Below are 144179 nucleotides of genomic sequence, written 5' to 3' on the forward strand. Positions count from 1 at the left end.
AGAGTCACAAGCAGGAAACACCTCCTTTGAGAGCTCGAAATGGCACCAACCACCAGGAAACTTTGCTGCTCTGGTTCTAGCTGCCTTCTCCTACTGACACTTGCAGGGCTTCAGACTTTTCTTCCTTTTGCCAAATCCTCCCTGTCTCACCATGGAGCCATGACCAATGGAAATTAATCACAATTTTAGGAATTTATTTGAATGTTGCTATGAAACAGGTCAGGGCAGCCAGTGAGAGGCTCTGTTTGTGCAGTCACCCACAGAGGAAAGAAGACGTTAGTTTTGCTTTGAAAAATAACTCTGTCATGTGTAAAGGGCGTTTTGGGTTTGGGTGGAAGGCTGCAGCCAATGAAGGGGAGATGAGTTTCAGCCACACAGCCTAACCAAGTAAATGTGCAAATTTTCATTGAGGTTGTTTTGTGCATTGCACATCACATGCTGCAGCCAAATGTTCATCCTGGGCTTAGGACTGGATGCATTGTAGGGCAATTAAAGTCAAATATTCCCTCTCCTCCCTGGGCCACAAGCAAACACGGCTGTGGGGGAAGGCCAGCAGAGGAAGAATGACATCATGAAACCCAAGAGGGAAAGCAAACACCAAGTCAGCACCATGTGCAGGTCAGCCACTGCACCAGGACAGACTTTCCTCTTTGTGACTTTCTGTGCTCTCTGTTTGCCCAGCAGGATTTTATTGGGAAAGCTTTCAAGCACAGGTGTGCTATACACCACAGCTCACTGCAGAAGGATCTGGTCCTCTCTGCTTTTCCAGTCCTGGTGGTGGCAAATGGAGCACAACATCCTCACCACCCTGCCCTGATGAAGCAAAAGGCCATTTAGCCACGCTCTGGCTGCAGCCCTGCATGGCCAGGGCTGGTCCTCATGCTGCTCCTGCTGGGGCTGGGCTCAGGGCTGGCCACCAAAGTGTGTCCTTAAAGCATGGAAGCAACTCATTACAGGCAGCAAGACTCCTCTCACAACACAGTGGTGCTAAAAGAATGGTGTCTTTTCTTACAAGGAAATTACCTGAACCCCATGTAATTTTTAATATGTTTTTAAATCTAGGATGGAACAGTGCTGGTGCCAGTCCCAGTGCCACAGATCCAACCTCCTTGGATGCATGGATGGATGCCATTCCATGCCCAGCTGCTTAAAGCACAAAGGTTGGAGAGTGGGCAGGCTGTACACAGGTAGGCACACTTGCATGCCCACATCCAGGTGTCTGGGATGCATTTCAACAGGATCACTTGTAGGAATCAGTATAATATGGAAGGGCTGGTAGGATTGGCCCAAAAGTTCCCAAGCTGCAACATCCCCTGCAGTCTGCTAGCAGCAAAACAAGGTTTTACTGAGCTCCCTTGCTTAGCCCCCCCAGGTCAAAGCCAGGGCTGTGCACACAGTGGCTGGTGTGGCTACAAATAACCCACTAACAAATACAGAAGACTGCCCTTCCACCAAAATGGCTGTAATTTATTATGAATACAAAACCTGAACTGGCCAAGACTTGCAAAGCAGCACTATAAAAAAAAATTAAACCTTCCTGGCACTACAAGTCCCAGTGCCTGGAACACCTGGTTTTGCAAAGGACCCTCAGAACTGGGAATAAACCCCAAAATTTATCAACTTGTTTATTTTTTTTTTTTTGGTAGAAGTAAGTTTCCCATGTTAACAAAAGCAGAATGGTTTTATTTAGTGTTCATCTCACACCTTTGACAGCTGCAGCTGTCAGGCACAGAAGTACAGTATTAAAATAAACTGAACAGAGTTGCTCATTGCAAAAATCACACTATGCAAACCTGTGGATTGTAACATCAACAGTATAAAATGTAACAAAATTGGAACTTTTAATTTTTTTTAGGCTTTTAAAGATAATAGTCCAGGCTATAAAACTATATAAGCATTGAATAAGAAATGTTAAAGTCAACAAGTCTACAACAGATACATCTTGTAAAAACTCAATAAATTATATATATATTTATAATATCTAGTAACATTTAAAACCATGCACAGTTTTGTACATTTTTTTTTTTCAGTACAGGAAAACTCTTTGCTTCGAGTACTTGGAATGTACACAATTAGCAGACATTTGTAAGAAAATACCAAAAAATTCTTTTTTTTTATTCCAACAAAACAAAAATCTATAGAAATCTACCTTCTCAAACTTCCACTGAAGTAACCTCAAACTATAAATTATTTATTTTAGGATAAGGATTCTGTGGCTCTAAGAAGAAAAAAAAAATTAAATGAGATGCTGTCATCCTGTTATTCTGAAATATTGATATGCAATATGCACCAGAGAAAAATGAAAAGAAAGAATTCAGGATGTAATTTGCTTTGCCTCTTCTGGTAGTACATAAAGAAGTCTTCTGGACAAAAAACAGAAACCCCACCCACAAAAAATCCTCAGCCCAAACATCCCCCACTGTCAGCTTGATCCATGCTAACATTCTTTAGGTCACTCCTGTGCTTTTACACAGCTATCTGGCGTTGAGGAACAAAACAGCATAGCACTCTAAACACCAAAAATCAGGCATCACTGGCACTTTCCAATGTGTTAGATGCAAAAGAAATATGCAGCTGTAGCAGCTCTCCTGCAAACAGTGTCACTATTTTGCTCACATGGCATTTCTGAAGCCCAAAATACAACAGTACTGGCAAAGGGGAGAGAAAAAACCTACCCTGCACCATCCAAAGTCAACATTTCACTTCGCTGCATACTTGTTATTAAATCGACCACAAAGAATACCTTCATTTGAAAATAGAAAAATAAACACCCACACCCCCTTAATGCACAGTGGTTAAACTGATGGAAGAATTCTTGGCCCTGTTTTTCTGAAATGTGTAAAAATCATCTCTCTGCTGCTATTTGTTTGGTTTTAACCACTGGTGATGTATTGAAAAATAAACTTACCTTTGCTCACTGCAATCCAGGATAAACTAATATTTTTTTAATGAATACATATATATATTTATAACATTAAATGTAATTTGTTAAAGGACTGTACAACTATACATTCTTTCAATATTTCCCATAAACACAAAGGAAAAACTTGATTAATATATTTTTTCTCCATTTTTAATAAGTTAAAAAAAACACCCTTAAGTTTGGTGAAATTTAAAGTTTACAGTAACGCTATGCTATTTAAACCAATGAACAGATATGTTAATGTCTATAAATAACTTTACAAATATACATGTTAAGGTACAATTTTTAAAACAAAACTGTGAAGATACAAAACAAACAATCAAAAACATCTTTTCTTTTGCCCAGATCAGTATATCCTAGATTGCAATGCTCGTATTTTGAGACTCTCTCTCTCTCAGTACTGCTTTATGTTGCATTAGTATTATACATTCTTTTCTTTTAATATATTTATTTATATATATACACGATATATTTATAGATATATACACAGATTCTCTGGAATAAACCTTTTTGATATAAGTTAAAGGCTCTTGCCTACAGGTACCCGTAACTTCTTTCTCCAAGTCACTGCACGCAGATGGAGCCAAACCTCTGGCCTCGAGGGGTGCATGGAGGAGCTGCTCCCTGCACTCACCCCGGGCAAGCAAGAACAGGCAAACCCCAAAAATGAGATTTATCCTTTTTTTCCCCCCCAGCTGGCCGGTCTCAAAGGTCAGGGTGTGATGCTCTGCTCCCCAGGGACCCCGCGGGGTCTCTGCCATCCCTGGGCTCTGCTCCTGCCCTGGCACCGACCCATCGCTCCCAGCCCCGTGCAAGGGCCAAGGCGCCGACACTTCAGATGACTTGACCATCTCTTTTTACCATTTTTACTTTCATTTCTCCATGACAAATTTGCATTTTACTTAGCTTTGTTCTCTCTTCTTCCAGAAAGGATTCCTTCTATGTAGCTGGGTAGTACGATCGTGAAGCTATAAAAACGACGACAACAAAAATATAGATATTTTTATAAATATATGAATCCCTGCAGGCAACGTGGCTTTTCAGCTCCACCAAAAAGGTTCATGTACAGATTGCATAAGCGAAGAATTTCCACATTCTTGACACTTTTTTTGTTGTTTTTTTTTTTTTTAAAGGAAGATTTCTTTTTCTCTTTTCTTCGTATTGCAGGCACAGAACGGTTACTGTGGCACTCGGAACGCAGAGGCTGGGAGGTCAGGGAGCTCAGCACCCCCCAGGTTCAACATTCTCCTTGGTAAAGGAAAAATCCCTAACAAAATGCAAAGTAAACAAAAAATCAAACAAACAAAAAATCATCTAGGATAGATCATCTTGGCAAGAGATTAGTTCCTTCAGGCCAAACAGTGCTTCTTGACTTTTCATACAGCAATAGGGAAAAAAAAAAATTTAAAAAACAATTGATGAAAAAAAGTTTTTTTTTTTTCTTTTTTTCTTTTTACCCTGAACAGCTTGTCAACAACACAAATCTCCAGGCACCATCACACACAGTTCCACTGGAAGATCCTTCAGAACGGTTTCACGCTCGGCGCCCCGCACTCGTGCCTCCCCAGGCATGCTGCCTAATCGCCTGTCCGTCTGTCCGTCTGTCTGTCCACGTGCCTGGGGGTGCTCACGTCCGGATGACGCCGTTGCAGGGCGGGTGCTTGGGCAGGCAGGGCTCATCAGGCAGCAGGTCATGTGCAAAGACCGAGTCATCCCCTGAGGAGCAGGTGCTGTGGGTGTCCTGCCCGGCTGGCGAGTACTGCTCGAAGGGCACCGAGAGGTCCAGGTACTCCTGCCAGGGTGACAGAGCCATCAGTGCTGGGGGTCCCCCATGCCAGGGACCAAGTGACCCCCTCCCAAACCCATCACACCACACTCACGTCGGTGGATGTCACAGTGAGGACCCTGTCCAGGTCTTCCACCAGCTGCTTGAAGGTGGGTCGCTGCGAGGGGACGGCGTGCCAGCACTCCCGCATGATCATGTACCTGCATGTGGGGACATGGCACAGTCACATGTGATCAAGTGACACCCACCCATCTCCAAATGGCTGAAGGCATGGCTGTGGCCAATGCAGCTTCAGCCATGGCCAGCTGAGGGGAAGAGGAGGGGTTTGTGGAGCTGTGGTCCTCATCACTGATCATCTGATTGTTTTGTGGAGCCATGGTCCTCATCACTGATCAGTTGATGGTTTTGTGGAGCCATGGTCCTCATCACTGATCAGCTGATGGTTTTGTGGAGCCATGGTCCTCATCACTGATCATGACTGACACATGACTGTGCCCTCAGAGCAAGAGGGGGACCTGTCCTGAAGGTGACACACCAGAGCTACACCCCCAGGTGCCACCTGCCCAGTGAGGGGAGGTGCTGCGTGTCGCTCAGTAGCCTTGGGCTGAGGAAAGTCTACCTGGAGATGGCCACACCACTTCCCAGTGGGGATGTCCCAACAGGCCAGAACCCAGAGTCCAGCGGGGTGTATTTGGCCTCAGAGGGAATGGGGAATGCAGCAAGGTCAGCCCCCAGCACACACTCACAAATCATGGGTGCAGTTTGCAGGTTTGTCCATCCGATGGCCTTCCTTCAAGAGCTTGAAGAGTTCCTCAACGGGAATTCCTGGGTATGGAGACCCTCCCAAAGTGAAGATCTCCCATAGTAGCACTCCAAAAGACCAGCTGGAAACCAAAGAAAGATCTTTAAAATTCAATGAGGTTTTTTTTCCAAGCCCCCCCATATCCCATCCCCCTTGCTTGGCTTTATTTCTGTGCAGCCATGCATAGCTAACAAAGTCATCAATAGCATGACTAATTGCCTAGGCCATTTTTACTAGTTACTTGGAGATCTCTGCTGATCCAACTCAATAGCAAAGAAATCCCAGGCACCAAGTCTGAAATTGAAATGAGCATTTAATCAGATAGGTGACAGCCCATCTATCACCGCCAGCTCTTTGTTAGGTTTTCCACCAGCTCCACTGAATGGAACAAATCAAATTATTCATGCACGGCTTCACTGAATTGCAGGCTTGGAACCACAGGCCACTAATTGTGCAAGCTGATACCAAAACTTGCTTGTTACAACACCAATTTCACTGGCCAAGCCGGGGGAAAAATACCCCAACAAAAATCAGCAGAGCACTAATGTTACACACTTTAGTCCTGCAGCTGTGCTCTGGTTAAAAGTCCTTTTTTTCAAAAGTATCTTTTCCCTTCTTCATTTTCTTTCTAAAAACAGGGATTATCTGTCTCTGTTTTGCTTTCATGCACACTCACTCTCCCATTCTCTAGCTTTGATTTATCTGTCATGCCCTCTGCAGCATTACCTAAGCAAGGAAAGTATGATTTAAGATTAATAAAAGCCAAAATACCTGAAAATTACAGAAATAGAAAGGATTTGTTTGTCCAATTGTGAGCGGTGAGTTCTGGGGAGAAGGCAAGCTAGCTACAAAATTATTGATCAAATATTAAAATAAAAAGCTAGTGTATATGTGGAGCTGCTTCAGTCCTTGCAAAATTCAGATGTGTAACTGATTTACATGTAAGGAGTGCTCTGCTATTTGGTTACTGTGCAGAGGCACTAAAACAGATGAGACAGGATTAGAAAAAATAAAGAAAATAAATGAAATGGCAAAATTAATCTTAGACAATATTTGTTGAATATTCTTTGATCAATTCTAACAAGAGACAGAATATTTCAAGCTCATTCCACATCCTTGAGTGAAGTGTAACAGTCTGGGGCAAAGTGTCGAGGACGCAGAGGGTAATTTTTTTTCTCATGAGGTTTTTTTGGCACAATATTATTCAACTGCTGGATGAATCACCTCATCTATAAAGTGGATGAAGTACCTGCCTGCTTTCCAGTAATTTTTCAGCAGCTCCCTAGAGACCCTCAGATGAAAGCAACCAGATAACAGCAAAATAAAACCACGTGCGTGAAGACGCAGCTTGGAATCAATTCCTGTACTTTTGCATCCCCAGGCACTCCAGCAGGGAATGATCCCTGGTCAGGCTTAGCAGTACTTTTGTCTGTAAGATACTATAGGTGTTGATTTCCCTGTTGTATTATTTTTTTTTAAGTGTGGGTTTGCTTACACATCGCTCTGGTGAGTGTAGACCCGGTCAAACAAGGCTTCTGGAGCCATCCATTTCACAGGCAGCCGACCCTGTAATTAGGAAGACAATGGGAACATCCCATCAGCATATTCCCCCAGCCACAACGGCACCATCTGAATCTTCTTTTCTAATCCAGTTTGAAACATTTTCATTAACAGCCACATCTGCCTTCCCGGTCACTGGGCAAAGCAGCAGTGGCCATATAAACAGATTAGAGCATTTGATCCCTGGATCTTCACTGACAATCTCTGCAGTGAATGCTCTCTGTAGAGGACTGTATTTCACTGCCAAGGCAGGTTTAACATATCAGTGCATCTAAATCTTTGCATGGGAACAGCATCCAGGGCTCATAGATGCAGTGAACTCTGTGGCTGAGCATGGGACAACACTTTCCATCTCTTTGTCTGGAAGGTACAGTTGACTCCAAGTCCAAACCCAGTTTAGGCTCAACTTGAAGGGGAACTTCCAAAGATTGAAGGCAAGGGCCAGGTCCTCTAAGAAACAAATCCTGATCCTGCTGCAGGCTAAAGGAGGAGGTCAGATCCCATCCTACATCAGGGTCATAAACACAGACTGTCATGTGAGAAATACAAGATGGGAAAGGCTACATTAATCATAATTCTCTGGGGCTTTGTTTGGCCCCTGAAGAGAGACAGAAAGTACTGTTTTGTGTTTGAACCATGATTTGGATATGGGGGAACTTTGTCCTCTTCTCACCCACTGTCTCACTGTGGGAGACAACTAGAGATGAGACACAGGCAGGATATACAAATGGGATTATGCTCTCAGTTGTTCCACACAGCTCAAACAGGGGAAAATCCATCTGATCTGTGATTAATATTCCCAAGAATTGTTATTAATTTATGATTAAGAAATCCTGGCAATTAAGGAAGATTTCTGATATGCTATTGAAGTGGATCAGGATGGACATGGTGGACTTCCAAGGACTGCTTGGATATTTAAACCCCTTGCAATCCCAAGACCCAGGTTCTGCACTGCCCTCAATCTTCCACTGCCATCTCCTCACTCTGTCCTAGTTAGGGTTTTCTCTCAGGGCTCAATATCTGCTGCAGGCTCTGAACCAAGACACAGGGCTTCTTCTCTCAGCCCTTCATTTGCAAATTTTTCTCTACAGAAAATGTAAACAACTCCAGGCCTCAGCCCTTGTCTGGGGCCATGTTCTCACTCTTGGCAGTGGAGCCAAGAAGCTCAGATGTAAAAAAGAGAGAAATACACGAAAGACAGGTAGATCCAGGTGTACAAGAAGTGACATTCCTCTGTCAATGGCTCTGGTGAGACAGAAGTTAGCTCCTTGGGACCTTTATGAACAGTAGTGGAGCAGACTGGAAAGGGCTCCATTCCTGTTTGGGAGAAACCTGAGTTTCTCTTAGTCTAAAGCATTGTGGCCAGAGCTGAAACCTCACAACCAGCTGCTAGCAGGACCAGGATCTGTCAGGAAAAAAACAGATGGTGGACAGACTGCTGGGACCAGCCTATCTACAGTCCCTCACCAGGTGAAGTCCCTGTCAGATTTCTTCCTCCTAAGCCCCTCTAGGAAGGGAGATGTGGTACAAGGGCCTCTTGCTGCAGGGATGACTGAGCCCCCTGCCAGAAGTAGAACTGCGTGCGCTTGGCAGCTCTGTACTTACATTGGTGGTTTTCTTGTAATAGTCAATGTTGTGAACGTCTCTAGCGAGGCCAAAATCAGCAATTTTCATCACATTATCTTCAGTGACTAACACGTTCCTGGCTGCCAAGTCGCGATGAATGCACTGTGAAAGGTGAGCGAGGCAATAAATAAGGGCTCGTTAGCTGGAACCAACGGCACCGTGTGGTTTATGAGCTGAGCTGCTGTTTCATTGACTCCCGGGCTCATAAAGCTGTGGGCACTGCTCAGCTCCTGGCTCTGTGTGTCACCACCCCACTGTGCCTGCTCAGTGGGAACCACCTCTTAGCAACACTGAATTGGTGGCCTCGGAGCCGGCACGGCCACGCACATGCCTTTCCTCTCCAGATGGGATTTAGCGATGAGAAAACCAACTTCCCTCCCCTGGGATGTGCAGCTGCTTTTCTGTGCTGTTTCCCCCACGAAGGGGAGTGCAGGGTGATGTTTAAGGATCTTCAAATTAAGGTATCCCAACTACATCTAAAATGCACAGACTCAAAGAATGGTCTGGGTCGCTGGTGCTTTTATAGGCATTTTGTGGGTGCTAATGGTCCTGCAGATGACAGCTGTGCAGCTGCATGCTTCAGGAATGCAGCCAGCATATGGGGACTTTGCACATGGATGAAGCCTCCAGCTTCAAAACCCCAAGATACTTCATCCAGCAAAGTTTGGCCTCTAAAGGGAGAAGCCTGTAATGTTTTGCCTGGGGTTGTCCCACAAACACAGAGCATTCCCTGCCTTTGAACACGTGGCTTTGACCAAGGTTTCTACCAAATGAGGTTTCTCAACTCACTTTCTGAGATGCCAAGTACTCCATGCCCCGCGCCACCTGGTAGGCACAGGAAACCAGGTCCTTAAATGTCAGCTGCTCCTCGGGCAGCTTGCAGGTGTCAAAGGAATAGTCCATGCCAGGTGGGCGCCGTGCCCTGAGGTATTCCCGCAAGTTCCCCTTTGACGCGTATTCCACCAACACGTAGAGTGGTCCTGCGAGGAACAGCCCGTCAGCATCCAGCAGAGGAAGAGCTGACCACCCAAATCTCATCTGGGCCAGTTTGGGCAGCCAGTGATTACAAAGAGGGGATGGCCAAATCTGAGCCTCCCACGACCCTGCTACGTACCATCCTGTGTGCAGGCACCGAGGAGGTTAATAATGTTTTTGTGCTTCCCAATCATTTTCATCATTTCCATCTCAGAGACCAGGTCAGAAAGGTCTTTGTCTGTTGCATCATCTGGAGAAAGCAGAGGAGGAATGCAAAAAAATGTCAGGAAGAAAATGAGTGTTTAGGAGTATAGTTACAACTGCTGTGGAGCCATGTGGGGGGCTTTGATGGGGAAACAATACTCAGAATATGGAAGTATTTGGCTTTATTCTACTTTGGGAAGAAGGATCAAAATAAAAACAAAACCTACTACCATGGCAACAAAAAAAGACAAAGGAACAAATAAGTGAAGGTAAATGTTCATATGGACATAAATAATGCCTTTTGTCTTCTGTTTCATCCACACAAGTATTAAAAAAAATTCCCATGTTAGTATCTGGTACCTGCTTTTCTGGTGGTTTCTGTCCCTCATCTCTAGGGGACAGCAGTTAATGATGGTGGAAGGTCAGGGCTGGGAGGGAATGTATTTTTTGGATTAAAAGTTGCCATTTCTCTACAAAATTAGAAAAAACTATCTACAAAAGTAGAAAAATTTGCAAAACCTCCCCAAAGGAATGTTTTGGTTTGAAAGATGGAAATGCTCCTACTTCTAAAACCAGCTTCAGAAAAGACTCAAGGAAATGTAAATTAACCAAATCCATTTCTGATAAGAAATGAAAGAAATGTAAATTAACCAAACCCATTTCTGATAAGAATTTTTTTTTTTTCCCCAATGTCCCCCCATGTAACCTCAAGCCCAGGCTGCTCACTGCCCTCCTTGCTCCAGGTGAACTCCTCAGCTGTCTGTGGTTACTGTGTCTGGGGGCAGGATGGGAAATGGAGACTTATCCAGAGGCACCCACTGAATCCTCCATTTCTGTCTCCCTTTAACTTCTCAGGTGTCTGGGACCAAGTTTCCTCAATGAAGAAGTTCCTCAAGAAGGAGTTTTTCAGCTGAAATTCCACAAACTCCATCTGAGGTTGCTACACAAGCTTTTGGTAGAACAGGCAGCGCTGGTTAGGGGAGGAGTAAGGAGTGGGCTGATTCATGGAGCTGGCTAGAAGTGAGGGGGATTCCCCTTCTCCTCAGGGATGCTATTACCCCCTGGCAGAGAACTGGGTTAATTCCCAGTGCCTCTTCCTGATGGGATTTGCACTTTTGCCTGTTCTCCAGGGACAGCCCTCACCCCCAGGCTATGTGGGTAAAGGGGAGGAGGAGAGGCTGTTCCTGCTTTCTTCTGTTTGTGTCTAGTTTGAATAAAAGACTTAAAAGAGGAGCAAAGAGAGGAAATCCCAGCACAATATGCTGTTCTGTCCTTTGTGGACTCCCCATACCTTTTAGCATCTTGACAGCAACTGTGATGGCCTTGTTTGGCTTGTCCTTATCAATCCCAATGGCTTCTGCCATCACCACTTGGCCAAAACAGCCCTCACCAAGCGGCTTCCCCAAGGTCAGGCTGGAGGGGGGAACAGACAGACAGGCAGACAGGTAAGTTAGGGGGTCCTGGTGTGGGGACACTCCCAGCAGGCACAGAGACCCCAGCCCGTGGCTCTGACTGACCGAGACCGTGTCAATTCCCACTTGGGATCTGGAGGTAGTTCCAGCTCAGAGACGTTGGCCAGCATGGGCCCATCGCTGGAGGAGAGGCGCGTGATCCGGACCAGGGGCGTGTTGGAATTCATGGAAGAGTTGGACTCCAGCGACACCTGCTTGGGTAGAGCAAATGAAGTGTTATTGCCAACTGTATCTCCAGGGCAGGCCGTGTCTGAGATGGATCACTGAGGAGGTTTGAACTCTCTGGGCCCATGGACAGATTTCTGGGAATTTCTAACTGGGAAATGCCCCCACCCTTGCAGAAATCCACTCCTTTAGGCACTTGTGGTCAAGTGTTTAGCAGATGGAAAGGAGGGACAGGTCAGCCAGTGCCCTCCAGCATCAGGAGGTGTAATCCATCCAGTTGTTCTGTTGACTTCTCCCATCCTGGCACTGTCAATGCCCACTGGGAGCTTGCAGCCAAAGCTTGAAATCTGTACCCCTCACTGTGGGGTTTCACATGGTGTCTTTTGGTCCTGCCCCTCTGCAATTTCATGCAGCAGAAGATCTCTAACTTCAGAGAGGACCTTTGCCACCATCACAAGATTGGCTTTGGGCTCACCAGTGACATCTGTGAAAGCAGGAATGAGCACAACCAGTGCTCTTTCTCCCCAAATCCCCACTCCTCCAGGGAGCCTGGACTGGACTTCCCCTGCCAGATGTGCTTTCTGTGGCACTCACATCTGCACTGCCAAAACCTCTTGGGCAAGGCCAACAGCAGTGGGGGCTGCTCAAGAACCAGAGTCAGCTGCCACCTCTGCCAAAGCTCCATGGGCATAGAAATAAATAAAATATTAATTATTTCACACTTCTAGGCTGCAGCCAAATTATGTCCCTCTTGGGCAATGTTTTTCTGGTGGAGCTTCTCACCTAGAGAGAGAATTTCAAAGAGATGGAGGAGGGAAAAAAAAAAAAAGAGGGATACCATAGAGGGGAATAGGAATCTTGTATCTACTTTCTGTTACCTGTCTCTTGAGTGGGAATTTGGAGACTTTCTGAACAGTGGGTGTGTTCATGGCTTTTTTGCTTGGCATTTTCATCCTCCAGACAATCACCAAGACCAGCACCAGGAGAAGGAGGAAAAAGCCAGTGCCATAACTGAGAATGCCAGTGTACACTGAGCCCGAATCATCCATCTCCATGAGCTCCTCGGCTGCAGGGTGACAAGAGATGGCAGTCAGGACAGGCTGGGCAGCTCCCCACACACAACTACACACATACAGCACAGGGAATCTGGGCAGGACTTGTTCAGCTACATCAGTGTCAGTGGCTTCAGTAAGGGACTCTCCCAGGCCAGTGGTTTTCCACCTGCAGCTGTAGTTAAAACATTAGTTCAGTTTACCTTTTTTGGGGTCATTTTACTTTGGGTTTTTAAGATCCCCCAGCCCACAGACTGAAAACCACTGCTCTAGGCTGAAGGCATCTTCACACGTCTGTGCTGTCCCTCTGACCAAGATCTTGCTCTCTCCACAAACCCACACAAGGTGTCTGGGATGCCTTGGATGTGCAGAACTGGGCTTTGCTGCACTTTGCTGATTCAGATTCTCCAACAAACATTTCCATCAGACCAGTGCCTGCCCTGAGGGACCAAGGGGCTTGAACAGCACCCAGCAGTAAGGCATCACACAGGGAGAAAGTCTCAAGAGAAAAATCTGCTTAATTATTTAATGAAAACTTAGTTCTGCTGGGAAGAGGCTGGAAGGTCTGTCCCAGAGAGGTGGCAGAGCCAGGAGGGTGATGGCATGAGCCCATCAGCAGTGGCTACCTGCTTGCAAGACTTCTTAGAGACCAGCAAAGGCCAGCTGCGTTTTCCCCCTTGTTCCTCTCAAGACAGGCATGGTGACCAGAGGAAGGAGCCATGGTGGGACTGATTTTCTGCCCCCCAAAGGTGTGCTGGCATCAGAGGGACAGTCAGCAGTGGGAAGCTTTATGATGAAGTCATGCTGGTGTGGTTAGCTCAGGAATGGGTCGTGTCCATTGCTGAGCAGTCCCTTCAGCAAGCAGCAGGAGCCTTTCCCTGGCAGCAGCAGGCTCTGGTTCAAGTATTTAGTGGCAAAGCCCAGGAGGACATGGAGAAAGGGCTGATGGTGACACTGGGGCTGCTCCAGCCTGTGTGCCAGCTGTGAAGGGCCTGATCTTGCCAATGGCCATTTCCTGCCCTAAGACAGGAGTGCCAGATCTCCTGGGATCAGGCACTGTGGTAGGTAATGCAGCTGCCTTGCCCTCTGCTCTGTCCCTCCTCCTGTAGCATGGACAGGGCATTGCAAGCTGAAGTTCCCCAGGTGGGCTGTATCCTGCACCCCTCTCTGTGGGGGCCTGCTGCTGCTCAGATAGCTGTCCTTCACTGCATCTGACTTCAAAATAAAGTTCTACTTTTTGTTTTTTTGGTCAGTTTTCTCCTGCTTGTTTTTTGCTTAAATAAGAGGTGTGAATTCATAAACTGTAAAAGCAGAGTGTGAGTCACATGAGACAATATCATGATAATCTGAAAATAACAGAGATGTTAGTCTTCTAACCAAAGGAAATGTTTTCTCATCCAGTGGATGTCAGAAACAGAAACAGGATCAGATCAGCTATTACAGAGCTGGCAAATAAACAGGAAAGATGAGCAGATCCCACTGGCAGCAGGGTCGGGCATGGAGGAGACCTTCTCAAGCCCCAGTAAAAGTGATTCCATCCAAATCACCCGCACAGATAAAGTCAAGATTAGAAATGCCAAAGTTCCCTGCTCCTAAACACATCCTGAGATGGATGCGTTGTGAGATGGACCCAAATGTGGTCTATGACTGGGTAAATCAAAGTGGGCTCTTTAAGATTTTGGGTGCCTTTTTAGTAGGTGGGTATTGAACATACTCAAGGTTTGCTTCTGCACTGCCTGCAAGGCACAGCACATATGAGGTTCAATGTGAATATTGCTCGTACTTCCCTAGACCATGCTCAAGCCTGCCCTGCAGCCAGAGGCAGATTCAGCAGGTGAAGGGGCAGCACAGCCTCATTCCCCCTTTTGCAGAACAGCTCTCTCTGTTGCACATTCTGTGCTGGCTTCATTGTCAGTAAGAGCTTTGCACATGAAAGGACCACAAAATTGAGGTCACTCTGGCCTCGGGTTTCAAGCCCACTGCAGCTTTCATCGATCCCAGCTGGAGCAGGCAGCATGCAATGCCCCTGGGAGCCAGGACTCCTGTGCTCTGCCTACAGATGACTCTCCTTGACCTTCTGTTTGAGATCGCTATCTTGGCCTGCTCATCCGTGAAGTGGAAATAATGCTACAGGCAGGGAAGGGTGTGCTCACACCAGACACTTATGCATCTAATTTTAGGTTAAGATATGAGGTCAGACAGAAAGGATCCTTCATAAGATGATCCACAGTTCATGCCCAATTTAGGTGTCCTGGATCATCTGATGGGGAGGTTTTCTTCTCCCACTGTCAGTGTAAGAAGACAAAGCTCCTTATTTTGGCACTTAACAACCCTAGCAAAGAGGCTGTGAATACCTCCCTGTTATTAGACAGAAAAAGATTCTGTGCATTTTACTGTATCATTACTGCAATAATTTAAATTTTGAGATTCAATGCAAAAAGAGTCAGCTGCAAGTATGCAACAGGGGTCTGCAGCAAATCCCAGAGAAGAGACTTCCCTGGAAAACGCCCCTGCTCCAAGCAAGGGGCAGCCTCCGGGAACTTGGCATTTCCAAAGCAAAACATCCTGGAGAGGGAGGGAGAGGCCAGCACAGAAGGAAATACCTGGTAGCACCGTCAGCCAAGCAGAGTGATGTGAGAACCCAATAGAATTCCCTGCGAGACAAGTATATTCCCCAGCATCCTCAAAAGTAACATTTCGCAAGTACAGAATCTCTAGCTCCTTATCCGTTGTGTTAACACCTGCCGTCTAGGGGGAAAAAAAACACACACATATAGAAAGAGGGAAAACAGAGAATAAGCCACATTCCCAGCAAGTGTGAGGACACCACAGGCAAATTTCAAAAGCAGATTGATTAAGGTGTTTTTTTTTTATTATTTTCCAATGGCCCATCTTCCGCATTTATTTATTCATTCCCCTCTGCAACCTGTAGTCAAAAGCAAAAAAAAAAAAAAAAAAGTTCCCTTCACCAGGTTCTTACTCTGTCCCACTAAAGAAGCATGCAAGCAAAAGCATCCAAATGAAAAATTGCCCCCACAATATGACTGACTTTGGGTTAGTGAGGTGAGTACAGGGGTGGGGAAAGAGATGGGAAATGAGGACGGACAGAAAGAAAGAGGAAAGGAGGGGAGATGTAGTGGGGAAAGATTCAAGTGCTGATCAGAGGAATATATGAACATTATAGTTCATGAGTTCATTGAAAATACAGCATTCTAGAGTTTTTTAGAATTTCTTCAGTGGGCATCTCAAATCCATATATTGATTACACAGACCTTGACACTGCAGTAGAAATCTGGCTGATAACCAGAGGGTGCCTGTAAGGAACTTTCCTGCAGTGGCACTAAATAATACAGCAGTCAACCCTCTAGGCTGGAGTCATACCCTAGAGCCCATGAGGTTGGTTCTCCCCTCTAGTTAACATGTTTGCTTGCATGAGCCAATGTTGATATTTATTTCTCCATTACTTCTCCAAAGCACAAAACTGATTTTGTAGGTGAAAACTCAAAACAGTTTGGTTTTCCAGAGCTTGGAACGTCACAGGTCATTAACATGCAATTCTGTTATCAGCACTCAATTGTAAAGAAAGGAAAGGAATAAAAGTATGAAAAGTTGATAGGAAAATTTGACAGTCATTTTATTGTGGGAATTTTTCCATGGCAATTGCTGTATAGGCGTTACAGTCTTGTAAAAAAAAATTAGCAAGAAAATAAGATAAAGCCATTCAGCGTCAGTTGACAGGGTATAATACAAAATGAATAGTAATTTTAATCACTAGATTCTTAAAAATGTTATAGCTCATTCTTGCAGTTGCCAGGGCCTTGGGACAGAGTCTGTGGTTTACCTGGTTTTGGTTTGCGAATGTGGAGCCAAAATGGCTTTTCGGCTATGCCTACGAAATTGTTGGCTCTACACAGATATTCTCCTTCATCTTGTTCTGTCACATTGAACAGATTTAGGTTAGCATCGGCTTCAGCGTTTTTACTGATCCAAGACTGCAGGAATAGACAGAAACCTGAACTTCAGTAAACCAAACAATAGCTGCATGGCACCTACATCAGCTAGGCTCGACTGTGCACGGCTGTGGTGACATCCCCGGCTCACCCTGGGCTGACACACCTCACCCAGCACCTGGGTGGTGAAAAGAAGCTGCCTTTGGCCCCCAAACCACATGCAGGTGAGCTCCCTTCCCTTCACACATGCCATTTCTTTGTAAAAACAGACCAGTTTGCCCCTTCTCCATCTGACAGCACTCAAAGGCCCCACGGTTTCTGAATAACTCCACACACAGGAGCACCAGAGAGAGGGCTTAAAGCAGAGATTTGTGTTTGCATCCCGGCTCAGCAAATACTGTTTCAATTATCAGATTCCAAAATAGAATTTGGAAACAAAATATAAGCAGTGGCGGTCTGAAACTCGCTGCTGACTTTGCCTTTCAGAAATTAGCTGTAATTTTTTCCACTGCTTATAGGAGCCTCTTTACTAAATAAAGTGGTGTATATAAATCAAACAAACTTCAGACTTTTAAGCAATGGGTTTATTTCTCTTCTTCTATGCTGCCACAACAGCACACCAGCTTTTTCCCTAAACACTAAACAGTTGTTTTTATTTTGGCTGAAAATGCATAACTGTTTTAAGTGGCCTCAGAAGAAGCTTCAGTTCTGGAAATGAAAATAAAGCAAATGTCTTCTCTGTTTTGGTCTTACACTCTCCAGCCCAGGCTTGATGCCTTTCATTTCCAAGCCTGATCCTGCCAATATGACTTGCAGCTCATTAAAATCATCGGGGCAGCCAGCTCTGATAGGTTATTAGGAACTGAACCCAGAAGAGGCACCAGAGAGGAGCCCCAGGGTCCATGTCTGATGACAAACACCACCAGTTTTGACCTGAGCTCATCTCCAAGGCTTATGTGCAAGTCTGTCTGCCCTGACTAGTGGGGAAACGTGCCTGCCTGCTGTTGCTGCCTTGTTTATAATTAAACCAGGCATGTTTCAATGCAGAATGTACTATTTAGCTTTTGACAAAGCTTGGGCACAGTCCCCCTCTGTAACTGGAATGCATTTAGTGCTCTTCTGCAAAGAAAAAGGGGTTTTCTTTGATCACAAATTAGCTCAGGCTTTCAGGAACTGATGCAGGTGATGGCTTGGTTTTGTCAGGCTGTTTAAAAAATGGTTTGAAAGTACAGCATTCAACTTATCCATCTGGACTTGGGTGGGGCTTGACACCCCCTCAACCTCCCCTTTAGATGTAGGGGGGGGGAATTTCACATGCTGGGCACCTCTCTGTCTCCCTTGCTGTGATGGAGATTGGGATATTCCCCACACTTCAACTGCCCCATAGCAGCTCCTACGCTCCACAAAATCTCCTGAAAGCAGGAGGGAAGGGCAGGCTGATAAAAAAGCCTTATCTCCCTGCAAGCAGCAGAGCACAGGGCAGGAGAGAGCAGTTCTGTGGGCAGGGGGGCTGTTAACAGCACCCTGCTCCTGCCAGGATGCTGGAGCAAGGCAGCAGCACTGCATGGCATGAGGGAAACAACTCCATAACACCAATGGACAGCCCTGAGACCACAGCAAGATCATTTTATCAGATCTTTACATATAAAAAACAAGCACACCACATTTAAAAAGGCAAAGAAAAAAAAAAATCCCTGCAAAGCTGGGCCTGACACAGCTCTGTGGAGGCCCAGGACTGGCGCACAAAAGATGCATCCCAAAATGGAAATGCTCCGTGCCCCAGCGCTGATGCCGGCATTAACACAATTCAAAGCATTCCTGATTAACCAGAAGTAGTAAATAGACGTGTGCTGGTCCTATTCAGCAAAAAAACATAAAACCAAACAAAACTTGTGCTTTCAAATGCCTGCCTGTGCTCCCCTTCGAGGAATGCGGAGCCTTTGCCATCCACAGAAGAGAAGGTATTTGGCAATTCTAATTACCTACCCACCCCGGTGCCGCTCCAACTTAATTTTAAAACACTATTTATAAGGACTATTTATATGTTCTTTGCCACAGCAAAGCAAAATGGGGGCTTGTGCTTGTGACACAAGGCACTGTTCACAGCCGCTTTGCAAACTTCCAAAAGGTAGCACTTTATCCCACAGGGACCACACACGGAGCTCAGAGACTATATGAGATGGCATGTGACACAACCAGCTATTCAGAGCTTGGTGCTGGGCTGTGAAACCAGGGGGAAATTCAAATATGCATAATTCAAACACATTTGGAGAGGTGGCGAGGAATAAAAAGTTTTCTAAGCTCGCGAGAAGCACATGTTGCCAGTCCTGAAGAACTGTCTCCAACCATTTCTTCCAACCAATCTGTTATTTCAATCTGTGTAATTATTTCCAGGGTCTCTGGCTTTTATTATAATGTATCTGGCTGCGTTACAGTTTTGTAGATACTGTCTGATAAGTGGTGGTTGTTTTTTTTTAAACTTCATACAAAGAGAAGAAGGGTGTGTGCAGCAGGATGTGCACAGGGAATGTCCACACACAGGACAGCCTCAGCTTGAAGCTGCAGACACAAAATCTGCTTTCAGCACTAACTGCAGAGCCAGAAAAACTCTATTTGGCCCTATATATTTTAATAAACACCACCACATGATGCCTTTAATTATTTTTTTTAAGTATTTTAGAAGTTCAATGTGCTCCTCACTCCCTGTTCCCTGCTATTATATTTACATTGGTTGAGGGGAACCAAATCACCTGGCTTTGTTATGGCTGTAATCTGAAAGTTGCCTTTCAAGAAAGCATTTTAGCAAAGTAAAGTCTTGCTATGTACTTTTTGCTCAATTAAAAAAAAAAAAAAGGCTTTTCTGAGCATTGATAATAGCAATGTTCACAAATTTAGTGTCTGGAACAAGATTATGTTGGCTCTCAGGTGCTGGTAGTCCAGCATTACTTGGTATGTGCATGCTGCAATGTGCTTACTTGGAAAAGGAAGAATGTGTTTTAGTTGGGAGACTTTTATTTTAATAAACCCTGAAAATACTTCCATTGAAGCTGTAAAAAAAAAAGGGTATTTTTACTATTTTGGGTCAAATGCAATCTGACAGCTCTTTCATTATGTTGCATTTCTCACAATTGCCTCAGCTCTTACAACTTTGCTTATCTGTGCCACCACAGTAGTATTGTTATCTCTGGCAAAGAGAAGAGTTTGGAATATCGATTTCAGGACATTTTTGCTGTATCCCCTCCAAAAAGAAGAGTAATCCACTGGGCAGGCTTACAGAAGGACTGCCCTGAGGGTGAGAAGGAGGAGCATGTACCAACCTTCAGCACTGTGACATAGGGGGTTCCATCGGGTCCGTATTTGCTGCCATTGACTTCCACGTGTTTCAGCCACTGGATGTGAGGCTGGGCATCGCTGTAGACCTTGCAGTGAAACTCCACATTGCTCCCCACCACCACAGTCTGGTTGGCAGGGAGCCCTGCTTGCAGGATTGGTCGGTGGGGTGACCTTTCTGAAAAACAGAAAAGAGGGGAAATCCTAATTTACTTGTCTTACTTTTCCCCCAGCAAGTATTCTCTGAAACGTTAATCTTCTGGCTTTTCAGGGGAAAGGGTACAAATTAGGGTGGCCTGATCACTGCTCTACCCAGGGCTTCTCAAGCCAGACAGGGAAAGACCACCTGGGAAGGGAGGTGGCATTACAGCCCTCCCATTCCTTCTCTGGGCCCTATGCAGACCCACTAAGTAATTTACTGATCACAGATGTGAGGCCGAATTGTTGGCCAAAAATAAGCTTCTTGTTGGTTTTAGAAGACACAAAATCCAACACCTTGGGAAAGAAACCAAGTGCCTGCTTCCCATCTCCTATCAGGCAGCTATTCCACAGGGCCACAGATGAGCTGTTGAGGGAAAGCAGTGGGATCTCACCTAGCACATCAAGCTGGTAGGTGTGCCTAATGTTGCCATATTTGTTCTCCACGACGCAGGTGTAATTCCCTCGGTCTGACGGCACAACGCTCTCCATCACCAGGCTCCACTGCTGGTGTCGCAGCTGGGAGAGGAAATCAAAACATCAGGACCTTGCAAACCAATGAAAAATCATTGAGCTTCCACACACTCGGACCCCAGAGGAAGCCTGAACATCACAAGGACCCGTTTACAAGGGTAATTAAATGAAAAGGAAAAAGTTTTTGACAGAAAGAGCCATGAAGTTCTGGAATGGTCTGCCCGGGAGGTGGTGGAATCACCAGCCCTGGATGTGTTTAAAGAAAGACTGAATGTGGCACTTGATGCCATGGTTTAGTTGAGGTGTTAGGGCATGGGTTGGACTCGATGGTCTTTAAGATCTCTTCCAATCCAGTGATTCTGTGAATTCTGTCAAGTCTTAGTGAGAAAAGGCATTAAGACCAACGCAAAAAATGATGCAACACAATGTAACACATTGAGATTTCAATAGGGACTTATATGTTTCCACAATAATCACAATAACAAAGCTAGCTGACAACTGAATGTGGCATCTCCCACTAGAATAATGACTTCAGCAGGCATAATATAGGATCTATATTTTATGTATTTTATATGTTTTAATATTCTGATCTATATTTTAAAATGTGTGCACTATGAGGCAACAGATTACGGCATTTGTCTGAACAGAAACAGGTTTCTCCAACTGAGTTAGTCCCCTAAATTCCCTCTCAAAAACAGGAGCAATCATGTCCAGCCTCAATCCGGTCCCTAGGACGCTTGGCCAGCCCTTCTATTTTGGCACCAAGTTTTATACTAGTTGGTTTTCTGGTTTTTTATACTAGTTGGTTTTCTGGATGTGGCTCATGTCCAGAGTTGATGGTGGTTCAGTAGCAGAAGGGAAAGCACAGCCCCTACCTCCACCCTGACCTGCTGCCCTGTGATCTCAGCTAGAACGTTTATTTCTAATGATTAGAAAGGAAATAATGGATATGGAAAGCAAATCTTGAATTAATACAGAAAGCAACCAACAGTAACAAAGATGACTTCAGGGTGCATAGAGTATGAAAGCTCTCCAAATCTCTGGATATTAATTTGATGCCTTCTGCCGCCCAAAGCAGAACATTTAACTTTATTAAACGTTTTGAAGGTGACCCCAAGGACATAGAAATAGGAGATTTACAATAATGCTGCACTATAGAATGTCAAGGGCTGATGGAAAAAAACAAGGGTGTAATTGCTCCTGGAGATTTCTTGCTGCAGCAGGTGAACTCAAATATGAAGTCATTTAACCTCTTTTGCTACACATAAATTGCATCCACATGCTTTCCCTAAGAGGGCCAAGTTGCAATCAAAGCCAGAACTTTGCAAAGAGCAGATTTAAAACCATAGGAGACGAGACAGCTTAGTTGCAAGATAAGCAAGCAAATGTCATTTTAACAATTTGTAGACCTCTACAGCTCTGAAAACAGCATTGCTGAGCACCCCATTTTTCAGAGAACGCTGAATATGGCATTTGTTTTCATTTTAGAGTATGGGTAACAGGAGGCTGTGGCCAAACATTTTGTACAGACATCTCAGCTGTGGCAGATGTCTGGTCAGCTCTGACTGCACCTCTGCCCACCCAGGATGGCACAAATGGAGGAGCTCAATGAAGGAGCAGAACCAACGTCTCACCTTTTGAAAAGCAACATCCCCCTTGCTGCATCTCTGTAACAGTGTAGAAACTGCAGAGTAAGAGAAGCTCTGAGAACAGAGCCTGGACCCTGAGCCCACAGCTGAACACACCAGACTGTCACAGAAGTTTCAATGCAAATTTGTGGCTGCTCAGTGGCTCATTTCCATACTGGCTTGTCTCATAGTTGTGTCTAAAGCTTCCTTACATCCTCTTTTCAGCATTGCAAAATGTTTGCATCTGGAACTCCCAGAAGCTACTCCAAGGAAATTGGGCTCCAGACACATGGATGACTCCCTAGTCTGACCTATATCCTAAAACTAGGTCCAAATTAGGTGTTTTACAAAGAATGCACTTTTAAAGACACTTTTATGACACTTTCAAAAACTTCTCTTCGCCGGGTTTGTGATGGGAACTTTGTACTCTGAATAGAGAAGAACCTGGGGGCACAGACTCATGGGGCAGAACTTGTTTGGAAACTTAGGAAGACATTTTTAGTTTTGAAAGCCTTTGGCAAAAGATAGTAATTCTCATGTTAGGATAGTCACTGCACTCGATAAAACACTAGAAACATGAAGTGACTTAGCACAGGCATTAATCAAGTGGGTGAGATACTGGAAATCCCTCTGGTTTATTTGGTGTTGTCATTCTTGGCTCCTTGTGAAACAAACATTTACAGACACACTTGGAACCTCGTGTTTGCCAGACTGGTATGCAAGTCAGTGCAATGGTCTGGGGAAGGGATAATCCTCCATCTCCCCTCCCCCTCAATCTTCCCTTCTAGGGTCATTTAACACACACAGGCTTACAATATTAGAGATTCCAACACGGATTTAACCATTAATGCTCTTTGGGAAACTTCATATGATAAGTCATATGAATTTCTTTCCTTTACCAGTTAAGGATGAACTGTAACAAAACCAGGTTATCCTGCCCATCATGTTTTCAACACTCGCCCTTCTCTCTTGCAGGGTTTACACTGGCCAGTCACACGGGTCTAAATGCCATGTGCAAGGGGCAGATGTGGAAGAGTGGTCAGCTTTCATTTGCTGACAACTGACTTCTCACAATCAACATTAAAAGTCTTTCACACACTGAAAACAAGTGAGAACATTCCCGGCTCAAGGATTTCTGGGTTAAGACCAGATCTCAAGATGAAGCAAGCCAACCAAACTCTGCCAGATCTGGATCTTGCCCATTCTTTTCAAGCTGCCTAATCCTGTTATGAAGTTAAGTTGTAACAGGGAATTTAAATCTTAAATACATGAGATACCGAGCAAGTTTTCAATCCCCTTTTCTGGTTCAAATCTCAGCTGATATCTATCAGTATATTTATACTGGATGAGATTTACACTAGATTACTTATATCTAACTGTGGCTCATGACCAAAAGCAAGCAAATAAAGGAAGGAAAATTACAGAGAAAGATGTCTTTATATCAAGAATGGGACAAAGAACTACACCTAGACAGAGAGCTTAAACCAATCTTCCTGTAATTGTCCTGACATTGCCTTCAATAGCTCTTTTAGGCATTGACTTGTTGGTGGAAGGTGCCCCCAGAGAAACAAAGCACAGCGATGCCAAAGACTCACTACTGTGTTTCAGAGGATGAAACGTGTCAATTTAAACTCAAAGATAGATTAAAACTACTGGAAAGTGGCTAGGGGAATTGCTTTCAGCTTCAGATTTATTTTTTTTTCCTGCAGGCATAATTTAGTGCAGCTGATGTGACACAGTTTGGTAAAAAGCCTCTGGAATGGCGCAGGCAAGGCTGAAAACACTTCAGGATGATCCTTACAGCCTGCAATTAGTAAAAGATGCTCGTGCTTTGTGAATGTCATCTGCTGAAGAGCAGTTTACCCCCAGGAGCTCCCTCCCCACTTCTTTACCCTCCATGGCTTTTCAGAAGATCCAAACCTGAGCGTGTTCTCAGCCTCATCCAGACTGGAGCAGGGACAGGACTGAGGAAGGAGCTTTAAAGGCTTCACTGAAGCCATCACAAAAGGCTCTTTCAGGAACAGGTCTGAGCTAACAGGAAAGAAACAGCCCAGAACTGTGGGGAGGGGGGACTTTTTTTGAATCCTTCTCTGGTTTCTGGAGCATGGCACACTTTGCACTCCCAGTCCCCTTTCAAAACACTACGGATGTGGCAGGCATCAGCACACAGCTATTCCAAGCTCTGATGAAGGTGCCTTCCTACAAGGCACCTTCTCTCCTTAGCAGCAGAATCCAGGGATATGTCAGGGCTGGGAGAGTGCAGACAGAAGTTGCTGCTCAAGAGTCCTTCCTGCTATGATGATTTTGCTATAATGAGCTATAGCAGTTTTATTGTCCCCAAATAAAACCAGAAAAAAGAGCTGGACCGTGACCTCAAGGGGACAAAGTAATAACAACAGCAGCAAAATGTGAGAAAAGCTGATTTTCCTTTTAAAATCCTGCCATAATTCATCATAAAAAGTAGCACAGAGACTTCTGGCTAATTAAATAATTTGACTGCAGTGGAGTTTTGTGTCCCTGAGCTCTATCTGTAAACATGAGCCAGAGCATTTTCCAGAACACCTCATGGTAGAAAGGAAGCAGGAAGAAGAAAGCAGCCAAGGAGCAGATGCTATTACTCTGGCTACAAGGGAATCCAACACTTGACCAAGGGTCAGTGATTTATACCACAAGAATGTTAATGACTACCAGCTCGATGATCCAGCTCTTTGGTGAGGTCTTTCCTATACCTTCAAAGGACACTGAATAGGTTTTCTTTGAGGGTGGGAGCAGCTATGGCTTGGTCCAACACATCTCAGTGCACTGGGCTCATCTCCAGAAATTAGGACAGAAGTTTCTGCTCCTGCTTTTTCATCCCTGTTCACAATGCAACCATAAACCCAGCCCCATTTTTACCTACGCCCTGAATGACCACTATAGACAAACTCAGAGGGAATTAGTCTTTGATCCCAAAGGACAGCAGTCCTTTTTAACACTTTTGGTGCCAAGCAATTCCTAAGAGTGCAAGAACCACCTTCATTTCTACACATTCATGACAGTGCTCTTAAAACCACTCATGTTAATCACCGCACAATACAATCTTCTAGTTGGCAGAAATAACAAAAACCTGAGATCCAAACCAAGACCTTACCTTAATGCCCCCAATCCTGTGCTCCCCTTTGAACTCCTTGCCATTTTTCAGCCAGTAGATGGAAGGGGTTGGGTTTCCACCCGCCGGACATCGGAAGCGAACGGTGTTGGCGGCGGGAACCGCCAGCAGCTTCTTCTCCATCTTATCTGGCCGGGTCCAGAAGGGGACACCTGAGAAAGGAAAAACCAAGATGAACAGGTCCCTTTCTGCAGCAGAGGATATCAGCTGGTGAGCAGATGCATTTGAGGAGTCTTTGGCATGTGCAGATTGACAGTTAAATTGCTACCTGCTGCCGTTAAGATAAATGACACAGAAATGCTTTCCAGCTAAATGACTCTCATTGACATAGAGAGGGTGTTTGCATTTCAGTTTTGTGATGAAAGGTTCATGACCAGGTTCTTGTCTTGGTAATGCCAGTATAAATCTAAAGTGGCTCCTTTTAAATCAACAAGTAGAGTTATCCCAGATCAGGATGAGAATCTGGCCTCAGTGTGTAAAAAGATACAGATGTACCTCTGGGACATTAGTAGCCAAGAAGCATAAACAGCAGAAAGATGTTAGAACTGTAAAAGAATGTTGATGGGCCAGCAAGGGAGCAGACAAAACGTATGAGCTGAGTGCACTGGAAAATGTTCCTCCTCAGTGAGTACAAATGTAGTGTAGCCTCCTTAAGGGAAGGAAAGAAAAAAACGTGCCAGTGCCAAACTGGTTTATCGTGTTTATGTTCTTCAAGTACAAGTGATTTTAGTTTTAAAGATTCATGTTACCTTTGAACAGGGATAAATTTTAAAACACCAGTGTTAGCATGAGATACTTTTTATAATCTGCCTCAAGTACAGCTACGTTCCTTGGCTGTGTTACAAACATTACATATTAACTCCAAATTAAGGCAGCAGCAGCGGCAAACTCATTATGCTGGGAAGAAAGAAAAAGTTTTTTTAAAAAAAGTCTCCCAAGCTTTCAATTTCTGCTTAAGGCAACACTGCATAGCTGCACATGCTGTGTTTCCCCTGCCACACCAGGGCCACATCCAGCCCCCCAGATCTGTGCTCCACACCAAGGGCAAAGGGAGATGGGGGCAGGCAGTGTCTGGGCTGCAAAACAGCAGGAAGGAGGGCAAGGAGTGTAAATGGCATCTCCTCCAGTTGGGCAGGAAAAACTCACAGACATGGAGCACCTGTTGCAGAGGTACGTGTGCTTCTGGCCAAGACAAACTGAAGGCACTGGTTCTCCAAGAACTGCCTTGGAGAACATGACAGCCACCAAAGCTGTTGGGACAGCCTTGCTGCAGCCTCTCCTGCCGTGGTGACAATGCCCAGAAACACCAGCCAGCATCACAGCCTCATCTCAGTGCTACTCTGAAGCCCCTGTAATTCCCTGCTTGATGACAAGCATGTACAACGTTTTCCCTCTTGTTGCATCCCTTTGAGATGCATGAGAGCATCTCATGCTGTTCCAGCACTCCCTATCCCTGATGCATTTGGCTGCATGGTACCCATCCCATTACAACTCCACTAAGTCACATTGACCCCACCTTGGCTTAGGTCCCCAGGGTCCTACCCATGCAGGCTCCCTGCTGCATTCCAGCTCCAAGGACGTTGCAGGGAAGGTCATACAGCTCAGCCAAGGCAATCCATGCGCCCATTGGTTTTTAGCACTTGCCAACACTCTCCCCATGTTTCCTCCACCTTGCAAAGTCCACGAGGAACTGGATGCCAGGAGCTCCATCCAGAATGCCCCTCCATGTGCTAGAGACAGCCCCACTGGGCACACCTCATGTCCCTTCTGCTTCCCCAGCTCTGCAGTGGGATGGCTGGACACAGGTGCCTCAGTAACACCATCTCAGGGAGGGAAATCCAGTACTGAGGGTTTGCCTGTGCCCTCAGCCTGCCTTGCACAACAGAGTGATGCTATCAGAGCCAGCCCCACGGATCAGAGGGATCTGCGCTCACACATCCCGCGTACGCCTCATGTTTCAAATAACGAAACTGCTTAAGGCCCTTTTCTTGCCAGGATCCTGCAGGAGCATGGCTGGCACAAACAACAGCAAAAGGAGGAATCCCCGCAATTCCCATGGCCCTGGAAAATCCCAGCCACAAACTTTGCTGTGAACACACAGCACATCTAGAAGGCCTGAAGTAGTGCATGATAAAGTGAGCTAAAATGGGACATCATGCAGCCATCTACTGTTCCAGATGGCAGAACTGCACAAAAATGGGGAATATTCAAAAAAACATTAGAACAGAGGGTGCAACCATTAAGGAATGGGTCTTGATGGTGAAAGGATGATGCTGTCATAGCATGAAGGAAGGGCAGAGACCAAACAAAGACTGGGTAAATCCCCAGGCAGCAGCAGGGGAGTGAATGCAGAGGACACTTGGGGTGGTGTTGGGAAGGCTGGAGAGAAGAGGGCTCCAGAAACCCATGTTGGTCCTTGGTTTTTGACACCTGGGCCATTTTCTGGCCAAATGGCTCCTTTTGGCAACACACCTTTATTTTCTGGGGATGTTAAAAAAGGTTAACAGCGCTACAGGGGAGAGGTATGGCAAAGGCCAAGCAGGGATGGAAAAGTCCCTTTTTGCCACCACCACAGAGGGCAGCCAAATAACCTGTCCTGTTGTTTGATTAACATACCTGCCCACAAGAAATCCCATTTTATGTTGTTGGTGACAATCATCTAGGTACAGAGGTGTAATTACATCACATGGTCAGGATCAGGTTCCTCCTTTTGCTTTTTGGGGCTCTTTCCTTTTACACAACATCTGCATGTGCTGCAGGGTGACATTTTATCACATTTTTTCATTCAAAAGATGAGTTTGAATCTCACAGGAGATCCATCAATCCATTGGCTGCAAATGCAGTCACTGAAGCCAAGGGGGATTTTGCTATCAGACATCAGAGAGGAGCAAGATGGAGCCCAGGAAAGTTTCCAGCTGAGGATATTCTCCATATGGAGCAAAGGCAGGATTCACTCCTGCCTGCTGCAATTAGACACCACTTCTTCCCTGAGTGCTTTCCCTCATTTCAGTGCTCTTCTGTAAGATTCAGGGCTTGCCAGGGCTGGGCACCCCTGGATTATTGTGCCAAGACTCAAACAGGGCAATGCTCTCAAGTCAAACTGGAACTGGAAGAAAGCGTCTACACATTGAAAACAGTGCCTTTGTTCTCACTTGCAGGAGCAGCGAACAAAACATCCCTGCTTTTGCTTTGCTCTGCCCTCTGAGTCCCTTCATTACCACTTTTTAAGGGCCTGAAAATGTTGCTAACTCTTCTTTTCAAGCAAAGCTTGCAAAGCTCCAGAGAGTTTTGGGAGCGCGAAAAGAGGAAGGATGAAAGACAGGAAAATTTTCTAGACTAGCTCTCTGCAAATTAATTACTAGCAATGGTTTTGCATGTGCAGGTGTGGAAAAAAAAAGGGACCCCCAAACATTATCACCAGCCCTTTCCCATCATCAAACACTAAGCCTGACGGTCCGTTTTGTTCGTCAAAGACACCGGCCACCCATCCAACTGGAATGACCAATTAAAAAAAACCTGAGAGCAATACTTGGAATAATTAATACAGCCAAGCACTCATTTAGCAATTAGGAGCTGCCACCAAATTCTGTGGCAGACAGAATCAACCCTAATTGTGTAATTTCCCCAGCTGACGCCTCGGAGGACAGAGCCAGATTTAATTGGAGATTATGGGGGCTCTTTGAAGGTGCTGGGGCTGCGCAGCGGGGGCTCCAAACAAACAGATACAAGAGGGGTAGGGAGCACTGGGGCAGAAGCACAGTGTGTGAAAAGGGAGTTTTGTTTTTGTTTCGGGGCCAGGGAAAACAGCTGTAGAGAACAGAGGTATTAGAAAGCCTCTTTCTGCAAAGGCGGATCACGGCTTGAGACAAGGCTGCGACAAACGAGCTGACCTGAAGCTGCAGAGGTTTCTCCTTTTCTGTTGCCCATCCCTAAGGGATGCCCTGTTTCTGTGCTCCCCTTCAGAGAGGAAGCTGAGAGTGAGCAGAGCAGGGCATTCCACACAGAATTTGGTATTACCAACCCTTGAAATTACCCAGATTGGCTTCAAATTCTTGATGCTATTGGAACCAGCTTTCTGAACTCTCCACTATGTGAGGATGAGAAACTCTCTTGAGTAACACAAGCCAGAAAAGTAACTTATCATCACAAGGGGCCAGGACAAAAGGATTTTAGTCAGTGATATGCAGCGTGGCAGCACTCAGTGAGCCAGTCCAGGCTGGATTGCCTCCCCCTAAATATGAAACACTATCAGTTATACTGACTTGACACCTTTAAGGTCGCTTCCAACCCTAACCATCCTATGAGTCTGTGGTATTTTTCTTTTGCATGAAAGCATTTATTGCCTTTCCTCCTCTCTAACTACTGACCACAGATGTGTCTGATGCCTGAGCAGGGGCTCATACACCCCATTAGTAGGGCACATATTTGCCACAGGAGATAGAGGACTTGGGTCTTTGGGCAGTTCACAGAACATGGCACTGGCTACACCGTGTGTGCCTGCCTGGGATGGTCCTTCAGCCCCTGCTCCTGGTGGGATGTCCTGCCAGTGGTGGTACCAGGGTTAACAACACAGCTCCCCAGACTCAGGAGACCTCTGAGGGTTAAGTGGAGGATCTGACATCAAAGAAAGCAACACAAAGCACACTCATGTCACAAAATATCACTGTGAGGTTTCGCCGCACTGACACGTTAACCTAATCAACCATTTTTAAAGCAGAAGAGAAACCAACTTTTTATAACGAGACCTTTAAGCAAAGCCAGCCATTACCTCCGGGTCTAAAACCAGAGACAGCCTCAAAGTCAAGAAGACCCAGAAAACAGGCTATAAATACATGTGGTGAAATGTGTGTTTTCCCTTCCAGTGAAGAAAAACGTCTTTCTGTACCATAAGCCAGCTGATGTTTTGTGATACCTGTTGCTAAGAGATTGAGTTCTCTATAAACCACATAAAAAACTGCACAGAACAATCAGTTGTCCTCATCAGAAGGAAAAAATTCTGACCAAACCACACCTTCTCTATGTCTGTACCATTCTTCAGCAGGTACCAGGAGCCCTGAGCACTTCTGCAAAGGTGCCCGTCACCTGGCAGGATTTGGCCCCTAATTAGAAGCTATCAGAAAACCACTAATTGCTGCTGATGGGTCTCCTGGCACTGTAACTCACCATTAATGTCCACACACTGCACACACAGCAGTATTAACTCATTGCAGTGGCAGATCTGTTTGAAAGAGTCCTGCATGTGCAATGTTATGGGCAGGAGAGATTTTCCAGTCATGTTGAACTTCTGCCAATGTACATAGCTGATTGGGAGTTCAAATGCAAAGACATTTATTTATTAAAGATACATACACATGGGCAGCTCACTCTGCAGAAGTATAAAGAGCAGAATAAAACCCAGCACTAACACCTCTGAAGCCTGCAATGATCCTGATTAATGCTATTGCACTTAAAGAAAGCAGCACTGGGATTGAAAGAGATTCACTGTGAAAGCACCAAGCACTGTCCTGGGGCTCTCTTCCTCACAGGAGTGAAAGAAAAAGCCAGTAAAGCCAAAGAGGCTGCTCTCACTTATGGCATCAGTAAATCTGGCCCTTGGCTAGTCTATGTTTTGTACTCTGACTCCTGTCAAGAAGCTGGTAAGCACCAGAATCAGAATAGTTAAAAGTAAAGCAGTCAAGGTTTGAAATGGTATAAAACTGGTGTAACATCAGTGCAGTAAAACAAATATATGTATATATATATATATCTGTATATATATATAGTAGTAAGTGGGCTTGTCTGGATTTACATGCAAGGAGAATTTGCACACAGTACTGCTGCTGTAGGATTACACAGCAGCAATACCACTCTGGCAGCTGTTTCTAAATTTTTAGATAAATTTTATCATGGCCCCATCCTAAGGTCACTGATTTCAACACAAAGCTGCTGTGTGGCTACATGAACACCCAGATGAGCTGTACTGCTTGGGAGCCACAGCTTCTGCGAAGAAAAGGCCTCTGTATCCCAGAAAAATGAATTACCTGTATCTTCTGACTCATCATCATCATCCTCATCATCACCTGACGAAGGGGAATCTGGAAAGAGACAAGAAAGAAGTGAAGCAGAAAGAGGATGGCACATGGGGACACTGCTGGATGAGGCTGTTGGTGTGACACAAGGGACATCCAAGTGGTGGCTCACCCTTCCCTGCAGCTCCACCAGCCCACCCCTCTCTGGTGATGCTGGGCCAGGCACAACTGCACAGGAGCTGTCGCAGCTGGGAGAGAGGTGTCAAGAGTTTGCCAGGGCTCTGAAAACGTGGTCCAATGTCAAATACTTCTCCCTGTGTGAAATGTTCTCTTCCTCATAAATACAAAAATAATTCTAAACCAGAAAAATTCATTTTTTGCAGAACAAGCTCTCTGACTGCTTTTTTTTCCCTTCCCTCTAGCATTCACTCTGAAGACCTTTTATTTTACCATGTCTCAAAACGACAGGTCAGCATTTCTAATTCACTTTCCCTGCATTTTTCTTTTAACTCAATATCCTCCTGCCACACCTCCCTTCATTAACTCCTTGTTCAAACACTAAGACCAAAACTTTTGAACTTCTTGCAATCAAACCTCTCTCCATCAATGTTTTGATGGCTATTCCAGTTCTCTTTAGTTATATTCCTCCCACAGAGGGACCTCAAAGCTGTAACTCAATACAGGTAAACAGGTGGGAATTTTCCATCTGTATCTCTCCAAAACATTCCAAACTGGTTTTTTTTTTAATGTGGTCTAACATTTCACCTTCTCCAAGCTGTCCACAATGAAGGCTCAGTCCCTCTTCCCCCCATCAATTGAATACTGTAAATGTAAACGCCATTATCAAATAGCAGCTTAGTGTTTGATTTAATTTACACAGTTTAATTTAGTACACTTCAGCATCTGGAAGACTTAGCATCACTGATGTTACATAATCTCCAGAAATTTTTCTTTCAAATAAAGGCAAAATGCTAATAACCCAGCAGCCTTTATGTTCTGAGACAGTGGTAGGAGAACTTGGCCTTAAACACTAGAAAACAGGAAACATTATGAATGTTCAACATGTGGCCAGAAATGTAAAGAGCTGTTTCAGATCAAGCCAGGCAGAACATCCTTCATTGCAAGATGCACTTGAGTCTTCTACTGTCTTCTGACCAGCACAGTGGAGGTAAAAATGGAATAACAAAAAGGTGGGGAGGGGATAAAAGGAGGGGGAAGAAAAGGAAAGGTAACAACAAATAGTCATCATCCACAGAAGCAACACAGGAAACATCTCCCTGCCTTGGTCTGCAGGGGCTCATGGTGCTTTGCAACTTCTCCTTGGCAAAGCCCCAAGGACGACTCCGAGCACGTCTCTAACTGCAAATCCACACTTGAGGTCCTGCTGGCAGCAGAACTAGGGAAATGCCATGGGGCTTGCTGAAAGTGAAGTGGATGTTTAGGTGCTCTGGCTGATCCAGCAGGTTTACTCAAGTCAGGCAGAAACTGAGCCAAATCCCCACCAGCATCGACGAGAAATCAGCACCTTCTCAGCTCTGCACTCAGATTTGGTTACCCACATATTAACACATGATTATAGTTTACTTTTGCTTTCCAATGAATCCATCATAACCAGAGGAGTAGAAATCAATTTTTAAACTAATACAAAATCCTTTTCACAAGGTTGAGGGAAGTCTTTGACTTTGCTTGTTTTTAAGATGAAAAGTGCAGCTTAGACTTTAATACCAAATATCCCGTATGCATAGCTACTGTCCTATTCAAGTTACTAAAACATCATCTTTTTCAAAAGGTGACTAAAAATTATAAGCTATTTGTTTATAATGTACTAAAAGAGTAATCCTTACCAGAAGTTGTTGAAGTATTGGCAAGAACTTGTCAAAAGGGCTTTAATTATGAATGAAAAGGGACTTAATTTGTTCAGTCACCTGTTTTGAAATGCTTGGCCTTGGGTATTTTGAAAGCTCTGTTTGCTGGTGCCAGCCTGCAGTCCATGCTCATCACAGGGGTGCTGCTCAGCCACTAAATCCAAAGGCTGTTCTGTGCGTGAAATGGCTGCAGAAATGGAGCTTCTGCCAACTTAGGGCTGGATATCAGTTTGGGCACGCAGCCTCTACACAATCCTCTCCAAGTGCTCAGGTTTTTAGGGGACGGTATGTTTGTTTTTGTAAACTAGCAAAACACTCAAGCCCTTGTCTGTCAAGGGAGGAATTTTAGAGACGTCAAATCCTGCTATTAATCAGCCTGGTTCTCAGCCCTTGAATGCCAGCTCCAGCATCTACTTGCTCTGCTTCCAGCATCAAACATCCCCCTGTGCACAGTCAGAGTCACTGCAGCACAGTCAGTTTGTTGCAGACTCAAATCTCGTGGCTCTGTGGAGGAAAATCCTCATATGCCCCTAGGACATGGAAGCATTCTCAAAATGGAACTTGTATGTGGATCAGTTATTCCAAACACACCTAGCCTAGCTTTGCTCACTTAAGAACAGAGATCAGAGCAATTCCAGTCTGTTAGTACAGCTTTAAACCAGTTTAATGCAGAGAATAACTCCAGCCCCAAACATCAGATATCCACACGAACACCTGACCAGATACCTGAGCTAATTGCTGGCATTACCTTCAAGAACTGGGGACACAAACCACAAATCTCTGATCACAATCTCATCTCTGCAGTGCCACACTGAGCAATCAATACTAATTATGAAGAAATATCTGAGTATATGAGAGGCGCCACTATTGCCACATAAAGCAGAGCTTCAAAGTTTAAAACAAGTGCTGCTGACAGCTAAAAAGGGGCTCCCACATTACCAGCACTTTGGTGGTAATGACAGTGGGCTAATAGAATCAAAGACTCATAATGTTGTCAGAAAGCAGGTTCAGGTTACTTGCTAGTTCTTAAGCTGTTATTAGCTATTATTAGTGAAGAGGAAAAATACAGGGGCTTAAACTTTTTTAAAAGCAGAGGATTATCAGTCCTTCCACTTTTAAAAACAATTTCTCACTTTACAAACTTTTGGGGCTGGCAGCTGTTTCATTTGAGCATGTAACCAGCTGCCCTCTCCTGCATCCCTGCTGCCCCTTGAACTCAAAAGCATTTTCATGTCACTTAGGAAAAAAAGAGAGAGTAACATTTCTAACAACCTGCAGTTTGCTGGATAGCTCCAATAATCGTACCTAGTTAAAGAAAGCCTTTCAAGGGCCAAATACTTCTTTAACCATTTAATTGATATGACCTTGAAGCATTCACGGCAATCTCCAGTAACGCTCAATAAAAAGCAGATGTTGCTGAAGGCTTGGTGAAATGAGCTTTTATTCTCATGATGGTTTTCTCTCACACAAAATTCTATTGCACAAGAAAGCTCTCTATGGAGTGGATGTGATTCACAATCACAAACATCTCTGTGTTTGGTTTTCAGACAGAGACTCTTACTTTTTGAGGGAACTCAACTTTTGGAGAAAGGACCTACTATTCAAGGATTCTTGAAAGAGCTCCAATAGTTTAAGGGCAAATGGAAGTTTTCAAAGGGGCTAATTCTCCCGAAAATTCAGGCTTTTAACCTGTGATCAGGGGAGTTTCTATCTGCTCACAGTGATCCACCTACCAATGCACCAGCCTGAAATCATGAAAATGACCTTTGTGTTGGTGGTTAGCTATCTGGAAACAACAGATTTTTCTGGCACTCTGTGTTTAGTGATCCAGGCTTGAACAGCTTGTAGCTGTTCTGTTCTATCGTCCTCATCACAAAAAATATGGCCAAGCAAATGCCAGCATGTGCTTTGCTAACACCACTTGTTTGCAATGTATGAATCCCAGTAAGTAACTTTGATGAAGCACATATTTTGGATAAACACAGTTTACAGATAAGCTACCTCTAACACAAGCTAGCAATTTGTGATGCCGGTGATGGAGGGCAGAGATTTACCAGCTACAACAGAGAAACAGTCTTCAGGAACTTCCAGCTCTTATGTGCAACTTTGCCACTGATTTGTCACATAACATAGAAATCATTTAACCTCTGTGAGCCACAGTTCACTCACTCACAAAAAACTTTAAAGCCACATGTAGCATTGCATCTATCTGAGTGTTAAGGGGGATCTGAGGTTTAATCTGACCAGCATCCTTTCTAAGTCTCTCTCAGTACTAACATCAAGGTTCAGCATTTGGTATGGGGACGCAAGCATTCTTCAATTGGTTTGTTTTGCCAGTCTAATCATTGTCAGGAGCTACCAGGGAGGTACAGACTTTCCAAGGAAAGACAAACACCACAAACCACCAGTTGTGCTGAACATGTGAAAGGGCAGAAATTAAAAAAAAAAATAAAAAGGATAGAAAATCACTGAAACAGCTGCATTTCTGTACATACCTGTAACTCTGACTGTAAAGTTTCCCAGAACCTCGTTGGAATGCCTTGGCTTGCAACTGTACAGCCCCGAGTCATCATATGACACATTGATTATCTTCAACAGTTTTTGTCCAATATGAGTCCTGTTGGTAGGTGCAATTCCAATACCATCTTTAAACCAGAAAACAGACACAGAAGAGCCTTGGGTGTTGCAGGAAAGTTCAATGGTATCTCCATTTCCAAACACCAACTCTTCCAGAAAGGCGGTCTCGCTCCTCAAGTATTCTGCAAAGGGAGAAAGAAATGGAGATGAATAAATAAGAGCAGAGATAGAAGAGTGTTTAGAAAAGAAACCTATCTTGTATTTGCTCTACTGATGCTTCCATGTGCCCAGACCTTCCCCTTGCCTGCCACAGGCAGGTAGCTGTGCAAAGACAGTCAGGTCTGATCTACAAGGATGGCTTTGATCCTGTAGCAACCAAAACACATCCACGCCACCAGGTGCATCCCAACAAACACCACAGACCTCTAGAAGGGTCATTGCAACACCCAGTGCTGCAGGTGAGGGGGTGATCTGGCACAAATAAGTGTGCGCTGGCAAGTTCACAGCTCAGTCTCCAGACTTCCTTTTGTCTACTGCTGTGAGCCTGCCCACAAACCCTATGAGACCCAGCAAGGACAGAAAGGAGCAGAACTGGGGATAAACCAAATTTCTTATGTGACTCTGGGTGACCCAAAGGCAATGTCTGTGGGCTGAAGAAAACAGATGGAAAGCTGGACAGAAGATAAAGGCTGGAATTGCTAAAATAAATGAAACCATCACTAGCTTCCTGCTGAAGTTATTCTGTGTGCAGCAAAAGTGCAGAACCAAAGATAACTTCATATATTATGACTTCACTGTGAAACCAGTGCAAGTAGAGCAGCTTCAAATACCTGAGGATGTAGCACTGGCTCCAGGCTGCTCTTCTGCCTTGAGGTGAAAGAGCTGGAGCAGGCTATAAGAGAAAAATGTTTTGCTTTTCTCTTCTTGCCATGTGTGTTTTTATTCTTGTATAAAGGTAAAGATTTAAAAAATAAAAATGCTGTAGTCAATAGCCTTGCTGGGTAGAAAGAAAGGATTCTGAGAGCCTGAAAATGTGGTATTTCATGGGAGGTATTGTCTCGCAGGAGGCAAAGCCCACACTCACTGGGATTACAAAAAACCTTTCCTCATACCATGGCACCAATTCCAACCCAAATATTTTATGGTTTGGCCAGAATGTTGTGGTGTTCATGCAGTCAGAGGTTTAGGGCATTGGGTTTTTTTCCCTTTTAATAAAATTTTTCCCTGAAAGCATACACTTTTAGTAAATCAAAAGAAGAAGACTGAGCTCCATGCAGAATCTCCTTGCCATCAGACCAGCACTGATTGCTACATTTGAGTGTTCACCCATGGTCTATTTCCAACTGGGATATATCTCTGGGAAAAATACGGTCAAGAAATATTCTGGTTTAAATGTTCAAGTTTTTTCTTCCTTCTTCTAGACTATGAGGACTTTTTTCACTGTATCAACCTTGGCTTCACATTAAAAAGCCCTGTGGACAGCTTTGCACTTGCAAGATTGAGCACTGGTCTAACTTTGATGGAACCTCTTACTAATTTCATCTACTGGAAAACAAACCCCACAGAACTGCACAACTCCTCCACTCAAAACACAGTTCTACCAAAGCTGTTTGCCAGACGATCAAGCCTTGTATATTTTGGCTTTTGTATTATAAACCTGCTGAACAGGAACAAGCCCAGACTAAGCACAGCCCAAACTGTACTGGTTAGCTGTTTAAAAGGAAATAACTCTTTTTCAAAAATCATAATGAACCTGGGTTAATGACAAAGAAACAAAGAATTTTTATAAAACGTATACAGGGAACGCTGGAATGAAGAGGAAAGTAAGACTCAGCAGATGGACTGGGGTCTCAAGCGTCTTCTGTGGGATGAAGCAGCACCTCTTGTTTCTGACAACTTGATTTTGGCATCTCTACCTTTAATCTCCCCAGCAGATGTTGTGATGCAAAGTTTGGTTCTGGTGACTTCATTTGTTCTGACTGGGAATAATCTTGGGGTAGATGTAGCAATGAATTAAAAGGAGAACACTACAAATGGTCATAATCTCACTTCTGTTAACTGTTTTCCAAACTTTTGTTTATATACTTATGGCTTAAAAAATAAACAGGACCCAAACGAGAGATCTCCACCAAGTATTTAAATGGGCGCTCAAATGCTTTTAAGCACTTTGCCAACCGTGACCTTGGAGAACCAATTTTTACTCTCGCTCCTTATATAGCTTTCAAGTACAAAGATAAATCTGAAAGCAGAGACAGTTTCATTTCCATGCTTGAAACAGCAGGACTTCAAAGCAGGGAGGCAAAGCTCACATCTCCCACAGGGTGGCCAGAGTCCAGCACCTCCTTCCTGCCCTCCAGCTGCATGTGCCTGGTGTTTCCAACACCTTTTCAACCTGAGACACCAAGACATGGAGGAGACATGAAGCTCCCCCCTCTGAAGCCAACTCTCCAGCTATAAAAAAATGGGAGAGGACACAGCCAGGACAGCTGAGCCCAGCTGACTGAAGGGATATTCCAGGCCACATGACACCATGCTCAGCAATAAAGCTGGGGGAAGAAGGAGGAAGGGGAATTTTTTGGGGTGGTGGCATTTGTCTTTCTCAGTCACCCTATGAGGAAGCCTGGCTGTCCTGGGGAGGGCTGAACACCTGCCTGGGGAAGTGGTGAACTAATTCCTTGTTCTGCTTTGCTTATGTGTACAGCCCTTGCTTCTCTTATTACACTGTCTTTATCACCACCCTTATGGGTGGTTTTCTCACTTTTACTCTTCCAATTCTCTCCTCCATCCTCTGAGTTGGGGTGAGCAAGCTGCAGTGAGGGGCTGAGTTCCCAGACAGGATTAAACCATGACACACAAGTATAAATTACCAGGGAGTTAACCCATGTAGGGGCTACAGGAGCCCACTCTGACACTTGCCAGCAGAGCAGGGATTAACACATTTGCAGCTTTAACAGGTTCTTTGAGAGAAAGAGGAAATCTGGGTTGTGGGCTCCCAAGGTATGACTAAAACTCAACAAATTATTAGTTTAGCCAAAGCAGTAATGACTTGAGAACCACTAAGAGATGCATCTGATGAAGATCAGCACTTGCAGCATCATCACTGCTCATAACAAACACACAACAGAGAAAGAGACCATTTTTAAGCTGTTCAGAGGAGCAAAAAGGCAGCAACTGGCTGGAAACACCTTCCACAATGAGGAGCAGTTGGCCCAGCAATGCTGAAATGCTTTTGTATGTATTCACTTATAAGGATAAGATACTTCATCTCCATGGCTGCTTGGCTCATCCCAGCAATAATTCACTTTCTGTGTGGTTCACAGCTCCAAGTACTTAAGTGTGTCAGTATTTCCATCAGCTGTCTGCTCCTCTCAGACATCAATACTTGTTTCTGGCTGAGCCTGGAAATGTTTTATTTTGGTTTTAACGCATGCAGCTCCCAAGTTATTTTTTATTCAGGCACAAAAGGATGAGGAGGAGGTGGAGGGTGGTGGGCTACTCCTGGGCTGCTTATGGCCCCCAGAAAATCCAAGCCTGATGCCCTCCTGGGTGCCAGGGACTATTTCCACATGCTGCTGAGGACTGCTGCTGGGCAGCAAAGGCTCACAGTGAGGGAGCCCCATGGTCCCATGTCACCTCACAGGGCGCTGGGTTCTGGCTCCAGAAAATCTCTTTCTCTTCACCTTTAATTTTTCCCTGGGAATGACTTCCCACAGCCCTACTTTTTCAAGCACTGAAGTGTTCAGGAGTCTGCTCTGGTGGGGTATGTGCATTCCCCATCACCATCATCCTTTTCCCTCAGTGGAGATCCTGCAGCAGGGGAGCATCCACCACAGCTCAGGCTACACTGGGACTGCCCCACCGAGCACTTGAGGCACACAACCTTCTGTACCACCAGCAGGGATTCCTCACCCCACCCTGAGCCCCAGCAACCCACCCAGAGACTCTCGAGGACTGCTCCACAGCCCAGTGCTGGAATGGACTAAGGCTCAGCACTAAGCAGATCATATTTTTCCCTTTTCAAGCTGGACAAGCTGTATCTGGCACGTTAACAAGCACAGAGACAGCAGCGCTCCACGCATTTCTCTCATCAGGTTAATCTGAAATAGTTTCTTGTTCTATGTATTTTGATGCACCAAATCCACTGTGACAGGATACATTATAGGATCACAGAGCAACAGCCATGCCAGAGCTTTCTCCTGTTGAGTTTGTTATCCCATTCCCAAGGGGATCATGGTCCCAGCCAGCTGGGATAGCTGGTGGATAATTGCTGGAGGTGGAGGAAAACCTCCAGCCCTAGGGGGATGAACATAGCCATGGTGGCAAAGAGCATGTACACTATCTCCAGACTCTGACCAGCACTGTGTCCTGTCTATTTAGCCCTGGTTGATCCTAAATAAGTGTCCTACCTGTGTTAACTGAGTATATTATTCACCCACTGAGTAATATTCAGGTGTTTTCCACAATACCTGTGTGTCTGTTCTTGGGATGGAGTCACTTCCCTACCTCACCTTGGGACTTCTGCACTGGGAAAAGCAAACTTCCCAGAAGGGAAATAAAATACTTTCCTTGCCAAATACTGTTCATTTAAGATCTGTCTAAATCTAAAAAGCAGCCAGGAAAAGTGACAAGTGGCATCAGTGTCACCTCCCCACAGGAACCATGCCATACATACATATACATATATTTTTTTATATTTATAAAAATATATTTTATATATATTTTACATTTATATATGTTTTTCTACATAAATATATTTTATATGTTTTATATTGATTTATATTTATATATATATTTGGCAGTGCTTTATGCAGGGCACAGCTTCCCCTCCTTTCTGCACAGATGTGATGTGCCAGAGGTGGAACATCTACCCTTTGTGGCTATGGCCCTGTCACCCCAAAAGGCACCTCACCAGCCTGGCACAGCAAATATATCAAATACATGCATGATATTATATAAAGTATTTTGTGTACCTATTTTTCCATTATTTATAAAATAAAAAGTATTATAGAAAACCTTCTGTTTTTTTCTCTTCCCCAGTTCCTCTCCCCTTGTGGGGTCAAGACCCCTCTTGCACCACAGTTCCCAGTGCCAGGCTGCAGCCATCCTGGGAAGAATGGGCTTGCTCTGGCAATCACAGCAGCACAGGATGCTTTGCTGAAGCAGTATCACCTCCCAAAGTGTTTTTGCTGGGTTATCTCCCCTGCTCAGTGGGGCTCACACCCAGAAATAAAATACTGCAAAAATAAAATATCTGTATCTGTAGAAGTCTAAACTGTGATATAAAAATATGTCTTTGGATAATCATATCTGGAAAAGGTTTGCCTCCATTATTTCACAGAATCATAGAACCACAGAATGGTTTGTGTTGGAAGGGATCTTAAACATGAGCTCATTCCAACATCCCTGCCATGGGCAAGGACATCTTCCCCTAGACCAGATCACTCAAAGGTACCACTTAATCTTTCCTATATTGCATGTGTTTGGGAGGAGGCAGTTCTCCTGGAAAAGCTTAAAACAGCTGTAATAATAATAATAATAATAATAATAATAATAATAATAATAATAATAATAATAATAATAATAATAATAATAATAATAATAATAATAATAATGCTGCAAAGTAGACTGTTTATACTGTATTTTCACTGCAGTGGCCTATGCATTTGTTACCAGACATTTCTTTCAAAGACATTAACAAGTAACTGCACTGTGTTAAAACCCTATGGGGGTTTTCTTAGATCTGTTTTAGGAAAAAGGCAAACCTTTTTCCTAGAGAATTAGCAAAACAATAACTAGGTTTAGTTCTGTCATATGCAGCTTTCTTTATAAACAAGAGATTATGGAAAGGAATTAAAAAAATCTCTACTGTTTAGCTTGGCTATCCCCGACTTTGGAAGAGCTTCCAAAATGGAAAAAGCAGATGTTGCAAATCTGCCTTATCTAGGGAGCAACTGTTGACTCTGTTGTGCAAATCCTAATTTACATCTGCATGAAAGGTTTCAGAGATTAAATGGCATTCAAGGAGGAATATTAGCTTTTCTCCCTCCCTCCAGCTCTCCTTTGAATGGATTTACTACTGGCAATTAGCTTTCTGTTCCATCGGCCAAGTAGAAAACAGGATTCATCAGGACTCTACAGTATCCTCCTTTTAATGGACTGTTTTCATAGGTCACCCAATTCAGGCACAGAGAGTTTAAAGAAATAAATTGTCACAAAGCTAAAACAGTTACAAAAACACTTTGGCCAGGAAGATTTCCCTCCGACACTTGGAAGCCCTGAGGAGGACAGAAAAAAAACCCACCAGAGAGCAAATCAAAGGGGTCTCCTGGCTACACCTAAAAAGATGGGAATGCAAACCCCTCCAAGAGGCACAAAGCTTTGGTTGCTGCTGAGAGCCCAGAACTGATCCCAAGCCTTCAGCTGGGGATTGCTGGCTTAAAAGAACAAGCAGTGATGGGGAGTTTTCCCTAAAATCTGGCCAGATGGTACAAGCAAACACTCTGTTCCCCACTGAAAACAGGGAAGCAAACACCCCTTGTATGTATCTAGTCAGCTCAGAGTTCTGCACTGAACTTTTTGAACTTAGAATGGAACTTGTTTTAGAGAAATAAAAGAACTGATATGAAATGTCTCCACTTCATGAACGGTCCCCAAAGACAGGGAGCAGCAGATTGGGAGGCAGCATGGGCATGCTGAGTGCCCAGGCTGTGAGAGCTCCTGCTCAAGGATGCCCATGCAGATGGCTCCAGCTCTCCCAGGTGCCAAAGTCCCTGTGCTTTCCTCCAGGAGGGCAGCAATGAGCTGCAGCAATTCTCAGCAGCCTGTGCTCATGGTGAGGTGACACCAGCCCCAGCCTGGCACGATGAGCACACCCTTGCAGCTGCATGCCACCATGAGCACACACCCTTGCAGCTGCATGCCACCATGAGCCCACCCTTGCAGCTGCATCCCATGATGAGCACACCCTTGCAGCTGCATCCCATGATGAGCACACCCTTGCAGCTGCATGCCACAGGTGACACAGACCACCTCACCAAGCCTGGTGCCAAACGTGGCCAGCCCACACTGCTCCCTGCTCCAGGCAGTGATGGAACTCCCTGGGCTGATCCTTGGGGAGCACAAGAGACTGTGTTTTCATCCTTTTGGTGTCTTGCCTCTTGCTGCCTCTGAAGAGCAGTGGCCAACTTGGCCTCAGCTTTTGCTCAGCACAGCAGGGGCATCCCAGCTTGATGTTGACAGACAGATCCCACCACAAAGCAGCTGATGTTTTACATTTCTGCTCTACATGCCTGAGGAAGTCCAAAAACCCTTCATCACTGCAGCAAGCAAGCAACTACCACGAGCCCTTTCAAACCCAGTGGCAGCAGCTGTGTAAACTGAGGCACAGAACGAGCCTTCCCAGCATCCCAACTGACTGGGCAAAGCTTGCCCCAAACTCCACTGGAGCAGAACTTGGTCCTGCCAAACTGTGGAGGTCCTGGTCAAACCTGTGCTCTTCAGCATCAGTGCACCACAGCACCCCTCCTACTCCAGGGTACCTCAAAGGATTTTGTAGGTGACACGCGCCAAGGAATTAGCAGAGTTTGCTACAAGGACACAGCTTACACAAATGACTGCTGCACAAAGCACAGCAAAAGGAGAGCAGATGTATCTTTGGAAATATTTTTAAACTTTCTTATAATGCTGCTGAATGATTCTTCTGGTTATTTTTTTCCTGGGTTCTTTCTCTATACTCTCATTTCCTTCCTAAAAATCCTTCAAATGTTCATTAATGCTGGAGCTTTGACCCCCAGGGTGGGTTTTCAGCTACTTGGTCAGTTCTATCCAAATTTCACCACCTCTCAAGTGCTCGTGCAGATGAATTTTTATGAAATACATAAGGTATTTCATAAAAATTCCCAGGTTCAAAAGTTTAGGTTCACCTCAGAGGAACTTTCTATGGGATGCAAATGCTCCTGCTTCCTTTCCAATTCCCAAGCCAGTTTTGCCCAGGAAGCTACTTATGATGTTTCTGAAGTGGGCTTTAAGATCACATGGCATCAGAAAAAATTTGCCATAAAGCCCCAACCTTTCCCCTTCGGTTCACAGCTATGCAGCTCCCAAATCCCAGGTCCTCTGTATTTCCCTTGCACTTTTAATGTGCACTCCTCTAATCTTCATTTAATGCAGGCAGCTGGCTGCAAATACCCCCAAACAATGACTTTAATCCTAAGTATCCTGAAGCCCCCCTTTCCTTCCCGTGCCAAAACTGAAGGAAAAAAAATAAAAAGAACAGCCTCAAGATAGCAAGATGGAGAAACCCAAGCTATCCACTGGGCCAAAGGATCAGAAAGACACAATGAGCTAAATTTTGCCGGGTTTGCTAATTAAAAACGGAAGCTACCCCACTCTGGAGCCAAGGCAGGGAGGTGGGGGGAGTTCTCATGCTATTCAAAAAATCGGCTTCCAACTGGGACCATATTCACTCCACATTAATTGTCATTCCAACTACGAGTGTCCTAGTTTCAAAATAAAAACTACTCTCCGGTGTAGCTAGTGAAAACTAACACCAGTTTTGAGGCATTAAACAAAATTTATTGATTGCATTTTCCCACCCACTAAAACTTTAATAAGCATTAAACCTGAAACTCCTGGCCCCGTTTCCTCCCTCTACCCTCTCTCTCCATAAAAAGGGTCAGGCTCCTCTATATGGAGATTAGGACTTAATGTTTGGTATTTGTTTATAAGCCTATCAATTGCCTTTATTTCAGGGGGGAGAAAAGGACATCTTAAAAAAAACCCTCTTGTACAGGGATTAAGAGAGGGCAAAGGTTTTAGGGTAGTTTGGGTGGGTTTTTTTCCAGCTGATTGTGGGTTTTAGATATATGAAGGATCATGTTCACGTGAATGAAAAGAAGAAAATATTCCCCTTTTTGCAAGTTTCCCTTGAGTAACATAAAATGCTATTTTCAAAGATCTCTATTTCTCAGTAATAAGATGCAAAACTTCAAGTCTTCTCTGCTGGCCGTTTTCAGCTGTGTAAAAGGGAAAAATAATAATAATTTGGGGGCCACTCTGTCTGCATACTTAGTAAAGAAAACAAAGGTCAAACATTTGAAATGCAAAGGTCGGTGATTAAGCCCAGAAATCCATATCTATGCATCAAAATGAATAGCCAGATTCTGAGAGTGCTTAAACGATTTAAATGCAGAGCCTGACCTGGCTCAGCATCTTTCAAAACCAAGCTTGTTATTTCAGAGTCTCAAGCCAGATTTAGGTGCCAGGTACCCCAATTGGAGAAATTTAACAGTAATCTCCTTTCAGGAAGTCTGATCCACTTTAACATCATGAATGACAAACTAAGATTTTGTTATTTAGAAAACACCTCTAACTAAAGCTGCAACACTTTGTCCTTGCGCTAAACTCAAGTCTTATCCTTCAGCATTATTAGAAAGTGTTGTGAGAAATGGCAAAGTAATGTCAAAAATTCTTTTTATTTCTCCTCTTTAAAGAAGGCTGCTAAAGGGATTAGACAGCTTTGAGTTCACTGCTCTGTTAAATCAACCTTACAATATTTTTTCAGCTTGTTTGACTTGCTGTTTCTGTATACATTTGTGTTTTCACCTTTCTGCATTCAAATCCCACCCTTTGCGTTTGTTCTGCGCTTCTCACAGGAAACTTAGTCAGTTCTTTATTTGTACTAAGTCTATAGGGTTATAGAAAACAGACTTGGAAAACAATCCCTAAATTAGCAGGACTCACCAGCTCCCATGCATAGGCACATAGACTCAGGGCATGGCATACCATCCAACCTGAATGCAGAGGTTTATCATTTCCAGCAGCAGCACCAGGGCATCAGGTTCACCAGGAGGGACCTTTTAATGGTCTCCTGTAACCCTATCTATTACAGCAGGGTTGGGACTCCACTTTACAAATTAAGAGAGAGTTCAAGGAAGTCATGCGTGTCTTGGTTCCCACTGCCTTCAAGCAGTTTTAGGGCTCCCAAATAATCATCTACAACCTGCACCACATTAGGATCCAGAACTTCCAGAAGCAGGGTAGATCCCTCTGTGCAGAGATATTTTAGTGCTGCTGTAAGGAAATGCAGACTCTCTTCAGAGGGCTATTTCCACCTTCCTACAAGAGGACATGGCTGGTCCTACCTGCATGAACCAGGGACCTTCCACAGGCATTTTGGGATATATTCCCCATCCTTCTGACTCTCATTTCCCCAGCTTTTCCTTTCCCCACCAGAAACACTTATAAATTCTTCTCTGTGCAAATGAGCCTCTAAGAATTAGATAGATGCTGCTGTCATGCCAAAGATGGTCAGTGCATCAGGCAAGGCAAGGGAGGAAGAAAACAGCTCTCTGCCAGGTAGAAGATAGAGATGATAAAAACTGAGCCCAGCAGCCACTAACAGGCTGCATTTGTCTGAAAGTCAGGCACCAAAGCTCCCACCGTGCTCCCTTGGGTGGGATGAACCATCACTGTGCATTACTCATGAAAACATGAAGCTGGACAACCGCCCTTGATGCATAACCCATAAATGGAGCAAGAGCTGCACACAGCATTCTGTCCCTTCCACTCCCTTTCCAGGGGTGAGTGGCTAATCCAGGGTCATCTTTTCTTCCTGCCTGGCCTGAGACATCCTCTGTCACCCCTCCAACTGCTCTGTCTCATGCCCAAAACAGCTGAGCTCAAACACTGGGTTAAGTTATTGCTGCAAAGACTGCACCTCTTGTCTGCACTTCATTTGCTATGCATTGGGAGGAGGGGACACAGAGGGAGAAAACCTCTACTTCAAACATTTACATGTGTTTTGAAAGCATCTGAGGAGGTTTCAGGCCCTTTTTTTGCCAGGACTAACACATTCCACCCACAAGACAATCTTGCTCAGAGCATGCAGTGACTCCTCACAGGAAGGATTTGCAGGGCGTGGGGCCACCAGACCCAGGGCTCAGGCAGTGACCCATCACTGAGACCACAGGGTGGGCACAAACCTGTCCCTTTTTGTCCCTGCACTGAGGGAGACAGGGCAAAGGAGAACCCCTGCTGCCCCCTCTGTGCTTCCCTTCATGAAGGCTTTTGCAATGCAGAAGCCCACTGCCTCCCTAAAGTCAAGATGCCAGCATGCCTGCCCTTCAAAATGAGGCAGAAATCTCATTCCTTCACTAAATAATTCACAGGCTGGAGCCCCAGCACAACTCCATTAACACTTTCCAGGAGTTATTTTCCTTTTTTGCCTGGGCAGATTGCAAAACATTTCTGTAGTGGGAAGCTTCGTGTTTGGGTTTCCTCTGGCTCCTAGTTCAAATAATGGCAATACTAACTGAACCACTGGGCAAAAGAAAATTGAGTGGGACTCTTTTGTCAAAACTCTGGTGGTTCCCATTTGCTTCTCCAGCTCTCCTGCCCTAACTGCAGCAAGGGCAGAAGGTGCTGCTATCAAGATGCCCCTCTCTGAGGTACTTTCTTTTAGCCTGGGGTATCTGTAACACAGTACTCTGTATTTTAAACTCCATGGTATTTAATATATTTATATTCTATCCCAGGAGGGCAGCTGGAGTGCAGGAGAGTGGTTTTACCCAGTATCTTCAAATCTAATGCAGTATCCCCCATCAGCCACTTACACCCTTCTTCCCAAGCTGGGTGAACCAGGAGCCTGGAAAGCCTGAAACATATTTTTTATGCTTGATTACAGATTTCAAGTGCCTGACACCAGGCCCCCACTCATTATATTTTGACAGTGATGCCTTTGGGCTGAGCTGGAACAAACGCTTTGCACTCACTCATCTCTCACTACATCCAGCAGGGTTTAACCCAAAAGAAGGTGGGTGATGGATTTGTAGCAACTTTGGGCAGGGATGCAGAGAGGACACCATCTGCTGCTCCTTACTTTCCCCCACTCCCCACCCCACCCCTTCCTTTCTGTAATTCATCAATTCATAAATCAGGAGGCAAAGTTTTCTTGCAGCCTCCTCTTGTGACCACCCCTGTGAGGCAAGGCTGAGCACAAGGCAAGGCAGCTGCAAAGCCCAAATGGAGCTGGGAGCAGCATCTGGGGCAAAATCCAAAGCCTGTGGAGCTGGGAGCAGCATTTGGGGCACTCAGTGGGAGCACTGGGGCCCCAGCCCTGCAGCTCATCCCACCCAGGGACCTCCCAGGCCCAACCCACCACATGCTGGAAGGAAGAGGCTTTCGGAATTTTCTTTGGAAAAAAAAATTATGCTTTCACAGAAAGCTGTGAATTCATGCATAACACACTGACTGTAAAAATGAAAAGTATTTTTTATTTTTGTCCCCCAGCTGCATTCAGCTTTTTTCTTACACAGTGAGTACTGGAGGTTGGAACAAGGTGATATTTAAGGTCCTGTCCAACACAAACCAATCCACGATCCTATGGTTCTAAATGCCAGCTAATTTATGTACCTCCATTTACCAGATCCCCTCAGTTCTGCATGAATCCCCAGCCTATTAACATAACTATTTAAACTGGACATGTTTTCTTAAAACATTCTTCTTTCATAAATTGCCAAGTGACAGTTGTTTACTGTCAACAAGCCTCGGTACTCCAAGACAGGGAGAAATGTGCCCTTGCAAAAGGCAGACACATCGGCTACCAAAGGAAGATTAAAATCTGGTGCTTCTCTCCCTCCTCAGAAATGCTTTATTCATACAGATACTCATGACACTGACCAGGAGAGATGATACTGTGCCCAATTCCAATCATTCTTTTAATTAAAGAAAGGCTCATTGAGGATTTATCTTCACTTGAACATGCTAATTGTCAGGGCACACTCAGAACTCCTTAACCTTCTCTCTGCAATTGGTTTCTCCTCTTCACTTTTAGCTGTGAGACTCCCATCTCCCAAGGCACATCTTGGCATATCTCACACAGATCCTGCTACTGCCTAGAAACAAAATGCTTGCCTGGGGGAATCTATAGAGAGAAGTTAAAAAATTTCAAACAAAAATGAAATCACCGGTTAGTTCAGGCCCTACAGTCTCCACACAAGTATTTTGCTGGGAGGGAATTGCTTTTACTTGAGTCTCACCCATGAAAGTGGGGTTAAAAAAAAAATAATAATAAAAGAAGAATCCTGAATCCTGTGGGAAAACTTCTTGTGCTCTGTCTGCCCAGGAAGTGCCAGGAAAGCTCCTCCACGGGCTCCTGTGTGGGGCAGGGTCCCAGGGCTCAGGCTCACCCACAGAATTATTCATAGGAAATTATTAACACTTTGCTGTGCACTGTGCTGCCTGCAGCTCATGGCACTGGGGCTGATGCTGGCAACACTGATAAAACAGCAGCGAGGATGGGGCAGGAGGGGCCAGTGGCCAGCACAGCAGCTCAGCCCCACAGAGGCACAGGGAGCTGGGGGGTGGCTGTCACCGCTGTTTAGCTTGGGCTGTGATGCTGCCACGGGCTCCCATCGAAGCTGGAGGTACAGAAAGAAGATGGAAGTGAAGGTCTGTGTTACAGCTGGGAGAAATAGAGAGGAATGGGAGGTCACTGAAAGCCATTTCCAGGGACCTCCCCCCCCAAACTGGGAGCCCTTTTACTCGCCAGAGTTTCCTCTGCTTGTTAAAATGTTTGGGTCATTAGAAAACTTCCCAAACAATCCCCGCTTATGCTAAATAGCTGCTCCCACCACGAACTGTGAAGAGCTTCAGGCTGCTCTCTTGGAAATCAATGGGGGCTTTTTTTGCCTAGGATTCAAAAGGCACAAGATCAGGACCTCATTATTATTTTTACAGGACAAGAAGCAAAGAATGGCAAAACCCCTAAAGAAAGCAATGACCCTCCAAACTGGGAGCCAAATTTGCTGTGAAGAATCTTTACAGGCTCTGTCAAGCATCAAAATAAAATCAAAAATCTAATTCTTGGCATCTTTTCAGTTTTCTGACAGGGAAAGCGGAAGATTGAGAAAGGCTGGCCTCATCATTTGGATCCAGAGACATCTCCTGTAGCTCCTTTTTTACTCCAAAGAAAAGCCTTCACAGAGGTGTATTTCACCTTCCCCAGGGGAGTGAGCAAGAGGGGATGAGCTGTCAGTTCAGGGTGATGCTGGTTACCCTGCGGTGCCCTGTGGAACAGAAACAGCTCCAGGGCTTCACATGACCTCCTCTGCCACACACCACAGCAAAACCCCCAGAAATCCCCTCTGCAGAGGCACCACCAGCAACACAGGGGCCCAGATGGCTCCTGGGACATGATCCTGCTACAAGGACCATGCCTGAATCCCATTTTCACAGAGCTAGGTGCCACCTGCCTCTTGTGAGAGGAGCATCAGAGATGCTCTCATCCTCAGCACCCTCCTTGGAGCCCTGTGACAGTGAAGTCCTCCCCTTCTTGCCTGTTATTTTACTCCCTCTTGGCATCAGTGAGAACCCACCCACGCACCACATCCCCACAAGGTCTGGCCCCTAAGCAATACCCAGCTCTTTTGCTGCCTCCCCTACACCCAGCTCGAGCCAGGTCAACTCCAAAATGCTTAAAATCCACTGCTTTTGGATAACAGTCCAATCCTTATAACCCAGCATTGGTCTCCAAAGCTTTACTGATTTAACTACATCAGCTGAAATAATTTAGGGATTTAGATTCCTTGCGAACACCACAAGGTAGCTCAGTGAAATCAAGGCACAACTATAAAACGCTTCACTTTCCAGGGCAAAAGTTTTAAATGAAGATAAACTCACAAACACTTTTATCAGTTGAGAAAAAGCAACAGTTGGGAAGTCACCTCTGAAGGGTTCTGGCATGCCGTAGTGCACTATCATTGCCTGTTACTGTCTTTCCCTAAAAGCCTCATACTCAAGGAATTTAACCGATGGCTTGGCTCCTTGGACGAAAAGGAAATGAGGGGAGAAAATGCAAGCCAGCATGCTGCCATGTGTCAGTGTGACATCTGCAGGTGGTTCAGCAGGTCAGAGCACACCCCTGGCTGTGCTGCTGCAAACAGCAGTGCACCAGCAGGTCCTGGTGCTGTGATGCTCCCAGGGAAGAGCCTTTGGCACACACAGCAGCCTGTGGAGCAGAGCCTGCTCCCAGAGAGCAGCCCTGGGCTCCATCTCTTCCTCACCCAAAAACTTGGAACCCTTCTCACTTGAGTTATTAATGCTTTTAACCCCTCACAACCTGCAGAAATGGCACAGCCCCAAAATCTCACAGATGCTAAACATGTAAGCACATGGAAATTGTTTTGCATACAGTTCTGCATGATAAAGAGATCTACTTCCAAGTTTCAATATAACCTTTTTATTTAACCAGCTCGTTATCTTGCCTTGCTCTCTGGATTTGAGAAAGCAAGAAGAGCACACTAGACCTACCCTCCATCTCTGCAATAAATACCACCCCTTTTTTAGATTAATACATCTGAAACTGAAGCAGTGACTGGAGAAATATTTTCTTACTTGACTGTGCTGCTATTCTTCAAAAATAGCTTTGCTACATGTGAGTGTCACTGCACCAAAAAAAAAAAAAAATTGGTTTACCTATTCCTGGCTAGTTCCTATTCACCTGAATGCAAAAGCCCTGATAGCCTATCAGAATAATAGGGCAGGTTTACATCTGATTACCTTTCACATTTTAACTCCCAAGTTTGCTAAAGGTTTTACTCAGCCCGTATCTCACAGTTCTTGTTTGCTTTTGATACTGCAGAAACTTCCTGGTCATTCAAGCCAAGGAGCAGATACTTTAGGGGTAAGCACACCAGGAATAAAAGCCCTTCTTCACACATATAGAGCTTTGAATCACACTGTGGCACTTGGCAACCTGAGCTCTGGGTGTATGAGAACGGAGACACTGGGGGAGTCAGCTTTACCTCAGAGAAAAAAGGGTTTTTTTAACAAGACCACCAGATAAACAGCCAAAAGAGGGGAAACAGCTGAACTGACAAGCTATGTAGGAGGCCAAGGAAAAAACATTGAGGGTGTAACAAGGTATTTTAAGGTGCTTTTGGCTTTGTATGCATCTTCAGACAAGATTTTAGCCCAGCCTTTGCAGAGAGGTGCTTTCAGATTTACTCCTCCTACAGTCTGGGCTGCCTGCTGCCACACACCACGAGTGGCTGTGCTGAACCAGAGTCCCATTTGCTGAAAAAACCCAGTGTAAGGCAAACTTTTAGCAGGCACCATCCTCTCTGGCACACAGTCTGGTACATGTACAATCAAGTTTATCACTAATCGCTGTTAAAAGAGATGAAATGGCAAACACTGAAACAGCTACATCCAACAACTCCATTCAATGGCTTGGGAGTCAGCAGGCAATTTCAAGGATGGAGTATTTTTTAAGGGTCAGAAAAAAAGGGAAGAAACATATATGCAGAGTCAGACAAACTCCCAGGACACATGAAAAGTTACAAGCACGTAGCCTATGAGGGAAAAGACAGAAATCTATTCAAACAGGGAAACATAAGAAAAATAGCCAGATTCATTGTTTAGCTGTGTATCAGGTTCAGCTGAGCTGGGAAAAACTGCAGAGGGAATTTCAACTCAATTTTCAGTATAAATATCTGGATTTGTTACAAGCCTGATGGGTCTACCTTATATATAGTAAAAATTGCAAAAGGTAAACCATCATGACAACACAGCCACTTCTCCATGAAACCTAATGGCTCACACTCAGGCTCCTGCACACTTCAATGACCAACCAGAAAAAGCCACCAGCAGGCCATGCCCTAACCTTAGCTAAAATTAAGGTGCAGCAAATGTCTTCAGTCACAGCTCTGCATGCCAACAAGAGATCACTGTCAGAAACACCTTGATCCAAAGCTTTTATAAACTGAAAATTGTTTAAATTGCTCAGAAACCAGGCTGATTCCCTATCCTTTAGGATCTCTAAGTAAATAGCAGATGTACACAGTAAGTATTCAAAAGGACAGCTTTCTAAGCATTCAGGTGGATATCAAAGTTCACTGTTATTTTAAAAGGAAAAATTTTGTTTCTCAGCCTTATAAGGTGTGGGGGGAGAACCCTCCCCCAGCTTTATGAAGAATTTCAGCTTTGTGCAACCAGCAGACTGGGTCCCACCGTATGGAAACGGTCTGGATACAGTGGGAATGCCATAATCGAGAGTTCTTTAGTGTTCATCTAATTTCAAAACTCAGGTTCAGTCAGGCTTCAGGACAGGTTCACCTTCCCAAATAGCATTGAGGATTTTTTTGGAGGGAGTTGTAAAAGTTAACATGCCAGTTAGAGCGGCTTACTTTAATTGCACAATTTAATTAGCAGATCAACACTTTGCTACACAATTTTCAGATCTACTTTCATCACATTTCCGACTCAGCAGTTGATAATAAAGTCTTTATTAAAAGAAAAAATCCTCAGATTTAATTGGAGTGACCCTTGTCAGTAGGTGTAGAAGGGATCATGTTATACAGCTGCTATTGAATATATTGAGTCCATGTCTGCACTGGAACAGAATTCAGTTTCTAGTTCACTATTTGCAAGGTAAGAAATAGTTTTTTTTTAAAGAAGTGATGTTACATCATCTTTTATTTGAGTCCTCTTATTTTATTGCATATAGCCAAATATGCTAGTCTCAATATTAAAGACTCAACTAGCTTTAACTGCTACTGTTCATGAGAACAAATGGATCAAGTTTGAATCTCAAAACTATCACTCACAGCTGCCCACTGAATCTAAAACATTTCTGGTGTAGGGCACAAAATAAGCAGCACCATCAATACACGAGAGACTCTTTGCAGAGGGTTTGAACGCATAAACCCCAAGGCCAGCTCCAGGAACAGCCAGTGCCATTTGGCACTCGCTTCAATACCCCTATAATTTCAGGATGAACTTTGAAACATTCAGATACACAAAGCAAAGTGACACAGATCGGGCGTACCCTACACCTTGGAGCCCTCGCTGAGCTCATGCTGGAAGGCTACAAGAGCCCAGTTGCCACCAGCTGCATGAAAAACACCGCAGCCAGCACATCACCACTTCCTTCCACACAAAAAAGTCACAGGAATTGGTACATGCGCTCCCATTTAATTCAAACAAACCCCTAAATGGTCCTTGTTCTGTCTTTATGAAAAACAAGCTGCCTGTGACAATTACACTCCTTGCAGAAGGAAACTTCGGTTCCTGCTCCTGACAGACTGGGAGAGCTCTCCCCTCCCCTCCCCTCCCCTTCCCGCACAAACCTGATCAAACATTAGCAGCTCTCTATACAACTCTTTCAATGCACTCAGACAGCCTCAGCAGCTAACTAGTGCAACACAAACCCGAAAGAGCCCAGAAATTGCCTTTTTCACATATACCGTGTGCAGACATGCACACAGCCAGTTACAGGAGACAGGATGGTTGGTTATCAGAATTTCTTAAAAGTTAAATGCTGCTGTTTCAGTTGGGCTGCTCTCTAAGAAAACAGCCAGCATTACTTGACATTCACAAATCGTACGAAGTAATATCTTTATCTGAATACTAATGCAAATTGGACGGGCTTTTTTATATTGATGTCTATTCTGTGGCTGCTGAATAGAGTGACCGCATGCTCAAGGCTGCAAAGGAGTTCACTGACCTCCCTAATCATCTCTGTCATAGCCCCTGAATGACATACACATTCAATCCTGCCTCGCCTCTCTCTTACTTTCATTCATAAAAAAAAAAAAAAAAAAAAGGGAGGGAGGGGGGAAATTTGACATTGTTCTTCCTACAGCAGCCCCGAGAACGGGAGAGAAGAGAAACTCAGCCCAGATGAGGCCCCTGGTGTTTTTAGTTTAGCTTCTATTCAGCAACAGCCCCGCCATCTGCCTCCTTCCTGCCAACAGCCGAACACCTCCCTGCGGAGATGTTAAAACCTGCACCCCCTCCACCTCCGCTAATAGCCAGTATTCATATTAGCAAACATACACATACCTCGAGAATGCCTCCCTTCAATGTGTGTTTTATGTAGCTGAGTATAGGCACAAAGCAGTAGCTGTTATAGCCTTCACAGCCCCGTGTGGAGAATTAGATCACTGGGGAAAAATCCTTCCAAGCCCCTTTATGGAAAATAAGGCCTTAGACTGTAAATGCAAAGCCCAGCGAACAACAACCCTCAGTAATGAGCCAATACCCCATGGCCCATTTGACTAGGAGAAAGAATTTGCTTTTTACCATTCAATTCAAAAAGGCTGAAAAAGTAAAATGTGTTTTTACTTGGCTCTGAAGGTTTATATTCTTTACAGTTTCTTTTGCACAACCTTTTCCCCCCCAGGTCGGACAGGCAGCGGGTGCCCTCTGGGTCGCAGAGCCGATGGCTTTGGCACAGAGCTGGGGAAGCAGCGCTGGCTTCATGCTTCCCCACGCATGTGGAAGATGATGGTGGGATGGCCACTGGCACTGAAAAGCTGTCTCTCCCCTCATAGTCCCTGTCCACAGGAGTTTTCAACAGCCCACAGTGATGGGGCAACTCTTGAAGACATTTCTAGGGGTTGGGGTTGACGGGAACCCTCCTGGTTCAGGGAGGAATCCCATTCCAGGGAGCAGAGCAGGAGTTGACAGTGCCACCTTGGCTTTGGAGAAAGCTGACTGAGCGGGAAGAGAGCCTGTCCCGAGGATTACCACGGGAGGCTCTGGAAATCCCAACCCATCACTCACTTCACAGACATCACTGGAAGGATGTTTCCCTCCGTGTGCCCTCCGAGTGTGCCACTTGCTACGATTCCAACAGCGGCCCAAAGCTTTAACTTCCAAAACTATCTTAGAGCACGGGAAAGGTTTAGCACCACTTCAACACATGATCGACCCCAGCTATGGGCTGCAGGTGAGGGTGGAAGCCCACGGACCACTGAGGCGGCCACCGAGGTTGCTCCTCACCGCCATGGGATCGACTGTCGCTGAACTGACAGCACCAACACGCGCTTCAGGCTAAGCCAGAGCGAGCTGGGGACAGACACTTCGCTTCTGTCACTCGCAGCCCTGTGGCCAGCACAGGCTGCTCGCCGCCTTCCGCACACCGACCTCATCTGCTCTGACCAAGTCCCCGCGATGTTGCCCCATAAATCAAGTCTTTTGGCTGTGAAAAATGAGCCAAACGAGTTACACTAAGAATCTGGTGTTTTATTAGGACTTTCTTGAAAACAAACCCAACCCCCTGTGTGATTTATAGCTTTAACCAAAAGGGGTATGAAAGTAATGCCCCCCACCCCCCAGCCTCCACGAAGTCCATTTATTCCCCTGTCACTTTTTTGGCAAACAGGCTTCAAACCCTTTCCTGAACAATGGAAACTTTCTGCCGGGTACATGCAAACCGGAGGACAGGGGGCTGCGAGGGGGCTCCCTTCCATTAAAGACCTTTGAAAAATAAACAGGGACTCAGGTAGCAGCTGAGGCGGATCAGAGAGACACGATGTTTCAAACCCGCCGTATATGACTTGGAAAGAAGAAGGAAAAAAGCAAAACCCAGCTTTTGCCCGACGTGTTAACTTTTTTTCACTTGCAACTGCGGTGCTGCCACTCCAGGGGAGATCGTCGCCGACTCCCCCGAAACGCGCTTCCCTTCTCAGCACAGCCGCTTATTCAGCTGCAACCCAGCTTGTGCCTACCCGGAGCTGTGGCAACACCCCTTCTCCTCCCAATATGAGGATATAAATGACCTCTCCTTACTTTTCCCACCCGAACACACGCAGTCAGAGCATTCCCGATGAGCGCCGAAGATGCGCCGCTACACACGCATGCAAGCATCTTCCCAGCTGTTACCCACGGGGTGCCCCATGCACTGCCTTGCCGGGAGAGGCTTCCTGGCAGACAGGGATCCTCTTAAAAGCACTTGGTCCCTCCTGGGCGCCTCTGAGACTACCCCGAGCCACGGCGAGGTGGAAGCGCCGCGGCCCCGCGTTCGTAACTCCCGCTCCACAGCCGCCTCCGGCGCTCTCCATCCATCCGCCCCACTCCGCTCGCTCAGCGACGGGGACTCCGAACCCGGCCGGGCCGGAGCCGTCCCCGCAGAGCACGTGTGCGTGCGCGGCCGCGCAGCCCTTACCTGCCGGCTGCCCGCCGCTCCTCGCCGCCGCCTTGCCGCCGCCCTGCCGCCGTGCCGCCGGCATCCCGCCGACGGCCGCCGCCAGGCACAGGCACCAGACGGAGCCCCAGGCCGCCCGCATGCCTCCGGAGCGGCGCCGGGGCAGCGCGGCCGCCGCCGCACCGCCCGCCTCAGACATCCCCCGGCCGCCGCATGCTGCCGCCGCTCACCGCTCCGCTCCGCCGCCGCGCTGCCGGAAGAGGGAGAGAGGCGCTCAGCGCGGGGAGGAGGACGAGAAAACCCCCCGCCCCTAGTGCCCGCACGGAGGAGGAACAGGAAAAATAATAGCAAAAAGGCGGAAAAAAAGTGGTGGGAGCAGTAAAAAAAGTGCAGGGGGCCGGGCGAAGCCGTGCGCCGAGCGGCGGCGGGGCGCCTACCTGCGCAAGCCCCGCGGCCGGCCGCGCACCGCGCATCGAGCGAGGGAGGGAGGGAGGGAGGAAGCGAGCGCCCGCAGGAGCCGCCGCTGCCGCCCGCCCGCCGCCGCGGCGCTCCTGCGTCTGCCCGGCGCACAGCGGGCGCGGAGCGGGGCGGCCGCGATGTCCCCGCCCGCCGGGCCGGGCCGGGCCGCCCGCCCCGCCCCGCCCCGCCCCGCCCCGCCCCGCCCCGCCCCGCCGCCGCGGGGGGCCGCGCCCGCCCCGCGCCGCTCCGCTCCGCGCCCGGCCCCGCGGCTGCGCGGGGGGCGCCCGCCAAGCCTCGGGGGGGAGCGGCACCCGCTTCTCACAGACCGGGATTAAAGTTGGCGCGGTGCTCCCATGGTGGATCCCGCGGCGCTCACCCGCGCGTCCCCTTCTGCTGGCCCGGGAACAGCGTGATTTCGGAGGAGAGGCGGCGGGAAGGGGGATCCGTGGGCTGGGGACAGCTCTGTGCGTGCAGCAGTTCGGTCAGCCCGTGAGCCCGTTCCCCCTGCATGGCTGCCCCTCTGTACCCCGAAGTGAAGCCGCCCGCTTCGAGCACCCTGACTTCACTCCCCCACACCCATAATCGCTGCGGTGCGTGTATGGGATAATGACAGACTCCACTCCACTCTGCGTGTCCTCTTCTGCCCGCTGGAGTAGCTGTTTTAATAAAGTCTGACTAAATGGATCTAGTCACATTTACAGTTACGATTACCGTGTTCTAGTCACTATCACAGTTATGGTTCGGGGTGTTGTGGCCATCTCAGAGACCCCCGACACGGCCGAGTTGCTGAAGTGACATGCATCAGTTACTGCTGACAGCGAGCTGAGCTGCCTCATACAGAGAAGTCACAGCTCCGCTTTAATCCCACTTGACACAGCAGCTCATTCGCTGAAAATAGACGCAGATATTATCAGAGCTGAAAATGCCCTGCAGAAGGGGCCCCAAAAACCCAACCTGCATAAGAGTCAAGGGGAGTTTTTCTGGGTCAGAGGAAAGGCGGGCAGTGCGGAGGTTTGGCTCGCAGCGAGGGCAAACAGCGGGGATCGCTCCTGGCCGCCGTGGAGGGCTCGGCGTTCGCAGTTGTCGCTGCAACCGGGATCTCTCTTGACACCTTTATCAGGCACAGAGGCTCTGACATCTCAATACTGTGGCATTGTGTGGGGAAGCATTGAGACGGGGCTGCGGCGAGGAAATCCTACATGTCAGCGGAGACCCTCGCCAGTGACACCGTCGGTTTTAAATGAAAACAATGGAGGGAAAAACAGACATATAAATAAAATGTGCTTATTTCACCGTCACAGAGAAGGTTTGGCAGCACGTCAAGCTGTACGATGTTTGCTCTCATAACTGCTGTGCTGGAGGTGCCAGAAAATCACTAAAAATTAAAACAACAGTATCATAATTATAACACTGCACAAGGAGTTGTTGGCGTCATTACTTTGAAGACAGAATTGCGAAAGCAGAGCCAAATTCTGCTCTCAAGTAAAGCCACCAGGGTAAGATTGTTGTTGTGACATTGTTGTTCCTATTGCTAGTAAGTGTTAGTATTGTTACTAGTACTACCCCAATTTTCCAAGAGGAGAGCAGCAAAGGATGACCAGGAGCTTTCCTAAATTCGCAGAAAAAATAAAAACGTCCATGAGAAATCAGTGTGTTTTTTCACACTGTGAGTGTGAAGTTTTAAAAGCGCCACTGTGATTGTTCCTTTTTGTCAGGTAAACATGCTCATGCTGCTCCTGGAGTAACAGGATGGAAACGGCAGATCTGAACCCTGAGAGTTTTAAGGTTGCTGGGAGATGCAAAGGTCTGCACCGTGGATCAAGTTAGCTCAGCCCTTTAATGGTTTTGAACTGGTTTTCATTTGGAAAAAAAACCAAGAGCTTATAACATTTGGAAGCCCTTTACAACAGGAAATCAAATGGGTATTGAGATAGTCCTGTACGAAGGACTTCAAGGTTTGCAGTTTTCCCTACAGCGGGATATTTTTAGATTTCCCATTTATTAACCATGCAGAACACTCATGTGGTGTTGGGGAGCACAGACCCGATTAAGTACAGATTTCTTGATGCTGCTTTGTCACAGTGGTGGCCACTGTAAGAGAGCCCAGGATGTAGTGCTGTGCAGCAAAAACTGCAGCTCTGGACTGTGTCTCAGCCACTTTCTTACTATTAAAAAAAAAAAAATCCATGTACATAGGCTAGTAAAGCCTGCACAACACAGTTGCATTTATTTCAGCACTGTTATGCCATAAGCCATATATTAGCCCCAAAGTTTTTCTTCCCCCTCAGGCTAGGAGCATGCACCCCCCTCCATGTAGGGATACTTTCTCTGCCAACATGTTTGTTCTCCTTTTACCCTTTATAAGAATTCCCTTCCCAGAACTTTATATTTGTTTATCCCCTTAATATCCAAAGCTGTCTGTGATGAAAATCAACCCCCTTTCAGCAGCTCAGGGATGGTGAGTGGTTGCCCTTTTTTGAGTGAGTGGCTCCAAGCCTGTCACTGTCACACACCTCCATCTGCCCAGACCCCACTGGGGGCTCAGCCACTGAGACTGGCTGCCCTGGGACAGTTTTTGGAGAGCCTTGCAGGCCCTGGGGGCATTTGAATGGCTAAACCCCCTCCCTCCCTTCATGCCTCTCTCCAAAGCCCTACATTAGAGGGAGGCTGCTAATCTCTCTCTGTGAAAGTGCAACCTGTTGACAGTCTCAAATTAAGTTACGTGAAGGATGCTGTCAAACAAAATGGAGCAAAATTGGCTCCAGGTGTGAATGCTTTAAGCAGTCCCTTCTGCCCCTCTGTCCAGGAGATGGGGACAGGACAGGCTGTCAGAGGTTTGTCCCAAAGCCCTTGCGACTGAGGCTCTGGAGAGGCATGAAGGGAGAGAGGCTTTATTCATGCCAATGTCAGCCTTGATGACATTGCTGTCAGAGAGCCTGCAATCACTTCCCTTCCCCTGCAGCCCCCCTCGTGCCCTGTGCAAAGCTCCCCCTGCACATCTGAGCTGTGCAAAGCTCTCCCCTGCACATCTGAGCTGTCAGATGTACCATGGCAGCCAGAAGGCTCAGGTACCAGTGCTGGCCTCAGCAAGGATCTTGCAAAAATTACACTGGGGTCTGGTGCCCTCATACATCTGATACTCACAGGAGCTGCTTCCTCAGCCAGCAGAAAGCAATTCCCGAATCAAGACTGAGCTTGGAGCAGAGCACTGAAGTAGGTGAAACTTTAATTCAAATTTTTATATGCTGGCAAGTTTGATCAGAGTCTTGGTCACATAAGCTGCTGAATCATATCAGTTTAAGTACACACAGTAAATATTCCCAAATATTTCTTATCAAAACTGGGTCTTGTTAGCTGACCATTGAGCCAGGCTGAGTGTTGTGGCCTCACAATGCTGTAACAGGCTGTTCCTTCAGCCCAGCCGAATGCTACGAGCTCACATGAAACTGAATTGAAATATTGGTTCAGAGGTCAGTATCAGTGTGCATGAGTAGAATCCCAAGCTGTTCACCCTTAGCCTTCAAGGGTTAAATAGCATCAGTGGATGCCAGCACTGGGGTACATTTTCCAGAGCTCATGTCACTATCCATTTATATCAATAAGGTGCATTGGAACGGCTAAACCCCTTTTTATTAGCTAGCCAGCCCTTAGAACTGCAGTTCCAGGCTGGTTTATTGAATTTCCAGCTCAAAAGTCATTGTTGCTAAGATTAAGGATCCAAATGATTGTCAGGGTAAACACTGTGAGCAGTCAAGCACCTTGTGAAGGACCCCTCTGTGCCTGCACCCTCTGTGAGCTGGTTGCAACAAAATCTTATCCTGCTGGATTTGTTTCCCACTGAGCAGCATGGAACAGACAAGGAATAGAGGGCTCTGCAACGAGTGAGTTATTTTATTTGAGGTGAAATAAGAAGGAAGAAGTGAACTGGAGAGGCACGCTGGATCTCTTCTGCAAGAGCTGCGTATGGGGAGGTGCTGGCAGAGGTAAAATAATTTGTCAGCCTGGAAAGCAAAGCAGGCAATTGGAGAAAGCAGGGATTAAAAAAAAAAAAAAAAAAAAAAAAAAAAAAAAAAAAAAAAAAAAAGAGAGAAAAAACCCTGGAGCAAGCCTGTGGAGAATGTGAGAAGCAAGGATTTAAAATCAGACCTTGAAATAATGCTGACTCAGCAGAGCAGCTGTGTGTGTGCAGCCAGGGCACTGCACCAGGGTCACAAGTGGCTCTCAGAGGTGTCACTGACCACCTGTACAGGCTGGGTGTTGCCTGTCCTTGAGTAAACCAAGGCAGTGTGCTGGAGCCTGGAGGGGATGAGACAGAGATCGCTGCTGCCTGCCAGACCTCTTCATGCCGTGGCCACACAGGATATTTCAGGCAAATGTGTGTGCAGCAGGGTTGCACTTGTGGGTGTAGCAGGGCACCTCACTTTGAGGGGCATTTGAAATGAAGCCACAGCCTGTTTAATCCCTTACCTGTGCAGGCTGCTGCCTGCAAGGAGAAATCACACACTGCCAAGAGGAGCTTCTGGGAGTCCAACAGCTGCCCTTGAAGTCTTCTCTCCTGGATGTGGCCACCAAAGGGCACCAGCTGCCTGCTGCTGCCATCCACCCTGACTGCTCACCTGCAGCAGGGGTTACAGAAACTTCCCTTTTCTGCAGCCCTTTAGAGCTCACACACACTGGACTCTTCCCCAGGTCCTGGCCCCACTGTGCTGCCTGGTGGCTCTCCTTTCTCCAGGGGTTTTCCCCTGTTCTGCCCCACTCCAAGGTAGGGAAAGGGATGAGTAGTGAGTGGCCTGGGAGCTTTCAGAGCAAGCAGCTACATCCTAAAATAAATACAAGTTCAGGTCTTCCATCTGTAAGGGACAGCAGAACTATGGTCAATATTAGTCATTATTGCTATGACTGTAAGGCAAGCTCTTTCTCAGTGGAAGATTGACTTACTTGGGAGGAAGCTCGAATATGGGGACAATTCAGTCATGCTCAATTCTGCTTTAATACAGACTGTATGCTCCCTCAAGCCAGTGCAGACACAGTCTGACATCAGCCCAGCCACATTTAGAGCCTGATTTGAATGGCTGTCTTCCTGCAATTCCCATGGTAGTTTTATTTTTCCAAAGGGCATGGTGCAAACTCTGCTCTGGGTGTATTCTGCTGCAGAGGTAGGGTGGGTGGATCAAACATGTATCAGCATATTAAATATACAGGATGAATTACAGAATTGGGTGACTCCACAGCTTTTAGTGGCCTTTGAAATAAGAAACAACAGACATGTATTCAGTGTGCATGTCCAGCAGCTCTGCAGAGGAAAAGCAATTGAGGGTTTTACAAACAGAGATAATCCTGTAGGGAATAGTGAAGTGTTATTATCCCTGTGGTACACTCAGTCATTCCAAAGCCCAGGAAGGCAAAATGCCTTCCCAAATATCAGCTCCTGGTCTGCAGCTTGGCTTGTGGGACCATGTCCAACTCTGTCACAATAAAGTGATAACTACCACAGGGATCTTGTGCTTTTGCTGGAATGTGATTCCCCTCACGCAGCATGCTGCATGTCCAGATCAAACACAATGAAGAATGCAACCTGTGGTCAGGGAGGTTTGGCCTCCATCAGCCTTAAAAGGCCTCTGTGTAGTAATTGTGGCATAAATAATTTCATTTACCATTAAGGGAAAAACAGTTGTGGTGTGGAAAGCAGCAGTTGCATAAGAAATTGGATAGGAGGCAGGTAGGCATTGACTTCAAGATGTTTCACGGAGCCAATGCCTTTAATCAACAAGGGAAATGTTTGAATGTTAATAGAACTAACAATGAAACCAGAGTCGTGTTTTGACAAGTATTTCCAAACATTCCAGGAACACTGTGATGCTCTAGCAGCCTCTTTCCTAGGGAGGGAATTGATTGCTGGAGTTCTAGTGCAGTTTACAATGTTCAAACAGCCTTTCCAGAGGAGTTGGAAAGGAGGAGCTGCCATGGGCAGGGGCAGGTGTTTGTCCTGGTGGTACTGGGAGAGATGGGCAAATTAATGTTTTTAATAAATGACAGCACTTTCCTCCTATACTGGACAAATTTCCTCTTCTTAGAAGAGGAGTGAACTCAATGCTGGGAGCTTTTCCTGTGATAGAAATTCTTTTCCTTATTATCCTTTTATATTAAAAAATTGCTTGTGATATATTTTTCCAGAACATGGTGATGGCTCCATCCTCTGTTGCACTTTGCCCCAATTATTTTGCATATACTTTTAACACATTGGCTCTATCTGTTCTGAAAGGAAGGCCTGACTCATTTAAAACGTGACCAGAAAATTTCTGGGGGACAAATGTACCAGGCCTGCAAGGCCTGCATGGATTTGCCATGCTTTTCACAGCTAATTCTGCTTCAGGTCAGTGGATCAGATGAATCATTAATAAGCATTTGGAAACCCTGGGTGCCAGGTACCACTGATCTTGAGCACCTTGTAAAAGATTCACCGACAGGTCAAAGGTTTTTATTTATGGAGGAGACCCAAGGCTTACCCCCAGATTTGCCATTAACTGTGTGACTCTAGAAACTCCCCACCCTCTCTGAGCATCTCCTCTCCCTGTGACACTGTGTTGCCCATGTAGGCTGAAAAACTCCCATGATTTCAAGTAAAGTTAATAAACACCTGAATTAGGAACGTGAGGGATCTCAGCTATGGTTGATAAGAACATTATGCCTCAAAAACCTGACTTTATGAACTTACACTTCTTCTAATGGTGCTTGTCTCTCTCTGCTGATAGTGGAGGGATCTGGCATGCTCAGCTGAAGAAGGGGGGTTGTTTTTCACCCCATTTTATGAGCCTCAAGTGTTGCTTTCTGATGATGGAGGGGCTTGAAGGCTTCCCTGTGGTGCAGAGAGAGACAGGACTCCACTGACTCCATGGACACTGGCTGGAAGTGCCACCGGTGGGTCCAAGGCAGGAGTCCCATGGTCCCTTAAGGCTTCACTTCATACAGCACCATTTCTCATTTGTGCATCATTATTAAATCCAAAGAACACAATTTCATTGCAAACCCCACTCAAATATGTTTTCAGTACCAGGGAAAGATAAATAGGTCCTTTTGAAAGCATTTTTACAGCACAACTCCAGTCCTCCTTAAAACAAAAACCCAAACAGCCAGAGTAGCCAGTGGTTTTCAGTCAGTGGTTTTCAATCTTTTTTGTTTGCAGGCATTCACATTTTTTACCAGCAGAGCTTCAGCCCCTCATAGAGTTAAATTGAAGCCTACTGGCAATATGCTAATTTTTCTAATGAATTTTTGTAGACCATTCAAAAGTCAGTGCACCCCAAAGACCTACAAACTACAGTGAAACTGAAAACTGCTATCTATTTATTCTTCTGAACTAAATAGGATGGGCAATAGATATTGCCATATATTTATGTGAACTGTCTGCTTCAGTCTCTATAGTGTCTGGAACCTGTGGGCTTTCTAGGTAGGTGGGACAGACATTTTCACCGAGGCTGAAGACAAATATTATTTAGATATTTTCAAATATTTAGTGATGTCCCTATGTGGAGTGTGACAACAGCCGTAACTGGGAACTATTATTAATGGACAAAATCAAGTTACTCCTCTTAATCACCACTTTCTGAACTTGTTGCAATGAAGGGAGAAAAGACTTTAAAATGAATCAGAATAATAGCAATTATTGCCAAAAGGCTTAATGTAGTTTACCCAGAAATTATTTCTTAATTGCTTATGGTGAGCATGTGGGAGACAGCAGCAAACAGTGCAGATCCAAGGAACCTCTGTAGCCCAGTGCTGGAGAAAAATCCTCATTTTCTGTGAGGAAAAAGCACAAAGCTGGGCACTTTGGAAGCAATCACAAGGAGGTGACTGCAGTATCCACTCTGGCTCATACAAGCCATTTGATTGTGACAGCAGATTTGTGTCCTTCCCCAAATTTTAGGCGTAGTTTTAATCATTTGCCATGGTAAGACAAAAGCGTTGTATATTGCCAGGAATATATTTGCTCCTCTTTCAATTGAGAACACAAGTAGGAACTTGGTTTAAAAGGGCATATTTTCTCTGTGGCTGTTGATGCCTCAAACCATAGAAATATAAAAATATTTGTAATAGTTTGTATCTTACTACAGAGTGGAAGGGGGATAATCACTGTCAGGCTGATTTCTCTGCAGACAGCTGTGCAGCTCATAACAAGGGATATCTGCACATGAAAAAAGGATACCAAAATCAAATTATCTGAACTTTGAAAATATATTCCTTTCTGCAGCTGACAGTGCTAAAGTTAACCCGGGAGCCAGAGAGAACTCTGTCTGCAAAGAAAATTAAAACCACTATTTGCTTCCAGCCATATGACTGGCTCATGGGGTAATAAAAAAGACAAGGACACTAGAGTAAAGTTATCATTTTTTTTCTTCAAGGCTGTGTGAAAAATTTTCAGTCACTTCTTTGCCAAAATAGTTTTGTAAATACTGGAGACGCTTGATTTTATCCACCCTGAACTCATCAAAATGTTGAAGCATGTTCTCACAGGTAGCCACAGTTAATCTGTGTAATCTTGAAATGGCTTCCAGCTTTTAGAAGTTTACATTAAGTAAAGATTATCCAATTATAGTTTTCCTTAAAGATAATAAAGATAAGGTTGATGGAGAGACATGCTAGATGACTGAAGTATGCTGCTTTTATTCCATATATTTTTTGTAGTGTGCTGTGAGATGATTCAAAATTAAAGCACTGATTTTGACTATGCAGGAGAGTATGACATAACACAGTAATGAAACATAAACACAACAAAAGATTACTATCATGGTCATCACTGCTGGTATCTCAAACACGTTATGGCACAATGGATATCATCCAGAGTTATACATTAGCTTTCAAAATGCCTCACTTCATGTTTTTGTTTCAGCCAATAAATTACTTGAGGCCTGACTCAGCCACTTGAAAAATAAATGTTGACTTTTCAGGAAATTGCAAGCATTACTAGAAGGTCTGAAGTCTGATAAACAGCTGCTTATGGATCATTTTGTAGGAGGAATATTGTGTTCAGAGAAATTAAAGGAGCATTCGGGGGTTTGGTGGCAGGAAATGGACTCATATGCTAACTTTGAGTTCTCTTGGTCTCTTACTATGTGTGAAATATACTGTATTTGCTTCTACCTCACTTCAGCTTTCAAAAACATTCATATGCAGGCTTGGACAGATTTGAGATACCAGGTGAATATTGGTCCCAAGAAGACCAAGCATAAAGTTAATATCCATTAAGTTAATATCCATTTCAATTGTATCAGTAAGGTATTTCATGGAATGATTTGAAAAATAAATATTAGTCTAATGTGTCAAACTGGTTAAAGAAAACAATTTAAAACAAGGTATTGTGGCTTATCAGAATTAACCTCCCAGCTGAAAGCCAAAGAAAAACCTCCCCACAAGTGGAAACACAGGATGTACCTTAGGGAAAAGGTGTTTCTCTGAGGATGCTTGCTCCCAGGTGGCCAGGAAGGCCAGTGGCATCCTGGCTTGTGTCAACAGGAGTGTGTCCAGCAGGACCAGGGCAGGGATTGTCCCCATGTGCTGGGCACTGCTGAGGCCACACCTTGAGCCCTGTGCCCAGCTCTGGGCCCTCACAACAAGAGGGGTGAATTGAGCACAACACTGAGGTGCTGAATGTGTCCAGAGAAGGACAATGGAGCTGGGGAAGGGTCTGGAGCACAGGTTTTATGAGGAGCAGCTGGGGAAGATGGGGGTGTTTAGCCTTTAGAAAAGGATGCTGGAATGCCAACCATATGATCAGGCCTGGGAGTGAACAAGGAAAATTCTCCAAATCAAAGAGGCTCTTGCAGCACTTTTAATGTCACAAGTGTTTGGGGTTTTTTTAGGTGGGTGATGTTGGAAAACTAGAGATCTGTGAATTTAACTGGTGTCAGCTAAATTTTCAGGGTGAAATTAATTTTGCCAAGAGGCTGTGATGCTTGTTTGGGGGAAAAAAGGAGAAAGATTTGGACTTTGGCTTCTTCCTTGTCACAAATACTGGAGGGAGGAAGACTGAAAAATGTTATTTTTCCTTTGGTTATTATATGCAATAACCACTTGTCCTTATGCTGGCTTCTTTTATTCTGTTGCACTCAGTCTTTTTCTCTGCCTTCATTTGATGTGCTTCAGCCTCACCTGTGTGTTTGCAATGACCCATGTGAAAGGGAATAAAAATGCTGTGCCATTTTCACACCTGCAGACTAATCTTTATTTATACAAAGCTTCGGTGTTTGGGGACCTGGCTGTGCCCTGACACCACAGGTCACCACTGGCAAATTTAAGCTCGAAGTAATTTGTGGGGAAAAAATGTTAGAAGGCATTGCCTGTCCCATGGCAGTGAAGGCCTCAGGGGTGTCTTGAGAACTGTTCTTAGAGAGGATCTGGGGAAAGAATTGTGGGGGATTCATGCTGAGTTCTGAAGATCCAGAAGAAGCAGGAGAGATTGCTTAAGTCAAATGTGTTTCTTTTGCTCTAGTACACCTGGTGGTACTTGCTATTTTCTGTGTTTCCCTCCTTGGTCTGTACTGTAATTTTTGCTTCCCAAGGATGTTAAACCTTAAAGGGAAGGCCCAAGGACTGCAGTCCTGTGCAAAGGCAATGAAAGGTAACCCTTCTGTTCCTCAAAGCTCTGAGTATGGCCTTTTCACTGGGGCAGAAAATGCAAGAGGTGAGCTGCAGGGAATTTGGGCCAGAATGGGTGCAAAGTCAGTTTTCACATCTCACCTCTCCATACTCACAGCGAGTCCAGAAATTGCCTACAACAACTCTGTTTTTAATGCCAGATGAAAGACTTTGCAGATGGAGGAACTGAGCTGAGGGTGAGTTTCTCAGAATTGAGAGAAGGTGCAAGAAAACCAGGGGAGAAGCTGAGTGGGTGGGTGGGTGGAGTGAGGGTCTGTGCTTTCATATTCTTCACAGGGGTCATTTCCACTGACCAGTGCAATGCTAAACCTTGGCAGTGCATTGTGCCAAGGCACTACCAGAGTTTAGCAGAAATGTGGGGATTGTGTCCACAGTAAATGCAAATGTGAGGAGAAAACAGGGCAGGCCAAAACCTCTGTGGTGCACAGCTCCATCATGGCTGTGTGAATCTTCAGGGTTTTGCAAAGCATCCAGCAGGTCCCTCTGCAATATCAGGTGTCCTTTGCCCACAGACCTACCTCAGAAAGTGGAGTTGTTTTCTGACTCCCTGCTCTGACCTCCTTGGGATGCTGTGAATCTTCTAAACTGGAAAGGGCTTGGTCATGTTTGTTTGCAGTTATTTTTCTCTGAGGCCCTTCCTCGGGATTTTGTTAGCATTGCAAATTCCCATTTCACAATCTGCATTCTTCCACCAGGCAGACAAAGGCGTTTGGAAGTAGCTGCATTTATCACTGATGCTCGATCTGGATGAAAGAGGGCTGGATGGCTCCTCAGGCACAGGAGTTTCACCATCCTCCATCCACCCTGGGGGAGCCACTGATTTACCACAGCTGAGGATTTGCTTGGGGGAATTTAATCTGGGGAGGGTTTGGTGATGATCTGATCAAAGGCAGCCTCTGCTGAGGCTGAATTCAAAAGGCTGAAGGATGGGAACACTGGGACATGCTCTACTCTTGCCCAGGAGATGGCTGAGAGTCTGGCTCAGCCTGTTGCACAGCAATGCTGCTGCAGATAACAACCATCTGCATACTTGGCAGGCTCTCTCCCATTGCATGTCCACCCCTGAGGCAATCACTGTCCCTTGGATGGCCTGTTAGACCAGGTTTAGGCAGACTAATAAGATTAAAGAGGTGAAAGAAAAGATAGGGGCAGCAGCATTTACCCTTGAAAGCGCCTTTGCTCAAGGGCCATCCTGCAGAGCGGTGCTGGGGAGGACCTTTGCTCCCAGCTCTGTGCCTGGGCAGCTGGGTGCTCCCCAGGGGATGTGGTGAGCAGGACCAGGCTGCTCTAGCAGCTGGGAGCAGGATTATGTCCCTGCAGACCCGTCTTTGGCGTCCAGCAGGTCCTAAACTCTCAAACTAGTTGCAAATAAGCAGCCACTAGTGATGTTTTCAAGAAGCAGACTGGGTTTTGGGTTGGTTTGTGTTTACCCAGCTGCACTTCAGTCACTTAGTTTTAGCTCTGAGGGCTCTGAAGGACAGTAGTGGAAACAAGCTTTAAAATTAATTATTTCCTTTGTCTTCAGCTTCTGCTACCCACTTACAAGACTGAAGAAACTGAATTTGGATGCTTCCCTCACCATCGGGTACTTGAGACAATTTCTTAGTCAGCCCTGTCTTGAGCTGCTCTTTGAATGTCTCTTCCTTTGAGGAGCATGCTGCAGCCATCCCCATCTGTGCTTCCTTCCAGGTGCCTGGTGGCAAGACAACCTCTGCAGATGTTCTGCTGTCATTTTTGGCATCTATCTGCTGTGTGCCTCTCCAGCGCTGGGTAATGCTGGAGTCTCAGAACTCTGAGAGTCCTTTCTGCCATAACTGTTGTGGCTGAAGCATTGAGCAGATTAATCCAAACCATATAATTTTAGCAGCAGCCAGGTCCAAAGCAGTGACAAAACCCATCCAAAGAAGGGGTGAGTGTGTGAGTAGTTACTCCACTATGCTTTTGGCTTAGGCTGCTGCTAATTATATGGTTAAAGCTGCTTCAAGGTATGTCTACAGGTTATCTCTTCTACAGCAGAGCCTTTGATCAACTTCTGCACTGTCTGAAATAAACTCCTTTAGTCATATATCATTCTTCCCAAGGAGTTTGCATCCAAAGTCCTTTGGCTGGCTCTCTGGACCTTCAGAGGATTTTTTCTGGTTTTCTACCCGTTTGCTAACACGGGAATAACATATGAACTGGAGCCTGAGTGATGGCAATTTAAGTTGTAGATTTTTGAGGCTCAAATCTTGGTTAACACTGCTGTGCTGACTGTGGATGTGATTTCCTTCCAGACATTCCTACTGAGCTGCACATTGCTGCCAAGATATGTAAATTGCCTCACTTAGATTCCTTTGCTTTCTAATATCACATTCAGTTAGGCATTACCTGGCTTCTCATTAAGTTTGCTTTTTTTAAATAGCTAATTATTTAACTTCCTTTTTTTGCTGATCTGGACAACATTTTGAGCTCTGTTTATATGTGAGTACAGCTCTCATCTAAAAACTGTGCTGCTAGTAAAATCTGAGTGATGTAGGGCACTGCTGCTGAGCCACATGAGGCCTGTGTTGCATCTATGTGTGCTTTTTCTCCTGATGAAGTCCTGGGCAATGCCAAGGAGGAGAAGTGAAGGAAAAAAACCCTTGTGTGACGTTAGTTGTCTGTGTGAAGGCATTTAATGATGCACTCTGCACCTTGATATAAAACATTAGTAATGCTCCTTCATTTTGCTGGCATACAAAACCAGGGTGAATCACCACAATGGCATTACCTGAGACAAATAAAACATATTTAACAAGTCCTTCAAAGCCAGTGACCTCTGTAGGCACAGTCAGGACTGCTGGTCATATTTTACTAACATCATTCCTAGAGAGAAGTGTCTCTTTCCTTAAATAGAGCAGCTGACTTTAGGGAAAGAGGCTGGAAGAGTAAAGCCCCAGTTAATGGTTTATGGGTGGAGCTCACAGGGAAACAACCCAGCCAAGCACCTCAGAGCCTCAAATGGGAATCAGTTCAATCCAAAACTGACCTTGAGAGATTGTTCTCCAAACCCTGTGTTGGCGAAGTGTTAGCTGTTCTTGACAAAAGGAAGGTGGATATTTGATTACAAAGCTTTTTCTCGGTTGTTTAATTAAGAGAATTAATGATTAATTTCATCAGCAGTTTCTGGGTTGTTTTGTCGGTGCCCTGTGGCTGAAGGACAGCAAAGCTGTTTGAGCCTTTGGCTGGGAACAACCATAGTTTATTGTGCATTTTGCTTTTGTCAGCATTTCCAATAATTGAACCAATTTCTGATAGGAATTACTCACCCTCCCTCTTCACCCAGCAGTCAATATTTGCAGCAGTCAGTTTTCTTTGGGTACACTGATACTTTCCTATTCATTTGGATCCCTCTGTGCTGCATCTGGGCCACCATGGTTCGGTTCTTCAGAAGGAAATAAAAATGCAAGTTCGAGGATGCAGAGATGCCTTAAAGGCTTGGCTTTTGGGACCCTCCAGTCTTCAGAGGCTGTGGATCTGCTTGGAAGATACATCCATCTGCCATTTGTTGCTTATGGAAATTGTATACTAAACTTCTAGGCTTCCAGTATAAACAGGCTGAAATCTCTGTTTTACTTTGAATTCACCATAATGTCCATCTTTGAGCACTTTGGAAACGCCTCACCTGATAAAAACTGAAGGTATCAGCCCATGGCTCTGTAGAAGTGTCCAAAGCTGTTCCCCATCACTGGCTACAGGTTTGTTTTCATTGTGGAGCATGAGTCAGTATGGCTCTAAGTATACAAACTACAGCCTTGTGTCCAAAAATGCATTTGAAGAGTGAGATGTATGTCATGTAGTTTTGAATGGCTATGGGAAGACACTTTATAGGGATGGGCATCCCCTCCAAAGGAATGGTATTGGTATCTCCACAGAGTGAGTCACAGAGCCCCTTGGACCTGATGGAAGGGGATTTTCAGGCTCCTTGGACTCCTTTGGGGGATGTCCTTGACTGAAGCATTTCTGGCTTTAGGTCAAAAAGCTGATTCAGTAGAAGTCTAAACTTCTGTCCTTATGGTGTTTAGGAAACATCCTGGTTTACTTAATTTAAACAAAGGCAGATATCCGGTTAAAATCCCTGGAGCTGCAGCCAATAAGTGCCTTATTTCAGCACTGTGCTTCCAGACACGGCTGCCCAGCACAAAAACACAGTGCAGGGGAATAGGAGCATTAGGAAAATAAGTGGATGTAATACTTGAATTAGATGCAGATTTGAAATATGTGAGGAAAGATGGAGGAAGCAGAAAGAGCTGACAAAGAGTAAACAGACAGGACCTGGTGACAGCATGCTTAAGCCAGGCTGCTGCTCAGGGTGTGTTTTTATCTCATGTTTGATTTCATCCCTCACACTGTGTAGGTGAGAAAGGGGCTTGCACTGCCAGACATCTTGGAAAGAATCTGCAAAGGGGTGATCCATGGTGTGGAGAGGGCACAAGGAGCTGCAAAAGGAGCTGCAGGGGAAGACCTCACTGTTGTTAGTGGATGTACTGAAGAAGACTGGACATGGGCAGGTTAGGGACAGTGATAGGGGGGATTTCAGACAAATTAGTACTTTCTCAGGTTACTCTTGCAGTTGTCCATACCTGCTGGCCAGATGGATACTTCATGTCTCGGCCAGATGGATACTTCATGTCTCCAGCACCACTACCTAAGTATCTCACTATCATGAATGGATCCTGGTTTAACTCCAGCCATCAACTCAGCCCCACAGAGCTGCTCACTCACCTTTCAGAGGGGTGGGGGAGAGAATCAGAAGAGTAAAAGGGAAAAAAATCATGGGTTGAGATAAAGACAGTTTAATGGGTAAAGCTAAAGCTGTGCATGCAACAGAGCAGAGCAAGGAATAAACTCAGCACTTCCCCAGGCTGAATTCAGCCATGCCCAGGACAGCCAGGCTCCATCACATGTAATGGTGACTTGGGAAGAGAAATGCCACCACTCCAAACACCCCCCCTTCCTCCTCCCTGCCCCAGCTTTATATCCTGAGCCTGATGCCATCTATATGGTGTGGAATATCCTTGGGTCATGTGGGGTCAGCTGCCCCAGCTGTGTCCCCTCCCAGCTCCTTGTGCACCCCCGGCCTCCTCCTGCTGGGGTGGGGTGAGGAGCAGGAAAGGCCTTGGCTGTGTGTGAGTCCTGGGCAGCAGCAACAAAAACACCCCTGGGTTATCAGCACTGCTTCCAGCACAAATCCAAAACACAGCCCCATAGTAGCCACTGTGAAGATTAACTCTATTCCAGCCAAGCCAGCACTGTGGGTCTGTCAATATATATTATCATGGGTTTGGAAAGTCAGGAAGAGGTCAGATGTCCTCCCTGGGCTCATACAGGAGATTTGGCATAAAGACTGAATCTCCCCAAACCCACATCTAAATTAAACAAGTATGTGGAACTGTAAAGAAAATTATGAAGACTGAAAAATTGTAGAAGACCTTGTGAGGTCAGTGAGTCCTTCCCTCAGGCCCTGCACTGGTAAATGACAACAGTTGATCTTGTCCCTCTCTTTGACACAGCTCTGGGTCACTACTTTCAGAAGAGAAACAGATTTGGTAGTGGGGTAGGGAGGAGAGTGATTTCTTGGTTTATTTTCTGCCTCTTTCTAGTGGCTAGGACTCATTCCTGATTAGGATATCTGTGTGTGAGACAGTCTGACTGCAGCCTGGACCCTTTGTCCCTGCTGAGGAGAGTCAGTGGGTCTGCTGAGATGGCAGGATCAGACTCAGTGTCCCTGCTTGAGCACTTTGTAGAGACTCTAGCACTGAGACTTGAGACATGGTCTTTTCTTTGCCTTAGGCTAATGATACGAGCTGGAGTCATCCAGGCTCTGAGGTTAGACTCATCTGGTATAAAAAAAGGCAAGTTCAGAACAGGCCACCCTCAGACTCTAAACAAGAATGCTGTCGCTCCGTTTATGAATTCAAGATGTCAGGTTTTACATCCCCAGATCTATTTTCTGCTATGGTTTCTATTCAAGAAGGGCTGTGCCTGTGTAATGAGTAGCAGCTGATGAGGTCTTACAGCTCAGCATTACGCAACCAAAATCAATCACATGTTATGCAGCAGCCCCTGGCATGGCACAGTGAGGAGCTCAACCTGGGGCCAGCCCTGTTTTAGGATCCTCCACATTGTTCCCATGTCTGTCTGTCTGTCTGACAGCTCTCAAAGATATGGACAGGGACAGGATTTGCTCCTTTTTTCTCAGAGGGCAAGTTGTGAAACCTGTCCATCCTGATTTTCTTTCCAAAGCCTGTAAAATCTACTCTGTCAGGATGTTATGGTGTCCTCTGGGACAGAGCTGTGCTTTAGCAGTGACCATGCCTCATCTTCCAGGCAAGGTAAGACTTGTGAGTGTAGATAACATCTTTCATTAATCTTTTATTTTAGTCTAATAAAAAAATCTCACTTTTCCCCACATCTGCTTCTTCTCCTGAGGGCACTGTGGGAAATACAGCACCTAAGCACTTCTCCTGGGATCAAAAAGCCCAGAGCCCACATCAACCTTCCTGGCAGCAGCTCAATGTGGTCTCTCTTAATCCCCTTGATCTCCTTAATTCCCCCAAGAAAAGGGTGCCAGGGACCTGATGAGTTGATCTAGGTAAACAATGGCATTTCATGTTCCAAGAATGATAAATAAATTGCTTCAGGTCAAACCAAAACAAATTATTTGCATTTTCTTGGCAAACTGAGGGAAAAAAAGGGAGAAGATTCCTGTAGGGTCAAGACCAAGTATTTTCTTCAGTCCAAGCACCAAATGTTTTATTGCATTTATTAACCTTTTCATTCAACTTTGTTTTCTTTTGATTTATATTAGTTTGTAAAACAAAAAGACTGTTTTGAGACCCGAATGGGAAAATGTCGAAATGCAACATTTTTGTATTTCAGAAAAAAACCCAACCCATTTTGTTTAGAAGATTTTGAAACAATGTGTTTTGAAATTTTTTCAGAATTCTCCTCCCACTCTATTCTCTTAGTTTCTTTTTTTTATTTCCCCCCTCTGGCTGAAACTATCAGCCCAGATCACCCTGAATTTTCAAGCAAATTAGTCTTCCAAAATCTTTAATTTCTGATTTACTTGCTGTTACTGAAAAGAAAAAGCCCAACCCAGAATAAAACAAATATGAAATGCCCTGCATATCCCTGAGAATCAGCTCTGGATGCTGCTGTTGTATGGATGGGGAGGAAGAGCAGCTGGGCACCTCTGAAATGGACTTTGCATTGGCCCAGGACAAGGACAGTGGATAGCTCTGCCTTTAAAACCTCTGCTGCAGCCACTACAGAGAGTTTTTTTCTCACTCTGGGGGATGTGAGTGCCAAGCTGGTGTTGCTTCCTCATCCCCCTCTTCAACAGTCCACCCTCCAGCAAACTTGGTGGAGATGGTGACTCCCTTACTGGCTCAAAGTAAGGCATTCCCCAGGGATGGAGGTGATGCAGTTGGTGAGATTGGTTGCTCCAGAGGTTGCTGGTATCCCTGAGAAATTGCTGAGGAGCAGCAACTTGAGCTGGTTTGCAATCATAGAATCATAGAATGGCTTGGGTTGTAAGGGCCTTAAATATCAGCTTGTTTCAACCCCCTGCCACCTTCCACTAGACCAGGTTGCCATCCAAACTACCCATGGTCATTGTGTTTGGGTCATTGTGTTTGGGTCATTTCCACAACCCTTGTGGCATCCAAGGCCTGCAGTGCTATCTGCCTGGAGTTGATCCTGGCTGCTTGGCCTCTCTGGCAGCCAAGCCCATCTTTGGGGGAAGGCCCTGGGCTGTCACCACCTTGGAAAGTGCAGTCAGGGATGCTTGGAGCTTCACCACGTGCTGTGCCCTGAGACAGGCAGCCCTGGGTTTTTTGTCTCTGACAGGGCAGCCTCTACCAACAACACCCAAAACTGAGAGAGGAGAGGCAGGAGGAAGAGAAGGAGCAGGAGCATGACCCTGGCTGAGATCACTGTCTCCTACCATAGGGGCTAGGAGAGACAAAAGCCAGCTTTGAAGATTACTGCTTTCACTTGTACCCAGCTGCTGCTCAGACCTTCCTCTCTTCTCTGTGCTGGTATTGTCCCTGTTTTGCTCTTGCCCACAGGAAGAATGGCATGAAATATGAGAGCTAGAATAATTAAAAAAAAAAAAAAAAAAAAAGAAATAGCTTTTCTTTTTGAATAAAGCAAAAACAAAGTAGCCAACAAATTGGTTCTTTGTAACTGATGGGGTGGAAGGAGTCAACTGGAAATAATTTTTGCTATATAGCCTTAAGACTATTTCCCTTAAGACCCTGGCAAACAAGTAATATATTTTCTTTTGCATTTATAAACAACAAGTTGCCTTTTTGTTTTAGAATGTTTGGGCAAGTAAGCACAGATCAGTTTGTGGGACAAAGGGTGGTGGCTCTGGTGGGGGCTATAAGCATAGGTAGGGTTTTTAACTCTGGTATGAGAGAGCCCAGGGAATGTAAGGAGGGGTGTGTTGGGAAGGGATGAGGATGTGTTGTGTGTGATGGTGTCCCTCACACACATCCATGGTCTTTGCTGGCATGGAGGGAGAGCCCAGCTGTCTGCAGCTCCCCCAGGGAACTTTTGGGACAGCATCCTTGCTGCTGCCAGCCTTCTGCTTATTGTCTCTATATTCATTGACCACAGCAGTTTTTGCCACAGTAACAGCAAAATTCACCTCCAAACTCTGGTGCACCTCTGTTGTAGGGGTATTTGAGTGCCTTGATGGCTATAGCCACATGAGGAATGGTACTTTGTCCCTGAGAGCAGAGTTAAGAGTTCCACGGGAGCACTTAAGGAGCATCAAGTGGGAAGATGCATGGCTCAGCCATGGCACTGGTGCTTCACATCTGCCAGTCCCCTTCATCCCACCCTCACCAGTGACTGGGACCTCTGGACCTCTGCCAGAGCTCTGCCATCACACCTCCTGCCAAAATTAGGTGACTCAGCCAGGATCCTACAGGAAGTTTGTGGCAAGGGGATGAATCCAGAACCTGCCTGCTTCCCTTCCCCTCCTTTCCCAACTGCAGTACTTGTCCTTTCCCTTTAATCTGCTGATCTACATGCAGCACAGTGGTGCACGCATACATTCAGGGGGTGTAGGAGAGGACTGAAGGAGGACAAAAGGAGGACTTTTGGGTTTGGTAATGTTTTGCATCCACTTCACACCACTTGGAATAACTGCATGCAGTGCAGAACAGTGGAGAAATAGACTTCCTTACCATGGTACTATTATATTACATATCCCATAAAACAAGCCCTTCATTTTGCTCATTAAAATCAGGCATGCTTGTTTGTTTGAGTTCAGCAGTACAGTATTTCTTCTATTTGTGGGTTAAGCTATAAAACCAAAAGAAAACTTTTCTTATGGTTAATTTTCTTTTTAATTGCTCGTAGTAGAGTCCTTCTGACTCCAGACCATTTCTATAATTACTGGACTGCATTCTTGCCCCCCCTCCTACCTCTTTTATAGGGTAGGAGCACTATTTGCCTCTCCTGGGCCCAGAATCCTTGTTGAGATGAAACCGTAGAAATGCAAACACAAATCAAGGCTCTCAGCTCTTGTGTGTTTGTTATTATTGCAGCCAAACTGAAAATGGCCTTTTCCTTTTTTCTCCAGAAATAAAATAAAATTTTAAAAACTCCAGTTGAGATACCTTTCTTGCATTCTGAGTCTACAGTTGAGTGAGAGGCTGTGCTCGGCTGCAGTGAGGGGATGGGGACTCCAAAGTGGCTGAGAGTGCTGCTTTGGCCACCAAGCTGCTGTGTGGCCCATGGCTCTCCCCAGCAGGCAGGGCTTCATGGCAGAGCAAAGTGGAGCTCAGTCTTTGGAGGTCAGGAACACCAAGCTGGTCTTCAGGGGTAGTTGGAGGTGTCTGTTTGGAGCAGGTGAAAGACCCCATAGGAAGGCACTACTTGGGATGCTTTTTGTCTGCACCTCCATGGCAGAAGGAAAGCAGTGCCCCAGCTCCAATCCCTGTTAGCTGTGCCTCTGCCTCTCACCAACCTCCTCTTCCCTTTTTTGGAGATTGTTCATGTATCAAGTAATTTTTCCCACTCTGCATGTGCCAGAGACTGATCTCTGCTCACTACAGCTATCAACAGTATGAGAAAAATTCAATTTAATTCTCTACCTGGTGCTGTGATGATTCCAAATGTGAGCTCAAGGCATAGCCTCAAGACTGGAGTAAGCCAACCAACAGGACTTGCACCCTAATTTTCAACAGCCCAAACTGCACAGAGTCAAATTCCCCTAAATCTGTCTGAAGTTCAGTTGCTGCTGCCAGCAAGGTGGCCAAGGGTGCCCCAGGGCTGAGGAATTCCTGCCACGGATTAGTCAGACACAAGCAGGTATGACCAGCAGTAGTTCAGGTGAAAGGAGTTGATGAGCTCATAATCAGCTCCTACCTCTAGGCTGATGTGTCCCTATGATTACTGGAAAAGGGCAGGTTCACCCAAAGGCACAGCAGGTGGGACAATGAGGGCAGACTCTCCCACAGCTCTGGAGGAACTGTGGATAACATCTTTCCTACAAAGCACAGTGAGCCCCCATGGGCATCTCACCATAGACAGACAAAAGATGAGGCACAAACTGAATGCTTCTCATGGTCTGGTCCAACCAGAAGAGCCTCAGTGTGGCTGCTTGTGCTGCAAAGGCTGTGCTGGCCATGCTGGTTGGGTTGAAGGTGGGTGTCTCTGGCTGCCCTGCCATGCAGGCACACATCCCAGGCTGCTGGCCATGCTGGTTGGGTTGAAGGTGGGTGTCTCTGGCTGCCCTGCCATGCAGGCACACGTCCCAGGCTGCTGGCCATGCTGGTTGGGTTGAAGGTGGGTGTCTCTGGCTGCCCTGCCATGCAGGCACACATCCCAGGCTGCTGGCCATGCTGGTTGGGTTGAAGGTGGGTGTCTCTGGCTGCCCTGCCATGCAGGCACATGTCCCAGGCTGCACAGAGTCCTTGAGCAGCAGTTACTGCTAAACCCATCTCCCACCCAGCCAGGGAGGGGATGAGACTCCTCTAGGGATGTGACACTGGGAGAGGACTCTGATGGTTCCCATTTTTCACCTCGGTCAGCTGCACATCTGGTCTCAGCTGTGGATCTTGAGTCTCTCTGCTTGTGCTTTTGCCATATGTCTCTGAGCTTGTGACAGCTTGGCTCGTGCTCCAGGGTAATGCTTATTTACTGGCAGTAGGTTCAGCAGTTGCCAGGGTAGGCAAGTTATTTGCAGAGTTTCTATTTCCTAATAGTCTTATAATGCAGCCCACTGTTGATAGTTTGTTTGAAAAGTCAGTTTTCATATATAAACATATTCCAGTCAGTTATTATTTGCTTTTCTAACTCCTGTTATCAATAGAATTTATTATTAACACCCCTCTCCACTTCATTAGAAAATGTTGTTCTGGAATATTTGTGTGTCTGAAAATGATAAATATTGAGATTTCTGCTTTTTATATTTCTGAAAGGGCAATTCATTTATTCAAGTACTCAACTTTTGACCCGATCTTTGGAGTAGTCACTTCTGCTGGTTGAATTATTCATTGTGAATAAATTATCCCATGGATTTATCCCCTCCTGTTTGTGAAGCGTATGCTGAGTAATCCTGATTTCTGAGAACAGAACCATCATTTGTGAGAATTCACTGAATAGTTGCATATCCGACGCTTTCCGTGGCAGCCACAGTCTGGTCACCTCCTTCCCCGTCTGCTCTCCTGGAGACAGCCAGGAGAGCTGAAATGGAGGGAGAAGATTAAAGACAAGACTCTCTTTCTGGGGGAAATAAGACCACCCTTCATACACATCAGTTTGGAGGGGCTGGGGTTGAAACCCACAGTCAGTGGAGCAGATCCTACATCCCAGCTCCATCTCCTTCGCTTGAAATTTCTCCACTTCTGCGTTTCACCCAACATGGGTAATTTAAGTCCTAGGAATCGGGATTAAAAAAAAAAGGAAATCAGCATAAAACCTAAATACAAATCCATTCTGCAGACAGCCATGCTTTCAAGCAAGGTCCTAAGGAATGTTTTTTGTCACTCCCAGTGAAACTCCAGGACTTTCATCTCTGAATGCTGGCAGAGCTGCAGATGAAAGGCTCCTGACGTGGAGCTCAGCTTTTGATCTCCCCATTGCCTGCATGCTCGGCCGAGGAGCTCTGCTGCAGCTCCACGTCCCTCTTCCAAAGGAAAACAAGTGTTTTCTTTGCCTCTCCCCATTTCATATTATCCCAGTTTACCCAAGGGATGGATAGCCCTATTTTCTGAGGGTCAAATATTATGACAGCTTTGGATATCAGTGTTCTCACAGTACCTCTGGCAGCTGTCTTCCAAAATAACTTCACTTGTCCTTTTTAAGGAATAAACTTTCCTGGATACTTCAGCTTTGATTCTTGCTGGGTTTTGGGGAGGGTTTTTCTCTGAGGAATGGGGTTTAGAGCTTTATTTATTTTTTCAGAGGAAAACTCTGGCTGTTTTGAGATAGCTCTTAAATGAAACATGGAGAGTTGCCAATCTGTGGAAGACAAACAGCCTCAGTGATGCTGAGCTATCACTTGCTGTTGGAATTTTGAGGGCAAAAGGATTGAAAAAGTGAAATAGGAAGGATTTCCAAGGGAAGTTGTGTGTGTGTATGATATTCACCGCTGGGAATGGTCCAAGTGAGGTCTGCTCACCATTTAGAGATCTTGCAGGTAAAATTAGGGAGGGAGGAACTGATTTTCCACTGTTGCATGTGGTATCCTTTGCTGCTACAGAAATGGAATTTAAAACTCTGACATGCCAGAAATCTCTGTTCAGGAGTTGTTATTGATTTACACCCACTTAGCACTCAATTTGTGCTGGCTTAAACATCTGCTTAAGACGGTGGCAAATCAGGATAATTTTGTTGTAGTCCTGAGCCAAGTAATAGTGTAATCAAAAGTAATGACCTTGGAGCACTGGTGGTTATTTTTGTACATGCACTTGCTGTTTCTCCTCAGTGGAAAGGGAGTTGTTGTGAGGAAGGACCAGCAGGTGCTCAGTGCATCTCCTGGCACAGTGGTGCTCCCACGCCTTCAGTGGCTGGGCAGATTCACCATCCCATGCTCTGAGATATGTTAAAACCCACCATAAAGCAATTCTCTGCCTCTAAAAGCTGTGACTCCAAAGTAACAGGACGCAGAAAGCTGGTTTTAATTAGAGGGAAAAGTGTATTTTAAGAGCATTTCAGCTAATGCATCCTAAAGCCTCCCGTAGAGGGGACCAGTTATATTTTCACACCTGCTGTGTTACTGAGGGGAACTCCCAGGGATTGCTCTGATCAGCTGATGTTAATGCACAGTTTTAACCATCTCAATCAGGACTTCTGGCAATTTTCACTAATACATTACATGCATTTTTAAACCCAGTTGAGTAAGGCTCTATGTCTCCAGTAGTGAGAGGGAGTAAACTGGTTACAGGTTAACTAGGAGGTGAGAGGAAGCACTGCAGTGCCATGGCATGACTCTCTGGACACATTTAGCCAAGTGGTTAAAGAAAAAAGGGGTAACTTGTCTTACATTAGTTGTGCCATTTCTGGGATCATGCTGGGAGAACATCTACTCACCCCTGCAGGACTTCTGCCTTTCCCTCTCTGATGGACAAGAAGACAAAGGTTGTCTCTCCCTCCCTGAGCTTCTGCAGCTTTTCTCTTTATTCTTGTGTTGGGGTTCCTCCCAGGCTTCCCCAAAATTCCTGCAGAGATATGGGATGTTCACTGATGTCCAGAACAGTCAGTGAGTGAAATGCCTTAGAGTCAGCACAGATGTACCTCGAGCACCTGGTGAATGGGAAGGGCTGTGCTCATCCCATGTCTCTGGTTGCGCCCTGAACCCAAATTCAGTTCCCCTTTTTGCTGTGGGATGCTCAGCACACGAGCAGCCCAGTTTTTCTTCCCTCTATTTTGTCAGTACAGCAGCACTCTTCCTCCTTGGAGCTCTAAGGACACACCAGGAGCTCTTGGATGCTGCTGTTAGGGCACCCACATAATTCCATGCACCCTCCATGCACTGAAGGGATGCCTGGGATAGTTTTTCAGAGACAAAATCCCATTCCAAAAATTAATTTCATCAAGTGCTGTGAGGTTTTGCTGAAACTCCCCTTTCAGATTTATAAGCCTGACAAATACAATTTTTTTTCCCCAGCTTGCTGGCCATCTGCTGATCCTCTATAAATATAGATGATATAGTGCTTTGTCTTAAAAAAGGAATAAGACACACATTTATACACAACCTGTAAGGGGGTGCCTATGAAAGGTATTAGGAAATAGAGCTGGCCAGAAACCCTGAATCACACAGATTCAGCCATTAAGCCAGATTTAGCCAGATTTAGCCATTAAATGGCTAAATGTACTTGGGATCAATTCACTCTGAGGGCTGAACAATCTTCCAAAACAGCCTGACATCCAGTAAAGGCCATGTTGGTGACATTGCTTGTCTCTCCTAGTTGTCTCTCCTCTCACAGGATTTAGCATCCCAGTGAGTGCTTGCCCTCAAACCAGCTTTCACCTTTCCAGCAAGGTGCCATGGCTTGAGGATTGTGCCCCATGGGGCCCCATGTCAGGGAAAAGGAGAAGGAAGGAAGGAAGGAAGGAAGGAAGGAAGGAAGGAAGGAAGGAAGGAAGGAAGGAAGGAAGGAAGGAAGGAAGGAAGGAAGGAAGGAAGGAAGGAAGGAAGGAAGGAAGGAAGGAAGGAAGGAAGGAAGGAAGGAAGGAAGGAAGGAAGGAAGGAAGGAAGGAAGGAAGGAAGGAAGGAAGGAAGGAAGGAAGGAAGGAAGGAAGGAAGGAAGGAAGGAAGGAAGGAAGGAAGGAAGGAAGGAAGGAAACACTGAGCAGGCAAAGGGTGTGAGCACTACCTAACAGAAGAAGGTGTTACTTATGTTCTCCTGGATTTTGCTACATGTTTTATCAAATTGTGTGCATACAGAAGATACAGAAGATGTCTTACCCCTGCAGAGGTGAGCATTCAAACATGCTGGTTTATAAACTGGTCCATCAGCTGGCAAACAGCCCCATCACCATGATGATACCCTCATATCCCTGCTCCTCCTCACTCCTAAAGAGTATGTGAGTCCTTGGCATACAGATGTGTATTCCTCTTACATAACTCACAACTAGGAGCTGCCTTTTTTGCATATAAACATTTCCCCCTCTCTTTCTGGCCATTGAAGCTCTGAATGCATTTGCTCTTGGGTTTTGCAATAAAGGGAGCTCTTGGCAATTTATTTTCCCACTCTGCTTTGTGAATCCAGAGTCGGCTTGTAGGGAATCCCTGCAGGAGGACACAGGCAAACAAGGGGCACAGCATCTCCCCAGGACATAAATAAATGGCTCTTGCCTGGTTTTGTAGCCTGAGAAACCATGGCCAGACCCTGCCAGAGGATGGGGAGGACACAACTGGGTCTGTGAATACAGTCTCATGGCGCTGGGCTGGAGCCTTTTGAGGCTGCTCCTCTCCCCAGGACTTGCCTAAGCCAAGTGGGATGAGTGGCACATTTCTCCTCTGAGACCAGTGAGGAAAAAACTCTTCCATTGCTGCAAAGCAGCCTCAGGAGAGCATCTCCGTGACTGCTCCTCCATCCTGGAACCAAGAGCCTCTGCAGCTTTTTCCTGCCTCTGTGTGAAGGTCAATGTCAGTGTCCCCAGCCAGGGAGGGTCCCTTGTCCATGCCCTGCTTGTCCCCTTGCCTGCCCTCTCTGCACAAGCCCCTGAAGTGCATGAGTGGCACTTGGGCAGATGTCCCATGGCTCCTCCAGTGTCCCAAAACCCTGCAGGCAGGGCCCTGTGTGCTTGTGGAGGGGGAGACGTGGCCCATTGTGACAAGGACTGGAAGACAGTAAACAAATAAATCAAAAATAATTGAAATGACACCATGGGAAATAACTGCCTGGGTCTTGCCAGCAGACAACTTCTTCCCAAGGAAAGTTACTGGGGATGCTGTGTTGGAGATGTCAATGTAATGACAACAAAACCAAAACCCACCCCAAACTGGGAGCGTTTCACTTTAACTAACGGGTCCCTTTTAAGTGTAGGATATTGACATTGTGTTTGAATGGGGGCACCCTAGGAGCCCAAACTTGCCATACATATATTTCCAAACCTACCACCTTCTGTAGAAACATCAAGGGAATACATTTGAATGGAAATAAATTCAGCTAACGCCTATTGATGCAAATGGGTAATTTCAAGTGCATTAAAGAATGCGGCCAGAAACGCTTCAGCAAACAATCCAGATCATGTTTTAATTAAGGTATTTTCTTTCTTCTTCTTCTTTCTTTTTTCTTTCTTCCTTTTTTTGTCCCCTCCATTTGTGGGCACAATAGCAAAGAATCCTCTCAGTGCCTGAGAAGACAAAATTACACCTAAAAACCAAAAGCTGTCTAAAAACGTGTGCTTTGATAAACATACATGGACATGAATTTAATTGTGCCCATGCGCTTTCACTCTGCAAAGGTGACAGCTGAGCCAATCATCTAACTAATTAACATACACTGCAAACGAGAGTCCTCTTTTCTCAGGCCCGGGACAGATGGCCTATGCCACTCAGCCAGCTTCCTGCACCTAATCCCCTGCTCCTATTTGCTCCAGTGGCTGCAGATATTTGCATTCACTCAACAATAACCCATTGAAACAAATCACTCCCTTTTTTTCTTGCCACCTCCAAGAAAGCCCTACACACCCCTGCCAATGTGGAAATGCTGCCACAAAAGAACCAATTATTATTTACAGGAAAATATCTGAAAAAGAAGAAAAAAACAGGATTGCTGCTAAAAATAAAACCAAGCCCTTAAAAAAAGTGGGGGTAGGGTACAAGAAATAAAATAACATTTCTGAAAGGACTTAGTTCATAAGGGCTGTGTTCAGAGTGCCTGGAGAAGGTTTTCATATTTTTTTGCCTACTCCTGTTGCCATTGAATCCAATAGTGTGCTTTGCTCATTAACAAGTTTTATGCTTTATTTTGGACAATTGTTTTCTGCCCTGGCCAACAATACAGATTCAGTTTTGTTTTCTAACAGTCCTTTTTTCCAGTGGCCCACCCATTGCCAAGAGTAAAAACGGTTGAAAATCAAGATTTTCTCAACAATATCTTTTATCTAAGCACATCCCTAGATGCTCCATGGAGAAATCCAGGACTGGGTAACCGGAGGCTGTATTTTGTGTGTCGGAAAGTTCTGGTGCTGCAACATCCCCAGCTGCTTCCCAGCAACTGCTGCTGTCCCCTGGGGGTCCAGGGTGGACTCTTAGGAGGGGCTTCTGAAGGATGGGCAGACCTTAGAGGGGGGCAATGTAGCTGCCTTTGGTATTGTTGGGGTTTTGGGCACCCTACTCCAAACTATCCCACAGCCCAGGGCTGCAGATATCTTCCCAGTTTTCTCAGAAGTCAGGGTGTGCTGGTTTTTTGGGATCCCATGAGAAGAGTGGTTTTAAAAATGTGGTAGAGTGTGTAGTGTGATGCCCTGCAATGTGTTTTTAAGGATGCAGAGGCTTTGCCATGGCTGTGAGGAGAGTCCTCATCCAAGCTTGGGGAAGAGGCAGCTCCCTGAGCCCTTTGGCAGTGCAGAGCAAGGAGCAGGCAGTGATGAGGAAGAAAAAAAATGTAAAACCAATGGGCCACTAGGGAGATCAAAGAGAAATTTTTTTGGGAAAATCCTTCAAAATGCACTAATACAATCTAAGGATAAGATTCCTCTAGGAGGGCTTCTTCAGGCAATGGTTAGTGCTTGGGTACAAACCAAGAGTGCTAGGTCCCAACAACACACCTGTAACATGTCTCAAGTCTCAGTAAAAAACATTGCCAGCTGCTTGGATAGGGTTTGAAATGATTGCTTTGGGGTTTGGTTGGTTGGTTGTTTTTGTTTTTCTAATACAGAGGAAGTTCAAAGTACCTGACATCCAAACTCCTTCCCTGTGTTATTTTTGGTAAAACTTTAATCAGTTTCATCACATTTGTGCTGTACTTTATTTCAGCTGACTGAGATGAACCCAGCAGTTGATTCAAGTGCTGAATGATGTGACCAATCAACTGAGTCTTCTTTCCTGGATTATGAGATACAAAAATATCTACTCTTGGGGATGACACTGTTAGTTGCATGACTTCATATTGGTGCCTTGGGTGAGCCCTTCTGGGGGAAAAAATGGGTTTCTGACATCCATCTGCCCTGGTATGTTGGTTCACATAGTGGGATCTCAATCCATGATGGGTTAATGCCACCATTAAGATAGAATTAATCACACTAAAGAAGGAGCATGCAGTGACAAACTGAATAGCCTCCTCTCCCTCTTGCAGTCCCAGTTCAGTAGAAACACTTGCAATGGTTCTGGAGGATTAAAAACATCAGATTTGCAATGAAATTCCACAGGAGTATCCACTGAAAAAATTAAGATACAATTCCAGACCAAGGACTGTCAGGGAAACTCCTCAGCAAATATTTCCAGATCCACCAGAAGTGTTCAATGCATGAACATTTGCTTCTAGTTTGAGAAGATCTTTGCCCAGGCTTTGTGTCCAGGCACTCATGGGCTTTGCTGGTGAAATGAGGATTTGCAGAGATGTGCACAGCCTGTCCCTGTGGACAGTTTGGCCAGGACACCAGGGCAACTTTGCCCCCTTGAAGGTGCAACTAAAGTACTTTATAACACAAAACAGAGCTTCCTAGTGATCTCAAACCCCAGTTACTTTTACTTGTTTGCACAAAATTTATACTTCTTTTCTCTCTGTCGTCAGAGTCACATGGACAGACCAAAGCAGAGTAGGAGAGGCTCTTCTCCGTAAATCTCCAGTTTGACCAGAGTGATGACAAGCAACATCTGAGCAGGCTGTGATGAAACTTTCTGCTGGGCTGCGAAGTCTTTCTCCTTGAGCAGGGTCCTCATGTGACCTGCAATTCCTCAACCTCAATTTTCAAAGGTTGGGTGGCCTAATTAAAACCAACAGAAAATGAGAAAGCAATGTTGCACACTGCACCTCAGCCTGCAGGCTGGTTTGGTCATTCCTATCACCTTTTTCACACTTCTAATATCTTTTCCACATCCATCCAGCATGCAAATAGTTACAGAAACACAGCTAAGAAACCCATTACAGGGGTGGTGGGCCCACTTGCAATTGTGTCTTATCTTTCCAGCAGATCCAGCCCCTTCACAGAGGCAGGAATCCATCCCTGCTATTTTTCCCCTGGAGCAGTCTCCTACTCTAGTAATCGAAATGAATATGCAAGGTGGAAAGATTGCAGCCTGGTGAAAAGCTGTGCTCTCCTTTGCATCCTAAACAACCACTGATCTCCCTGTAGAAATAACTTCTCAGAGGACTGCACGAATTCACTGGCCGGTTTGCATGCAATTAAAAGAAACCCAACAACAACAACGAGAAAATCCCCCAGTATTTTTAAGACAGAGCTATTTTTCATAGCAGAGCTTTAAAACTCCTTATAAATGTGAGATGCCAGTGGTTTCTCATGAAAACAAAAGATCCCGGGGCTTAGCTCTCTGCTGAGAGGGGAGGAAGCGCCAGGGTAGGAGTGAGGGAACATTCAATCGGGCTGCTCTGACAGCTTTATAGCCCAGATACAATGGGCAGAGCCCCGGCACCGATGAGCCCCATCCCCGCTCCGCCCGAGCCGACACGGCGCGGCCGGGCCGGCCCCGCACCGGGGCCCCGCACACCTTTGTGAGACCCCCGCCAGAAAAAGCGCCTGTTTAGCAAAACAAAAGGACTCCCATAATCTACTTATTGTGCCTCATTAGGATTGCGGGCGCCCTCTTCTAATGGGAAAGTTATAGGATCAAGCCGGCGGCGCGCTGCGGGGTTGCCGCGCCGGTAATAAAGACATTTTTTCCCCGTTCATGTCCAAGCATGACAAGACACAGCGGCTGGCTCCCGAGAAGCCACTTGACATCTTCATTGTTCTACCTTCGCCGCTCAACACGTTTTTTTTGCCACCGTTTCTTGGGGTGAGCGTCACGAATCCGAGCGCGGCTTTTCCAGGGAGAGGGAGGGGGTTTGGTTTGGGATTCTGTCCGCTCCCGGTGCAGAAGGGAGCGCGCTCGGGCAGGATCTCTGCTCATTTTCAAAGGGGAGTCCTGGGCAGATGTTATCAGGGATAGTTTATATAAATCCGAGCCTAGGTTAATTCAGAAAATATGTAGTTTCTGCAGCAGCTGTGAGCCACACAATGTTATCGTGCTCCTGATATGCGGGCACTTAGATAACATGACAGTCCCTAGGTGATAGGGTCATATCAAGCTTTGATGCTGAAACACATGCAAATTCCCCTTAGAGTTGGAAATGCAGTGCTTCTGGGGGCTGTTTAAAGAAGACATTGTTCAGATAGTGTTTCTGAAGCTGCAGTTTCTAATTTCCAAAGGAGGGGAGCCAGCTCTGTTGGATATTACAGAGCCCCTTAGAAATATTTGAGAGAGAGCTTAAAATTAACCATTATAGACCAATTTAAAGGGATTTATGGAACATAAAATAAAACAAAAACTTGGCTTGTTTAAGAAACTGTAGAGTCAAAAATCTGACGTGTTCAGTAAATACAGCAGCCAGAGTCCTGCTGCAGAAAGCATTTGTGAAACACTGAGCATTTGACTTTTTCTTCATATGTATTTAATTCTAATGGACCATTTTGTGTCATCAGTTTTGAAGTGAGACTACTTGATGAAGTTTTCAGGGAAAGGGCTTAAAAAAACAGTGACATGGTAAGGAAGCAAGGATTTCAAAACCCTTCAGCAACCTAAAAAGGCCTCAGTCCAGAGCACTTTATTAAGGTGAAACACAGACGTTTCCAGCATCTGAACTCAGGCTAACCACACAGCCTGTTTCAAAAAACATTTAAAGGTAGATCACCCTTGTAGGAAACACATGTATAATTTAATGGTTCATGACAACGCTGCCTTTCAATTTGTTGAAACACATTGGAATCAGGACTATCACACCCAGGGGACACTGGGGAAGGAATTTTGGATGGTGCAAGGTCATTCCCTACTTTGCCTGAGATAAACCTCCTTCTTCCAAATGCCCTAATCTTTTCCTGATATCCTAATGCTTGCAGAAAATCACTATTGCTTCTTAAAGACAATGAATGGTCAACATTTGTTCTCCTCAAAGATAAATTCAGTTTATAATCTCATCTGAAGAGGATCTATCTGTATGGTGGTAAAATAAAATGAAGTATTAGACCATGATATTCATATTAGATAATTTTTATATTGCCAGTGTGGTAATATTAAGGTGGATTTCTCTTTTGGTTTTTTGGGTTTTTTTTCCCCATACCTTGCTGAAGCACCCCTTGCGCACACAGTCACTGGAAATAGGTGTGTTATGGTTTCTGAGAGGGATTATAGTATTGAAACCTTTGCTGTGGGTGATGAAGAGCCCAGGTCTCTGGTCCCAGGCAGTGCTGCTTCCAGGTGACACATAAACCCAGCTCTTCTGACCACGTCCAAATAAATGTTTGCTCTCCAGTAAGTGCAATTGCAAACTGCAGTCTGTGCTTGCATGTGTGAAGTGCACAGAGCCTTCAAGCAAAACGCTGTATCCAGCAGGAATGGCCTTGCCAGGAGTGCAAGGAGCAATGAGGAGCAGGCACTGCTCTCTGGAAGCATTTAGTGACACAGCCAAAGTGGGAGAGCAATAAGTGGGGAAGGACTGCCAGGGTGTGTAATCTGGGAAGATGCTGCCCTTTCGGGATAAGCAGATGAATTTAGCAGAGCTCGAGGCAATGACAAGTCTTGGAATGTCACGGCTTATGTTCCACCCAGTAGCCTGCAAGGAGACCAAATTTTTTGGAAATACAGCATTTCTCATGGGTATCTCATAAACAAATTATTCCTGCTGCTTCCACTGAGCTGTCCCTTCCTAGAAGAGCAAATACACAACAAAACCCAACCAAAAATGAAGTCGAGCTGTGCTGGCACAAAGAGCAATGCATGGGCTGAACCTGGAGTGGTGCCATTTTCCTTAATCTGTTCGAAGGGAGGTAACAAATAGCCAGTTTCTCTTGTGTATCAGCAGCTTTGAGGCCTCTTTGTCAGCAGAGCTAAAGTCAAGTGCATCAGTAATGCCTGTTATTGTGGCAGACACCACAGAGAGGGCATTAGGAGCTCCCTCCTCACCCAGGGAACACAAACCAGGGTGTGTTTATGGCCCAATAATTGCTTGTTTGTGTAAAGTAATGATGTCCCTGTTTGGCTTTTAGACCAATTAGTAGAATAAAGGTGGTAAAAACACCAACATAATTAGTCTAATGACTATAAACCACTGACACTAAGTGTAAAATCTCTAGCCTTTTTGACACCCCGGTTTTATAGTGCAATATAAGGAGGGCAGTAATGTTAGCATGTAGGGGAGTTGCTCTGCTTTTGTAGCTGACTTTGAATGCCCCTGCACAATCCGATGTGCTTGGATCGCCTGGGGGGGCTGGCTGTGGCCTCATATTAAAGGAAGGTTGCCTCTGCTAATTATTCTTTGTACTGCTTTTCCCCCTTGCTAATTAAGAGTGGCAGAGAGATTTGATTATCATGTTTTCCTAATAGTTAAAAAAAAAAGACAAAATCGAACCTCTACCCACCCCAGATCCCCAGGCTGAAGCAGATGCTGCTCCTTGCATCCAGGGTTTCATTGCTTTATCAATATGTTACCAGCTGAGATTGCCAGGGACTTGCTGCCAGTAGTTGAAGGCATTAAAAATCAGACTTCTGGTGCCAGCCACGATGCCAGGGCTGTGTTTGGTGGATAAACAGCAGAGTTACCTGGATGTGCAGATCCCTCTGGAAACATGAACAGCTTCACTGTGGCACCACAGCTCCCTTCCCAGTGCGGTTCAAAAGTGACTGTGGAGATTGGGAAGGCCAAGATTCACCCAGGGATAATTATTCACCTGGAGACTCTTGTACAAAGCAATGGAAGGAGCAGAGAGCCAGCCTTAATTCCCAGATGTTGGTTGTTGCACCCACTGCTGGTCCTGCTGTCCAACAAGCCCACCAGCAGGGTTTGGTTTCCTCCTGATCCATTAGGGAACATGGTCTGGGGCTGCCTTTGCAGAGGAGCAGAATAACGAGACAAAACAGCAGAGATCTTTCACGTGGCAAATTATGTAGTAATGCTTTAAAAGTAATTTTTTCCTAAGGACTCAGCTAATAAGAAGGAATTGGGAGTGGTAGCATTTTGACCATAAGTTTGAAATTCTCAGTGCCTAGGACTCCTTGGATTCAGGGTAGTTTTGCTGAGGGTTTTTAGAATTTTTTAAATGGTTTCAATAGATGTGCAAACCAGAATTTGCTGAATTAAAGATGATAGTAAAAAGGAAATCTCTTGCTCAGAAAGCTCAGCTTTGGGGTTTTGAAGCATTTATCTTTTAGCAAGAAGTCCATCTTTCTTCCAGCCTCTGCTGAAGCTCAGACCTCATGCTCTGGGCTGCTCTTTCCATGGCTTATCTAAAAAAGGTTCTGCCTTCCTTCACTCTTTTCAGATCAAAGGGAACATTATCAGTTTACAAAGCACCCCTGTTTCTTCCTGTCTCCCAGCACCTCTGTCTCACTAACCTTCCCTCCAGGGTCAAGGGACTGGGACCCAGGAGCTCTGGCTCCCCTGGAACAAGGGTGGCCGTGGAGCTCTTCTGCACTGTGAATTGCAAAATCATGCCCTAATTTCCTATTCCCAGGAAAAATTGCTTAGTCTGATGGTACACATCTCTGGTAGAAGATCTCTGAACCCGGGGAATCCTGAGGGATTCAGTTTGACCCCCTGTCCTTGATTTGCACTGTGGGGAAGAAAGGAATTAGAGGCATAAAAATGTAAGTTAAAGACAGAGTGTCACCCTTTGCTTTGAGTTTCCTGCCTTTTGTCAGGCTAAGTGCTCAATGCCATTTAGATGCAAGTTTTCCTAGGAGAATCCTCCCCCAGCCAGGCTTCCACGGAAAGTTTTGCAGTGCCCATTGCCTTCATGGCTGCAGGCTGGGGAGCAGTTCACCCAAAATCTCCTGTCACCAGAGAGTTCACTCCATTTCGGGGTTCCATTATGGCTGGGTGATGTTTCCTTGAGGGCTGGAGCAAAGAGAGGAGGAAGCACTTCATCCTCTGACAGGTTTTGTCACACAGTTGTATTATTTAACCATTCTCTGCCTCAGTTTACCTGCCAATTCAATGGTTAACAACAGGTTCTGTGAGGACATTACAAATCCATAACATTTCCAAGTGCCTGAACATCTTTTGTGGGTTGCATTGAGGTTGGAACATCTTCTTCAAAAATCTATTTTGCTAATGCTGCATTTTTTTCCCTTGCCAAGATGTCCAGATGGATCTTAGTTAAAAAAATAAAATAATTTTTTTTTGCTAGATTCTCATTACAATATGTTACTGATAGAACACTTGCTTCTTAAATATTTCTCCCTTCTATCTATCCCACCCCTGTCTTGCCCCTAAACAGATTCTTAATTAACCACGAGAACAGATTCTCAATTAGGAATGGGCAAAACTCACAAGCTCATTTTCTCATATTTATGTGGTTGGTCAATGTTTTTCTGTCTCAGATGATATTTCTCATTGGTTTTCAATTAAATAAAAGCATCTGCTCACTGGAAAAAATGCTTCAGCACAACTGAAGCTACAAACCAGTCTGGATCTTTGGTAAAATATGTGCTGCATCTTTTTTCTATTGCTGGTGACCTTAATTTTTGACCTTAATTTTCCCCAGAGGTTACTGAATCCTGAAATTTCCCACTGGTTTAGTAAGGTATGAGGTAAGGACCCTCTCTGAAAGCCAAATACATGAAAATAAGTGAGAATGCAGTTATTCAGGTGTAGACATGCCTGATTCCCAATCCTGCATGGACTGGATATACCTGATTACACCTGGTTTCACCTGGAGAGCACAGGGGTTGTTCTTCCCCTTTTAGGTGAAATCTGGGATAACTCCATCAGCACAGTGGATCTGTACCCAGAAAGGCCATGCAATTTTCTGGCTGAAACTCCTGCCTGAGCAAATCACTCTGATTTATGCTGTGCCTTGGAAATGCAGTGGATGTGCTGATGGCCAGATCATCCCAGAAAAAGCCCCAAATGGCCTCTGTATGGGTCACTCATTCTTGCTAGTGGTGGCTCTGAGCACAGTCCAGGAAGGACAGAGAGGGATTGATTCCCCTTCACCACGCTGAGCTCCTGCAAACCCCAGGGAAAGCTGATTTCTCAGGAAGCAGAGGTGAAGAAAAGTTAATCTATCTGCTCAGGTGAGACCATCCTTCCTATTGTAATTTCATCTTTAAAAACACAGCCCTGGCCTAGAGCCCATTTTCAGGATTTCAGGCTGTCCCAGGTCAGCCCTGGAGCAGCAGGAAGGTGGCACAGCCTGTCCCTCCATGCAGGGATCTGCGGCTGGGTTTAAGCACCGGATTAGCTGCAGAATAGCTAAGCTCCTCTAAGGCTTGGGAAAACATGCTGCCCTTCCATGCTTAGGGGGTTTGCCAGGCTCTCCTGTCACTTAGAATGAATGGGGAGAGAAATCATTATTTAATTATCTGGGAAGCCCTTTAAAAGACTAATCAGCAAGGAATTTCTCTGCAGTAGTAACAGCTGGCTCTCACACTATGAGTCACAAAGAGAGATATTAAAAGGCTGTTTTTCTCAGTTAGTGAACTTATTAACTGTGCTCTCCTCTTTTATAGAAATGCTGCTTTGTTCTCTAACAATGGTCCCCAGCCCTTGAGAAACATGACAGCACTCTGAAGGGGATGGGGAGCTGTCTTACTGTAAGTTGGGGTTTACCTAGTCCAGGATCTCACACTTCAGATGCTTTTTTGGGGGGGTCATATGAGGCTCTTCCCTGCAGCCAGGTGGCAAAGAGGTCTGTCACAAGAGGAGTCAAAGAGAGGATGCACCAGGAAGGGGCACAGCAATTCCTGCAGTGACAGCCAGCAGGTCACTTCCCTGCTGCCCTTGCAGCTGGGGAAAATTGCATCCCAGCTGGCTTCCCCTTGGAGAAGCAGAGGTTTGCCCCAGTGTTCTGGGAATGGCAGAGAGGAATGAGCTCAAAGTAGTGGGCTGGGCAGGATGAGGAGGAAGATATCTCTCTGAATGAGACTGGGACATGGAGATGGAAAGGGAAGAGGGGTTCTTTCCAGGACAATAGCTCTCAGAGGATGCTCCTGCTCAGGGCTGTGAATTGTCACCAAGTTGAGAAGACCTGACCCAGCTGTGCCCAGAAACCTCTCTGCACGAGCTCCTCTCGTGCCCGTGCTCAACAGTGGATTCAGGAATGAGCAGCCACAGGAGAACTATTAAACCTCAGTGCAGGGAAGGGGCTTTAAGTTCATGTGGCATCTTTTATGTCATGAAGTTTATCATTAAGTTCAAGTGACATTAAATGAGGGAAGCCATGTCTCAGGCAGTGTAATTCCATGCTCCCTGTCCCTATCTCTAGATTTACACTTGGGTACCAGGTTTGCTCTCCTCTGCAATCTGCAGTTGTGTAATGAGCATTTCCAACCTCAGCAGACCCCATCAGCCCCTCCAGGTCTGTCAGCCAGGACCTCGGCCTTATCAGAGCTTTGCAGAGGGAAGAGCTGCCTTCCTTCCCTGGGCATGCCAGCCCTCAGAGGGTTTCAGCATGTATCTCTCCAAACACAACGGGTCCAACAGTGCAGTGTGATTGCTGTGGGGATGGGGACCAGATCCCTCCAGGAAACTGGGGCACAAATGGCTGGAGAGGTGCTGGTTGTGTGGGAGAGCAGTTGGGCAGGGCCAGGGGTGTGCTTGGCTCTGGTGGTGTTGGGGTGCACCTGTGTGGTTGTACCACTGTGGGTGGGAAGGAAGGGAGGAAGGACTGAAGGGGAATGGGATTGCAGTTTACTCAGTACCTATCCCCATGTGCACAGTGATTTCCTGCTTGGACTTTTTCTTCAGGAACATTTTTCTCTGTGCATATATATAAATTTCAGACCTCTAAAAGAGACTTCCCTCCCCCCACAAGATCAAGCATTTAGATGTGAAAGATATTTACAGGGTCAAACTGAATTCCTGCTATTTGAGCCAGTGTCCTGGCACAGCAGAGAGGAGGAATCTTGGTCTAGGTGACACCGGGCTCTCTGCTGCAGGGGAAAATGAGCAATAATATTTACCTTGCACAGACAAAACCAGTATGAACACAACCATCCTCTCCTCTTCTGGGGCCCTTGCTGAGGACAGACGGTTCAGCAGTCTGGCAGTAATGGATAAATCTCAAAGGGCAATATTTCAGCTTATATAAGGGGATGGGGCTTCCTGCCAAGAGAGCTTCAACAATTTACATCAGGGAGGATTTGGCTGGAGATAAATCAGGTAATCATTCCCCTGGAGGAGCTGCGGTACCATCAGCGCTCACCTGTCTGCTTGGCACCAGAGCCAAGCCCGTCCTCCCTGGGGCAGCTCCAGCTGGGAATTATTGCACATTTGGGGTGCTCTGGGAGAGGGAGGCCCTGGCAGTGATGAGAGGCATTGGCAAACTCAGGTGTGCATAAACATTGGAGAAATGGGTGTTTAACTGGAGTGCTTTTCCTTAGAGAGGAGACCCCGCCAGGTGGGTGAATCACCCCAAGGGATCCTGTGGGAACCCAGGACATCCCTCTGGCTGTCCAGGATGGCCAAGACCCCTGCCAGGGGCTCAGAAGCCCTGGCACTGAGCCCAAAACACCTGTGGGTTTGATTATGACCCGTGGAGCAAATTACCAACCCTATATGAAGATCAGCAAGGCACAACAGTTTAAGTAGAATAATAGTGAAGTTATCACAGAGTGGAAAAAGTAGATTTTGGGGTTTCTAGAATGGGGATTCAGGGGGCAAGATGGAGGGATCTGGGCATGTCCAGCCTTTCTCCTTCTTCTTCTTGGCCTCCATCTTCTGCTGTGATGTTGGTACTTTTAGATTGGTTTAGAGTAGAAGCTCACTGTCTAACATAGGTGATAGGTATTGGAAAGTAATTGTAAACATTGTACAGGTAGTTTTTAGTATAAAGACATAACACCGCCCTGGGGCAGGCAGAGTGCCTGGAACTGTCCTGATGAGCGGAACTCAGGAGAAAAATTTTTATAGATAAGAGTGAACAAGGCAGTAAACAACCTTGAGACCGAGAACTGAAGAACTCCGACTCACTCTTCAAGTGCTCAGGCTGGGAAAAGAGACTTTTAACATTTCTTGGGGTCACAGTGACCAGCAAAAGATCCTGAGAGGATCCATGTTCAGCTCCCTGCTTCGCCTCTTTTTTCTGTCATCAGTGTCTTGGTCTTAGTCTGCTGCCTGCCAGCACCTCCTTCAGTGTCCTGGCCTGTCAAGAACTAAACAGGACTCCTCCTGTTTGTCCTTCTGTGCAAGAGATGGGATGGACAGCAGGGCAAGCAGTGAGCAGTATTTCCATCTCCCCTGGCTCACATCCCTGCACAGCTGCTGCTGTGAGGGAACACACATCATCCTTGTGGGGCTGTGCAGGCTCACCCTTCCCTCCTGCTCCAGGACAGATCTGGGAGAGCTGGTGAGTCAGAGCTGGCTGCACCAGCGCTTGTCCTGGGGCTGCCCTGCTGGAGCTGCTGGAGCCAGCCCTCCCTCCAGCCCTCCCTCCAGCTGCAGCTTTGGTAGCAGACACATTTCCAGCTCCTGGCTGTCTGCATCTGCTCAGGAGTGGGATTTGCTCCCAAGATTTTGCACATGCATCCATCACTTGTAAAGCTCAAGCTGGTAGGGTGCAAGCCACAGCACTGTGGTGCAAACACAGCCCTGCTTCCCCCTCTTCCCTTCCACCAGCCAGTGCTGTCCCTGGAGCTGCTGGATGCTGATAAAGCCTTGCTGAGCTGAGGCTCTACCTGATGCTCACAGGGAGGTCTCCAGCAGGCAGAGAAGGAGCTTCCTCTGCCCTGCATGCCTGCAGCTTTGTTGTATAAACAAAAAGCAAAACAAAAAGCAATTTGCTCCCTATTGTTTGCGTTTTGTTTTCATACTCAGTGGTCTCAGAGCATGCAGGGGAGGTACACACATGGGGAGCTCTCCAGCATCCCAAGGGAGATCAATAAACCTCTAATCAGTGCTCTGGGAAAGAGCTCTCCACTAGATTACTTTGGTATGTGCATGAGAGAAGGATATGATGGTGCCTGCTTAAGAAAGGGCCTTGCTGGAGATCCCATTCCCAGATCTCCCAGGTATTTTAAAAAACAAGGAGGAAAACGTATTTCAGGTTTTGCAAACTGGAGTCTTGATGCACAGAGGATTAAGAGCTCAATCTGACTGCCTTGAACTGGGTATCTGCTGCTCTGGACAAGACTGGGACTTTGTCAAACACCTGAAGGTGTCCAGCAGGTCAAACAGAAGGGCTGGGGACATTTGTGTCACCTGGGGGCTAGAGGGACCCTGAAGACCATGTCTGATGGCACTGGATACCTGTGCATAAACTGGATTGAGCTGTCTTAAATCAAGTCACTGTCAGAGAAAATTGAGACAAGATCTCCTGCCACAAAGGCTTGGGTCTGTTCCTGCAAAGAGCACTCACATCACTGGACACTGTACAGCATCAAACATTTCTGGCCTAGGCTGCTATAAAAGCTCCTCAACAGATAAGAAAATATATCTTTATATTTGTCATTTGATTATGAAAGAAGACATTTTAATCAACATTTGTCAGCCTGTCTGACGTTTGAATAGTGTTTTATTCTGTTACACTGTTCTTAACTTTTGTCCTACAGCCCGTTTCCTCACAAACAGCAGAAATTATCTCATCTGTAGGGAAATTGTGGCTTTCTTTTTCTTAACTGGGCAAAATTCCTGCTGAAGTTCCATCAAAATTGATGGGTCCCAGCTCAGGTGAGTGTCCTGTGGGACAAAAAGGAAAAGGGGTCAGACACAAAAGTATTTCAGAGCTAAATTCAGAAATGAGAGGACAGGGGTGGCTGGTGAAAGGGGGCCAAGAGACAGCCACCAGGTAGGAGGGACTCGACCCCAAGGATGTGAGCCTGGTGCAGATGGGGGTGCAGCTGCAGCAAAGATGTTGAAGATTCTGATATTTGTGAGATACACAGGGAAAAACCAGCCCTGGAGTGCTGCTCCAGCCTTTCTTCTCCCTCCATCCGCCTTGGGCCTGTGCAGTGAACCCATGCATCTCCCTGTCCTGCCCCAGCACCTTTGCCCATCTCCTCTCTATCATGGGCACCTGCAAATCCACCAGAAGTGTGTGAAGAGTCCTGCTGGGATGTGCCATGGGCTAGCTGGTGTCTTTTCCACCCTAGGTAAACAGATGCTTTGATGCAGGGAGGCACTTTGGGGCTGTGGTGACCTTGGATGTGTTTTCACCCATAATCAGCTGGAGGCAGCTGTGCCTCCTGGAGAGGTGATGTGCTCTGGGCTGTGTCCTCCCCTGACTGTGTCCCAAAATAGTCCTGTGGATGGGGATCCAGCCAGGATCATGGAAGTGCTGCCTGCCCTGTGTCCTGCAGCATGGGGGGAATGTTTGTTCCGTGTGCTGCTGCACATCCTTCACCTCAGACACACAGTCTGCAGCCCCTCAGCTGAAACCCAGGCTATCTCCAAGTGGCATTGTGGCTTCCACCTTTCAGATGTGACAGATAGGGATTTATAATGTTCAGCTACATTGGTGCTGCCTACAAATTCCTCTTTGCTTTTCTTTCTGGTATCTGCCGTGTCCAGGTCTCTCTGTGTGCTGCTGATGCTGAGGATGGATCTGATTTGTGCTATGAGGTGTTGTAAGCAGTGGGGACTCTCAGTGATTCAACATAGAGACAGAAATCTTCCCAAGTCTGAGAGAATTCCAAATTCCAAGTAAATGCCTGGTGGTCCCCATTTCTGCAAAAACAAAGCCAGGCACCAAAGGCACCTGTTTAGGAGCAAAGCAGAGAGCAAGATCTAAGGCCATGGCTTGATGCTATTTCTATGCCTTCTGCAACAGCTCAGTTAAAAGGCATTTTTGCAGAGAAAAACGTGACACTTAAAAGGTAACATATTCTTTTCACCTTCCAGTTTCCAATTCAGTGTGTAACTTAGCCCCAAGAAGTGATCAGGGGCTGCTTTCTTTTCAGCTTAAAATCTCTTTTTTTTTTCATGCGCTGGTTGTCAGTGCTCCCGAAAAGATTAAATAAGGCAGAGGTAATGTAGATTTAAAGAATTTTCCAGATGAAGTGCCAGAGCACTTTGAACTGAAGAAGAAAGGGGTTGCTGTGAGGGGACTGGTTGGTGCTGGAGGAAGGCACTGTGGAGTGGTGGGGGCTGGCAGAGCACCACTGACTCTGCTGTGGGGCACAGGGCAGTGCTTGCAGCGTGCTGACCAAAAAGCACAAACAGGACTGTGTGTCCAGTGGTGTCCCTGGGGAATGGTCCTTCCTCAGAGCTGCAGAGGTCTGAGGTCCATCACTGGGCCTGGAGGAGCCTTGCTCAGCTGCCTTGGTGCTCTCACATGGAGTGTGAGCAGCACTGATGGGGCAGAGGGAACCTCCACCCCTGAGCCCTTGCCTGGAGATCCAACTCTGCATTAAGAGCAAAACCCCTCCAAGGGGAGGCAGCATGGGAGGAAAAGCTGGAATTACAACAGGTATGCTTCCTGTGTCTGTTCTGTGGCTTTCTCAGCCAGGGAAGGGACATTGGACATCACCAGAGTCAAATGTTGCTGCTGCCAACATAAAAAGAGTTTATCAAGGGCAATTTCTCCTTCCTGTCCTCCAAAGATTCCACCCTGCTTCAGCACTGAGGATGTCTGGGCAAGAAGATGAGCTGCCACAAAATATAAATTACTCCTGTTATGTCCAGATGGATCAGGTCTCTGAGTGATGATACCAGCCCGTGTGGAGAGAAGTTCCAGGGAGATTTGTGGAAGCACTTGCTCTGCAATGCCCTCAGAAGGTGGAGTGTAGCCTTCTGGCCATGGGCAGTGGGTGGAGGGAGTAGTGGGGGGAGGAACAAGATTTAGCAAATATAATAGTATTTTTTAAAATCCCCTTTGTATTTCAGCAACAGCTCTTCCAACATTCCCAGACTGAGCTAATTAGTGGAAAATTCCTGGCAGGTGGGCATGAATTCCATAGATAGGCGAAAAGAGATTTGGAGGTAGAGTGAATAAACAATTTTGAGTCATGCAAAATGGTACTGGAGTGGGTAGAAGAAGAACCCAGGACTCCAGCTCCTCTCTGGCTGTGTTTTCCATGTGCCTTTTGGCCTGCAGGAATTCTGTGTGAGTTTTGTGTCTTTTCTGGGGGAATCTTTGTCTGAAGAGCTGCAAGGCAGCATGGACAGCCCTCAGGAGACTGCAGCACTTCAGGCACCCAATGCCGGGGTGCAGATTCTCATCTCTGCCTGTTCAGGCTTGCTCACCCTTCGGGGTACGTGGGTGTGAACCCGTGGGGCAGTGCAGGATTATTTGGGAGCAGAAGGTAACAGCAGAACTACAAGTCTTGACAACAGCTCAGGGGCTGATCTTTGGGTGCTCTGCACTGCAGTCAGCTTGCTTCTTTCAGAACTCTTCATCACCCTCCTGGGCAAGCTTTCAGGGTGGCTGCTGACCTGGTGAGCTCTGGTGAAAAACATTTGTTTTGAAATCTAGCCATGGTTTGAATTGTGAGCTCTTGGGAAGTTTGACACTTGATGCACAGCCAGATCAAATACAAAGCCACTGAGTGTATGACAACAGAAGCTCATATCCTGCTTCTGCAGACCTACAACACAGCTGGTGAGATACCTGGGATCCCTTTCATCAGTTTTAGGAGTCTATTTATTTATTTTTTATTTTACTAAGGGAGCATCCTATGCTAGTGGCATAAGATTGTGGCTGGGCTCCCAGCACAAACAGAACTGACTGCAGACCTGATGATGCTGAGCTCAGTCTTCCTTCATGACAGGCAGCTCTGCAACACAAGTCCAGTCCCAAAGCCACCACTGGGCACTGCTCCACATGCCCACCTCCATGGGATAAAACCATTGCCCTGCAGTAATAAACTGCAGATTTACAGTCAGAGACTCAGAGCTGTGCTGTTGGTGGAGGATTCCTCAAGGGCATCTTTGATCACAACACAGGAGAGAAATTGTGAAGTAGAATTCCCCCTTGGCTCCACAGAAAGGCTCACAGCCCTTACTTCAAACAAAAGGAAAGAGCCCCACAGCTCCTGCCAGTCAGAGCTGAGAGAGGCTGACTGCTGGTCTCAAATATGGTGCCAAATGTAGCCCCCTCTGTCCTTCCCTGCTTCACCTTTCCAGCTCTGGTCAGCCCCAGGTGCTTCTGAGGGAGGTGAGGAAACCCCAGCAAGGAAAAAAAAAAAAAAAAAAAAAAAAAAAAGAAAGAAAAGAAGAAGAAGAAGAAGAAAGAAAAACTCCTGACAGGTTCTAGGGGCACCCATGGATGGCCTCAGGTGATGATCAGTCCCATGTGGAGAGGGACATGAACCTGCCTGGCCACCACAGCCCTTCTCAGACACATGATCTAATGGGGCTGTCATGAGGTTTTCATCATTTTGAGGAAGAAAAGCCTTGGTTTTTAGGGTGCTGAGCATCCAGACCCACTGAATCTCAGACCCAAATCCTCTGGGAATCACTGCTGCCTCACAAGTGCAAAGCAGGCAGACAAGACTGAGGGCAAAGGCAGGGTCCTTTTCAGTTGTAGCCTTAAAATATTGCAGCACAGGTTGGATTTTACCACTGGAATGGGGCTTTGCACACTTCCCTGGGTGCCCAGGAGCAGACAGGGGCATCCTGCCTTCTCTGTGTCCCCTCCTCAGACCCTTCATAAACACAGATGTTCCTTCTCCTCTGACAAAAATCATTCTGAAAAATTCAATGGGACGTTTCTTCCCCCTCTTTCTCCCTCTCGTTTTTGTTGTATTCTTGACAAGCTTGAACTCCATAGGGGGGGAAAATAAAAGAGCAGCCCAGCCCCTGATCCTCCCTGCATCCTGCTGCAGTGCCCATTTTACATGGTACAAAGGTCATTTAGCATAGCATGGAGCCCTCAGCAAGTTGCACAAGGCAATTTCATCTGATCCGTGATGGAATTCCACTCAGCCAAAGTCCTTATTATTATGCATTTTTTACACATTAGGATTTTCCTTTTGTTGGCAGCCAGATCTCTTCATGAGGTGTTAAAAAGTGCAGAGGGGCTCTCTGCTCCACTTCGGGTAGCTAATCCTGCCTTTAAGGCTGGGATAACTGTTTCATTACGGGATGGGCTCAGCTTTAGAACCACTGATGTTTGCTGACAAGGATCTCAGAAACCAGCACAAAACCTGAGATGGAAGAAAACCCATCTCTGCTTCGTGTGGAACAGCCACAACCCAGCAAGGGCAGTGACACTGACTGTAGTTTCTTAAGTTTCTTTTCTCTTCCCTTTTTTTTTTTTTTTCTTCTTGAAGTTCTAGCCCCTAATTTTCTAAATGTTTTCCAAGCTGGCAAACATGTGATGACTCATTTGCACCTGTGAAAAGCAATCCTCCCAGTTTGATGGATGATATTGCAAACTTTAAAAAATAAAGGTTAACTGGTAGAGTTAAATAAATAGATTCTCTCCCAGCACAGAATGGAACGATGTCACAGGCAGAGCAAGCATCTGCTTCATGCCAATCACAGCCACGTGTCTCCTGAGCAGTCAGAAAAGCAGCTTTATTAAGTAGTGTGGTCCTCAAGTAATAATTAGATAATACCTGAACCTAAGAAAATACATAGCTTTTGTTCATAGCCCTCATAAAATAATACTGAGCTTTATTACAATGCTTCTGGCTGGAAAAATAATCAAATCCAGTCTCCTTGAGTCAGTGGGATATTTCAGTGATTTTAAACTGGTTTGACTTTATCACAAAAGATGAATTCAAACAGGAACAGGTGCAGAGAAAAGCAACTAGGATGGAGGATAATCAGGGCCTGGAAAGCCTGTTTTATGAGACAGGACTAAAAGAGATTGGCTTGTTAAGCCCAGCAAAATGAAGGGAACAAGACTGCTGCCTATAAATACAGCAGGGATGTAAATACAAAGGAGGGAAAAGAGCTATTAAAGCAAAAGACAGAGTTGGCACAAGAACAAATGGCTATAAACTGGTCACTAATAAACATAGCCAGGAGATAGAAGATGTTTTTCAGCCACCTGAGCAGGGCTGCTCTGACACAGGCTCCCAGCAGCAGTGGAGGGAGTGAGGGCTGGGCTGAGCTTGGATGGTTCCTGGCCAGTTTCTGGCAGGGATGGCATGTCCTGAGGGCCAGGACTGAACCCAGAGCCTGGGAGAACCCTGCTATCCCACCTTCTTCTGTCAATGCAAATCATAACAAGTGGGGGTGGAAGAAAAAAAAAATGGAAAATTGTAACAATGCTGGCAGTTTGCTGGGAAAATATTGCTTCTGGGATAAGTAATTTCTCATGGAATAGAAATAAACAGTGAGAAAATTCAGCCAGCAAGATAAGAACAGATAATGAAATGTGGGGTAGCAGTGAAATGGTTTTTTCTGGTTTATATAGGAAGCGAATAGAACTGGCACAGCTAAATAACCTGAAACCTCATTTCGTGATGACAATATGAGTTTTCTCACCTGAAATATAGCAAAACTCAGAAAAATTATGCAGGAGAAGTAAAAATACCACCTCAGTTGCTAGCAATGAGCTGATAGCATTTGGTTAAGTTATGAAAGGAAAAACTTAATTTATCTCTTTCTTTCTTTCTTCCATCTTCCCCATTGAAAAGATGGACAAGGACTTCCCTTTGACACACTGCCCAAGGAACACGGGGAAGGGGTAAATTAGTGCAACTATTTAATTCCCTTGCTGAAAGTGCCTTTTTTCCCCTCTTGATTTAGACAAACGGAAAAGTTTGAGTGAATTCAGCAGTCTGGCACGGCCTCTTTGGCTGAAGCTGGTCTGCTGCATATGAAACCCTTAAATGGGTTTTGGCTCAACAGAAACACACTGTTTTTGTTTTGTGAGTAAACCCCAAGTGTTATTTGGAGTCATCCTCTCACAAACACAGGCACAGAGCAGCATGTTTTGGTCAAGCTGATTCAGTTCCTGCCTCAGCAAAAGGATTTTAGTTAATGGGTTTTTAAGTGATCTAATGTTCATCTTGTGAATGATGAGAGGACCAAAAAAAAAAAAGTCTCTGTTCTGGTTTTATTTACAGACCAGAAAAACCTCTCCTATTCCATGGAGACGTGGGGATACAGAGGGAAATAACTGGGAGGAGATCCTGATCCCACTCTCAGCAGCTCCTCTACCAAGTCACTGACTCTGTAAGAACAGTAAGCTTCCCTCAAGACATTGTTCCTATCCTGTTTTTCTGGTTTATCAGGTACATGTCCAAGTCTTTTTTGCAATTAAGAACACACTGGTCCCCCTTCAGTAATAATAAAGGCAAGGAGAGGTAATGCAAATAGTTACCAAAGGGAAGTAAAGCAGGCGTGACGCTTCTAAACAGGCAAGTGACCCCTGCTCCTGTGGCTGCAGCATATCAACACAGGCACACATCAATACCAGTCAATGCTGTGCCAGGAGCCAGCACCCAGCACTGTCCCACAAGCCATTACCACCCTGCTTCAGCCACCCCAAAGCAGCCCAGTTGTCTGCCCTGGTCCCATGGTGCACGGAGCCCTTTTCCCTATGACTCAGTTGTTAACTCAGGTAATGCCACGGAGAAATTACACAGACCCAGCATTAGTAACCAGGTAATAACCTGTTCCTAATGGTCCAAATGCAAGATCAAAGGTGTTTAGAGAGGCATGGGCAAGGAAACTGCTGTGTTAAAACGCAGTTAAAACTAAATGACAGCCCATTGCTAAGAGACATTTGCTGAGAGACATTTACTCAGAGGCATTTACTGCATGTATTAGCAGGGGTAATGCAGAAGGGACAAATTCATTACCTGGGTAATGATTTTACATTACTATTTGCATTCAGTGGATTGTCTCCAGGAACCATTTTTTCCTCTGTCCATATGTACATACAATTATTTGTCCCTGTTTGCTTTCACGAAGATCAAATCTTACAGTGAAACTTGAGAGAAAGGCAGAACATAGAAATGTGGCAATGGCCTTCAACTCTTGATTTGCTAAAAAATTGGATGAAAAAGTACTCTAACATGCTTGCAGACTGGGTAGCTGTCAGGACATAAAGAAACACTGGTATTATAGGTCTGCAAGCCAGGTAAAACCTCAGTGAGGTTTGAGGGTGAGGAGTTCACTGGAGGTTGTGCAGTAATTGTGGCATGACAGTGGCTTAGTCCCATTGATCTCCTGAAAAATGCCTTTGAGTGAAGAAATCATCCATGGTATGAACTGTACAGAGGAGAATAACTTCTGGTTTGTGAGTTTCCTGTTGGAAGGATGCACTGATAACACGCCATATGCATAAATTAATGATTAGTCTGCTGCAGGAACGCTTATTGATCTGGTTTGCAAAGTGCCTTTTCTTTCTGTCCCAGAAATGCCCTTGCTGCTTCTGCTCATCCTTTACAATGACATTCTTTAAGAGAATGGAAATCCTCAAAGTACACTTGAACTTGAAATTAAACTTTCTATGACAAGGCCATCATCTAGAAGTGGGACAGGGTGTGCAATTTCATTTAGAAAGATAGAGAGAAGGTGGGCAGGATGGGAGAGAAGAAGGAAGAAAGGAGGAAGCTGTAAGGAAGGAAAATATATAAGGATGAATCAAAAGCATCAAGCTCAGATCCAGTTCTGGAGCCTGGCCTATCCCCATGCCAGCCCAGCTTCAAATAACCAATTTTTATGGAATGAATTGATATAAATTGAAACGAGGCTTTTGGGTTGGTCACAGACCCAGGACTCCGTGACAAAATACAAATTAAGGTGCAAATTTGGATTTCAAATGTCCTCAGATTTGGGTGTGTTTAGATGTGCAGTTTGGAGTTACATTTCCAATAATGAGTTTCCTGAACAATAACTTAACCTCAGCTTAGGGAGTAAACGCTTTGCTGGCCAGGCTGTGCTTTGCAACTGCCCCACACTGATATGGCCCCTTTGCTGCCACCAACTTTTTTGTCCTGTACTGAGGAAGAACCTTCTTCCTCTCTCAGCCTTTATCCCCCAGCCATTTCTCTGCCTTGAAGCCAGGAGGAGCCCATTGCAGGGAAGGTGCCTGGCCAGACACCCATTGGTGGACAAATGAGGATCCACACGTAGCAAAGTTCACCTGAACAGCTTTTTTGAAGTGATGCTACACCACAGGACTTGAGCCTGAGGATGGCAGAAGGTTTGTTGGCTTCAGCCCATTTTTATTTTTTTGTAGATCACTCCTTGTAATTACTCATGGCCTATCTTGCACCTTTCAGACTCCTGGGGTGGAGGATTCTCACTGTTCTGGGCATGAGGCTGACTCCACACATAGGGAATCACACCTTGCAAAGGTTCAGGGTGAGCACATCAGCTCTGTTGGTACCTGTGGCCAGCCTGCTGAAATATCTGCTGTGAAGGTGTTCAATGCTCTGTCTCATGGGCTGGGGACCTGCACAGACTGTCCAGACTGGAAGTCAGATGGGAGAACAGGGTGATGCTGCTCCCATGAGATGCCAGCCTAATGTGGCATAGGTGCAGAGCAGCTGCTGCAATTACAGGGCTTCTTGCTTTGTGTTTCAGGGCTTCTCACTGTACCCAAACTAGAATAGGTGTCTTCTGGCTTGGATGTGACCTGAAAGCAAAACTAGACAGCATGTTCTGGTCACCAGAGCTCGTAGCTACATTTCCAATTCCAATCCTTTTATTATCTATTTATTCCTCATATACATTAATAATTTCTGCCAGATGCTGAAAACACTTTGTGTCATCTGAAACTTAGAAAACTTACAGAAAGGAGGCTAATAAATACATGTATGCATAGCACTGCATCATGACTGCCTGCTCCTAGATGGTTACTGCAAGGACCCCCAAATTTCATGCTGCCGAAATGTATTTAGACATGAATATCAATTTGAGACTTCAGTTCTGATCATGCTAGATGACTCTTAACAACCATGACCAGCCTCTCCTCAAATCATTACCATTCCTATAGCCACAAAAGGCAAACTTGATGAGAGAATGAGAAGCTAGTAGGGTCTCAGGCTAAGCATACAACAGTGGGATAGCTATAAATGAACCTTTTCAACCATAAATTACATGTGGCCAGTAATTCCCTTTTCTCCCTCTCTCCCTCCCTCCCCATCCTCCCCCTCCACTCTGAAAACCCTGGGACAAAGGCTTGCCTCTCTGAAGGATGCCTTTCTGGAGGATTAAGCAGCTTTTGTTGACAAAATACAAATTACAACTCCTTTGCTTGGTGTCCCGCCTTCTCAGCTGGGCTCCAGTCCCTGAGGGACAAGGCTCTATTACCCCTGCGTAGATGAAGAGCTCAGAATAGGCAGATGTAATTATTAACACCATTCAATGGAGTGTCTTTCTGAATTATCAATTAAAAATCTCTACTGTTTTTTCCTCACACTAAATAGAAAGCTGACAGCAGTTAATCTATTGTGCAGCAGAGCTTTATATGCATATTTAAACAGCGTGCTTCTCTGCTTTTTTATTCCAGGGGCAGTGTGGGGTGAGAGGGACTCCCATGAGGTAGCACAAAGACCCCTGTCATTTGATTGAGAGAAGAGCCTTTGGAAAAATATTGTAGCCTTCCACCCTGGCAAACAGGTCCCGTGGAGATATCCAAACAGGCTGAGCTGCCCAAATTGTGGGAGATGACAAACGAGCCCCCCCTGCTCATCCTCCAAAGCGCGGCTGAGCGCTCCTTTGACGCGCTGCTGCTAAAATGCAGAGTTCATGGGCAGCAGGCACATGAGCACAGAGTGAAAACAGAAATTAAGCAATGTGATTAAAAGCAACAGCCACGCCAGGCCAGGCTGCCAGGAGCTGTCAGCTTTTGGCTGAGAGGGAGAGTGATGAGCTGGGTTTTGGGGAAGGGGCTGCGAGGAGATCGTGGGTGCAGTTCTGTCAACTCTCCTGCTGCCCCACAAGAATGTCTCCAGTTCTCACCAGAATAAACTGCCTTGCAAACCTCCCCAGCCAGCATGCTTCAACTCTGCTGAGAGCTTAAAAACTTCCATCAGTGGCACTGGCATGTCGAGCTATCACTTATTTATTATCATGTACCCCTAACCATAAGTTACCATTTGTAAGGTCCCAAGTCCAGTCCTAACATTCCTAAAAATAATTTTTTTTTTCACAAATCCTTTTTTTTTTTTTCCTTTTGGGCAACTTCTCTCCAGCCATAAAGTTGAACCTACTGCTTGCACAGACCAAATTACTGATATATGGGTACTGATATATGGGTAAATATACTGATATACTGATATATGGGTAAATTATATCCTTTTTTTTCTTGTATGTATTCTTTGTATTCGTATTTTTTCCTTCTATGTATTGATGTATGTCATCTTTTTTCATGGCTGGGATTCCCACCAAACCCACAAGCAGAGCGAGACAAGTTTTTAAATATTGGAGAAGTGGCATTATGTGTAGCAGGAATTTCAGTTCAAGGGTTTCAATTTCCAGAATGGTGTCAACTGAAAAAGCATCCAAAGAAAGACAAAACAAGCCAAATTTGGGAGTATGTCTGGGCTCGGAGAAGTAGAGTTAAAAATGCTAGAAGAGACAGAAAAAGTAATAACTGCTAAGGAACTGGACAGCATTCGGGGCTGGACATGTGCCTTCAGCAGTTTAGAAGCTTATTTTATTAGCACTTAAGTCCTAGAAGTAGCACTGAACTCTTGACATGTTGGACCACTTCCACCTATTGCCTAATACAACCCTTATTCTCTTTTTCTAGCACTTCAGAGTTACCTAAGAGCATGCAATACCTGGGCTGGCAATTTTTTTTTTCCTTTTTCTTTTTAATGATTTTACTCCCCTTGCCCCCAAAAGCCAGACCCCAGTAATGGACCCTAAAGCACATGCAAGTGTTTCAAGCTGCACTGCTCTGCTCAAAAGCCTTTCTCCAAGATGAATAGCATTTGAACTTTGTCCAATTTTTCTTATGTGGTATGTGCCCTTTATTTACTTGGTCATGTATATCTCACTCCATTTAAAATATTCACAGTTTGTTTTCAGAGCTATCTGGCTGGCCTTCAGTCTGGGTTTAACAAATGTTAGACATTATATTCACTTGCATATATCAGGTTTTGTCATGAACCAGAAGGGGAAAAAAAGAATTAAAAAAAATTGCCTTCGCCATGATTTAAATAACATGTTCAGATCCTTTATTTTTTTGTTTTAAATGCCTTCATCTCTTGGCCTTATAAGGTGCAGACTGTCTCACACTGAACTCTAGCTGGGTGGCCTCAGTCAGCCAACAGCCCTGCAAGCTCATCCCATTAAAGTCATTATGTTTACTTCTTATTTCAACAAACCAACCTGGATTTTGAGGCAGGAAAAATTGAGGGAAGAAATCCTAGGTCCATTTCAGAGAGAAAGGGCGTGAAATTCAGTCATTGCTAGGCTGCAAAATGAAAGCTCTCTGCATTTGTTGCTTAAAATGCCTTTTTTTTTTTTTTTTTTTTTTTTTTACCCTGGCAAGGGCTGTCCTCTTTCTCATAAGATCTAAGGAACCAATCAGTTCATATCTGAGAACCACCACTTAGAGCACCTCTGCACCACACCTCTGGTCCCACTCCATGAGGAGAGTGTGTTCCTTCTTAATAGCACTGATAACCTCACTGAAATGCTTCCAGTGGCTGGGAAAACTGAGGCATGGGCACTCCAACACAAAACTGCTGGACAAGTCAGGGAGCAGACTTGTGAAGAACAGTGCACTGCAGACTGGAGAGGCTCATGTCCACCAACAAGCACCACCTTTCACACTGGGGACACAGCTTGGCCTCCTTGCACAGGGGATGCCTCTGGTTCCTTGTAGATCCTTCTCTGTGATCCTTCTCCCGGGCATTTGTAGTCCAGCAGTCAGAGAGAAAGGATCAGAACCTGCTGACAACAGGCTTTGAGGCAAAAATGCCAATGCAAAAGAAGATTATTGTAAAGGGGAATGAAAACAAAGAAATCTGGGTTCCTGGTAGAGTGCCCTTGTTGATGGGCTGGGCTCAAGCTCCTCAGTCCCATCTCGGAGTGGCTGTGCCATTATGCCATTTAATTTCCCCAGAATATCTCCTACATTTTTCCTGGGGCAGGGGTGAGTTCCCAAGGCAGTGGGTGAAGAAAGGAGCCCTCAGCAGAATGGTTCTCCTGGATTGCATATAAAAAGCCAGGAGTGGGTGCTCGGGAGGCTTGAGGTAATCCCTTCAGAGCTGGACACAGCCCCAGCTACCTGTGACTTCCCTCGGGCTGTCTCCATGTGACCCATTTCCCTCCTGTCCTCCAGATAAATAGGACAATAAAAGGAAGATTGAGGAGTCGACTTGATCGAGTGTCCAAGTACATTCCAGAGATACCGGGCGCTACAAGGGCTTTTCAAATTCAGCTGGAGAGCAGCACAATAAGAACCAGTAAGAAGGAGCTCAGCCTGGAATTCCAGGACAGTCAAATTCACAGGGGAGATAAAGCATGGAAAAACAATTTAAATAATTAAAACAGCAAGGCCGATTAACCCTGAGCACAAAATATGGAGGGGAAGTAAGATAATCTTCAAATCTATTTCCAAATTCTTTATTCAGTCAAGGCATGTTTTGATCATAATAAAAGTGATTGTCTCAACAGAAGGAAACCAAGGTGAAATCCCCGTGGATGGTGATTTCCAGAGGACCTCCCCAGCTGAGCAAATGGATCTTTTTGAGTTTAACAATATCCTGAGCTCTTCATTGTCGAGATTTATTTTTATAACCTCAGTCCTGTCAGTTGTGTGGCAAGAAGTGTCAGCACGAGGCTGGCAGTTTATAGGAGAACTTTTATCCTTTTGTGTCTCACAAACGTCTCTGTGCCCAGGGAGCAGGAGAAGAGGGGAGGAGAGAATTCTGAAGTGACTCATTCCATGGAGCTGGAGAAGAGTCCCAGCAGTGTCTGGTGGAAGGCTGCACCCTGCCAGTGCTTTCAGCCCAGAAGAATTGCTTAGCAAGCTCTTCTGAGGTGAAATAGCAAAGCAGCAAATGCAAATGGCTGAGCTGGATAAACAAAAACATCCCCCGAAGCAAGCTCCGGGAAAATGGATCCAGGCTGCTCCATCCCAGAGCTGTAGTCTGCATTCCTGCTCATTCCTTGCTGCTGGCCCTGCAGGGAGACCCAGCCTGGGCTTGGAGAGGCTCTGCAGCCCCTGGGAGCAATGTGCTCATGTCCCAGCTTAGCCTCAGTGCCAGAATGAACATTGCTGGGCTGCTTGTAGCTCTATTAAGAGCCGTGACCTTATGCCTCTGCCCTGTGAGGAGCTGCCCATCATTCACCTGTCTGACACCCAAGTTAAATGATGGTTTCCTTGAGGTCCCTTGCAGGCTGAGGTAGGATCAGAGCAAAGGTCTGACCCTCCATAGCCAGACTCATCCACTGTGACCCACAGCTTTCAGAATTTGCTGCAGCAGCAGCAGCCTGACTCTGGATTGTTCTTTTGGTGCTGGACTGCATACCCACATTACAAGGGAAAACAGCTTTAACCTGAAAGAGACTTGATTTAGATTAAATAGTAGGATGATGATGATGATGATGTTTAGGTTAAATATTAGGATGAAATTCTTTCCTGTGAAGGTAGTGAGATTCTGGGAGAGGCTGCCCAGAATAGTTATGGATGCCCCATCCCTGGCAGTATCTAAGGCCAAGTTGGGTGGGGCTTTGAGTGAACTGGTCCAGTGGAAGTGACCCTGCCCATGGCCTGGGGGTTGGAATGAGATGATCTGCAAGGTCCCTTCCAACACAAACCATTCTATAATTCTGTGGCATACATGCTGCATACAGACTGATGGATGTCTCTTTGTGACTGTCACAGAAGACATAAAATTCCAGCTTTTGTTTGTAGGTGAGGTGGTGCCTGTTTCCTTTGTGCAGAGGTGCCAAGCCAGGCATTGCTCTGGCTGTCCCCATGTCACTCTTGGATACAGGGAAGCATATCTTGAACCACAGCACTTGGAATCATTTTGCATCCTGCCAGTAGTTGTGTCTCATGTGTCTCATGCACCAGATCTGGGTTTCCTTCCAAACAAGGCTCAGAGGTGTAAAAGGTGGTGTTATAATGTGCTGCTGTTTACATGGTAGCTTTATCATTCACATTTCACTGTTGCTTGAGAAGAATCCAAGCTGTGCATTCCTTCATTGCAGCTATTGCATCCCAGGTTTGTAAACTGGGATCATCATTGAATTACACCATGAGCATTCTCAATGCTCCCAGAGCTTGCTGCTGTTAATATACAGGTTTTTAAAACATGTACAGACTGGTCTGTATATAAACAGCACCTGTAACAGAGGCACATGTTCAATTAGTGTCCTCCCTCCCTGTGCAATCAACCTCAGATTTTCCCCACACACGTTCAGCATTTTGGAGTACCACTAAAATCCCAATCCCATGGTCTGAACTCTAAGCCAGGCCTTTAGACCTGAGAAACTCACTCAAAAATGTTGACATTTCACTGTAAAAGTCATGCCTTTAGGATCTGAACCAACATCTGAGCCTCAGCCTCACACATATAAACATTTCTTTGCAATATAAAAGCCTAGATGTCCCTTTCTTTTCCAACTGAAAGCTGAATTTTCATACTCATCTCTTTATACCACCTGGTGGACCTTTAGCAAAACCACAGAACATTGTGAGATTTCTAGCAGGACCATGACATTTCTGTCTGAATTTATCTGGATAAGCACCTGACTGAACCAAAATCACCAGCCTCTGTGAACTTTTTAAGACTGTTTTCCTAAGGGTGACTACACAAGAATTCACCTTTGAGAAAATCCAAAGTAATAAGCAGCAGTTGCAAAGAAGAGGCCGAGAATATGGGCCATGATGCTTTAATGTTTAGAATTCAAAGTAGTAAAAGTTTGTTGCTCATGTATCAAACATCTCACGATTTTTAAAGAAAATCTCAGGATTTTGTAAAGAGTGCTTATCTATGATTTTTTCTAATATGAAGTGGGCAACCTGTGAACCCTGAAAATACAGAATTTACAACAGGACCCAGATAAATGCTCACTTCAAACATGTTTCCTTCTCATTCTGTTTTTCTTTGCGTACTCACTTTATTTTTGCCCCAAATCAAACTATTTGTGCTGAAGAGATTGGAGACAGAAAACAACTTGGGGCCTGGGTGATGGAAAAATGACTCTTGCTAAAACTGCCAGCATTTGCCACTTCTGTTTCCAAGTGACTGAGACTTTCCAGAGACAGAGCACCCTCATGCTGCAGAGACACAGCTTCTTTATCCAGGCAGCTTATACAGTAACTTGAAAAGAATAATGACATTGCCTAGAAGGCTGCAGATCAAGTGACACAAGCCTTGATGCTGCTGCTCCTCTCTCATCTACTCTCCCATCCAGGACCTGGAATGAATTTTTTCCTTGTAAGCAGTTTCCTGTTTCACTGGCACTTATATGTGTACAACTGAACACAGACAAGCTTCTAATCATTGACTGTCACATTTGAAAATTCCTCTTGTACTCCTCCATCAGCTTGGCTTTTAATTTAAAAGGAAAGTTGTTTTCTTTATTATTTATCCTAGGCAATTTCCAAACTCTTCAGTATCCTGAACTCCTTCTAGGAGGTATTTTACATTACATTTTTGAAGCAGATTGGCTAAGATCAAACAAACATTATTACTGTAGCTGCATAAGCATATTTATAATTAGAAACCACAAAATATTTGTTTTCTTTTCCTATCATTAATTTTCACATGATTACATGTTGGTAATCTGTTGGCTGGAGTGGTGTTTGACACGTGTCATTCCATGCTGGTCTTTAATATTTTGGGTGATATGACACAAAAAGTGCTGTAATGGCAAAGTGGGGCAAGGAAGTGTGAGGGGTTGGCTCAGCCTCTGTGACTTCTCCCAAACACCTTGGCATTGCAAAGGGCATAGGACTTTTCAAAATTCAGGGCTGATGCAATGCTGTGGAAGTGAAGCCATGTGGTTTCAGCAGAGCTTTTGCCTTTCTGGTGTCTGTGGGTTGAATTAAGGTTACAGTAAAGAAATCGAATTGTGTGTAGGAGCGCAGAACAGCTTTGGCCACTTGGATGTCCTTGGTTTGAGCTCACACTGGGCATCAAGCTTGGAAAGGCAGCAGTCTCTAAAAACAGGCTTAAATTTCCATCAGAAATGTGGAATGTGGAATCAGAGGGTGAATGTTTGGAGCAAATGGCAGTAGCAGCAAAGACCCCACCGCAAGAGCTTTGGCGAGAATTCTCCTGGGACCATGATCCTCACTGGCAGCGCCATTGCTAAACCCAGCACCACCATTTGCCAGTGCTGCTGTGAATGTTCTGCCTGGATTGAGCTGCCATGGCTGCAGCCACACCTTCTGTTGAGTTGCCAGTCCTAAATTCACTTCCTTTGTGGATGAGACAGAAAGGATTGTTAATAAGCACACACAGATCAGTGCTCCACCTAAAAGAAGAAACATCCTTTTTCCGGAAAGTAATACAGACTCATCACTCACACAGATTTATGTTTATTATAAAATAACAGAAACAATGTGGTATAAAAGCTCAAGAACATAGTAATTAGTTTATAAAGACCCTGGCATCCCATATCTTAATTCTAAGCCTTGGCCAGTAGCAGATGCCTAAGAATGGGTGTAGGAAAGGGTAAGTGTAAACAAGATTCAACAATTTGTGCTACTTCCACAGCTTAGTCACATCTTTGCAAACATGTAATGCTGGAATAGTCAAAGGATAGTTGGAGGAAAATGAACTTCCAGTTGCTGGAAACATCCAAAGTGATTTGACCCCAGTGGGTCAGAAGGTGAAGAAGTTGGGTATAAAGTCCAGGAACACAAAGGTGGATGTGGCTGAGGATCAGCAGTGGGGGCAGGACTTTAACTTCACTGCTGGGAAGGGGAGCTGCAGCCCAGCAGGACATCCCCTGCAGCCTCTGGAGACAGGTCTGCCAGGGAGAAAGGGCTAAGGGAACCACTGGAAAAATTATGTTGCATTTAATGTGAATTTGACAGTCCTCCTCCTTCTCAAATCACCCCACAGTACCATATATGAAGAGCCTCATTCATTTAGGCAAATGTAATTTAGCTGCCTCTTGGACTTGGTGATCTTTCATGTTAAGATTTTCAGCTTTTAACTCCAGTGTGTTGGCCCATTTTTTAAATTCCATCTGTTGGGCCAGGTCTCCAGTCCTTGTCCCTAAACAACATTCCTAAAAGCTGGTGAAAAGCATTGATCCTGCCTGGTTGTCTGTAGCTCCAGCCATGTACAATCAGATGAGCCAAAATAAACACAAACTGGGCAACTATTCCAAGAATGAAAACACCTCATTTGTTGAATCTCAAGGTCTCAAAGAAGCTTTGTCCACTTCTACTTCAAACTTTCCAGAGAGAAGAACTCGTTCTTCCAAAAGATCATGGATGTAAAATTCCAGATGGATTGTTGCAGACTTTGAAAATTAGGAAAAAAATTGTCTGAGACTGGGAAACTACTGTAACATGAATACTGTTTTGGACTTATGTCTCTCCTTAAAATGGTCCTAAATATAGCAGCATTGGGCAATATGATATATTTGGTAGCTTGAACAAACCTGCAGAGTGCTTGTATTTTCAGGTTTTAAATGATACATATTGCATTTCAGTACGCTAGAAACACTGGAAGCATTATGGGATATTTAAATAAAACATTTTACTGAGCATTAAATGAGGAAGCATTCAGCTGGTTTTGGCTGGAGAGTCATGCATTTAGAAAACCTGAGCTTTTTTACACACTGTAATATTAGTTATTTGGCAAGAGACTCTCTAAACCCTCATTAGTAAGATTGCTGATTTGGCAGCAGTGAAATGTGTCTGTTTACGAGTAAATCCTCACATTATCTTTCTCTGCTCTTCTATTTTGCCTTTTTTCCATTAAATATTTCTCTCTGGAGCCATTCCACCACTGCTTTTCTCTGATAACCCATTGGCCCTTCTAAATGCAGGACTTCCTGCAGGTGATGAATGTCTCCTTCCATGAGCTGCAGCTTTGAAGCCATGCTGAAGTGCCCATCTCCTTCCCTTTTTTAGTGTTTTAGCATTAGTCAAGCCAAGACTAGCATCTGACACTTGTGCGTGGGAGGAGATTTTCCCCAGGGATGATGTATAAAATTTGCTTGTTTATTATTCTTTTTTAGGTCCTTAACAGTCCCTGTTCCTCGTTGTGATGAATATTTCTGTCATGTTTAGGGCTACAAAATGAGTTATTTTTTGCTCTGCCTACCTCTAAGGTTCCTGGATTAGGAAACTCACCCACATGTGGGGTCTGGGTCTCTTTAACATTGGTTTGCTGTGGGTTCAGTAAGTCCTCTGCTTCCCTCTACTTTTGTCCCACAAGAGGAAACCTGGTAGAGGTGAAATGTATCCATAAAAAAGACTTTGAGTGGGATATTCTCCTTTCTAGATCCATGCTCCAAGATTCAAATGTGTGATTTAGGAGCACTGTTTACTCTTCCACTCTGTAGAAAACAACAAGGCTGTAAGAATTATCAACCTAGAGGTGAAGTCTAGACCATGCCAGGTAATGTGAATTAACAGTCACTAATTATAAATGTGAGAGGGGGAAAAAGCAAAGGTCATTTTGACCCTTTCTACAGCAAAAGCTTGGAGTCTGTTCAGAAAACTCCTGCCTACCAAGACCCACTGAAAACAGTGCTTTGATCTCTGTACAATGCACTCAATTAGAGGGAGGGAATTTTCAAACAAAAGCTTTTTGAAATTTCCTTTAGAATGAATAATTTTGAGGGTGGTGGAGGATGGTGGCAACAATTGGAGGAAACAATCGCTCACTATTTGCCCCGACATTTCACTAGAAGATGAAAAGCCATGAGGAAGCACCTTCTGGGGGTGGGTACAGGTACAAATCTGCAGACAGCTTGTTGAGGTCTGTGTGGGTGCAGAGCATGATAAATAGCCATACACACATGGTTTTGTATGGCCCTTGTCTCAAAGTATTTCACCCTGTGGGCCTTGCTTTCTCCAGCAAGGTTAAGGCCTGCAAGACCTCAGCTGGAAACCAGAGTGGTTCTTTCTCAAAATTCATTCATCTACCAAAAGTCTCCCATCAGCTGCAAAAACGGGCAAAGCCAGATATAGAGGTCACCCACTGCCCATGGCATCATTTCCATGGGGAGAGCAGAACAGCTCATCTGATGCCCTTCTAAGGAACTTTGCCTCTCAGCCTGGACTGCAGGACACTTAACAGACCTGGGTTATCCTCACAGCTCATCATTTTTCTTAATTCCTACTTATATGCTGCCTCATTCTGTGTCTTTCTAATGTCAGCTATGCCAGTTTCAACACTCAGTTGACCACAGCCCTGAGGAAGTAAGATTTTCCATTCTTTCCTTCCTGTCTTTTGATAGTAACCAGTAATTCCAACAGCCGTAGATTAAGTTAAACATGAACCATGGGACTGTGCAGTGCTGTCAGTTGCTGTAGGATGAGGGAGAGTAAAACACAGCTCTCCTGATCTGGCAGCATTTCACAGAGGGATAACTGGAACAGTGCTGGTGATGGCAAAACCAGTCCATATGGGTTTAACAGCGTTTTCCACAAAGGACATTTAAATCAACGTGCTGAAATGGAGTGGGAAGCTCTTCAGAACCAGCACACAGAGTTCAGATTATGGTTTTGGCTGAAGAGTCATGCATACAAGTGAAATGATGTTATTTGCAGCAGAATAACAGGATCAAGCTTGGGGCAGCAGCAAGCCCGTGGAGATACGTGGCATCCATGTCAAGCCTTTTCAGAGACTGAGTTACAGATAGGCCTGTAGGAATTGTTGTTTTTAAGTAAGGAAAAGGCTTCCAGGGAAATTTAGGTCTTAGAAACCCACGTACATCTCATGCAAGGAATTGGGTTTCTGTGAGAAAGTCTGGGTGTGAGGAGCAGAACAGTGGTGGTGTTAATGGAGAGCAGCGTGACAGCTCTGCTTCCACCCAGCAGCTTGGAATAGGAAAGACATGATCTGGCATGTGCTGAAATTCAGGACATGAGAAGGCTGTGAAGACAATCCTCAGCTGGTGTTACTTGTTGAGCATTTTAAAGCCAAATCTGAATGCAATCTGTAACTGGTTTACTGCATATTTGTAAATCCTGTCACCTTTCGAAAGAGTCCTGTTCTTAGAGCATGGTTAGACATGGTGTTTCACTAAATCAAGGTAAGGCTCAGAAGAGGACATGCAGGTGGATTGCAGGTGGGAGTGGTTGTAAGCAAACTCATGATGGAGATGCCTTGATTGCCCTTGATGCAAGACATTGGCACTGGGAAGCTCAGCTTTCCCTTCTGAGAAAGAATGGGTCATGATCCTTAAGGGTCATGATCATCAAATCCCAGCTGTCCTCTGGAGATGCCTCCTCAGGTCAGCTTCCTGAGATGCCTAAATTTGGCTGAGATGTGTGTGAGCCTTTGCTGCTGGGAGGAATGGACCCAAGGACACAGCTCCTCAAACTGGAGGGGCCCAGATAGGCAGTGGTTGTACCAACCAAGAAAGGAGGTAAATACCAGAGAATGTGATAGAAATAAGTTTCTGGGAGGCATTCTAAGGAGTTTCTCCAAACTCATAGTGCAAAAGCACCATGGCTTCCAGGGGAACTGGCATCTAAATAAAAACAAACACCATCTCCTGGTAGGTGAAGGCATAAGGCACTCCCTGCTGCAGGGAGAGGCTTAGCCATATCCAGAAAGTATATTCCTAGCAATAATGAAGATGCCTGGGTGTAAGAAGTATATTCCTAGCAATAATGAAGATACCTGGGTGTAAGTTATACGTCCTAACAGCAAGTACATTTGGAGGGCTAGTACTCCCTGTTAAGAGATGAAGTCATTCCTTAATTATTCCAGTGCAAAAGGAGTATTCTGAAAGGGAAGATTACTTAAAATTTGCCTGCAGTCATGATTTAATGCAGTTATCTCAAGTATTTGCCACTGGCTACTGTCAGAGTCAAGATGCTGGATTAGATCAGCTTTGGGTCTTCTTTAAAATGTCAGCTTCTGTATTCTGAGGATGGGAGAAGACAATCTGTAGATCTGTAGTTGAGATAGGCAGAAGATAAATACAATTTTCATGTCTTTCCTTTATGCCTCACTGACTTTGCTAATGTGGCATGAAGAACAAAGGCTATCCTAGCCTAGATTCAGTGTTTCAAAGTCCAGCTGCCTTTGCTGTCTGAGCGAGGCTAAAGTGAGCAGTAGCCAGTGTTTGGATCTTTTGGAGCTTTTGTTGAGAAGCTATTTTACCAAAACAATGCATTTCAGACACTGTCTTGATTTGGGTGGAATTTCATCCATCCCACAAAGGTGTGCTCTGACCTCCACAGGCTCTCCCATCCCCTGTATCACACCTGTATCACACCCATATCACCTGTGTTACCCAGGGAAGTGGGAATCTGATGCCTCCTGCAAAGTCCCCATAGACACACAATGTTTTCCCTAAGGGCTTGATCCCTGAAGGTTTGTCAGTCCATGAAAGGGCCCCAAATCACTAACCTTTATTTTTATCCTTGAACCCTGCCACTCCAAGAGTGAAACATGAAGTGTCCTAACTCCATAGAGCTTACAGTCCCTGATTTTATGATTATTTTTAGGCTTTGGCTGATGGGCACAGTCAGCATCAAAATAAGAAGTTAAAGAAATGGGTTAAAACAACAGCAACCCACAGGAACACAAACAGAACCTGACTCTGGGTTTTTTTTGAAGCACAAGAGACTCCAATAATTTATAATGGATAGAGTTCTTTTGATCTCTGTACTATCCACTTAAACTTTTCCTTACAGTTACTCAACCATGCAGGCCATAAGGTTAAAGGAAGATTTCCATGGTCAGATGGAGCAACAAGTATTTTTGTTTGAGACTTAATTATTTTTGAATGTGATGACAGCAAGTTATACAAAAATGCACCAGCTCATGCATTTCCCTCACCAATCTTTGATAGATGACATATGTTCATACATCCCAGCTGTTACTTAAATAAAGCTGCATGTATACAATATGTCAAAGACAACACAGGCCAAACTGTGATACAACTACTTAAGATATATGGGCTAGAATCTGTATTTTGTCTCCCAAAGCCCTAAACCAAATGAAACTGAGCCAACACAAACCACACAGCAGTGTCCTTCGAAGTCACAAGAAGATCAAGATTCAAACTGACATTTCTGATGCTGATGGGTCATTTTTTGCCCCAGTACAGTGCCAGTATGTTTTGTACCCTAACTGGGAAGTGGGCTTTATGACTCTCTTTGATCCCCAGGGGAATCCTAACCTATGCAGCAGTAATATTTGTGCCTAGCTGTGTTGGATCTGGGACCTGTTATGATTGGGCACATGATGAACAGAGAATCACCTGCAGCCCAGCCAGGCTCGTACATGCCAGAATTGCTCTTGGAGATTGAGATAGGGAGCAGCTAAAAGCTTACCTGCTTACAGGGGCTGGGTTTAGGAGCCAGCAGGGAGCTTTAAGGCTCACTGTGTCCCTGCCTTCTGTCCAGTTAGGGATGGGGCTGTTCTTCATTTCTCTCCAGGAGATAATGAGTAAGCCAGGGATAGACACATAGCTCACATACTCAACAAGACATACCCACCTAAAACTGAAAATTGATTAATTTGTGGCTAGGACACAAGGCTGGGTCCTGGCTTTTAGGTGTCCCACTGCTAACTTGTTGATCTCAGACAAGGTACTATGTGTTTCCTGCCCTAATTTCCATCAGCTCCCACCTCCTCCCTTATTTTAAAAGGGTAAAATGCTATTCTGCCTTCCCATTTAACACATAGGGCTCTCAGAGGTCTGTCTTTCTTTTTGCATACCAGCCCCCTGTGTTTACATCAGGCCTCCAGTGACCATCTTTGTGGTATCTACATTAAATCAAGATGCCCTCTCTTCCTCAGATACCAGCAGCTCCACTTCATTAATCAATTAACCTGGGAGCCCCAGGAATGCAGCTGCAAAGACAGCATGAAGATCCTGGCTTTTTACAGATGAAAGAGTTAATGAAGAACAACAACATTTTTGAACATACCAAGCCATGATAAATGGATGTAGGCAAACACAGGTCTTGACACTCTCTGTCAGCACACAAAAAAGACCTTGCAGTATTTTCTGATTCACAGACCTGACCAATCTGCCACTCCATGCTGCCTTTGAGGACATGAAAATCCCCACTCACCCATCTGCTGTGAGAACTTGTGTGTTGAGGGTTAGATAGGTGAAACATCTCATATCTGTCAGCAATGCCTGCCAACTGAGCAGGGAGGACTTAGTGAGTGATTTGCACAGTTTATGGCTTGAATAATGCTAAGCTTGAAATGTCTGCAAGCAAGTCTCTGCTGCTGAAAAAAAAGAGCAGAGGCAGGTGAGGAGACAGAGTGCAAACTGCTCATTGAAGGCATCCTGAGTTTCATAATGTCAAAACAAAAGCTGATATAATCCAGCAATAAGTACTGCCAGCCTGATAATGAGTCACCTGTAAGTGGAGCATCTCTGCTTCACATTGTGCAGCCTCCTGCAGAATGGGACTGTGCTGATGCTGGGCACAGAACAACAAAAAACAATAGAAGAGTGCTTTGCCAGCAACTTCAAGTGCAGCTCCAATCAAACCCTCTCAGGGAGGAGTTTTCCACATTCATCATCTGGCTTATCAATGCTGTCCTGAGCAAAGCCTAGATGCAGGCTTTGTGAGTGCCAGAGCACATGAACAATGGCTGAAGCAGGGAGGGTGATGATAAGAAGAGAGTGCAAAGCACATGTTTCAAGTTCTACCTTTTCAAGCAAGTGTTGGGGCCGGGGAAGCTGAGCTTGGGCTGAGTGCCAGCATTCCCTGCAATTTAATCCTAGCCCTTGGAGGAACAAGCTGTTATCCTTGCTCCATGCCAGTGTCTCCCCCTTATCTCACATTAGAAATTCTTTAACCACTTCAAAACAAAGTATCTCCAAGGAACACTTCAGAAAATGTGTTTTCTTTTGTCTCTTGAAAACACTGATGAGAAGAAAAGCTCTTTTGTGTTTTGTGTAAGAAGCCTTTCAATGTCTGGGCTCTAAGTGCTCTCTTCTGTTCATTCACTTTCCCTGAAGTCTCACCGTGTAAGAGAAATAGTCCTTTCCACACTGGAGGGCTGGAAAACTGACACAGGGAAGAGGGGGAAGCCTAGGCAAGGGACAGAGCATCAGGTGTATAGGAAAACATTGAAGCAACACCAAGGGGCTAAAGAAGGCCAGCAAATGTGCCTGAGTGCAGCCAAGACACACCTGCAGAACCGGCAGCTTTGGTGCTTGGAGGGCTGCTGGTTTTGCAGGGTGATGTTTCCTCCTTTCCAGCTGATATAAAGGCATTCATCTCATCCAGCTCACAATGCAAAGGGACGCTACTGAGCCTAAACACCGGGGAACGATGCAGAAGTGTGCACTCAGGAAGCCTAAAGGAGAAGGGTGATGAGGGACTTGGAAAGCTGCAAAGGCTCAGGGAGTGAAGTGTGGACCAGAAAGGTGGGGTTTGGCTTTAGGAGTCCTGTGAAGTGAGATTGAATCCAGCTCCAGGAGGGGTTCAGGGTTGCTTCCTAGTTGTTTTTATAGGCTTTCTCCTTAAAAAAACAGAGGGGAATTTGCCCTGCAGCAGTCAGTGGGAGCCTTTCACTGGCCTTCAGGGTGGGAATGTATCAACATCCAAATTATTCTGCACTGGGCCTACTGCAAGCACAACCCTTCAAAGGATAATATGAACAAAAAGAGGGTTGACCCACCACTGCAAACTTATTACATGCCATAGAGATGACTAAGGCACAAAACTGATAAAGCAAATATTGCCAGTGATAGCAGATAGCCATAACACAATCTGGCCAGCTCTCTTTGGGCAAGGAGCAGTCTGCTGCAAGACCTTCCTTTGGCTGTCTGTGCTGTCACACAGCCATGCTCAAACTGCCAGGACCTGGCTCTAACCAGGTGCTGTGGGTGTGGAAGGGCATGGTTTGTGACCCTGCTGGGAGGCTTGGTGCCCTGTGCTTTGTCTGCCCCCAGTATCTTCAGGAGTGCTCTAACCCTGCCCAGCTGTGTGCAGGTCCTCTCCATGCCCTACTCTGTCACAAGCATGACCAACAGTGAGTTTTCTTATGTCTCCAATTTCTCAGCAATTTTTTTTTAAACCATGCTCTCTTCTAAGATGTTTGAAAACAACAACTCAGATGAATACTGGTCCTTTGCAACCTTATGTTCCCTGTGGCTTCAATCAGCATCTGTGGGCCACTCAGCTTCCTGTTTCTTTCTCCTTAACTGATTTTTCCTACCTGTGGCAATAATGTGGGCTCCTACCCAGAGATGCCACTGGAAAAATCTTAAAAATAGAATCTTAAAAATATCTTTAAGATAATCATAGATGTTGTTTTGAAGAAGTTGGTATGGCTCCAATCAAAAAAGCAGATTTTTTTTCTCCCAGAAATATTTAGGTGACAGTGTTCAGCTTGTAATTTTTGTTGACGTTTGGAACAGATTTGCCAAATCATCCCGTTTGAGACTCATACTCAGTGTTATGGAAGATGCATCTGGTTCATATGATTGCCAAGTGGTGTTTGGTGCTGCTTCAGAGAAGAACTGTGAGAACAATCTGAGGGCTGAGACTGCATTGATGCTGCAGTGACTTCACAAAAAAAAAAACCCAAAAACCTCCCGAAACTTCGAATCAAACATAAGTGCAATATGATGTTTTTCTGCATGCAATTTTCTGTCCTGGCACTTAGAGGTATCTACATGATGGTTATATTTCTTAACCTTAGAAAGAAAAAAATGTTTCTCTCATAGATGACGAGTTGTATGCAAAGTTCTGTCCCATGGTAAAAGTTTATGCCTGACTTATAAAAGACTGTGCTTATGATTCAAGTGCTGATGAAATCACAGCTTAGCAAACACCGTCTTTATCTGGGACAACAAAGTTGCTGAGGTTTAATAACGTTTTTTGGGCACAGCTCTTTTCTTTGCCCTTTTTCCCCCCTCTGATGATTTTAAAGCCGTGGATTCTCATCCTGTGAGCAGTCCCTATTGTGCTCTGGCAGAGAAGAGCTTATCTCCCCGAAGTAGGCGTCAGGGTGACTGTTTGGGAACAAACCACACAAAACTTGGCTAAACCTTAATGGGCCCATTTAGGCAGTATCAAGGGTGAAGCAGACTTGGACCCCACAGCATGTTCAAATTACATGGCTTTAAGTGAATTTAGAGCTTGTCAAAGGAGTTGGTTTGACAGCCCAGGAGACTGAAATCCTCTGTTTACCTCCCGAGCAGATATCACATGGAGCATTCACAAGTCCCCCTCTGTGCTAATCCGCAGAGGACCGGAGCTGCTGCTGCTCCAGCCCCGCAGCCTGGCTCTGAACCCCGGCCTACAACAACCTGGGCTTTGAGCTCTGGAGGCACCCACCTCAATCCCAGTGTGCCAGCCAAGGCAGGGGCCATAATAAACTTCCCTAACGTGTTCCAGTCCTGCCCCAGAGAGCTCCTTCTGAGCGCTGAACAACTCTGTAGCCAGCCAGTCAGATGGCACTAGTACAGAGAGAAAGCATAAAACACTCCCAACAGCTTAGGGAAAACATCACAATGGGCAGAACGAAACAGAAATGGGAGTGAAAGAAAGAAAAATGAAATTTAAATAGCAGGAAAGGTTGGCATTCTTCACATTTTCCAAAGCAAAGCTATGTGGGCAATTGCATTCAGGAGAGTTTTCCAATACTGGATCAAGGAGATCTCTGCAAACTTTCAAGATCCCTTCAATGATGGAACAGTCCCCCCTCCTCCTCCTATGAAAATCTACAAAGACTTTTTTATCCCAGCATTTGGTTCTTTTGGAAGGAGACTAACCAGTTCTGTGTTTGGTTCTTTTGGAAGGAGACTAACCAGTTCTGTGTTGGCCATGAAAGGTAGAAAATTGCCATGTTATCTGTTCAGAGAGTATTTTTTGGCAATTCAGGCTAGAACCAGGATGGTTGTTAGGAAGAATGTTTGCTTTGGTGATAAAAGGTGGATACAAGGCAGAAGGGTATGCAGGAAGCCTTTTGGGGTGATAAGTATCCAACTAGCAACAAAACAGAAAATATCCAGACAGAAGCCCTACAGCTCACCACATTATTGCTGATATTCAGGTCCAGCTGAATTGTTGTCAGATGGGTGGAAGGATGCTGCAGGTTTCTGCAGGGTTTGAGTTGGATACATAGGAAAAACAACTGAATCATATGGTTTCCAAGCTGCCATTGCTTGTGCAAGTCCAGGTGTAGCTCTATTGCCTGTTGAATGGTGGGGTTAGACCTTCATAAGTTTTGTGTGCAGCTCCTTTATGCTGGATGGTTGGTGTTTCACTCCCTAATGACATGTCTCAAATGGGAGAAAGAGTTTCTTTGTTTTGGCACTTCAGTTCACAAGCAGCTAATGGAATATTCCTCTGGCTTTTCAAAAGATCAGGGCCCACCTTTGGTCAGAAATGAAACATGGAAAATTTCAGCAAACGTGGTTGAATTTTTTTTTTAGAGGTTCAGAGTGTATTAAGGAACAAAAATGTGAAAAGATGGTTGATAAATAAGAGCATGAAATGCAGATGGGGGAAATGTCCTTCACCTCCACTGACTAGAGGAGGCAGATTCACAGTGATAAATGTGCAGGGCTCTTCACTGCTAGCATGAGGGTGAGGATCACTGAGAGAGCAGATCACTCAGCAGTTCCAGATAACTGCTGTCCCCTCTGAGCATCAGCCAGCTTCTATTTGCTCACTGCAGAGGTGATTTCACAGCAGTCAGTGAAGCTTCACCAGCCTAAGGAGAAGCAAACCTTAGGCTTGCACAACATGCTGTGACAGAGCTGTGCACTGAACCAAGCCCTATTTATTCCTATGGCAAGAATAAACATGAAGACTGGAATATTTTCACTTCCTGCTCCCCAACCCAGTTGAGTTTCTTCTTTGGGACTTTTATTGTTTTCCCAGTATTTGAACTGCAAATAGGAAGAGACAAAAATACACTTACAGGAAAGTACCACAAAGCAAAGCAAAAGCACCTCTAACGTCTCTCATTGTGCAGGTGTGACTCTGATCTCACCGAATAAATCTGGAGTAACTCTCCTCAAGTGAATGGATTCATTCTGGAAAGTCAGAAGTGAGTCCAGTCCTGTGTGTTTTGTTTTGCTGGGAAGCAGGGTTTCAGAGCAAGCATTACACCCATTTGTTTAATGAAAACCCTCTTTCTTACACTGTAATCATGGGCACCTCTCACTTTTAATTGCTTTTAAAATGCTGGGCTGCAGCAGTAATTTTATATCTTGGCTCCGTTTGGCCTTGATTGCATCAGTAGCAGTTGAAAAGTGAGGGCTGAATAGCGTTTCACTGTTTGGTAAAATAATTACTGCTCTGGCTCAACATTTCAATTAATCCTTTCAGTGCTGCTGGAAAATGCTTGTGCCTGTGAGTCCTAACCACATATTCAGTGGAAGGGTCTTTCCCATTCACTCTCAGATGGTTTTGCATAGAGTCCCTCTATGTGAGATAGTGACTGAGTAAAGAAATGAAGAAGGGGTTGTAAGTGTGGAAAAGGGGGAAAAAAAGGCCCGTTTGGAGGCATGTCTTGCAAGTGGGGAACAGATGCTACTTCACATTGTGTGGCAGAGAGGAAAGCAGGTAAAAGTGTCCTTTTAAAGACCTGAAGCTTCCCCACCTGGGCTCAGGCTTGGGTCTCACAGGCTTGCCATTGGTCCTGAAATTCCCACAGAACAGCTTCCACTCACCCTCCCTGAGGCTCCTCAGTGGTTACAGCCTGGTGGGACAGGGTGTGAGGTGTGAATACAGGCTTAGAAATGGGAGGCTGCTCAGCCTGGAGAAGGGAGGGCTGTGTGGAGACCTCACAGCAGCCTTCCCGTGTCTGAACAGGGCCTACAGGGAGGCTGGAGAGAGGCTCTTCACCAGTAACTGCAGGGACAGGACGAGGAGTAATGGATGCAAATTAAAAGTGGGGAAATTTAGCTTGGATATTAGGAAGAAATTCTTTACTGTGAAGGTGATGAGGTGCTGGAACAAGCTGTGGCTGCCCCATTGCTGGAAGTGTTCAAGGCCAGGCTGGATGGGGCTTTGAACAGCCTGGCCTAGTGGAAGGTGTCCCTGCCCATGCACAGGGGCTGGAGCAAGAGGATCTTTAAGATCCCTTTGAATCCAAACCGTTCTATGATTCTGTGATTCGTAGGACCCACAGCCTTGTGACAGGTATGTAAGAAATACAACAAAAAACAAACCCCTAAATCCTCAATCCCAGACAGCTGATGGCAGCACACACAGGGCTTGAGCCATGCAAGGGAACCACTCAAGGGTGTTTGTTAGTCCCAAACTGCTCTCAAATGGACCTAAATCATGTGCACAATCTGTTTTCCTTGGCATTGAGGTCCCTCTCTGAGATTCTTGCTTGCCCAGGACAGCCCTCCCAGTCCCCACAAAACACTGGGGCTTTTGCCAATGCTGGTGCTTTCCCAGATGAGCCCTGCAAAACAACAAGGCACTGATCTTTGAGACAGCAAGAAGGTTCTTGTCATTGCAGAAAGCTTGATACTGAGGGGAAATGTGGAACTCAGTTTTAGCAAAGAAAAAAATCTAATTACTTCTAAAAAAATTCAAATATGATAATTTTTAATCCAGTAATTTTTAGGCTTAGCTACTCTTCTTTTCTCAGTGTTAGTCACATTACACAAATTGACTTATCCAATAATAATTAGCTCCATTCCAGGTAATTAACACAACAGGGTCTAGGATCTAAACCATTGCAGTGAAATTACAGCAGTAGTGCAGAACCAAGCCTCATATCTGCCTGAAGTGAGGGGACAGTGCTGGGAATAATCTTGGGATTTTATAATGTCTGTGCTCATGACCTCTTTGGAGAATGCTTGGTCTGGAGAAGCTGGGACATATGAATGTTCCCAGAGAAAAGTGACATTTGAGCAATTTTTTTTTCAAACTGATCTGGAATTAATTAATTAATTAGAGGAGAAATTAAAAAGTAAGAAAAATGGCCTGTAAAATACAGGGCTTTGATCAGAAACAAAAATTTCAGCACAATAGCTCAATCTGGCTTCAGCCTCTTTCTTCCACAGAAGCCTTCAAGGCATGTGAGAGAGCCTCTTGGCCTGTTTGTGCTCCATCTCCAGTTTATGGAGCAGCCCCTTGTCCAAGGGAAGCCAATCCTGCCTCAGATGGGAGAGCTGAGGCCAGGAGAGAGTGTCCATGTGGACACTCCATTTTCTTGCTTGTCAGTGAAGAACCCTCTACCAGGAAGGTAACAATTTTGCCAGCAGAGCTTGTGTCTCTGACATTATGATGTGCCTGTGACAGAGCAAGACAAATTTGGCTGAGAATCCCTCTGTGACTTGGCACAGGGATCTGACCTTACTCACTTTACACAGCCTTGGGTAAGGTGGAGGAAAAGAGTCCTGCTGCTGCAGGGAGCAGTTCATTGCTCCAGAGATGCAAATAGACAACAGTCACAGTACCCAGACTGAAAATCACACCTTGAAGAGTGAATATTTGTAACAGGCAGACCATGAGCCACTCTTGGGCTGAAGAGCATTCTCCTGAAACATTTGCTGATTTTATGGAGAAAGAACAAAGTCAAAACAGCACAGCTTTCACAGTCAGGTTTTTTTTTTTGTTGTTGTTTCTTTTTTTTTTTTTTTAAATATTGGAGTACTATCCTTCTAAATTTTCTGAGTCAATTATTTGCTGCTAACTGTTCATTCAGCTAATCCCAGTACAAGGCAACTTTCATATTGCGTTCACAAGAGTGCCAGCCTTGTTCGGAGCCTGTCAGCACAAGGGATTTCTGTTTGTGAACAAAAGCCTTTACACATTCTGGCTCTGAACGTGTGTGCTGTCCTTTCAAAGCCAAGAAGACTCTCTCCCCGTGCCAGTTTGTGTTTCCAAAGTTGCTCTGTGTCCCCTCGTCATCAGCCAAGCTGTGCTGCGCTACTGAACTACGTTTTTGGAATTGCAAGGAGAGCTCGTCTAGAGGGGGATTGAGGACAAACTCCACAAGCCCCGGGCCAATTGTGTCCTAGGCAGGGCATGTCCATGTGCACAGGGAAGGTGCTGCTGTGGGCAGATGCAGGGGGATCTCAGCTGTGTGGGGTTTGAGGTGCTGATGTGCTTCTCTGCTTCTGTCACACAGTTTCGGGTTTATTTTGGTGGAAAAGAGAGCAGGAATTAGCTTGGCTGCTGCCCAGAAGCCTTCCTTAGCTCTCTGTGGATGCTTCTCCCAGGGAAGTCACAGCTCTGTTTCCAAAGGAGCCCAGCACTCTGGCACATCATTTCTCAGAGGCACAGAGACACGGAGTCGCCTGTGGTTGGAGGCACGAGAGAGGCCCCACAAGTTTGATGGGGCATCAATGAGGTGACAGCATCCAGCAGCTCCTGGATGAGCCTCAGCAGGGCAGGGGAGCTGCAGACCTCACACTGGCACTGGCCACACGGTGCCCTTTTGGGGGATGCATCTGGTGACTGGCAGGAGTGCTGAACTGACTGATAATTCAGTGCTTCCCAGAAAGATGTGTTGGGATAAAGCATCTTGCCCATAGGATGAGCACTACCTATCGTTGTATTTTATTGAGGGAATGCTGTGGTTTTCTAGCAGCAGCCAACCTAATTTCTACTATTCCTGTGTGATCACCTCAGAAATCTTTCTCCTGAATATTATTTCTTGTAAGGAATATAGATGCCAGTTGTGAAATCAGTGCCCTCAAAGATTCTGTCATCTTTGTGGGGCTGAGCACAGAGGGATCTTGTGAACTATGATAAATATGAGATTGAAGTAGGAAAATACCAAGAACAGTTCTAAACATGCTAAACAGTCCTAAAAATACTGAACCAAGAAGCCTTAGTAAAACTGCTCATACACTAAAGGGCATGAACATCAGGATGGTGTTTTAACACATATTTTTTTGACCAGCAGTCTTTTATCAGATAATTAATAAACAGCTGTATAGTGTTACTGCTGTTCTGTCCTCCCCCTCAATGCATGCCCACATTCCCTGCTGATATACAGGTGTTAATCTCAGACTGAAATTATCACTAGCAGTCATGTGAAGATAAATCAAATTAGTTTTGCTGTCATGTGTTTTACACATACAGACATGAGAAAGGTCCCTAGAATCCCTCAAAACCTTTTTCTTCTCTCCTGAGTCGTGTATTAGAATTTACCAGTGCAGTGAAGATACAGAATTCATTCATCACCTATTTTTTTTTCCTCTATTCTTCCTACTAAGTTTGAGAAACACTAGGCTTCACTGTAGAAATTGGTAGCATTTTAAAGCAAGCACAGTCTCTGCAATTTAGAGTATTGCTTGCACCAAAATATTACAAGACAAGAGCAATATTACATGTAAGGAGCTTCCAGATTATCCCAGTGGAGATATTTCAGAGATGGCAAAAAGTAACTCATCATTCCTATAGCCTTGAAAAGGACAGAGCAGTTCTTGCATAGTTCTGAAGAGGAAACCCTAGATTAAAAAAAAAAAAAAAGGGATTTATATATATATACCAGCAACTTGTTGAAGAAGAACATTGCATATTTGCAGGAAGCCCACTTGCCTGTGACTCTGCCACCAGAAGTGCCACTCTGACAATGTTTCTGCTAAATCTGGAGATCTTTGACTGACTGTACAATCACTATTCTTCCTGCCAGCATTTTCTGAGGGAAATAGTGAGCACATCCATAGGAAAGCAGGCAAGTTGGAACTTTAGGAAAGTGGAATGACCTTGCAGAAAATATTGTACCTGGCTGCTGTGCTGGGAAACAGGAGAGCAGGTCAGGCAAAGAACCCTGTGGTGTCTAGGGACTGAAATTGCCTTGGTCCCTCACTGAACCAGAGAAGGAATGTGGGAAAGCTGGTTCAAGTCCCTGCCCTCCACAAAGTGTCTCTACGGCCCTGGGCAAATCCCTTCTTTGCTCTGTGCCCTGGTTGCTCAGCTATGAGTGGAATCAGAAATACATTTACAACCTCTCTGCACACGAGGGAATGCACTGAATTCTGAGGTACTTAGATGGGGAAGGATAAAAAATTGATTTGCTTTAGACTTACACCAAGACCAGGGAGATATTTTTTTCAGGACAACACAAACCTAATTTTTGAGGCTATTTAGCAAATGAGCTTATCAATTTCTAAGGAAGTCAGAGGATGAATTCCCTAAATCAGAAATGGCACTGATTAGAATTATTGCCTACACAAAGGAAAAGGCTTTGAGCAGCATGGTCTAGTCAGTCCTGGCCCAAGAGATTTAAATGCAGAAATAGTCCCAGAGACAAAAAGGGACCTTTAACTTTTCTTTAATGACAGGTTTATTCCCTTCCAAAAACCCCTAAACAAACAAATAAAACTCCCTCTCAAAAAATAATAGCTGGAAAAAAATTTTAGAAACCCCTACACAATATGTCTGATTATAAGCTCGGAGAGCAGAGGTGGAAAAGTCAGAAAAGTGAGGAAGAGAATGAAAGTTCAGAGAATGAAAAAAAGCTGTGCTGAAGTGTGATGTTTCAACATTAATGCCACTGCCACAAATTAGTTTTGTCATCATTAAGAATTCAGCAAGAGGTTAGAGATGAATTATAATAATGCAGCTACATGAAAGGAGTTGTTTTTTATTATATATTCACCTGAATTTAATTTTCTCCATTTCCTTAGTTGTCCAGTAGACTGTTCTCTAGGGGAATATTTACATTTTGCCTTTGAATGTACAGGAATTCAGTGGAGGCTAGATTTTTTACTATTTTAAAGTGAATTAAAAAAATATTCATGATAAAACACAAGATTTCCTATGTTCTCCAGTGTTTGTGAGGTCTGCAGCTATTTTGGAATGATAATGATCTCCAGGGACATAATAAACAGTGGTGATTTTCAGAATAACCTTGTTTTCCTTTACCAGATTCTTCTTTGAAGACCAAGTTGTTAATTCAGGAGTTTATTCCCCAGAAATCCCACTTAGAAAGATGCCTGTGTCTTTCTATCACTTACATAGTGCTGGGTCTTAAACTGAGGTGGGTGGAAATGAAAACCAAATTAGGTGTATGGATGAATCAAAAGGACAAGAGATTCCACATTTTGGGCTGTGTAGTTAATGTATTCTAAAACAAGAATTGCTAACCCTCATCAGGTGCTTGGCATTTACTTTTGCTTGGTGAAAATAAAGCAATAAAGGAAGGTTCCACCACAGCAGCAACACCCAGATTCTGGAGAATTAAATTCAGTTACCTGAACCAGCCTAAAATGACTTTGGTAGGATGGCGTGATCAAGCCCACCACAATGTTTAAGGTGTTTAAATTCTCTTTGAAATCTCTGGTGTGGTCAGAGGTCTGTGATCTCATGTGTCATCACTATAGGCTACTTCCAGATATATGTCTTAACTCCCATTTTTCTCACGAAAATGGAAATAGCAGGCACTCCCTTCTAGGCAATAAAAAACAATCCATCTTGACAAGCTGAATAAATAGTGATACCCACAGTTAGTGATAACTAATCTCGTTCTGTAAACCCAAAAAAAAAGCAGACTTTGAGAAAGGAAACAAGGTAAAGGGAAGTGGAAACCCAACATTCTTGAATTCTTTTCTTAGCACTTGGATAGAAATCAATCCCTGTAGCTATCAGACAATCAAGTGGGTACCATTCTTGACGCTGCAATGCAAACTAACATCTCAGACAACCCCCCCACTCCTCAGAGCCAGCTGTTGGAAGTTTTATTCTGAGTCAGTCTCACATCATTCTGGTGAGGAAGGAAAATACAGTAGACACCTCCATTTCACAGCTGAAGAGTAAAACCACCAGAGACCCAACTCCACCAGAGGAAATTAGAGCTTATGTGCTGTCCAGACGTTCCTGCAGAAACATTTGTCCAAAACTGAGATTCCTACCAGTTGTCTGCTGCCTGTGTTAGAGGTGACTTGGACATCTCAATTCCTCCTTTACCATGTAGGAAAAAGTTTTTGCACTGATTTAATCCATAGGTGACTTTTGATTTACTGTTAATTAGATGTCCCCTATTAGATCTATCTGTATTTACTAATTTTCTTGGACTTGTTCCTTACCTTTTCTGAGAAAATATCTTTCATTTAGGGCTTGCATAACCATGAGCATTTGTAGAATATTGATACAAAAGATGATGAAACCATTTAGCAGAAGAGGATTTTCTGTTTGCCTGAAATTTGCACTCAGTGGAAATGACATGCTGCAAATCAAGTTATTTGGTTACAAGTGAAACAATCTTTCTAATAAATTACTACAATTTAGCTTAAATATAAATCAATTATTATTTTCTTTCTGATAAAATAATAATTGGAATCCTTTCTACATTTCCTAGGGCTTCTTTTACGAGCCATAAGAGGAACAATTTATTTCACTTCATGATATCTTGCAAATACTTCACATTTTTTGAAATAGCTCAGCGACTTCTTTATTGACATTGTACAGAATTTCTGGAATCTATTAATGTGTTGTTGGATTCTTTTCTCATTTTCACTGTTGTGTACTGAAGCCAAACTGAGAGCAAAGTGTTCATTTAGGTTGGAAAGGAAGCAAGGCAAGTTTGTCCAGATATATGAATGACTACTTTTCTCCTAGAGGAAAAAATAGCAGAATAACTGACTGCTCTGCAGTACTCTTCCCTGGAACTAAACCTGTATTGGAGTGATTTGTGAGAGTCCTGCTCGTCCTGGATTCCAGAAATTAGTTCTTCTAGTACCATTCCTAATCTCTCTGGAAGGCAGATGAAAGCCTCAATAGACCAAACTCAAGACTTTGGGAAGGTTTGCACATTTATTCAGGAACTTGGTTCCTGACCTAAGCCTAAAATATGAAGGCAGTGAGTGCTGTTCTCATTGAGAGAGGTCAGTTAAACCTGAGCAATTCCAGGGTTCAGCCATTGCGTTTCCTAATAACTTGGTTTTTGCTATTCTTTATGTCTTGCCAGAACCACAGCAGATGAAGAAAGTAAAATTTCATCATCCTAGCAGTTGAGTGAATACAATTCCTGCATTTATCAAGTACCAGATAACTGACACCAAGGCAAACAAACAGGCAAATATGAGTATGTTTCTTTATCTTTCGGCTCCCTCTTTGCAGATCTCCCCAGGGCAGAAAACCTATGAAAGCTAAAGTGTTCTCACAAAGTTTTCTTTTTAGCTCAATTAATAGCTCTTTAGAGGTCTCCTTCACCTCAGGCTCCTTTGGACACCAATGTTTTGTTGAACTTGCACACCCTTCCTCTGAAACAGAGGTTGCTCCATAACCATCCACAACACTCCGCGCATTGATGAACAAGAGTGCAGAGCACCAGTCACAGGCTTCTGGAAGTGTAACCTCAGCCAAATCATGAACAAACTCCTGAGTAAATATTCATCAGCCTTTCTCTCTTATAAGCTTCACTTAAAAATCATCTGGGATTGTGAAATGCTGCATTAAATCCCACGGTTCTGGGCAGAGCTTGACGCTGTTGTGGTGTTGAGCTGTGTCACAGGTAAGGCTCATTTTTCACTCTGCCCTCCAGCAGGAATGGCAGACATGGACTAGACAGAGTGGCTGCCTTGACCTTCTGCATCAGTAGAAATGTTGATGCTGTACAGAATGTATGACATGTCCTCTGGGCAGCAGTTTTGATTGAGAAAAAGTGGTTTTTATGTTCAAAGGTGCAGTTTACAGGCTTACTTCTTAGGGCCTTTTTCTTACAAGTGTCTCTTTCTTGTAAATCATTTCCACCTCCCCCAGATGAAATTGGTTGTCCTACAGAAGTACCTGATTAGTAATTGGGGTGGGGTGTATGTGTCTGGTGTGTGTGGCTGTTTTGCTGAAATCTCCTATGTTTAGAAACAGTGCCCATAAAAAGAGCAAGGGTGAAGTTACTTCTAAACCATACACTGCAGTAACAAGTGCAAAACAAGAGCCACAAGGATGAACAGACATGGTATGTCAGTGGGAGTGAGCATTAATGATTAGTTTTTTGTCAGTCTCCTTATTTTCATCACAAGAGACCCTTACAGAAACTTCTAGCTTTGTTTTGCTGTGCAGAAGATAGAGCAGCAGTCCTGGGGGGAAGCCAAAGCCTGGAAGCAGTACTGAAGCTGGAAATTCACTGAAATGGATTCTTCTCCAGAAACAAGAAAGCTGCTGACATAGAGAAGGGGGAATTGATTTGCTGTTTCTGTGCATGCCTGATAGAAAAAGGATGGGCTTAGAGATCCAGGTTAAATTGTTGTTTCCTCAGCCTTGGTGAAGCCAGTTACCCAGCAAGGCAATGGTGTTCTCATTGCTTGAGCACCAAATCTTGCTGTCTGCTGTCATTACCAACCTCATTGCAGCCACCTCCTTCCAGAGCAGCAAAGTGAAGTGTTTCAGTACCAAAAAAGCAGCTAAAATGCTCCTTTAGTCAGAATATGAGGGAATATTGAGTTTAAAGAATTTTTGCCTGTTTTGCTGATGCCTGAAGGGAGGCCAATGAATTCACAGCTACAGACTTGCACCAAACTGCACTAAACTTGTTCTGCCACTTTCAAAAAAATCCTGACTTTCTCAGCACCATTCCTCCAGATTTGCCTTGCTCCACTTCAATCTCTGACCGTTCCTTTTAGTTCTTTGCTGTTCCTCCTTTTTTTCTCTCTCACCTTTCTCTGACTGCCTGTAATTTTAACTCTTGAACTGACCACTCAACCATATCCCACAGAATTTGACTGCACAGTAGTTTTCACCTCACCCCTTAAACAAAACCACAAACATGACAATATGGCATTTTCTTCAGGGGAAAAAAATAAGGTGTTTTTTTAGTTTCCTTTTGAGAAAACTTAAACTGAGCAGGCCCTTGCAGTTGGAGGAGATGTTCTCCAGCAAAGTCATGCTCTCCTAGACCACACCAGGTCTCTGAACCAAGAGCTAGGAATGGGAGCTCTGGATTAGGAACCCATAGGAGCTGGCAATGCCTGGCTTACCCTACTGCCACTGAGCTGGAGAGCCTTGAGGACCACGAGAGCACAGGAACAGGTCTCTATTTTGGCAATCATGGGTTGCATTGGCTCCTTGAGGCTGCTGGTAGCTAAGGTGTAAGGAGAGAACAGCTCGTCACATGGCAGTACCAGAGCTGGGGAAGAAAAAACACTCCACAGAGGATTAAAGTCTCCTTTGACTGGTTTGTTGTTTTTTGGTTTTTTTTTTTCCTGGAGAAAATTGCTCACAGGCACAGGAAAGCTGATGGCAGCAGACCCCAGGATGGCATCTGGGCCAATCCCTTGAACACCCCTCAGACCTTCATCAGGCCTTAATTCAGGGAAAAGAAACTTCTCCAGACTTACCTAACTGTGAGCCAATACAATGGAGGTCACCAGTAAAAGCAAATAATGAATAGAAACGTTAAAAGAGCTGCTTTAAAAGACACCAACTAGTTTCAATAATTCAGTGAATAGCTGCAGTGGCAGTATCTCTGCATAAAGGCATGTTTTAATGTTAGTAATGGCCAGGGCAAGGAATTAATGCAGGTACTAAAGCAGCTTTATTTAGAGAGGTGAAACAGCCAATTCTAAAATGAGCACTGCTACAAAGATTGTGAAAAGTCTGCTGTGAGAAGGAAGCACAAAATTGCATCCTGAAAATGAGAAGCACTCTGAAGGAGAAATTCATGGTAATGTAAACTGGAACTTTTCTTCAGTGAATCACTTAAAACGAAACTGCTCCCTTCTCCTTATTCTTCTCAAGCTGCTGACATGCATAAAAATGTGTGTTTGACCAGCAGCTTATTTGGAATATTTCTCTCCTTCCGTAATGAAAATGTGTTATTTCTCTAAACAATATGCCACTCAATACCAACAGAAGTCTCCTTAGCAGATAGGACATAGTTGCAAGGCTTCAACCTGTGCCAGAGTTAGGATCTAGGAAGAAAAACCTGGTAGACTCAAGTATTTACTTATTTAGCAATTCTTTCCAAGGTCATATTTTTAAGCTGTAGGGGAAACCATCCTGAAGAGTAAACTGAGCGACTGGGAAGCTGAAGCACAGAAGCTTGCTGTGACTGAGTTAGTAATGCTTTCTTTAAACAGTGGCCCCACTGAAGAATTGAACTAAAGTGCCTCAGCACAGCAGAGCCTATGTGTTGTCTTTGGGAAGCATTTTCAGCTTAATAGGGACGAAGTTTCCTTTATGCCCGATGCAGCAGCACATTTCGTTTCACAAATTTCCTTTTCCACCCATTTAAGCAATTAACTTGGAATGAACGAGATGCCAGATGAATATTACTGCCTTAAGAATCAATAGCTGGTTCTGAGGTGGCTCTGGAGAAAAGAAGGGTCTATTTTAGCCAGCTGTGCATCTTGACATCTTGCCAAAGGCACGGCACCTCAGCAGTCACCCCAGGAGCACTGTACCCACACCTCTGTGTGCCCAATTCAACAGCAACTTGTTTCCTCTTATTTCCCTCCTGCTCTGGTTCATGGGCAAGGAATGGTGACCTTGTGGGTAAAAGAGCAGAGCAGAGGCTTTGCAGGTTTGCCTAGGGATGTGCAGAGTGCATCCCAGGTGTGGGCAGGCAGCATGAGCAAAGATGGTGTTAATTACTCCCAGTGCCACCACAGAGTTTACAAGTCCTAGTAAAAACTTCTTGCCTGGTAAATCTGAGCCATGTGGAGTAAACAAATCATTTTGCTGCTTCCCACAGCTGGTATGAAAAGGAAAGTGATGAAAATTCCATTCTGGGTGGATGGAAACCTGCTGTCCCCTTGGATAACACAGGTGCACTTACAGGTGCCTCGTTCAGCTCTCTGTCCTCATGTGGATCAATTCTGGTCCACTGAGGTGGCTCCTGAGGAGATGTAAGCAGTGGTCCCCTTTCAGGTGCCTTCATGGTGGGCAGTACTGAACAAGGAGTGATGTTTTGATGCTGACAGCTCACTAAGCATGTCTAAAACACGCTGATGAAAGTGTAGATTAAGCAGTTTTTAAGCATAGAGCTGGAAACTCATCTGAATCACCCTTCTCCTGGAGGATAATATCTTGAAGGATAAATATTTTCCATTTGTAGGATGTTCCCTTCTGGAGATGCCTGACCTGGAAGGACAGGATCAGGTTAAACATGAGGCACGTGGAGCAAGGGGGTTCTCTCCAAGGAGCTGCTCCCAACCAGGCAATAAGGGACAGACTGGAATGAGAAGCTTACTCACCACCTGAACATTTGCCAGTGAATAGTTAAGGCCATGAGAGACAGAACAATGAACCTCCCCATGCAATCTGCTGAGGCTATTTTCAGCACAGGTCAGCACTTTCAGGCTGAAGTTTGGAATGTGGGTTCTTACACTGTTCTTGCAGGACATTCGCTCCCCTGCCTCAGGAAGCAGCTACTTATCACTGTGGTTATGTGGTCTGCATGGGCAAAGACTTGTACTCACAGGGAAAGGCATCCTGTGCACTTCTGACAGTCCACCTTGGGCAATGGGAACATCCCCTTTCCAGGCTGAAGAATGTCACCCTGTCCTTAAAAACCCTGGGCAAGGTGGTGGATGGGGTAAAGAGAGAGGGAAACGTGCAGGGAGCCCTGGCTGTGGTGGCTCAGCTGCATGGTGCTCCAAAGCAGCCTGGGATGTACAGCCCTGGGAAAAATTGTGCAGATCCCTGTTCCTTTGGGGAAGAAAGTGGGGAAAATACCACTAGAAATGCTGCATCTGCAGCCCTGTTGAATGAGGACTAAGTTATGGTGAAATGGGCTTTTTGAGCCTAGGGCTATTGGATATATAAACTTCCATGCAATAGCTCTTTAATCCAGAGCATGGCAATAAAAAGGGGAATTGTGCACATTTTATTTTAAGCATAAATCTATTTTTTCACTGGCTTCTTGTTTTGACCTTGTAGGTTTGGCCCTCTGTCAGAAGGCACCACATCCGATCCTGCTAATTCCTTTCTTTAGGTCCTTCCTGTCAGAGAGCTGATGTGGTTTTGGTGAATTCCTGCACAAATTCACTTCATACAGTTTGACCCTCTGGTATTAACAATAAGCTTCCTCCTGACAAGGAAACCAACAGAGTTACAAACATATGCCTTCACTTACACACAGGTATGCTGACACCTAAAAGTCTGGATTTTGGTTCCTACATGAAAGCAGTTCTGGCTCTTGGAGGTGTTGGGAACACGGGCTTCTATGACAAGGCTTGATTTCAGGCACAGAAGACTGAAAAAGTTAGCATAATAAGGTTATCATAGAAAGCCCCGAAACGGTGTGGAAATCACCTTAATGTCCTTGTTTCTTAAAACAGCTTCCTTCATGTGAAGTTATTCTTTTGGGACTGTCAGAAATACCCTTAGCCTGGAACGAATTATTTTCCTTTCTGAGGTTCAGACTTTTTATTTTGTTTGTTTGGTTATGTTGCTTTGTTTGTTTGCTTCTTTGTTTGGGTTTTTTGTTGTTGTTGTCGTTGCAGCTTTTTGGCTTTTTTTTTAATTTGTTTGTTTTCTGCTGGAGGGAACTATTCCAGCACTAAAACAGAATAAAACGCGAGTATGCCAGATTGGCGTCGGTTTTGTTTTAACAAACACTTCAGTTATGCTTAATTTTATGGTTTTTGCTTTGTCACTGTGTTTTCTCCAACACTACAGAGCTGCACTCATTTTAAATGAGCACTAAAGCAAAGTGAACCAGCAAGGATTTACAGACGCATTTATGACGGAAGCAATGTTGTAAAATCAGGGCTGACACAGCACGGGGCAATATCTGCCTTGTTCTGGATGTGAAGATTCTCTCCCACTCCCTCAGCCTATGAATTGCTGCTGCCACATCACTTCTGAACAAACTCACCTGATCAAATCAGTTGTTTAGAAGTTGAAACCTGGTAGTCCTTAGGTCAAAGTATCATTTGTATTAAAGTATAAAATATGTGCTAACCACTTTTTTCATATCCATACTAAAAGTTGGTGGATGCATTGTTATTAAGAGCCATGGATTTAAGAACTAATCTGAGATGCACAATACAAAAAACTATTAGAAAGGGAATGAAATGTCTGGCAGTGTGAGGGGCAGGTGCCAAACCATCAGATCTCCTTTGTGAAGGAGACCCCTTCCACCTCCAGTCTGGTCCCTAACATGCAGGAGCGCTGACTTTGCTCCCAGTGATGTTTGCAAATATGTGCACACATTTCTAGAGCATGATCATTGCCATTTTTAAATTTTATTTCCTGCAAAACACTGCTAATTGGACCCTTTTTCTGGTGGAAATGTCAGGTGACACTGCTCTTTCTGCAAAGAAGATGGTTATGAAGTAAAGATTTTCAAAATCAGCCCTGATGCTGAAGAAGTATAATGGAGGAGAAATGTTTTAATTAATGAACAGACATGGAATTCTATTTTCCTATCACAGTGGTAATCCATAGATGTTACATGATTCAAATTGTGAGGCAATGGCATTCACAAAATATTTTAAAATTATGAAATAATTTTTGGCACTCCCTTTGTAAGTCAAAAACTTTGTAAGTTTTTCTAAAATTTCAGAACTAGTATTGGAAATTTGAGATCTGTAATTGGCTTCCATCATCCCTCTTTTTTGAGAAGGGACTTCTGGATGCACCTCGTGTTTCTAAACACAAATAAAACTCTGCTTCTGGTACAGATTATTGCTTTAGAAAGATTTTACCAAACAATAAAACATACAGTTCTTTTCTACCAGTTGTGTGAGACAAAAATTGCTTTAGGAATGTGTAGGTTGATTAACATCTGTGTTAATGTGAAGTAAATACGGAATTTTAACCAAGAATGTGAAAAGCAAGTGTTCACATATGTATTTCCAGTCCTTTCTGAAACTTATTATCACCTCGTGGCCATTATTTTACATCTCATGGCTCCTATTGCCTCGTCCAACCCAACAGATCTGAATATCTTCACTCAACAGAGCCAACACCTTGTTGAAGAACCTAAATTTTCACATCAGAACCAGTGCTCCTAAAGCACTTAATAAAGCTCAGATGCAATATAAATCCAGATTTTGGACTGATGGCTGCTTCACATTAAAGTTTATTTTCCAGGGGTTTGCTGTATACTTTCCATGGATACTCCAAAGAGTAATTTCTTGATATTATGATGTTAGCCCATCAGTAATCTTCAGAGTTTCCATCTCACTTGCCAAACCCTATGAATCCATTTAGCCTCCTGCTGACCTATGTTTGTGAACATTGCAGGGTGAATTTCATCACATGGCTGGGATTTACTATCCCCTGAGATGCCAGTAGTAGACTTTGAGTTGTCCTATTTTAAAGCTACAAGGCTCACTGACACTGAGAATAAATTGGGATGAAAAACCATATGTCATGTCTTCACAGCTCCTGAGAAATGTGACCCTTCCCAAGTCAATTGACATCCAGACTTCTGGACAAGGTGCTTTTGATAGACACCTTTTTATTTTTTCCCTTTATTTGAAAATGCTGGTTTGCCACTTTTGAAATTTTCAATATAAGTCCAGGTACACTTTTCTCTGTGTTGAGGATAAACTTTCTGAATGAATGGCAAGACCAGTCCCTGCCTCCTGATCACATTGCAGCACTGCCAATGACACAAAAGTAAAGACCTCACTGATAATGACAGAGAAGCAGCCCTTCAATACACCTAACTCAGATCAAGCTGTGAAACCTAGAAAATCTGTGTATCAAGTGACATCAGGCAGTCAATCCTTCCTGTTGAAGATACTGCTGAACACTCATTGAGTGGAGACATACAGGTGATGGACTCAGAGAAAAACCAGAAAAAATTGAAATTATTTTTTTCAGCCCCCAATACTGCTGACTCTTGCCCCAGTGCCAGCCCTGAGCCATATTGCACTTGTCTGCACATCTCTTTACATAGCATTGGAAAAAGAAAGGATCAGAGGCTCTGTTTATTTATTTATATGGTGATGTTGTCTCGTGGTACTCTCTTTGTGGAGGCACAAGCAGCAGTGTGTGGGCCTGAGCAATCCTGGTGATTGACATCTCTGCATAGGTTTCTATTCAAACCTGCTGAGACCTTACCTGGATTTCAGAGGACTTATCAGAAGCAGAGCTAAACGTCAACATAAGATTCATCAGCAATACAAGTCCTTGCAGGCAGAAAAGTAACTGAAGGAACTCAAGTAAAAGCAACAAAAATGTAAAGATAGACTGACAAGTTAAGAAAATAATTTAGAAAAGCTGCATTGGATGGGAGACAACTGGTGAGGGACATGCTTGTTCCAGTTTCTTTGAGGCATGAAGCACCAGCTAGCAAATAAGACCATTTGCAGATAAAAGAATGGTGAGGATACTTCCTTACTGACAGCTCTGATCAAGTGCACACTATCCACCAAAATTCCATATATAGAGACCAGAGAAACAAACAAACTATGGGAGGGCTAAGCAAGGGAATAAGAGAGGCTGCTAGAAGAAAGAAGACATATTTCTGAAAAAGGTGAAGCTGTGTTCTACTGAGGAAAAAAGAAGAGAACTATTTTCTGCAGATTAACTATAAAGGTTTGTGAGACACTAGAAGAAGTTGCCCAGAGATGCTGTGGATGTCCCATCCCTGGAAGTGTTCCAGGTCAGGTTGGATGGGGCTTTAGGCAACCTGCTGCAGTGGAAGGTGCCCCTGTCCAAGGCAGAAGGATGGAACTAGGTGATCTTTAAGACCCCTTCCAGACCAGATAATTCTGTGATTCCATGACTCTATGAAATATGCAGATTCAAAAAGAGAAATCTGAAAATTAGTTTGGAATCACCTTTAAAAAGGCACAAAGATTGAACAAAAACAAATTACCCAGCTATATTATGAATGTCTTGCAGGGATTTTGCAGAGCAGTAGACAGTGAAGTTGTGAAAGTAGCAATGAGAAAAAGCAACAGCATAAAAGAGAAATGAGATTTTATTTCCCCTATTTATTCATCATGAGGCCTTAATGCATATTTTGTCTGTCTCAACTCAAGGACAAAGAAGAACTATCAGGAGGAACAAATTGTCAGCATCACATATTGTTCTTTAAATGAGTTCTAAAGAAAGGCAAGTGGGAAATAATGGATCTTCTGGCTGTGGAGTGTGAGCTCTCATTTAAACCAGCCTTTAATAAAATTCTTCAAGTGGAAACATACAAGTTTGGGTACTAAACAAATGGTAGAGCTTATAATTAGGTAAAAGAACATGATAGATGAGAAAATAACCTTTATTAATTTATGTGGGAATAATCCAAAGAGCTTCTGTGACAGGAAGAGAAATCCACTGTGTTCTTTGAGGGATTCAGTGAGCACATGGACAAAGGAGAATAGGTTGACAAAGTCTAACTGGATTTCTTAAACAAAATCAACAAAGTCCCTCAGCAAAGCCTGTTAGAGAGCCTGCTGGGAGATAGGTAAGACCTTAATGTACATACCTGGGAAAAAGAGGGGAAACAATAAGTAGGGAATAATGCTGGGGGCTTTCCAAGTAATGTCTGTTTGTGCTGGAGCTGTGCAACACACAGAGGTTTATTTATTTAAATGACCTCTATGTCTGGTGAAAGCACAGACCTTGCTCACCAGCCCAGACAGGACTGCTCAGGATGAAAATGAAAGTTCACTATGAAGACATGCAGAGGCAATAAATCAGCTTCACAATACTGATGAAAAAATACCAGATGGAATTCAGCATTGATAAATCAGAGTAAGGCATCTAAGGAAAAAGCCCCCTCCATTCATGTGCATAATGGCATGCTCTTCAGATATGCTCTTAGCCAATACCTTTTAGGAAAGAGACCTTGGAAGGATGACAGACAGTTCTATAAAAAGCAACTTGATGTTCTGTAGCAGTCAGAAAAATCTCCTCTGTTTGAATTTAAGAGCTGCTTGGAGAGGAAAACAAAAAATAAAAAGTCCTTATGCCACATTGTAAGTCTATGGCATGAACACATCTCCAATAGTGTACATCAGTCCAGACTCTCCACTGCTCTCTTCTACTGTAGTTGTAAGTTGATGTAGACAAACAAGACCTGTAAATGGACATCACTTATTGGAACAGTCAGTAGAATAAAAAAAAAAAAAAAAGCATAAGATCAGGTACACAAACCCTCTCCCGGTCTAAAATAAAAAAGCAGCAAAGATGTGGTCTTATCCAAAATCTAGTTTGGCATTTCTAGCTATAGATCTAAGTCTAATAAAAATAATAATTGCAACTATCTAAAAACTTGTATTGCCCAATAGAGACACAGAAAATGTACAAAGAAGCTTTCAGGGTATGATATGGCACCCATACAAAGGTGGAATAATCACCTCTGATATAGGAAGTTGAGAGAAATGTAGAGAAAGCAATTAGGAAATGAAAGGTTGCTTATTTTCTAATAGAAGATTCATGGAAGTTAACCGTGAAACTAATAGGAGGCAGGTTTGAAACCAA

At 44.9% G+C, this 144179-nt stretch overlaps 1 protein-coding gene across 3 annotated transcripts; it reads right to left on the reverse strand.

The window, feature by feature from the left end:
• Positions 1-1662: 1662 nt before the first annotated feature.
• FGFR3 (fibroblast growth factor receptor 3) lies at positions 1663-56871 on the reverse strand. Of its 3 annotated transcripts, none has more exons than XM_066548731.1 (17): positions 56694-56871; positions 35662-35925; positions 31314-31367; positions 25276-25445; positions 20439-20562; positions 19833-20023; positions 15169-15313; positions 12392-12579; positions 11394-11539; positions 11168-11289; positions 9812-9922; positions 9487-9677; positions 8677-8799; positions 7007-7077; positions 5456-5593; positions 4804-4909; positions 1663-4715 (listed from the first exon to the last, which is right to left on the reverse strand). In XM_066548731.1, the coding sequence occupies exons 1-17, from the start codon at positions 56869-56871 to the stop codon at positions 4551-4553; spliced, it is 2487 nt and encodes an 828-aa protein (XP_066404828.1). In that variant the 3' UTR covers positions 1663-4550. The 3 variants fall into 3 exon arrangements, with proteins under 3 accessions (XP_066404828.1, XP_066404827.1, XP_066404825.1); XM_066548730.1 differs by having other exon boundaries at positions 11394-11542; XM_066548728.1 differs by having other exon boundaries at positions 11394-11538; positions 12385-12579.
• Between the last annotated feature and the right edge of the window lie 87308 nt (positions 56872-144179).

The sequence above is a fragment of the Molothrus aeneus genome, chromosome 4 (genome assembly GCF_037042795.1).
Source record: "Molothrus aeneus isolate 106 chromosome 4, BPBGC_Maene_1.0, whole genome shotgun sequence".
NCBI lineage: Eukaryota > Metazoa > Chordata > Aves > Passeriformes > Icteridae > Molothrus > Molothrus aeneus.

Bases quoted from the DNA above. Each gene is read 5' to 3' on its own strand.
- FGFR3 (XM_066548728.1), bottom strand. From the start codon at position 56,871: ATGTCTGAGGCGGGCGGTGCGGCGGCGGCCGCGCTGCCCCGGCGCCGC. The intron at 20,024-20,438 runs GTGAGATCCCAC...TCTGTTTTTCAG, and splicing joins CTACCAGCTTGATGTGCTAG to AAAGGTCACCCCACCGACCA. The intron at 9,923-11,167 runs GTATGGGGAGTC...TGCTTTCTCCAG, and splicing joins TGCTGTCAAGATGCTAAAAG to ATGATGCAACAGACAAAGAC.